Source organism: Eschrichtius robustus, chromosome 15, assembly GCF_028021215.1.
Source record: "Eschrichtius robustus isolate mEscRob2 chromosome 15, mEscRob2.pri, whole genome shotgun sequence".
Taxonomy (NCBI): Eukaryota; Metazoa; Chordata; class Mammalia; order Artiodactyla; family Eschrichtiidae; genus Eschrichtius; species Eschrichtius robustus.
In genome coordinates, this window is record NC_090838.1 from 8,437,034 (window position 1) to 8,579,763 (window position 142,730).

A 142,730-nucleotide genomic window follows, 5' to 3' on the forward strand; every position below is an offset into this window, starting at 1 on the left:
ATATATTTGCAACCAGGCATTATGGCCCCTATATAATAATTACGCATACATTTCAAAATATTTATTGAACGCCTACTAAGTGCCAGAAACGGTGCTAGATATTTAGACAGAAATGGTCTTTTCCTTCCTGCAGAGTCTGTCTGCTGGGGAGAGATTTTACAATAATTGCACACACAGATGGAACATTTAAACTATGCTCAGTACTTTGAATGAAAGATATGCAGAGCAGCGTGAGTGTCTAACAGGGAGAATTGACATAGATGGGGACGTTAGTGATGCTTGAGCTAAGGTTGAAGAATAAGCAGTGGTTAACCAGGTGAAGAGGGGAGAGGATTCCATGCAGGGGGAACAGCAGGTACAGAGGCCTGGCGGTCGGAGGGAACAGGACAAGTGCAAAGACAGGAAAATGATCCAGTGCAGATGGAGCTTAGACTGTGTGGAGAAATAGTGGAGCCAGAGCAGCCGGGACAGCAGACACGCAGTCAGACGTTTGATGCTGGAGAAGCGGGCACGTGTGTCTGTCAGAGAAGCGTTTCCCATTCAGAAGCTCTCTGGCTGATCCGTCTGTCTCTGAGTCTCCTGAGGACACTGCAGCTGAGCTGAACGTCAGTGGAGCAGATCGTACCGTGGTGGGTTCGACGCTGCAAAGCACAGAGCGATAAAAGAGAACTGAAACTGAGCTGTGCTGGGACCGGGATAAATCCTTGTCTGCCCAGCCCCCAGTCCCTGCCTCCCACTGGAAATTCAAGAAACCCTCAACTGATTCTTTGTCTTGAGTATGCCCCACTCTGCTCAGAATTTCCTCTAATTAGGTTAGTGATGCCCAAACCTTCACTTACACATCTCCCGGGGGAGGGAGACAGGAGAGGAGAATACTGAGTGCGGGTGTTATAGTTTAAAATTCAAGTGAAATCACATTAATTTCTTCTTCTGAAACTACCTCAATATCCTCTGAAATGAACGGAGATGCCCTGGGGTGTCATGGGCCCAGGACTGACAGGTATCACACTGCGTGTGTGTTTGGGGGGTTGGGCAGGGGTGACGACGCAAGACTGTCTGTACCTATGAAGTCACAGCACAGATGTGTAGATGACAGGTCAGAGCTGATGGTCCTCTATTCCCACTTCCTCTCTTTCTGATGTGGAGACTGAGGTGACATCTGCAGGGTCTTATAAGTGGCAGAACACAGACCAGAACCCAGGCCTCCAGTTCCCCAGAACCACACCCTGCCCAGGAAACCTCAGATTCCAGAAAGATCTGTGGGATTTTTGTACTGGGCCAATGTCCTCACTGTTCGGGGAGGAAAAAATCACAGAGTGTGGCCAAGACCCAGGTCAGATTTATTTTTTTAAAGCTTTAAAAAAAATTTTTTTTGCTGCGTTGGGTCTTCTTCGCTGCACGCGGGCTCTCTCTAGTTGCGGCGAGTGGGGGCTTCTCTTGTTGTGGAGCACGGGCTCTAGGCTCGCGGGCTTCAGTAGTTGCGATGAGTGGGCTCAGTAGTTGTGGCTCGCAGGCTCTAGAGCACAGGCTCAGTAGTTGTGGCGCACGGGCTTAGTTGTTCCGCAGCATGTGGGATCTTCCCGGACCAGAGATCAAACCCGTGTCACCTGCATTGGCAGGCAGATTCTTAACCGCTACGCCATCAGGGAAGCCCCCCAGATCAACTTTAGTGTGGAGCTCGAGGAAGGCCACTTTCCCTCTGGGGACATGTGTTACCTCACAGATGCAACCTGACTGCTGGACCAGGTGCAGAATTAGCTTTTGGAACCAGCTTGCTCTCAGCATGCCTTTAGACAGAGTGTCCCTGGCCCTTTTCTCCTCTTGGGGCAGAAGCCTCGTTCACCTCTGTTTCACCCAACATAGAGCTTCCCTGGAACCAGGTCCTCTTTGGGGGGCGGGGTGGAGGTGGAGAGCAGCTAATTCAATCCAGGAGCCGAAGAATCAGGTGGCAGCGTTTTGAGCCCGACCTGCCCACCTCTACACAGACCACCGTTCCTCTGCGGGCTGCTCGGGTGGGACACAGCAAGGCTAAGCCCAGAATTCTCAAACTGGTTATGCAAAAGATCCAGCAGTTCACTCTGGATCTGCCTCCTGTTCAGAACGCTCCACAGCCCTGTTCCAAGTGGGGATCCAGCTGGGAGCTCCCAGGCTCCAGACGCAGCCCAGATGGTCTCTGTACACGCCTTACCTGTCTCCTTCGGTCTTTTCATCGTGATCACAAATCCACCTACTTTCATACTTCACAGCCTTTGGAATCTGCAGACAGATATGATCCTATCCTCGCATCAGGCCACCATTTTTCCATCTCCCGTTCCCCCCCAGTGGGTTTTCTTTTGCAGGTTAAACAGCTTTTGTTATTAGAGAGTGGTTTGGCCTCGCCTTTCAGGTTGTGGGTCATTCCTTTCAGAGAGGTGTGTGCCACCCTTACGGAGCTCAAGTATGAAGGTGGCACCGAATGTGGTTTTGTGAGTGTGGTGTGGTCTGCAGAGAAAACCAGGAAAAATGACTTCCTTTGTTTCAGGCTAACAGTCATCTATCTGCGCAGCCCAATACCACAGGTTTGGGGAAGTGTGAAGCTTTGGGATCTTCTTCTCCTGAGGCTGGCAGAGGGGCACAGAGGCTGGAATCTCGTGGCCATGCATATGCTGGCTTCACATCTCAGTAGAAAACTGTACACTTTAAAGATGAGAATCACAATTTAAGAAGCCAGTTAATGTTTTTTAGCCTCCAAACTTTGGTAAGGCTGGGTTGACATGATCTGGAGAAACTACAAGAAGAGCCTCATATTTGGTTGAAATGATTTGTAGATAGTTTAGATACTGCTGCTTCCAATGCCATTCTCTTACACAGGACAGAATGTGCTAGATTTGCACATGACTTCCTGAAATGTGCTGGGTTGCATGGTGACAAATCAACAGAGCAATGTACAAATCCCATGCAGTTCCTGGAACTTACTGCTCAGCCTTTTAACATTAGAACATCCTTTTCAGGACTCTACCTTAACCACAAATCTATCCAAGCTACCATGAGCTAGAGACGAAAGGAACAATTCTCTTCCTTGTTCAGAATTGGTCTTACAAACGTGACTTTTCCATTAAGATTCAAAAGCACCATCCGTAGAAGACATGGGAAGGGGTAAGCGGGTTGTGTACATCTGGAAGACCAACTCTGGCTCTAACTGTGGATTTTCCCAAAGAATGAGAAGGCCCATGGTTTGTGAACCAATATTTCCAAGTTTTACCTTCTACTCTGATGTTTAACATCTGGTGGTAGGCATTCTGGTCATGCCAAAAGAAATTGCTTGTGAGAAAACAACCCCACTGTAATCCTAAGCATCTATAGAAAGACTGGGTGCAAGGTGGTCCTCGAGATTCAGCTAAAAGTTTGAGTTCACAGTGTCACACCTGAGCAAAGACTTCTAATGCTGTATAGCAGTACTGTCATATTTTAAAGGATTCCAGTCTAACTGTATAATAACTTTCCAGTTTATCACCATTTAAAACTATTTTTAGTTGATGGATAATACTTAAACAATTGTATCCTGTAATTACTCATCATTTTTGTCCATAACTTAGGCATTTCAAAGGGTTCCTATACAGCTTAAATTTCTTGGAATTGATGCTTTTTCTGCAAAAAGGTCTATTATATAAATATCTTACTAGTATACTTAGGAGATAACACCAAATTTTCGTGCTCTATAAAAAATGGATATGCTAATTCCTCCCTCAATGTTTTCTCACTTTGTTAGAGTGAATGAAAAGTCCCTTCTAGTTAATTTTTTGTAACTCAGAATTCAGCAAGGCAAAATCTGATTTCATGGAAGACTTTGGTCACATTGTGCTCCAAGCTTTCGATCAGCCCTTGACTAGGTTCTGTTCTGGATCCGGTGTTGGCCTCCAACCAGCTCCATGCAGAAGCCTTACTGAACCCTCTCTCTCCTCCCCCGAGCACCACCAAATGCTGACATCATAACCCCAGTGGGGTCATCACAATCCTGCCACCCAACAATGAGCTTTTCCCGGAGTCTTTGCAGAGGGCACGGGTGAAAGGACGGTGGAGAAGGAGAGAAAATGGGAGTGGAGGAGGCAGGTTGAGGGACGAGATCAGGAGGAAAGAGAGAGAAGGGTAAGACCGGGATGGGGAGCCAGCCAGGCCTGTCCTAACAACAGCCAGTAAGCAGTGGCCCGGGCTGATGGGAACCAGAAAACTAGGAGAAAGAGGAAAACCAACCAGGAGGCCAGTGTTCCCATGAGCAGTGACCTCCATATGAAATGAATGGAAGTTGAATGGGGTCCTGCCAACATGCCCTCCAAGTGGGGAAGGTGTGGCTTTCTGCTGGCAGCGAAGGTAAATGGCTGGGTTGGGGGGGTGGACACAATGGGGTATCAATCCCCACACGACACATCCAAATGTCCCCCGTGCTGGCTTCTCAGCCACTGAACCCACAGAAGAATGGAATCAGTGGCTGAAATCTGGGGACACTAGAGCCCTATCACAAGACTCTTGGGGTCTCAATTCTACCTTCTGTGAATTGGTTTGCTCTGGGCTGTTACATGGGTCTCCTCATCTGTTCAGTGTCATTGATTGCCTTCTTGTGGAGTTCTTTGAAGAATGGTAAACCATGGTGCATTATTTATACAAATATTTTCCAATATTTTGTCTTATTAACATGGGAAATGCAAAGGAAATTCCACTTAGATGTACATGCAGGCATGTGATACTGAGAGTATTTTCAGGGAGTTCTGCAAGGTGGTGCCTAACAGGAACCTCCAGAGTCTAATTCTCATTAGAAGGACGAAGCAATAGGGACAGGAACTTCGATTCCCAGACTAGGACCCAAGCAGAGCCCACAGCACCCCTGTGAAGCAGGTGACCTCTGCCTTTTCCCTCCACCCCCTCCTGGCTCCCTCCTCCTCCCCTGCGTATGGGCCCAGAGCAGCCAGTCGTGAATGATCATCTGCACACAAATATTTATAGGAAGTGCAGTTTCATTGGGATTTAAGAGAGTGGTTCTTTTCTTTGTTTTGTTATGTTTCTGAGCTGGGATAGGGTGGTAGCCACAGACCTCTCCAAACAGCCAGCTTGTGTGGACAGATACCCACGCTAGGGTCCCAGCTGGGAAACAGGCAAGCTCAGCTCCCGAATCACTTTCTCTCCCTGGTCTCTTGCCCTTCTTTAACGGATGATGGCAGAAACAAATGAAAAATCCGTTTTTCTACATCCAAGAAGGATTTCATCTTCCCGGGAAGTTCTAAGGGCTCTCATTTCACAGCTTGGGGCAGGACTTATCCCACCCGGAGCCAGTGTGGGGATTAGCGTTGTTACCGCGGGGGCTGTGAGAAAACCCGAGGAGTTTGGAAATGTGTTGTCCCTTCATCCGTTCTCCATGACAATCGATGCCTGATCATTGCTTGACCCCAGAACTGGATACCTAGACCATCGCAGAAGCTGCCTGCCTCTACTGTCTTCTGCCGCCCAGCCTTCCCGCCATCCTGCATGGCCAGCCCCCCGCCGGCCAGATTCATTTCCATAAAATGGAGGTTTCATAACATTTCCCTCCCTGCTTATAAGCTTTTAATGGTTCTCCAGGGCCTTCAGTTTAAAGCACCATTTGCGGTGCCATTTTTTTTGCAGTAGGCAAATGTTCACTTTAATTGTAATTCTAAATTACTTACTTTCGCATTAACATAGATATTTCATAAACCAAGAAGAACCAAGTATTATATATTTTTTAGTGGTTAACATGATTCAGAGAATTTTTATTAAAAAGGGATCAAGAGCTGTTTGAAATTCTCACCATAAATGTAAAATATCTATTAGTATTTTTATTCACAGTGAATTCAGATCTAAGCTTCCTGAAGAGTTGTACTATCTAATATAATAGGGATGACAAGTACTTGACAGCCCCCCTCTAAAGCACGGGCTTAACATAAAGTGATGTGGTTTAAAACACCAGCTTATAATACTAGGCTGCCATTTGAGGCCATGATGTGTTGGTCTCAGCCTGCTTGCCCATATTAACTGCTCAACAAACCCATGAGGATATTTGCTCTTTGATAACCTGCACAGCAAATCCCAAACACGTTTCTGACTTGCCCACTGCCAAAACTTCGATAAACTTGTCTTTCCACATTTACCTGCACCCCTTCCTCCCACCCCTGCAAAATCCCTTCTCTATTCATTTCCACTGGTTGTCACGCAATGACCCTTCAAGGTCTGGATCAGACCCCATCTGCTTAAGTAAATTAAGCAAAGCCTGTAGCATCTTTTTCCACCCAGAACTCTCCCAACACTCCTTCTCCCTAACTCCTTGGGCCTTTGGGTCTTTGCCAATCATTTGGAACTAAGCATATGTGGCAATATCGAACCAGTCATCTATTTTTTCTCAAGCTAAGCTGCAGAATTTATTCAAATGTCACCAGTTTTTCTGCCAATTACTTTTTCTGTTCCAGGATCGAGTCCAGGATCCTCAATGGCATTGAGTTGCCCTGCCTCCTTAGTCCCCTCCGGTCTGTGACAGTTCCTTGGTCTCACCATGTCTTTCACTATCTTGACACTTTTGAAGGGTACTCATCAGTTACTTTGTTGGAAGTCCCCTCGATGTGGGTTTGTCTGGTGTTTTTTCAGGATCAGATAAAGTTGTTCTACTGTTGGGAAGAAGGTTACAGAGGGGACACGCCTCCTCAGTGCATTCCATCAGGGGCCCGTGGTGTCGCCGTGCATCACCTAAGATGTTAACCTGCATCCCCTGGTTAAGGCCATGTCTGCCAGGATTCTCCACTGGCTCTCTTGCATGGTTTCTGATGAGAAATATGCTGTAATTCTTATCTTGTTCCTCTGAGTAATTTCTTTTCTCAGGCTGCCTTTGAGACTTTCTCTTTCCTTTAATTTTCAGTGGTTCAATATGATATGCCTATGTTCATGTGTGTGTGTGTGTGTGTGTGTGTGTGTGTGTGTGTGTGAATATTTACCCTGCTTGGTTGCTTGGTGATCTTTGAGATTCTTGGATCTGTGGTTTGGTGTCTCTCACTAATTTTGGAAAATGCTAGGCCATAATTTCTTTAAAGATTTCTTCTGCCCAGCTATCTCACTCTCTTCTTCTGGGATTTGCTACATGAATGCGAGACTGTTTGACATTGACCCACCACTTCAGATGCCCATTTCTTTCTTTTCTCCTCCCTTACTCTTTTTTCTCTTTGTGTTTCAGTTTGGCTGTTCCTGGTCACCTTACTTCAGCTTCCCTGATTCTTTCCTCACTATGTTGAGTCTATTGATGAGCCCACTGAAGACAGTCTTCATCTTCATTACTGTATTTTCCATTTCTAGCATTTTCCTTAGATTCTTATAGTTTCCATCTCTCCAGTGAACTCATCTGATCTTGTATATTGTGTACCTTATGCATTAGAGACTTTACCCTATACATCAGATTTAAAAAAATGCATGTCAGATAATTCCAACATCTGTGTCACATCTCATCTCTTATTGTTACTGTCTCTTGGAAGTGTGTTACCTTGCCTCCTCATTTTTTCTTGAAAGCTGGACATCTTGGTAGACCTGTAGAAACTTAGACAAATTGCTTTTAATCTCTAGAAATGGACCCACTTTTCCTCCTGGCAGGTCCTTAGCGTGGGGGTGGGAGTTAACCTGGGTAGAAGGTGGGCTGGGTTTGAGGTTCCTTGTTGCTATGGTTACCCTCGGTGCACTGAACTCTTCAAATTCCTGTGGGAACACCTTGTGTTTCAGGGTGTGGTTTGCCCAAGAAAATACTTGCCTGACTCTCAGCTTTAGACCTTCCCTTTGCACTGGGCCTCACAGAGGGTCCCTTTGTCTGTTATTCTTCCTCTCCCTGCTGTTGTTCCTGTCATAGCTCGGAGGTGTGAGGTGGCAGAGGGAGACATTCTCTGTTGTTCTGACTAAGTCCCAGTGGCTGCCTCCTGTCCTTGGTTCCCCGAGGTCTGGCTGCCTTGGTTCCCCTGTCCCTGAGCAGCAGATCGAATAACAACCAAAATTTTTAAGTAGTAATGAGTGTCTAGGATATTTCTCAATATCGTCAACAACTTTGTTGCGGTGTGAAAATATCTGTGATCTGTAGTTGGTGGCGTTGGTTGTAGGAACTGTCGATACCATTGTGTGTTGTTGCCCTACCTTCATAATTGAAGGGAACACTACTAAATGTGAGTTGGAAGTTAGTGAAATGAAGATTTAATTTCTTCCACATTGAATTCGTGAATGTGTGCTTTCTCTCCATGGATCCTTTGGACCCCTAGCATGCTTTGAGAGAGAACTTGCGGAATGAGTGATGGCCAACAGTAACCACTTGACCTGTGACCGGAAGCAGATTGTAGAGCTTCTCTCGTGAGTTAACCTTGGCCGCCCCACACCACACGCTTCCCTGTACTGGCTCGGGGAACCAACGGGCAGGAAGGCTATGCCCTGAGGACAGCCAGGCCGGTGCTGGGACACAACATAGAAAACAAAATCTCCACCCAGCCCAGAAAACCTCCACAAAGGGAGACGAGAAAGAAAAGCGTTTAATTATCGAATAAGCATTAAACCAGGCCATCCAATAAGAGACTGCAAAGACATTAAGGGATTTCACACGTTCATGCAGCCAGGCTGACATGTGTTCTCGGGTTAAACGACAACCAGTCCTCAGTTAAGAGGACTTGACAGCACTACTTGTCACACACGGTTCACCTGGTAACGGGGTGGCCATCTGTGTTAGCTTATTGCCTTTATCCAAAGGAAAAATGAAACTTCTAGTTCCTTTGTGACAAGAGCTAGTTTTGCACCGTGGAGCGAGGCAGGACACCTGCCAAAGTTAGGCGCCTGCCCTCCCAGGGACGCTGGGAGACAGGGGCGCCATCTTTCTGTCTACATTTCCGAGAGGTGGCTGCCAGGTACTAGGAATATTTCTGAGTTGTACAGGTGCCCAGAGGCTTATTTAGCTTTTAGAAAGATTTACTTTTTAAGATTTACTCTCAAAGGGGCAGAGGAAGAATGTATAGTAAGTGTCCGATAGTAAACGTGCTAAGAAAAGTGGGGAGGGGCAGGCAACCTCTTTCCCTTGTTGCACCAGGGAAGATGGAATTTTGTCTTGGTTTGTACTGACCGTCACACCAGAAAGGAGCAGTTGAGTTACAGCTCTGTACTTCCTTCCACAAAACGGAAGGGACGAGGGGTGGAGAGAGAGGCCAGAGGTTTATTGAGGCAGCGTTCCCATGGATGCCGGAGGAGGCAATGTGGACACTCCATCATCTTTGACACTCCTCGTAGGTGCATGTCATTTTGCTCATGTGTGATGTTAATGTCCTGCTTTGGGTCAAGGGAAAATTGACTTTAGCTCTCCTAAGCACAAAGGAACGTGTGCTTTAATCCAGGAAACTGACTTTAACTCTCCGGAGTGGTTAATCCCTTTCCCAGGCTAACTAAACCTAGCCAATCAATTCATCAGTCATTCAACGTGTCCTCTGAGACCTCCCTGGGGGCCCAGCATGCACTGGACACCATGGAAGAGAGACGGGTATGAATTCATTCTTGCATTCAAACTGGGGAGTCCACGCCACATTTGAGCCACAGGGCACCGAGCTCCCCATTTTCCCACATGCCTTCATGGGGCCTTTCCACGTGCTGGTCCTTCAGCCTGAAATACCTCCTCCCACTCGCACTTCATCGGTCAGGAGTCTTCCCCATCCTGAAGGCCCAAAACGTGATACTGTGTCCCTTATCAGGCTTCTAAGTATTCAAAATAAATAATAATAATAATAGTAGTAGTAATTATCACTACTATTATAAAACTCACCAGAGTGGACCATGTATATTGTGCCAGGCATTGCACTCAGTACTTTAGATCATTTATTCCTTCAAACAGCCTGTGAAACAGATATTTCACCCCAGTTCAGTAGAAAAGGAAACTGAGGGTCAGAGAGGTCAAGATCACATAACTAGCAAGAGATGAAGCTGGGATCAGAGCCCAGCGTGGAGCCCCTCGCCCTGGCCTCTCCCATCAGGCTTGATCCGGTCTTCTCCGCTCTCGTATAGCACCTGCTTCCCTTCCTCCCTCAGTGCTCCCTGACATCAGGGCTCGGACGTTTGACAGACTTAAGGAGGCCTTGAAGGAAGGTGCCGTGTCTGTCCCACGGCTCTCTCTCCTGCAGTGTTGAGCACTGCGTCTGGGGTACGCTAGGTGCTGGGAAAGGGGGTACGAGCAGAACTGGGGAAGCACTGGACCAGGGAGGGACAAGCAAAGGTAGTCATTCCTAGGATGCTAGTGACCTGAGACTGTGTACTGTAGGCGGAGAAGATGACCCGAGTCAATACTATTTCTTCCGTGAAATTTTGGGGTTAGGGGAACTGAGGTAGGTGGTCATGTGAAGGAAAGAACTACCTGGTGAGCTGTGTGTAGGAGGCAACCCTGGAGAGGAAGCTGAGGAAGCAGCTGGGAGAGGGGAAGGGGGCAGAGCTAAGCAAGTGGAAAGACAGTGAGGGACAGAGAGAAATCTGCCACAGTTCAAGGCCCATTTCTGGAATCCCTGGCCCCTTTCAATGTATCATGCTCCTTACACCACACACACACACACACACACACACACACACACACACTCACACTCACTCACTCACTCACTCACTTTACTTGAGTTGGCTTGTATGGGTTCTGTTACAAGGACATTTAGAAGGAATATAAATTACATGTTGACCCTTGGCACAGGGTGCTGGGAGAGGAGATGGTGGGCTTTAAGAGAGGGAAGGGCAACCGGCCAGGGTACAGGATGAAGGGAAGTGGACTTGGAGAACACCGGGTTGTAAACGTGACTGTGCACTGGAATCTCATGGGAGTTCTGTGATATACCGATGCCTGGGTCCTGTCCCCGGAGACTGTGGTTACTTGATGTGAATGCTGGTCTGGGCATCGAGAGTTTTAACAGTTCCCCAGGTGATTCTAATATGTGAGAAGTTTTCGTGGCAAACACTGCTTTACCGTGTTAGGGGTGGGTGAGAATGTCCAATTCAGAATGATTTCACTTATTCTAAGAACAAGAGATGATGAGAGCGATGACTTGAAGTCCTTGAGTATAGAGTGACTTTCCTCAACCAACCCCAGGTTCTCGGTCAACAATTAAAGAAGTTGTGTTTAGTTAAGCTCCAGGCAACGAGCAGATGCCAATGTGGATGGCTATTGTTGAGTTTAAATGCTGCATATTTACAGATATGAGAATTTGTTGGCAAATCCAGTCCCTTCTGCTTTCTTAATTGTTTGTTTAGAGACGACAAAGGATTATATCAGTTAGCATCGAAGATTTTATCTTAAATGGGTGCAAAGGTCTATCAGCTGAAAATTCTAGTAGCTGAGCAATGACCTTGGGGTTGGCCCTGAGCCCACGGCGCTGTAACGGGTTGCATAGTGTCTTCTTGCAGGAACCTGATTTTATTCTGTAGCCAGCTTCCCTCACTGAGGTCAGAGGGTGGACCACTATGTTTAGCTTTGGGGTCCAGGTTTCTGGTGGGGCTCCGCCTTCATGATTTCATCCACAAGCCTAATTCCCTCCCCATCCCAAATGCCATCACACTGGGAGTTAGGGCTTCAACATATAAATTTGGGGGGATATAAACATTTAGTCCGTAGCAGATGCATTTCTCAGTTGAATTCCAAATATGTTTTCTTCTCAGGTAGATTCATCTAGTATGGCCTTGCCAATGATTAAAATACCAGTCACCAGTCACTGTCACAAGTTCCCTAAGTGGCCTCATTCCTGCCACCTCATGTCTCCTCTTCCCTTCACCTCCCAACCTTCTCCATAATCCAGCAGGACCCTGCTCTGCTGTGCTTCATGTCTGTTCTCATTGGCAAATGCTTGTGCCAGACCAAACAGAGTGACTATCAGTCCTGGGCCTGGCAAAGGAGAGACACTTGTTCACTACAAGGCTGGGGTAAAAACAGGGAGGGAGGAAGGCTATAAAGTGGAACTCAGGCATTTGGTGTGTGTGATGTATACACCAAAGGAAATACCTTCCGAGGTGTGAGGGCTGCTTCATAGAGACCTGGGTCCTGCAGGCCTGGCTGTGGAGCAGGAAGAGAGAACGATGTAGTTTCCTGGCAAAAGTATATTTCTTGTCCTCACCTGACTCTTTAGGAATCTCCCCCATGTGGCCAGGGGAGAAAGGATGTCCCAGCCCTGCTTGATCACCGGGACACAGGCTGGGAGCCACTGCCGGGGCGGTCAAGGGACTTGGCGTTGCTCCCCCTCTCCCATCAGAGGCCAGTGGTGCAGGGCCGGGGGCGGGGGGTGTCTTCCTTCAACCCCTGCGAGTGCCAGCCCGCTCTGCACAGGCTGGCCTCCTCCCGTCGGTCTGCTCCTGCACACCCGGCCTAGAGCAGTTGAGATTAGTGCCTGCCCCTCTTCCTCTGGGGCCCAGCAGGTCAAGTCCCGCAGCCACGTCCAACCGGTCAGTTCATGGTGGCACTGAATAGGGTAACAATTTTTATGTGTGTCTGTGCCACTGACCGGCATTACTGCCCCCAACCAAACACTCAACAGAGGACAGACGCCGCGACTGGCCTGGTCCCCGCTGGAGCCCCCAGCGCTCAGCATGGCCACAGGGCGGCACTCAACACATGAGTACTGAATGAAGGCGGGAAGACAGACAGGGCTGGGGGTTGCGGGGCTGGTGACGGCTCTCCATGCCAGGCAGTGTGGCCCTCCAGCCAGTGGGGGACCTGCATCTCCCTCTGCCCTGGGGCTGGGGGCTCTCCTTGCTCCCCCGCTGCGCTGTGTGCCTGAGCCCCATGAGTCTTGGACTCTGCCCGGCGCGTGGCCCAGGGGAGGGTGCACCGTGCTGTCTGATTAATGTATCTGTTAGAGTGAATTAGGCTGGTGTGGCCTTCAAGCTGTGGCCAATTGTCAGCCGCTCCCCTTAATCTCCCTGCGACTTCTTTTGCCCTCTTGGATGCCTCAGCCCTCATCTACGATCCTCCCCCTAATTTGGGGGTGGGCCCTCTGTGCTTTGGTTCCAAGCATTCGCTCCCCCTGGTGTACCCTCCCTCCTCCTCCTGTGGAACCCAGGACCTCTCATACCTGCCTCTTCTCCCAAGAAACTCGCTTTGGTTAGCCCGCCCACGGGCGCCCCACTGGGATGGGACCCACTCCACCTCTGGTGGATTTCCAGGCTGCTCTGTGCCCTGCCCTCCGAGGGGGCGAGGCAGCACCGGCTGGTCCCTGGTTCCCATCTGATTCTTGAGGCCTCAAGCAAGGGAGGGCCTGTGCTGAAGTCGCGAGGCCTCCAGCCAAAACCTGGCCTTGCATCCTGCGGAGATTCCCTCCCTCCCTAGGAGACCAAATCAGGCACCAGAGACAAAGTATAGGTCTCTGGGGGAAATTCATTGTTCTTTCTCTGGGATCCTTTCTGCCCAGGGCATTTACAGAGCTAACCACTGTCGTCACTGTCACGATATGAGTCAATTGCACACCCACCTGCATTGTTTCATGAGACTCAGGTGAAGAGGGGCGAGCCTGCACCCTCCTGTCTCCCCTCCCCCTTGCAGAGCCCTTTCAATTGTGTAGGTAGTTGATCTGGAAAACTTCAGAATTCCCAGGATTGTTATTGTCACTGGATAGAAGGACGGAGATTTCCGGCTAGAACAGGGCGGCTTAGATCACTCTCGTGGCTTTTCTGTGTAGAGAAAAGTTCTGCCAATCGAGGAGTTGTAATTGTTTAGCCTTACACATCATCAGCCTCCTCTAGGTGTCCCTCCTAGGAGGAGGGTCAGCAGCCTGCTGAGTCTTGAGGCTGGGCGAGCCGGGCACTCTCTGTATCACAGCTGGGCTAAGCACTGAACAAATCCTGGGAATCACCGCTCCTTAATGTATAGGGTTCTAGAACTTAAAAATCTTTCAGGTGAGCAAAGGCCATGTATTTCACATGATGGCCATTTCCATCCTCAAAGTGGATCTGTGTGTTGAGCATCTGCCTCCCATTTTCCAGATAGTGAAACCGAGTCTGAGTCTTTTTAGGATCGAGGGTGCTTGCGTCGCTTTGCCCTGGCATCACTCCTCCCTCCTTCCTCCTCCAGAGGCTGGAGCAAGTTTACTCAGCCCTGTGGTTTCCTTCTCCTCTTCTGAGTTGGGCTGAAAGCAGCAGGTCCAGGGATTGGCCCAGGGGATCACCTCAGCTGTCCTGGCTGAGTCACAGCTGGGTGACTGCTGGGTTGCAGACAGCACGGCAAGGGCCCTCCCAGGGGGACTCCAGCCAGGGCAGGATCAGCAGGGCAAGGGCTTTGGTGAATCCAGCTCAGCTTATACTGAAACGTGATCTAGTGTTTTCTCCTCATTGCTTGTTGGAAACAAATTCTCCCTGCAGAGTCTGGACTGGTTTAGATGTAGTGGAAGTAATGGGGATAGCAGGGAAAGATAGCAGATGACCCTAAACTTCTACCTAGAGCCAGCCGGCTTCTTCAACGAGCACCAGAAGCCTTCCCCTTCCCGACATGTCTGGGATGGCTGGAAAAAAATCTCAGTCTTAGAGTGGCCAGAACTGCACTCGTGTTTCCTTCCAAGCCCGCATCTTCCTTCTTCCCTCTGCATCTCAGTAAAGAGCACTAAGGTAGGCAAGGAAGGAGGGGCGAGCTGCCCCGGCACTTCCTGCGAGGGAGGCTCCGCCGCCTGGGGCCGGGCGGGCCCTGAAAGCAGCCGAGTGGCCCGAGTCTCGTGAGGGCCCTCGCGCCACCCCGCTCGCCCCGCCCCCGGGGGCCGGGCCGCGCTGACTGGGAGCGCGAGGCGGGCTGGGTGTTTGCATACAAAGGCGGCCAAGCGCGCTGCGCCGCAAGGTGAGTAACAGCCTCCCCGCCGCCAGCCTCCGGTGTCGAGTCTCCGTGGAGCCCCGGCCAAACCCCGGCCGCCGCCGAGGTAGGGGCCACAGCCTCTGCAGGGCCGGGCTGGGCCGGGCGGGGCGCGGCCCGGGGGCGGGGGGCGCGGTCGGGCCGCTGCCGGCCGGGGGTTGCGGGACGACTTGATGCCCGGGGACCACACTCTGTCCCCGCGGCCCTTTCGGGGCAGGTGTTTCGGAGAGGGAGGCGGAGAACAGGCCCAGGGACCCGGCGGCCTCGTGAGCATCCCTCGGGCCTTCTCCCAAAGGGCTGACCTTGATCGGCGTGGCGAACTCGAGGGGTGGCCGCGGGACTCCGTCCTGGCAGGGCGTGTGGGTTGTACAGCAAGCAGCCCTTGCTTAGAGCCGGGGACTTTTATGAAACTGTTCGGGGAGGTGGGGGTGGGTTATTTAGGATACCTGCTTTGCTGTTGAGGGAACAGGCTCGGGGAGGTTGACTTAGGTGCCCAAGGTCACACAGCTGCTGGGCGGCAGGCTGAGCCCGGGTTAGAATCCTGGTTCTCGGATTACAGTCTGGTCCCTCCTCTGCCAGCTTCTGTGCACCTTTCCTGCAGCCTGATGGGTGCTAGGCCTTCCATCAGATGCCCCTGCAAATAATTTTATTTTGGGGAAGGCGGGGAAGATGTAGGATGAAAAGTAGAGTTTTGGAAATAACTTGAAGTGACGTGGAGCAAGAGTGTGTATAGATAACTGGCTGAAAATTTGCGTGGAGGGTAGTGGCTGGAGAACGCAGATGTCAACCCCGGTTTTGACCAACAAACAGGAACTTGACTAAAACAACTGGCCGTGTTGATTCAGACAGTTTTTAGAGCCCAGTAGTTTCCAAGAGTGGTTTGGAGAGATGAGCTTATCAACTGTTTTTATGGGAGGGGGCGGGTAATGGTGGGGGGTGATTGTGAAATTTACTGTTTGTCCCTGTTCTATATTTTGGGTCTTACGAATTAAAGTAAACAATTGCGGAACGTATAGCAACTGAGAAATAAACACACACGTACGCGTCTTCCCCCCAGAAATGGTGGAAATCTAAGAGTTTGTCTTCCGGTTCTGTATTTTGATAATGCTTCATTCACATCTGCCGACATCTGTTTTATTATCGAGTGTTTTTGTGTATGGGTGTGTGGTTGGAGCTTTTATGCTTGTTTGTGTGGAGGGCCGTATGGTGTGGAGCCAGGCCTGGACAGAGCCCTGGACCTGAACTTAGTGGGCCTGGAGGCCTGGGCTCTCGTCTGGGTTCTGCGTTAGCTTGGCAGTGGGGCCCTGCCCAGGTGCCTTCACCATCCCGGGTCTCAGTTGTCAAAAATCTCAGCACTCTGGAAAAGAATGGCTGCAGGGGACAGACCTGCTGAGTCTTGTTGCAAGGGAGAGAACTTGGGCACTCGGGTGGGGCACCGATGGATCTCCTGGTCTTGAGGGGACCTCGGAAAGGCTGGGAAGTCTGCCCTGGGAAGGGGTAGGGTGGCCAGCCTGGCCAGAAGGGAGTCTGTAAGCCTGCCCACCACCCAGTCAGCTGTGTTCAGGGCCCTGGACCAGAGGGCGGGGGTGGAGGGCAGGAGATGGAGAGAGATTTCAAAAGAAGGAAGTCTGTAAGCCTGCCCACCACCCAGTCAGCTGTGTTCAGGGCCCTGGACCAGAGGGCGGGGGTGGAGGGCATGAGATGGAGAGAGATTTCAAAAGAAGGGCCTGAGGCCTATGGGGCACACAGGCTGGTGCAAAGAACTTGGCTTTATAGTTTTACCCACTTACCCACTTGTAACTTGGGCCAAAGACACATTCTCTTGAGTGTCTCTTGAGTGTTTCTTCTCCTAGGAAATGAAGGGAGAATCACACCCATTTGCAAGTTATGGTAAAAGTTCACTGAGATATACAAGAGCCCCTGGGAAAGAATGCGGGGTCCCTGTGGTCATTGTTACTTTAAGAGAGGAACACAGGGTGCCAGTGAGGAGGGCTAATTGTAGAGTTGGGACAGTCCTGCCTGACACTGGCCTCTGGGCTGTAAATCAGCGCTGTGGGACCCCCCTCACACTGTGAGTGGGCCTCCCCTGGGTCCTTTCTCTTCTGGGTTCAAGGTCTGAAAGGTACCTAAATGTGATGAATTGATTTAGGTAGGGGTGCCGATGGGGATGGGTGAGGCTGCAGGCAGCTCATTCCAGGGAAGGCCTGTTGGCGGGGATGGCTTTTGGAGCATTTTGAAAAAGATCTAGAAGACGGTGGTGGTCCAGTTAGGACACTGAGGCTGGTGGTTTGACCTGTTTGCACTTCAGCTTCCTCAGCGTGGCCGAGCCATGAGAACTGGGAGCTGTTGAGGTGACAAGGAACATGCGAGGCCGTGATGCACGGTCAGTGTTGGGGCGAGTGCCTTGGGGAGGGCGGGTCAAGTCCCACTTCTTAGGTTTCACTGAACCCTGGCCGGGTTTATTACGCCCTAAGCCCACCCACTCAGAATCGGAGTGGGATTTGTGAAAAGAAGCTGAGCAAAGCCCGAGCAAGCCCATCAGCGGGAGCTTTCTAATCTGTGAGCAGAGGGTCCAGAGAGAGCAGGGGCCTGACACCTGCTTTCATTCCTGGCAGCAGGTCCAGCTGGGGGAATGCCATGTGCCGGGCTCAGGAGACCCTCCTGACAGTATGGGGGGCTGTCAGGGAGACTGTGACCTGGCCCCCTGTCCTGTGTCCTCCACACTTCCCTGTGTGCCCCTTCTCCTTCCTCTTCCCATGTCTCCCCCCCCCCACCCCGTCCCACCTTTTATTTAAACGGTAAGAAGTGAATACTGGCGCAGGCCAGTATTCTTCACAGCGCAGCCTATCACCCTCTGGTCCTAAAATCAGTTTAGTAGGCCCATGGGCATTTTAGAAAAGGTGAAATAGAATAGAAAAGAAAATCCCAGACCCGGACATACTAATCTGAGGTTAGGTATTGTTTTGTGAAACTTGTTTAGCTGAGATGCGTGTGTGTGTATGTGTGTGTGTGCACGCGTGCCCCCGCGTGTGAGCTCTGGTGGAGGGAAGGGGGGTGTGCGAGACCGAGTGCCTGGTGTGCGGGGAGGGGCCTGCGTGTGTCAGGTGTTGGCCCCCCGGCAGTCACCGCCCGCTGGGAGGTGACCCAGGGCGGTTCTTCCGCATCCGCTGTGCAGCTGGAGGGCGGGTGGGAGCGAAGGGACAGAGCTCTGCCTGGAGAGGATGCTCTTCCGCGCCGGTGATGGAAACCACATCTCTCAACACGCTGAGCAGGTTTGGGATTCTTGCGACAACGTTTTTTCCTGGTGCTGGACGCTGGGCTTTCGAGTAAAGAGCTACAGGTTGTTAGAGCAGAGTCATGGCTCTGCCTCGACTGCCTGTTTACTCCTAAGGCTGACCCCAGACCCTGCATTCGAGACACCCTGCGTGTGCAGTGATCCTGGGACGCGATCAGCACGCTTCCACCATGTGCCCTGTTCCCGGAAGGCCCGTTATCTCCTTGGACACATGTCTTCTCTCTTTTTGGTGAAATCTTCCTCTGCATTCACTGGTCTCTCTAGGCATCCACCTTTGGTTTACAAAAGATAGAAGCAGCGAGGGTCCTGGGATGACGGGGCACCCACAAGGCAGCTCCCCGCTTTGGCCAGAGAGTTTCCTGCCGGTGAACTCTGCATCACCCCAGCCTGTGGCCCAGTCTTCGGGTTGCCTTTGGGCTCAAATTTTTGGATAAAATGGAAATGTATTCCCAGCCTATTGGAATCTAACCATACCCTTCTGATATTTCTGTATTAATTTCAACCAGTAGTATTCTTTGGCCCTGTCTTTTCGGGAGGGTGCGACCTAAATAGCTGACGTATGCAAAGCGCTGTCGGGCTGCAGCCTTAACTCACAGTCCGGCCTTTGGCGCCGTTGGTAACCAGAGGGTTAGCACCTGGCTTTCGTTTGGCCGTGCACTTGGAAAAGAACTCCTCGTACACCCATCCTATGAGGTGGGTGCTGTTAGGGTCGTCCGTTTTATAGATATGAGACTGAGCGGCCGAGGGGTCGGTCAGTCGTTCATGGTGACGGCTTAGCAGGTGGTGGAGCTGGGAGGTGAAGGCCAGCTGTCTGCCTCCGCGGCTCTAGCTCTTACCCCTGAGCTGTAGGCAGCACTCTTGAGCATCCAGGTGATATTTGGGTGGAGGGAGCAGGGGTCGTGCAGAAGTCACAGAAGCAGGGCTTTGTTTTTGGCCAAGACACAGACCTGGACAGGGGGCCCTTGCAGCGGTGCAAAGAGAGGCTGCAAGCCCTGTGCTCCATTCGTGAGTTACGGGGTCAAGAGCTGGGGGATCGGGGTCTAAACCTGGGCCTGTTTTTCCAGCACATTGGCCACCGGGGTAGTTCAGCCGCCTCCACCCTCCACCCCCCCCCGCCCAGGCCTTTTGTGCTCCTTGGCAGGGACCTGAGAACACTCATCACACGGGACTGTAAGATTGGAGCGTTGCACAATCCCAACGCTGGAGGAGCGGTCACCCATCTGACCTTTCCGACCAGAGCAGGACCTCCCCGCGTCGCCCCCTCCTGTCCAGCAGTTTCAGTGCTGGGGAGGCCCTGACACCGAACAGGCCGGAGTTTGCCATCCCTCCCCCAGTTCTCTGAGGTCATTAAAAATTAATGTTAAAGCAGTACATGCGCATGTAGAAAACAAAACCCAGGAACCAACGCCGTGGAAATATTCGTGATGAAAAGTGAAGGTCTCCTCCCCTTCCCCAGGCCTGTTCCCTAGGGTGAGCCTGTGAAGCTTGTTTGGTATGTACATCAGTCCATAATTTTTTTGTGCATATGAGAATATGTGTAAATGTAATTCTTAAAAATGGGTTCATATTATAAATATTTTTGTACTTTTTTCACACAGTATATATACCTTTTCATGTTAGTATTTGGAGAACTACCTCTCCCTCTTTTTTTTTTTAACAGCCTCATAATATTCAATTATATGGTGTGGGTGGTCCCTAATTTACTGAACTGAAGTCCTGTAGATATTTGTTTCTAATTTTCCTTATTATAATCAGTGCTCTGATTACTGTTTTGTACATAGCAGAAGAATTGCTGGAGTTTGCTGGTGTGTGCAAAAAATGACAGCTGTTGCCACAGTGCTTCTTCCCCTGTTTATTACCCCACCGGCAGGGAGTGGTGAGTGTTTGTTTTTTTCCTGTTCTCACCAGCCCCTCAGGTTTTTACAAAATGCTTTGATTTTGGACTACCTGAAATGCCTCCTTTGATTTGCATATCTTAAATTATGAATAGGATTGAGTATCTTCTCATACATCATTGACCAAATGGACTTCTTTCTCTGTGAACTCTCTCTCTCTTTTGCTCATTTTTCTATTGGGTTGGTCTGAGGCCATCTTATAATTGACATTAATACTTTAGAGGTGGATGGTATTAGCAAAACCACAGGGTTACGAGAGCTGTGGCTGGGGTATTGAATTTTGGCAGAAGTTCCAAGAAAGCAGTGTTTCTTGGCAATCTGTGAACCCTGGAGAAGGAGTCTGCCAATTTTGGATGAAATGCTGATTTTTCTGATGTAACTAACAATGAGGTGAGAAGTCATGAGACCTCCCTTACCTCATGTTGACAAGTGTTCGCAGCGCTGCCCTCTGCACCCGTACGAGACCGGGGTAGCTGGCGCGTTTGTGCACCTGCTGTGTGCCCGGAGTGTGGGGGCTCCTCCCGTGTGGGCGGCCTTCAAGGAGGAGAATACCTCCTGGGCCTTCCCTCTGTCTTTGCTGAGTGTCTGGAGTTATTCTGGACGCCCACTTTCCTGACTGACTTCCGCAGAGTGACAGCCCCCTGCATCCTGGACACACTCACGCCCCACGCCTCCTGCCATACCCTGCGTCCTACAGGATAGCCTGGAGCTGGCTTGCCCTTCCTCTGGGCCTGGAGCTGAGCTGTGACGGGCAGGACCCACTTAATTCAGAGAGGGCTTTGGCGCGGGGACCCCAGGACGGGCAGGTTTTGCTGCTTCATCACTTTTGTCAGGAAGTATTGATATTAGTCTGACCTGCAAGCTTTTCAAAAGCATCGCAGGTTTTTCTGGTGAATTTTTCTTACTTTGGACCAGGGTGCCTCCTGAAGAACACTGACCTGCCAATAAAGTCCCTGCATCCCCAGGGGTACTGACGGACACAGAAGTTTGCTCTCTTGCGTACGAAGTTTCTCGTAGCGCTCCGTTCAAGATGGTCGGACTAACACAAGGGGCAGCTGCTGCCAGACTCACCTGGTCCAGACTGGCCAGGGGGAAGAGACTTGCCCCAGCGTGTGCTGTCAGCGCGGCAGGGGTGGCGTGAAGCCCAGGCACCTGGACTTCCAGTCTGGCGTTGTTTACCCTGCATCACGCTGCACCTAAGTCATACTTCCTCGTTGGTCTTTTGTATATAATTTATCACACTTGCCAACTGATAAATATCAATGCACAGTGCTCTGAAGAAAGACTTCCTCTTTGCCGTTACTATAAATAGCAAGAGGAAGGTACGCAGTTTATAAACCAATTTCATTTCCATGTAAGTCTTATTAGTCAAAATATCATTTTTGGAATTTCTTAGAAATTGTCTTTTTTTAATGCTTTGTATGAAAACCAGCGTTTGCCTCGTAACCTCCCAGGTGAATGTGATCTTGGCCAGTTCCGAAGCAGCACGATGTTTATATTGTTACTCAGAGCTGGTCAGACCTCACATTTGGACCCCAGACGTGGAGACAGAGTCTGGAATGCGCTCAGCGGAGATCAGCCAGGGGTGATGGGTGGAGGCCCCCCACCCATCCCTGTGAGGCCCGGCTAGAGTGCTAGGGCACAAGGGGCAGTCACATAGCCGTCCTCAGATGAAGAGAGAGACGTCCCGGGGCTTCGGGGAGCTGCGGGGAGAACCCCAGGGAGGCAGCTTCTGTCGTGTCCTTGAGGAAGAATGGTCCTAGCTAATAAAAGCCAAATGGCTTAAATACGCCCAGTGGCAGATGCTGACTCTCCCAGAGCAAATTCTTCAGCATCCAGAAAGGTTATAGATGGACGTCCACGTTCAGTTGTTCAATAACTGAGCCAGCTAAGATGTAAGACTTTCAGCTTCTCAGGACAGGAATTAGCCTTGGCTGGTGCCAAGCCCGGTGCCGGGCACAGGTGAGCGTTTGTGTCATCTGCTGGGTGCAGGGGGAGTGGACGTGTGTGGGAAGGGGTGGGATTGGCTAGTTACTCACCAGTCCTCAGAGGTGACTTTCAGACGCTTGAGGTAGATCTGGATAAAAAGGAGGAGGAGAAGAAGGTTTTATCCATGGGTATTTAATTTAGATTTTAATGGTAAAATCTCTTTGCCCATTTTCTTTGTTAACTCAAAAGTAATGAGACCCTTTCCAGAGCTGCAAGGTCCCTGGGGCGTGGCCCTGACTATTAGCTGGTGGCAGGGCTCAGCCGAGCCTGTGCGCCTGCCCCGAGCACCTTCTGGTTACCTGCGTGTGCCACCTGGAGATGTCAGAGGATGAGGCTGGTCTGCCACTCCTGGACCAACCGGCAAGCACAGACATACCCCTGGAGCAAGCAGACCAATTTCCAAGCCAGCAGATAAAACTCTTAAAATGTACCGTGGTGGATAACTTTGCCTTCACCGTTGGAGAAGTGAATATATTTTTAAATGCTGTGCGTTATATTTACCTTTCCGCAGGTATAACTTAAAGTCTGCGTGCGCTGCCCCCTATGTAGGTCAGACCATCAAGTCATACGGGAGGTTGGCAGGATTGTCATAGTGTTGGATATAGACTGAACCTGGGTTTGGATAGTACTTCCACCCCTTACCCTGCCCAGGTTATATATAGACTCTCTGCAAACTGGGAAAATTATATCCCTTGCATCATTATGATAACTAAGCAAACAATTTAAACTCTTGATTATTATCCCATCTGGACAGTGTACCAGCCTTAATCGTATGTGAAAACGGACAGCAGGTTTAAAGGTTTGTGTCACACTGGTTTGCTGCGTTATTGTCTTCGCCTAGCGTTGCCAGTAAATACCCACTCAGTGGATGTTGAGAAGTCCCTCGGAGGCGCTCCTTTGAGCACAGCAGCTGGCGGGCCGGCATGCTGGCCCCGGAGAGCAGTAGCTGGTTGGGCTTCTGGGGGGGTAACCCTGCTGCTGATCACGGGAACACAAAGTCAGAGGCCTCGCCCTGCGTGATGTTGGGTTGGTTTTCCAATCAGGACACTCCCTGCATGTGCCTTAAACCCAGATTCCGCAGGAGTCCCTTAGGCACCTGCTGTGAGGGGAGAGGTGACAGAGCACAACGGCTGCGTGCACAGGGGGTGGATTCCTGGCAGGCTCGCTCCAGGAAGCCATGAGTCATCCTGAGGACAGAAGTGCCAAAGATGTCTTCAGATCCCAGACTGAAGGAAGGAGGGTGTCTGACCTTTTAGGCCTTGAGGACTGTGGGGGAAGGTTTTGGATTGACTTTCTGCAGTCCCAAGGAGGGGTAGCTGAGGGAGGTGTGAACGCTTGTGAAAGTGTCACACCCAGAGCCCACGACTGAGTCCGACTTATCGAGTCATTTGCTCAGGGAAGAAATGGCAGACGTTTGGCCTGTGCTTTCCAAGGGCAAAGACCTTTTCAAAGTCACTGTCTTGTACCTCTCATCAGAGAGGCCATGTGAAGACCTGGCCACCGTGCACACAGCTCACAAGTGCCGGAGGAAGGCGAGCACGTCCAGGCCTTCGGAGCCCCATTGACTAAACACACGTGCGCACCTGAAAGTGGGGAGCTATGTTTTTTTTTTTTTTTAATTTATTTACTGATTGATTTATTTTTGGGTGTGCTGGGTCTTCGTTTCTGTGCGAGGGCTTTCTCTAGTTGCGGTGAGCGGGGGCCACTCTTCATCGCGGTGCGCGTGCCTCTCACTATCGCGACCTCTCTTGTTGCGGAGCACAGGCTCCAGACGCGCAGGCTCAGTAGTTGTGGCTCACGGGCCTAGTTGCTCCGCGGCGTGTGGGATCTTCCCAGACCAGGGCTCGAACCCGTGTCCCCTGCATTGGCAGGCAGATTCTCAACCACTGCACCACCAGGGAAGCCCCAAGGGGAGCTATGTTTATCTGTGACCTTACTGAGGACTACAGCCTGGGTGCTCCAGAGAGGCAAGGGGGGGAGCCAGGGGATAGAGGAATTTTTTGCTGAAAACAAAAAATGTAGTTGAGCATCAAAAGACTACTGCTAATGACAAAACCCCAGACATCTCAAGTTAAAGATTTGAGGGCTTGTCTATGAACGGGAAGATGCAAGAGTCTGGGCTCATTGAAATGAATTCTCTGAAATAGATTTTAATTGTCTAGAGCCGGTATCCTGTTTTTCTCCATCCTGAGTTCCCTCCAGGGTGCACCGTTGGGGTGGCTGCAGTGGCAGTGGGTGGCTTGATGGTCGGGTGACATTCACTGTTTACCAGAATGGCAGGCAACGCTATTTGTTTACTGAAATGGCAGGCAGCATTTTTTTTTTGTCCACACCCCCAGTTTTATGCAGTTTCAATTTTTCATACTTATCCTTTATCTTTCATGGCCTGTTGGTTGTCAAGAAACGTGTTATGAGCTTGTTACCTAAACTGCGTTTGTAGTGAATTTAGTTGGGGGCATTGTCTTCATGAGTTTCATGTTCCTGGGAGAGAACAATTCCCGTTTTCTTAATTTCTTCTAATTTTTGAATTTTAGCACTGTTCCCCTCATACCCAGACTTGCTAAGCTACTTTGAGGCGGTGTGTGCACGTCTGGAATTTTTTATGATGGGACAAAAAAAAATTCCCAAACAAATCCCTCTCCCCTACATCCCTGCTCTCCCCCTCCCCCCGCCAAAAAACGAAAAACAAACAAACAAAAAAACCCCAACAACCCTAAAACAAAAAAACAACTCCAAACCCCTGGTTTCTTGCTTGGGATGAAAACTTGCTTTTATGATGTTGTTATGACCAGGTCATAGAATCATCAACTTAGAGCCCCATTCTTGAATTTCCTTTACAGCCTCTTTGTTGGATCGTGGTTGAGATTCTTTGAATACTCCCATTGACGCTGAGCTCACTCCCTCTAATGAGTCAGTTCTCTTAGAAGCTTGGTCTCATAGATTGTGCTTTCCACCCTGGCTCTGGGATGGCCTCTCTCTGATTCCAACTTTAATTACAATCTCTGATCACCTGGGTAGCACTGGATACCCTGTAAACGTGTGCCAAACGTTACCGACTTTTAGAACTAGGCGACTGCCATCTGTTTTGCTAAAGCCACACGACTGGTTTTTCTTTGACTGGGCCTCACCCATTTATACCAGTTCTGTCCAGCAAGAAGGGGAGGCAACGCTACGCACAGCAGGACAGGGAGTTCCAGGGGTTCAACCTGGGCCCCCCGTCCTCACTGCCGCTTACCAGCTGTGCTGCCCTGAACACCACGCAAGCCCGGCGCCCCAGTTCCTTGTCAGAGATGGGGTAATGATGTCGGTCCTGAGTACTCACCTATTACGCAAAGGAGTTTCATAGATTTGCATCAGATGAGCTGCCCTGGGCAAAAGAGTTTCGTGTGTCGTGAAGTGCTGAACAGATGTCGTGTGGAGGCTTGCGTGGCCTTTCACCTGGGATTCAGGAAAAGGTGATTATTAGTGATGAGTGGCCTGCCGAGGATTTGCAGCACCCACGGGGTGGGCGTTGGGTCTGATGGCTTTGGAGTATTCCTTGTTCTCCAGAGTCGGTAGGCACCCGTCGTGGTTTTCCAAGCCCATTTAAATCTTTCTCCAAACCATCATTTTATCTTCTTGCCTCCACTTATTATCCCTGGAGTTCCTGGTTGTTGCGTCAGGTAAGAAGCATGTGCGTCCAGGCTGCACCTGCAGCTCCCCGGAGAGCCTCACGGAAACAAGGATAGGTCTGGGGGCGGGGGGGCTGGGTTGACCGACAAAAAGTTAGCATCATACGGCAGTAGAATTTGTTTTCTCAGAGAGCCCAAAATTCTGTTTCGTTCTGGACGTCCTTTCAAAGATGATGCACAGGTTAGCCTTTGCTGAAATTCTAGTAGAGTCAGGGAGTTTGCTTTCAGTAGTTCTCTTTCATTAGCTTCTGGTACATTTCCTCATTTCTCTTTATGTGATGACCTGTCTCCTCGTTCCTCATTAAAGCACCAGAATATTGTGCCTACCTGTGTGGCCATGTCTGCCCCGGGGGCCCCCTCTGTGACATAGCTCCGCATCCCCCTACCTGCCATCGCTCCAGTCGTGTTCTGCCACGACGGTCACCAGGGAGACATAGGCTTCTCCTGCACTCTGATCCGTCACTCTGGGATGTGCGTTTGTTTCAAAGTGATAAGAGTAGGACCGAGGCAGCTTTGATTGTGCATCCTCTGTTTCCATCGAACCAATGCAAAAGCGTTCCCAACCAATGAAGCATTTTATTTTCCCTTTTTGGAAGACAGTCACCATATAGATTTAATTCAATCACGTCATTCCACACGTACCTAGCTTAATAGACAAGCACAAGAGATTAGGCTCCTGGCAAATGCTGAAGAATGTAGTCAAAGGCAGCCTGGGAAGTTAAAGGAAACGTGGTTGTGTGCGGCCGCAACATTTCCTGGGTCCCTGGGATGGGCCGGGTGCCCAGAGACGAGCAGGCCCCCTCCCTGTCCTCAAGGGGGGCAGACAGCTTGGTGGATGGGGTCTCTCCAGCCACTTGACAAATGACAGCCTGCGTTTATCAAGCGACTGCCCAGGATGGGAGGGGGTGGTGTTAACTGAACAGGAGGGCCAGTGGAAGGTTCAGTTCACAAAACAATGAGTGATTTTGGGCGTGTAGATGAACAAGGTATCCTGACATGCAGATGAGGACGTGGAGGATGTGATGGGAAATACAGGTTAAGGGGTGATTGTAGAACTCTTGCGGGACTTAAAGAGATGAAGGTAGAAGGAAATGATGAAGGTGAGAAAGGTTTAGCAAAAATGGTGATTCTGAGAGTTGTGTTTACTGAGACAGTTTTGCACTCTTTGACCTTTGCTAAGGTGAGGTTTCTCAGCCCCGAGTCGTGATCCACCAGCCTTCTTGGAGAGGAATAGCTCTGACTTCGGTGTTGCCTATCGTAGCACCACTGTGTCACGGCCGGGAAACACAGCCACAGTATGAAAATGGAGACACTGTTATTTCCTAGATAACATGCCTTCGATGATCGTCTCCTTGACAGAACCGGGAAGGGAATTAAAATCACTTTTATCCACTTGCATAATAAATGAGTGGGAATGATTCCTGAATTGATGATTAAAGGGGTTGGCCTAAAATAATTCAAAGCCCCATATTTAGGTTCTTTTTTTTTTAAATTAATTAATTTATTTTTGGCTGCGTTGGGTCTTTGTTGCTGCGCGTGGGCTTTCTCTAGTTACGGCGAATGGGGGCTGCTCTTCGTTGCGGTGCGCGGGCTTCTCATTGCGGTGGCTTCTCTTGTTGCGGAGCATGGGCTCTAGGTGCGCGGGCTTCAGTAGTTGTGGCACACGGGCTTAGTTGCTCCGCGGCATGTGGGATTTTCCTGGACCAGGGCTTGAACCCGTGTCCCCTGCATTGGCAGGTGGATTCTTAACCACTGTGCCACCAGGGAAGTCCCTAGTTTTAATAATTGATGCTCTTCAAGCTGAAGAATCTGTTGATTTTGAATGTTGTAGCTAGAATCCCTGGTGGGGATACGCTTTTGGATTTTTGTGTTCCGTGGTGTATTATCTATTTGGGTCTAATACCACTACTGCAGTGGATTCTAACTTAGGGAAGAGTATCCGGAAAGACACTCTTCCAATGGCTTGGAATAATCTTAGAAAATTAGTAGTATTCCAGGAGGTCAAGCTGGAAGATGTCATGTTGAGAAAAATATATTTACCTGTTTCCTAACCTCAGAGTTAAGCACAGCTTAGAGAGCCCCAGTTTGGCCAGAGGGTTTTTTTGGAGGTTTGGCTCAGCTTTCCTTGAAAAACTTTTGAACGAGGGTTGTGGAATCCCGTTTCACGTGGTCAGTGAAGCCTTGTCAGGTGAAGCAGGTGTTTCCTGCCAAATTCTGAGATTAAAATCAAGAGATTGAAAAGTAACTTGGAATGGGGTGAGTGGAGGACAGGTGTCTCGAAGCTGTTCAGTGGAAGTTGCAGCATTTGTTTTGTGTACAGGTTTTGCTCATCTTCGGCTTCTCTTGAGGTCCTGAAGGCACTTTCTTCTCCAGGGCAAATGTTCCCCTCAGGGCCTGCTCGTGTGTCTCCGCGGACACCGTGGCCGGAGGGAGGTGAAGGGTGGCAGGGAGGGGGACTCTGGCTGGCCTGGCTTCTTCGCTGACATCAAATTAGCTTCTTCCTTGAACCTTTTACTTCAAACAGAACTGACGGAAGTGAAACTTGGGAACCGGTGCCCAGCTGGTTTAGTCTTGTATTCGGTACCTATTCACCAGCATGTATTTACAAGAGACCCTGGATGAGGGGAAGGTCAAGGAGAGTGTGGTTGCCTTCACGCCCCTCGGCCAGGCAGGCACTGGAGGTGACGTGGGCCCAAGCTGTCACTCAGAGAAACTTTTTAACCAAATAATGGTTCATCTTCCTGAAATGAGTTTTGGTTAATGCAGTATTCTCCTTTACTCTCCTTGTAAAAAAATTTTAAAATGGTGGTAAAATGCACATGACATAAAATTTATTCTTTTAACCACTTTTGAGTGAACAGTTCAGTAGACTTAATGTAATACATGCACGTGGTTGTGCATTCACACAGTGGACGGTCACCCTCTAGCTCCAGAACTTTTCTCATCTTGCACAACTGAAGCTCTGTCCCCCTTAGACACGAACTTCCCCTGCCCTGTCCCCACCCGCTGGTAATCACCATTCTGCCTTCTGTTTCTATGGGTTTATCTGCTCTAGGTACCTCAGATAAATAGGAGCATACAGTATTTGTCCTTTTGTAACTGGCTTGTGTCACTTAGCATAATGCCCTCAAGGCTCATGCATGTTGTAACATGTGCCAGAATTTCCTTCCTTTTTAAGGCTGAGTAGTATTCCATTGTGTCTATAATACTGCATTCTGTTTATCCATTTATCCATCTGTGGCCGCTTGGGTTGTTCCCAGCTTTTGGGTGTTGGGAGTAATGCAGCTGTGAACACGGGGGTGCAGGTTATCTCTTTGAGACCTAGCTTTCAGTTCTCTCGACTGTATACCCAGAGGTGGCATTGCTAGGTCATGTGGCAGCCCTGTCTTAAGTTTGTCGAGGGGTCGCCACACCGTCGCTGCACCGTTTTGCAATTCCTCCAACAGTGCACGTGGGTTCCATTTTCTTTACATCCTCACCGGTGCATGTGTCTTCCTACTTTTTAGGTAGCAGCCATCCAAATAAACGTGAGGTGGTAGTGTTCTCCCTTCTAAAATATTGTCAGCGCCCAGTTTTGGCAGCCTCAGGGTGTAGATGTTGACAGTTCCTAGGAGCGTGTTGCCAGGTGGGACCCTGACCCTGTCATCTGTTAAGGATTATAGACCAGATTTTCTGCCTCCAAATGGAGGTGTCTTCAGATTTGTAGATAAGTTATTCAATAGAGGGGGGAGCTAAAAATATCAAAGCAACTTAGGATAAATTTGTGGTCGGAAAAATACACCAGCCAATCCCGTGGCCCCCACAAAGGGAAGATCACAGGGCTGGAAATCGAGGAATCTGAGTCCGGCTCCGTCTCTGCCGTGGGGGGAGCTTGGCCTGAGTCACTTACCATTTCTGGGCTTATTTCTTGAAAACGAGGGTGTTGGGGCAGCAACTCAGTCCGGATCCTGCCAGCTTCGGAATTCTCAGGTTCTGCACGATAACCTGGAATTTACTCGTTAGGAGGGGGAGGGATGCTTTGGTCTTGAGGCCAAGAGCAGAGAGCAACATTTCGTTCAAATTATTAAAGATGCCCTTTCAATTGCTAAGGATTGAGGAGTGCAGCCTTTATCTTTGGGACAGTTGGAGCTGGAATTGGACCTTGCAGGTCACCTAGGCCGATGTCCTCATCTTACAGATGAGAAGCTAGGATGCAGAGATGGCAATAGCATCCAGTCATGAGCTTTCTGTTTCTTATGAATGAAAAATACTAGCTGGCGGGGCCTGAGGCCTTCTCAGGAGCGGTGCCCGCAGAGCAGTTAGCTGGCGTGGGCTCCGGACCTCAGTGCTGGGGAGGTGGTCCCTGTCATTCGGGGTGAGCAGGGCTGATGAAGTTGGGGGAAGCCGTGGGGGATGGGAGAGGGGGCTCGACAGAACCAAAGCCGAGGTAGGATTCCAGGCCTGTGATCTTGGGCGTTTGCCTCACTGCACGTTTGCTTGTCCTTAAGTTTTCCCATCTGAAAGGCCTTATACCTACAGGGTTATTGTGAGAATCACATGAACATGAGGCCATGCATATGAAAGAAATCATACAAAAATGTTATTTTTACTGCGGGTACTGCTATTGAGTGAGAAGTTTATCTCTCTTGGTGAGCCCAGTATGTTAAAATCTAGGTTGACCATTGTGGTGATGATTTCTTTTATAAAATGATTCCCTAGAGGGAGTGTCAAGGTTACAAAGAATCCTTTTCTGTATTGTTCAGGAACTGTCCCCCCCTTCCCCTTTGCATGAAGTTAGTTAACCTGCGCCACTAAGCAGACTTAGAAGGTGTGTGATGTTCTGTATTCTCGTGCCTGGGCCTTTGTTAGCAGTGGGCGCTGCACAGCTAGGGAGCCAGGTCTTCGCGTCTGAATGTGTCTTCGGAAGGTCTGCCTGCTTCCTCCTCTGAGGGTATCCAGAGAGCGTCGTTATTAAAGTTGCACAGCGAGCCAGAGGACTTTCTCACACTCTTTTCTTTGAAGCTTTTGTTCACTGCCTTAGGTCTCTGGCTTGTTCTAAATTAGAATTAAATCAGCAGTTCTTGTTTGCCTGCAGGGCATTTGACCCACCACTTTTGAGCCTCCGTTACCTCGTTTGTGAAGCAGGGATGCTAGTATCACTTCTGCTTGTGTCGTAGGGGGTGAGGTGAGGCGATGCTTATAAAAGGTAGTTTTTGGTGGGTTTTTTTTTATAGCTTGAAAGGACCAGGCTTGATCCTTGGCCTCCAGGAGAATCTGGCTTCACCGAGTGACAGGAAAACCACCTGGCAAAATAGAGACACGTCGTCAGAGCGAGAAAGTTCACAGTTACAGTGTAACAGAGGCTCGTCAGGGCCAGGCGTGCACACGCGCTGCGGCGGCTGCTGGAGCCGTCGTTGGGGACCTGGGGCGGGTGGCGTCCGTGTGGTCCCACGTGCTCCTGGGTGGGTTCCCCGAGGAACTGGGCTGTGTGGGCGAGGGCTGGAAGTCACGCTGCGTGAGCCCTGCGTGCTCAGGTGATACTGGAAGCCTCCAGAGCGTTAAGTGTGCAGAGAGGAGGGCACACGAGAGTCTGGACTCGGCCCCGAAGCGTAGGCGTAGCTGGGGCTGGAGAAGGAAGGACCCGGGGGGGGGAAGGACCACTGAGCAGAGCCGCGTCCCCGAGGGAGGCCGGGCCAGTCTGAGTGTCCGAGTCACATCAGGGCGGGGAACGGGCAACTGGAGGGCGGGCCAGGCCGGCTGGGCAGCCAGGCGGGGTGGCTCACACCGGGGTGGCCGTCAGAGCCCCAGCCGTGAGGAGGGCTCGGCGCCGGCGGGGCTCCCGTTGCCCTGTGCCCCAGCGTCTCCCGGATTGGCGCTCTGCCTCGTTTCTTCCGTCACTGCCGCCCTTCAGGCTGGCATCCTTTCTTGTCCGCACCATCACCAGAAGCCACAGGTTGGTCTTCCTGCCTTCAGTGTCTTTTCTTGCTGGCTTCTCTACATTTTTACCGCAGCGCTCTTTCTCAGTCACGGATCGAATCCTGGTCTTGTGGTTCCCAAGTCCCTGACGGCTTCAGTTGTTACAAAGCACCTTCCGAGTCTCCTGGCCGGTGTCGGCTCTCGTCCCCCCACCGCGTGTTCTCTGCCGCAGGCGCCGCCCCCTCTGTGCCTGTGCGCACACCTGTCTGTCCCCCCTGCGTGTTCTCTGCCGCAGGCGGCACCCCCTCTGTGCCTGTGCGCACACCTGTCTGTCTGCCGCGGCCTGTCCGCCTTCCTCTCCCGGGGGGCATCCCAGCCCTGCTCCCCACCCGTCGATTGCTGGCCCCTCTGGGATGGCTCTCCTCTTTCCCTGGACGTAAGTTCCTCAGCGTCTCCTTAAGTCCAAGCAGACACAACCACACGGACGTGTATTCTCCTTCTCTCTCCTTCACGAGCCCGAGTCCCTCCGGGGGACGGGGTCTGCGTCTTTTTAACCTGTGTTCCCAGCACCAGGCCCCTCGTGGAGTGTTGGCCCTGGATGTTTGCTGAGCGGACTTCGGTTGATCGGCTGGGCAGAAAAACCGCAGCTGAGCACGAGTGTCCCTCGAGATGTGAGAGCATCGGGCGGGCAGAGAAGGACCAGGATGGAAACTGTTCAAAATGAAAGTCACTTCGTTTTTCCTTCTCAAGTAAAAATAGTCACTTTTTTCTACCAGCATTATTAAACACCTACTCTTTTTGGCGTGGTGGGGAATATGAAGAGGTCTCAGATACAGTCCCTCTTCTCAATGAGCCTTAAGATCTGGTCTGTAAAACCTGCACATGATGACGGAGCAAGAGCCACATGTACCGTGGACTCAGAGAGGAAGAGCCCGGTGACGACTGAGATCAGGCCTCCCGGGGCGGCCAGGGTTTGGGGTGCGGAGCGCTGGGTGGGGCCCATTCCAGGGGAGCCAGATGCGCTGAGCTGGGTGTCTTTGAAGTCGGGCATGCGGCGCGTGCACGTTCACCTTGACAGGCTCTAGAGCCTGCCCCGAGTTAACCGTTTGTGCGTCTTGCTTGTGTCTCTGTTTCCTAGGCTCAAACCATGAATTACGTCGGGCAGCTGGCGGGCCAGGTGTTTGTCACCGTGAAGGAGCTCTACAAGGGGCTGAACCCTGCCACCCTGTCCGGGTGCATCGACGTCATCGTGGTCCGCCAGCCCGACGGGAGCCTGCAGTGCTCCCCCTTCCACGTCCGCTTTGGGAAGATGGGGGTCCTGCGTTCCCGAGAGAAGGTGGTACGTGACCTGGGGGACGGGTTCCCTCCTTAGAGAAAAACCCTCGCACTTCTGCGGCCTTACGTGTCCGGAGCTCCTCGCGGACCCCGAGTTTTAGCTTTCCGTTGGAAAGGGCTGGTCCCTGAATTGAGAGTTACTCAGATTGTTCTGATTTCTATGATTGTGTAAATTTCTCCAAGATTTAGTGGCATAAGCCAACTGTTTATTAAGCTCCGGGGATTCTGTGGGTCAGGAATTCACACCAAGTGCAGCAGGCTGGCCCGTCTCTGCTCTTTGCCGCCTGGGGCCTCAGCTGAAGACTCAGGGCTGGGGGCTGGGATCCTGTGTAGATGCACTTGCTCACTCGGCTGGTGGCCCTTGGCTGGGCTCTTGGCCGAGGCTGTCACCCAGACGCCTCCACGTGGCCTCTCCACGTGACCTGGGCTTCCTCACACCATGGCGGCTGGCTGCAAGGGCAAGCATCATCCAAGGGAGGGAGCCGGGCGGACTCTGCCTTCTTTTTCTGGTCTAGCCTCGGAAGCCACGTGGCCTCACTTGTGTTGTGCTCTACTCACTGGGGCAATCGCAAGCTTGCATGGACCCAGGATGGTGGTGGTGGTGGGGGAGTAGACTCCGTTTCTCGACCAGAGTGACCAACGGAGGTTTGGAATTGTGAGGTATTTTGGGGATGTATGTGACTGAAGCATATGTAGAGACCTGGTCATTCCCCGTGAGGCTTCCTGTTGTGATGAAGAACATGTGTTTTTCCTTCAGGTTGACATAGAAATCAATGGGGAAGCAGTGGATTTGCACATGAAACTGGGAGATAATGGAGAAGCATTTTTTGTTCAAGAGACTGATAACGATCAGGTAAGGAAGGCTGGGTGGTGAAGCTTACGCCCGCGTTTTGAGCTTTGAGCAGCGCTCATCTGGGAGCGTGTGTGGAGAGGTGATACTGGTGCCGGCTGTGTGGGTGACGGCAGAGGAGAAGAGCGGCTGTTTACCTGTCCTGGGGATTTGAGCCACAGGGTGAGTGTGTGCTATGCCTACCCAAGACTCAGCAGTCCCAGCCTGCTGCGTTTGCTCCCGGTTTCCAGGGAGACAGAGGAGTTGAATGACCCTGGCCTGAAACCATCAGTCCCAGCCTGCTGCGTTTGCTCCCGGTTTCCAGGGAGACAGAGGAGTTGAATGACCCTGGCCTGAAACCATCATCCAAAGCATACAAGTTATACTCGTGTGTCAAATCTCAGACGGCTGAAATGTTCTAATTTTTGTTTAGTGAGTGACCAAATCACATTCATTTTTTATTATGAAAAAATGTTTAACAGCTCTGTTGAGATATAATTCTCACACCGTGTGCTTTAGCCATCTCACGTGTACTGTTCTGTGGTTTTTAGTGTTTTCACGGATACGTGCAGGTCATCCCCGCAGTCAATTTTAGAACATCTTCATTGCCTCAGAAATAGACTCTGTACCCTTTAGCTACACCTCCCCTATCCCTAAAGCCCTAACTCCCCACCACCCTGAGCCCTAAGCAGCCACTAATCAAACTTTCTGTCTCTATAGATTTCCCTAATCTGAACTTCCATCTGAGTAGAATCACATAGTTTGTGGTCTTTTGTGCCTGACTTCTTTCATGTTCCATAATGTTTTCAAGATTCATCCGTGTTCTGGCTGTGTCAGTACTTCATTCCTTTGTATGGCCGAATAATATTCCACTGTATCTGTATACCACATTTCGTTTATCTTTTCATGTGTTGGTGGACACTTGGGTTTGTTTCCACCTTTTGGCTGTTGTGAATAATGCTGCGTACAAGTTTTCGTATAGACACATGTTTTCATTTTGGGGGGTGTATACCTGGGAGTGGAATTGCTGGGTCATATGTAACACTGAATTTACCACTGTGGAACTGCCAGACTGTTGTCCAAAGCTGCTGCACCATTTTACATTCCCACCAGCAGTGCACGAGGGTTCCGATTTGTCTATACCCTCATCAATACTTGCTCTTTGACTTTGTGATTCTAGCCATCCTGGTGGGTGTGAGGTGGTATCTCATCATGGTATTGATTTGCATTTCCCTAACGACTAATGATGTTGAGCATTTTTTCATGTGCTTATTGGCCATTTGTATGTATTCTTTGGAGAAGTGTCTCTTCAGATCCTTTGATCGTTTTTTATTGGGTTATTTGTCTTTTTATCCTTGAGTTATAAGAGTTCATTATATATTCTAGATATGAGTCCCTTATCAGATAGATGATTTGAGAATATTTTCTTCCATTGTGTGAGTTGTCTTTTCACTTTCTTGATGTTGTCCTTTGAAACACACAAGTTTTAAATTTTGATGAAGTCCAATTTATCTGTTTTCTCTTTGTGACTCGTGCTTTTGTTGTCACATCTAAGAATCCTTTGCCGAGTTCCAAGTCATGAAGATTTACCCCCATGTTTTCTTCTAAGACAAACCATTTCTTTTTACTCTTTCATTCACTGGGAAAGCCGCTTTGAAGGGATCTGATGTAGAGATTCCTCAATAAAAACCACTTGAACTGTTTCCTTTATGAGAAGATAGCCTTTATAGAGGAACGGCTCTAAATAGCTCCAGGCTCTAAAATGAATGCCCATAGTTTCAATTTCAGGACAAAACCATCCCAGGCTCTGCTTCCTTTTGGTTTTCCCAAAGGTGCGATGGTCTCTCCCAGCCTCAGCCTTACCGCTCAGATGTGGATTTTATACGTGTAGCGCATTGTCTGATGCTCTCTAAGCCACTGTATTTATTTATTTATTTATTTATTTATTCATTGGCCATGCCGCGGCCTGCGGGATTTAGTTCCCTGACCAGGGATCGAACCTGAGCCCCCTGCAGTGGAAGTGCGGAGTCTTAACCACTGGACCGCCAGGGAAGTCCCTCTCTAAGCTACTTTAAACCATCAGCAGCATGCTTGGTAATCCCCTCTCTTTTGTATATATTCTTTACTTCTTTTTTTTCCCCTAGATTTTCTTTCAAACTAGTTTATTTAGGGGTTCCATTGTCTCTCCTCAGTACATTTTATGTCTTTCTCATGTGCTTCTTCACTCATTAGTTCACCTAGTTCCGGGTGTCATCTTGATCGGCCAACCATCTTCGTAACAAGATCTATTGACAAGTCCTGGATTTTCTGATAGAGCTTCATTAATTTCATTTACTTCTCCTGATAGAGGAGGATAGAGTTCACGAGCAGCTTTCACGTTTTCCAAAGCACCAGACTCCTCTTGTTTGTTCAGTTCTGTTGCAACTTCAGGCAGACTGCAGTAAACAACATCTCCCAAAGCTTCCTGTGTAAAATTGCTGATTCCCACTGTTCCAATACCGTTTTCTGTTGTTATCCATTCATGTTTGTCTGTGAATTTTTGCATATGTGTCAGGCTGTATGTACAATAGTTACATTGTTCCATTTTATCTGAAAACGCTGTAAGGTCGGGATTATCATTTCCATTTTTCTGATGAGGGAAACAGACTCAGAAGTTGAGTGACTCTGCCCAAGATCACATAGCTCATCAGAGATGGAACCCTATTTTTTACTACTTGTTACCAGGTTTCTGATAAGAAATGAGTCATTTGATAATAAAATGATTGCTATAGTTTTTAAGAAAAACTGGTGAATCATTATAAAACAACTATTAAATTGACAGGCAGTGGGGGGTTTTTTTTTTTTTGGTTGTTGTTATTTTTGTTTTTTTTTAGAGAAGAGGGTCAGTACCTAATCACTTGACAGCCACATACCTAGGTGTGCTCTGGTGCAGGTGGGCACTTGGGGCACGGTGTGGGGACACTGTCAGATGTTTTCTTTAAGAATTATTATTATCCTCTTAATTCAGTGCCTGTTAAAAACGCACACACACATTCTCTCTTACACACACACACACACACACCCCCCCACACACACTAGAGTGCAAAATGGAGTCCAGCTCCCAGGGTAATGTGATGACTCCAAGCCCATTTTTTCCTCTTTACCCTGGAAATTTCAGACCAAGTTGAATTTTGGTAGCCTGAAATAACTGAAAGTTACCTCACTTTGTTATAATTACGAAGACGCAGGATTCAGTACAAAGTGGCAGTTAGTGCCTTGTCGACTTTATGACCACCTGTCAAATTCGGCAGCCGCGTCTGCAGATCGCCGTGAGTGCCCTGTGCTCCCCGCTGCCCACGGCGCTTGGGCTCCGGAAGTAGCACTGGTGGGTCGTCGGTACCACCGGCTCCTTAAACCCCAACTAACGACGCTCCTTCTTGGAAATGTGTTCTGTCTCTTTCAGGAGGTGATCCCCATGCACCTGGCCACCTCCCCGATCCTGTCGGAAGGAGCCTCGAGGATGGAGTCCCAGCTGAAGAGGAACTCCGTAGATTGGATAAGAAGCCTGGACCCCAACACGTCAGCCCAGGTCTTACCTCCCAGCGAGACCCCTTCAAGTGGCTCTTCAGTGAAGAAGCGAAGGAAGAGGAGGAGGAAGTCGCAGCTGGACAGCCTGAAAAGGGACGACAACATGAACACGTCCGAGGATGAAGACATGTTCCCCATAGAGATGAGCTCGGACGAGGAGGCCGAGCTGCTGGACAGCAGTAGGTAAATGTGGGTGGAAGGGAGGACCTCAGTTAGAGCTGGGTGAATTCGTTGTTTAGGATGATAAGGGTGTGGGGATGGGTTTTTCTTTCTTTTTTTTAGAAATTCACGTTCTTTTATTTATTTATTTATTTATTTATGACTGTGTTGGGTCTTCGTTTCTCTGCGAGGGCTTTCTCTAATTGTGGCAAGTGGGGACCACTCTTCATCGCGGTGCGCGGGCCTCTCACCATCGCGGCCTCTCTTGTTGCGGAGCACGGGCTCCAGACGCGCAGGCTCGGTAGTTGTGGCTCACGGGCCCAGTTGCTCCGTGGCATGTGGGATCTTCCCAGACCAGGGCTCGAACCCGTGTCCCCTGCATTGGCAGGCAGATTCTCAACCGCTGCGCCACCAGGGAAGCCCTTTTTTTTTTTTTTTTTAAATTGACGTATAGTTGATTTATAATGTTGCGTTAGTTTCAGGTGTACAGGAGTGAATCAGTTTTTTTAATATATACGTATATATATCTGTTCTTTTTCAGATTCTTTTCCCTTATAAGTTATTACAGAATATTGAATAGAGTTCCCTGTGCTCTACAGTAGGTCCTTGTGGTTTATCTATTTTGTATATAGCAGTGTGTATCTGTTAATCCCAAACTGCTAATTTATCCCTCCCCCCTTTCCCCTTTGGTAACCATACGTTTGTTTTCTGTGTCTGTGGGTCTATTTCTGTTTTGTTCATTTGTATCTTTTTTTTTTTTTCGATTCCACATATAAGTGATATGGTACGATATTTGTCTTTCTCTTTCTAGCTTACTTCTCTTAGTATGATGATCTCTAGGTCCATTCATGTTGCTGCAAATGGCATTGTTTCATTCTTTTTGATGGCTAAGTAGTGTTCCATTATGTATATATACACCACATCTTCTTTATCCATTCATCTGCTGATGGACATTTAGGTTGCTTCCATGTCTTGGCTGTTGTGAATAGTGCTGATGTGAACACTGGGGTACAGGTATCTTTTCGAATTGTGGTTTTCTCCATATATTGGCCCAACAGTGGGATTGTAGTAGGATTATTCTTATAAACTTTTTTTCCCCCAGAATTTCTTACTCTTCTGTTAATGCATTTGAGACTGAATTTTGGAATCCTGCAGGCCCGATTCTAAAGCAGCATAAAGATGGGATGTAGCTTGTGACAGAGAGACGATTGGTAACATCCTTGGTGATAACTCCAGCTTTCCAGATCAGAACCAAGAAACAGGAGCTCAGCAAATGAATGCTTCATGCACGAAACCGTTGTTTCAGAACCCGCTTATTCCTATTTGAGCACCACCTATGAGCCCGGCAGCTGGGCTGATGGATAGCTGGAGGCCGATCTGTTAGGGCCGCAGGTGAATGTAGAACATGACTGGTTTCTCCACAAGCAAACTTTTCAATTTTGATGAGGCCCAAAGTTGAATGGACACCTGTTATTTTTCTTTGCTTTTAATAGTGTGGCGGAATGCTGTTTCTGGGTATTACTATTTTGGTGAAAAATGCCATTTTAAAAAGCCAAAACATTTGTAAAGAATATTTGATGTTTCATATTTTTATGTAATTCAGTGTAATTTTTGATCATTGTTTTTGTGTCTTGTTAACACAAAAGAAGGGAGAAGGATGGATAACTGAATCATTTTGCTGTACACGTGAAACTAACATAACCTTGTAAATTAACTATACTTCAATTAAAAAAAAAGGGAGAAGGAACATCAGGATTAACCTCCTGCTTTGTTATTTAGAATAGAATTTTTTTTTTTTTTTCCTGGCTAAAAATAAAGGCACATTGGCAACGTCGATTTTCCTAACTGTGGCCTCTGATCTGCTGTGGGCTTAGAAGCTGGGTGGTTGGGTTTATTACAGTCGCCTTCCCTGCGTGGCTCTTAGTTCCAGAACTTAGTGTTAGGTATTTCAGATAACATCCAAAAATAGAGACCAGTGGCCTCTGCGTGAGTGAAATAGTGAATGCTATTTCGCTGAGCATGCTATACCTGAAACGAGGTAGATTTGCGCCATTTCATACTTATAAGACTACGACTGGGGGCTTCCCTGGTGGCGCAGTGGTTGAGAATCTGCCTGCCAATGCAGGGGACATGGGTTCGAGCCCTGGTCTGGGATAGATCCCACATGCCGCGGAGCAACTGGGCCCATGAGCCACAACTACTGAGCCTGTGCGTCTGGAGCCTGTGCGTCTGGAGCCTGTGCTCTGCAACAAGAGAGGCCACGATAGAGGCCCGCGCACCGCAATGAAGAGTGGCCCCCGCTTGCCACAACTAGAGAAAGCCCTCGCACAGAAACGAAGACCCAACACAGCCATAAATAAAAAAAAAAAAAAAAAAAAAAAGAATGCAAGAGAGCAAAAGTTCACACTTTAAAAAAAAAAAAAAGACTACAATTGGTTGTGACATTTATTTATTCTGCTAGACGAAACATTATCTGTGTACGGCCATACAGGGATTTGGTAGCTCACTTGTGCATGGCAAGAATTTTATTAACCCTCTGGGTACGGTTTTGGGCCCAATCTACCTCTCAGGCTTTTGCGACATGAAATGTGAAAGACAACTCCGTAGGCCCTACAGTGTAAGTAACAAGCAGTGTGGTCATCGAGCCCATGTCTAGGTCCCAATTCTTGAATAAAATCACTTTACATTTATAATTCAGCCAAAGCATGAGCACACAAAACATTTCTCTGAGTCACTTTTTTCCTGTCCACATTCCTGGAATGTGCCTGGAATGTGCCTGGGTAGTTTATTTATTTCATTTTTTAAAATTTTATTTATTTATTTATTTATTTATTTATTTTTGGCTGCATTGGGTCTTCATTGCTACGTGCAGGCTTTCCCTAGTTGTGGCGAGCGGGGGCTACTCTTCGTTGTGGTGCATGGGCTTCTCATGGTGGTGGCTTTTCTTTTTGCAGAGCACGGGCTCTAGGTGTGTGGGCTTCAGTAGTTGCAGCACGTGGGCTCAGTAGTTATGGCTTGCGGGCTCTAGAGCGCAGCCTCAGTAGTTGTGGCGCGTGGGCTTAGTTGCTCTGCGGCATGCGGGATCTCCCCGGACCAGGGCTCGAACCCGTGTCCCCTGCATTGGCAGGCGGATTCTTAACCACTGTGCCACCAGGGAAGTCCCGCCAGGGTGGTTTAAAAGGAGATCATGTTAATCTATGAAGTATTAGCGATAATCAAGGAAAAAATGGAAACTTGCCTTTATTATGAATCTTATCACTAACAATTCTTTGACTTTGATTTTTTTTTGGTCTGCAGAACTCTTTCTAATGATATACCTCCATTCCAAGGAGATATCCCTAAGGAAAACCTTTCCCCAGTCATGACTTACCCTCAGTCAGCATCTTACCCGAATTCCGACAGAGAGTGGTCACCTAGCACCAGGTGAGTGGCTGGTGTGTGTACGTGTGTGTTCACCTGTCCTGGTCCAGAGGATTCCAAGTCAGTTACAGGAAACATGTTTAATAAAACAGTGAACTCTAAGTAAAAAATGAAACGAATTAGGACTGGAAAAAACAGAGTTTAGAGTAGGAGGTACAGATCAGGATTAAAACCAGAGCATGTGCAGATCATAAACTTCTATCTAATAGCAAAATGGAACTACAGATATGGCTCTTAGCTTCCCCAGGAGACACTGAAAGGCCAACCACTTGTTAAGTTACGTAAAGCTAATTGTCAACAGGAGCAGACAGGTGACAGAGCCTTTCTGGAACCTGAGTCCTGAAGTGGGATTCAAGAGCAGAGAGGTTGCTTCGGGGGCCCCTGCGGTCATTCGGGGCTGCGAGAATGATGCCTTCTTCCCTTGCTGCGTTTACGAATATTGATTTCCCTGAAATGAACTCTCAAGGGGCCCTAGACTTCCTGTATCAACTTGGAGAACCAGAGCTGCTCCGTGTGCGGGGAAGACTCTAAAGTCTTTAAGGCTGCGAAACCTGTGAGGATATGTGAGCCCTTCTGAGCAGTTTTCAGGACTGGGGAGGGGACAGAACTGAAGTGTGCCTTCTCAGCAGGGATAATATCACCCCTGTCGGGACAAAACTTGGTTCTGGGGTGGCAAAAAGTCTTAGATATTATAATAGTATGTGGCCTCCAAAGGGCCACAGTACATAAGCAGATACATAGTATATCCATGGCATTACAGTTGCATGGTGGAGGGAGGGCTATTGGGAAAGAAAAGGTCCCGGAGGTGTGGCGAGAATGGAAGAGAGGTTGGGAAGCACTGATCTAAGTGACAGTGACATCCTTTGGTTACTCGTGCTCCTAACGTGTTAGGTTTGCTTCTGGTCTAAAGGGGAGGTGTCGGAGCCCCCAAGCCCTGGCACGTGCTGCAGGGCTTCCCACCTGAAGCCAGGCTCACGTAGACACCACTCCCGGTTCCAGTGTGACCCGAGTAATCTCATTAATGAGATGGTATGGTCAGCACTGTGCGCTGAAGTTGAGGTTGGAGAAAAATGGATGCGTCACGTGCCTGGTTTCTAGCCAGGACCGTGACAGTGCAAGTTCGTCAGCCAGGGTGGGGCTGGGGGCCCGTGGAGTCCCCTCATGGGGGTCTGTCTGTCCTCAGGCCAGCCCTGTCCGGTAGAAACATAATGCTAGCTCCATATGTGATTTAAAATTTTCTAGTAACCATCCTTAAAAAATGAAAAGAAACTGATGAAATTAATTTTGATGATCTATTTCAGTGACCTGGTATATCCAGAATATTTTCATTTCAGGTAATCGGTTTTTTAAAACATTATTGAGCTGATTCACGTTCTCATTTTCATAAGCCTTTGAGTCGTGTATCTCATATGTGCAGAACATCTCAGTTTGGACCAGTCACATTTCAAATGCTCAGTAGCCACATGCAGCCCATGGCTATCATATTGGACAGTGCAGGTGTAAGACCCTTCTAGAACCTCGTACATTCTCTCCCTAGGTCTGTGGAGTTAAACCCTGAGGGAAAAAACACAGTACTTTTAGGAAGAAAATGATGTGGAATATTTAGAAACCACTAATAGGTAGAAAAATCTGTTCAAACACTCTACATTAATTTTAAGCATTCAAAACAAATGTTTTAAACACAATCCTGTATATGTTTCTCTGTCTTTCATGTTTTGCTCTGTGAATCCAGAAGAATGACCGTGTCAGATTAAGTGATCTGGCCACTGTTAAATGCAATTACAAATTAGGATAAATAGATACATGTCCATACTTGGGTTTATGTGTTTTCTTTTAAGAGACAGTTACCAGCCCAAATTATCAAGCCTTTTGGAGTAAGTCATTTGATTAGGCACTAAATTCTGACCCAAGAAAAGCGAGCTTTTATGGGCATATGGTTGAAATAGAAAGTGAAATGGGTGTCTTGGCAGTTTCCTGTTTTTGTGGTTCAGAAGATTCATGTTGATTTCTTAGTGATTTCAACATGTGATCCTCTGCTGTTGTTCGATGCCCAAGTACCTTCACTTTCTTAAAGATGTTATCGTGGAGAGTAGTCAAATAATAGATAAGAAATTTTGTTTAATTGAATTGACCTGTGATTTCTCTCTCCTTTAATGTGGATCACGTGGCATCCAGTAGCCTGATAGATTGCAGGAGGCGCCCCCCTCGTCTGGCAGTTGCGGCCGAGGGCGGTCTTTCTAGCTCTTGCCCTCCACAATCTTCCCACTTCCACGCTTCGGAAAGGTAGATGGGTTATCTTCCCGCCGTGGATGTCTTTGATAATAAAAACTTTGATCTAACTCTTAGAACTATGTGTTGCCATTAACCAAATTACTTATGTGGAAAATACATGTAGATTCTATGAAGTGAAAATGTAGATTTAACTCTTACCAATCTATTTTACCAACTAACCGAATCACTTATGAAGAAAATACGTATAGATTATTACTTTTCCTTTCATTTTAAACATTTGTCGATGGTTAGATTTTTTTTTTTTAAGTACTAAATTTAACTCTCTGGAAATTAGGGTCAAGCATATAATTCTTTCTAATTTTGTGAAGTGCTTTGAAAAATAGAACAATGCATTGAAAATTGGGAATATGATCTCTGTTTTGTGTCTGGGGTTGTTCAACAAATAAGTTTACGAGACTTTTTTAAGACGTTGCTTAAGCATAAGGAGAGTTATTATTATAACTCACTAAATAGCTTATGGACTTTCTGGGACGTCCCTGGCGGTCCAGTGGTTAAGACTTCACCTTCCAAGGCAGGGGGTGTGGGTTCAGTCCCTGGTTGGGGAGCTAAGATCCCACACGCTTCACGGCCAGAAAACCAAAACATAAAACAGAAGCAATATTGTGACAAATTCAATAAAGATTTTTAAATGGTCCACATCAAAAAAAAAAAATTCCTAAAAAAAAAATAGCTTATAGACTTTCTGTGTAGTATAATCAGATGTTTCCACAGCATTTGTAGCATAGAATTTTGGAGAATAGCATAGGATGGACTTGAAGGTTTGGGTTCCTAGGCTAGAGTCTTCATCTGAGGCAGAGGCCTTAGGTTCCTGCCTCCATTCCCTCAACGTTGCCCACGCTTTGACCTGCCTGCTTTGTAGACCTACAGGGTTTTCTTTAGAAACCTGAACAGAGAAGCTGTGATTAACTTCTACCTGGGAAACTGTTTTTCTTTTTGATTGAAGAACCCAGTCTCAGGATGTACTTCACTCACAGGTTACTGTGCAGAAGAAAGGCCATTTTAAAATGAGGTCAACTAAGTTGTGAGCAGTTATAACTGATGTCCCTGATTGGGATTTCAGGGAAAATGCTGAAAACTATTATGGCTAATAAATGCATTAGTTATGAAAATCAATCAGTGACCTTGAAGCTTGCTTTTTTGAACAACCCTTATCTTAAAAGTCTAATATTTGGTAATCATATTAGAAATTCTGGAATCATCTTTCTCATCGATCACACTCAGCATTGGGAGTCTTTTTCCTAATTCGTCTTCTGTCTGTCTGAATTCTCTCAACAAGCAGCGCAGACCGTGCTCATGTATTTGGGTGTGGCATCCTTCTGAGAGGCTGGTGTGGCCTGGGGGCCAGCGTTTATTGTAGTGGCACAGTGAATGTGAGAGGTGGCACGTCTAGCTTATGGCTCACACAGGGCTGGGTCCTTTGTGAATATGAATTTGCCCACCTGAATGCCTCTGTGGAAACCGTATGGCTTGTAGCTTTTATCACAGCGTCAGAATGTTAGGGATTCTGGAGTTGAGCGGGGTGATAGAGAACCGCGTTGAGTGTGTGCATTCTTCTAGAGTGGGGTTTGGTAAACCACAGCCCGTGGCCCCAATCCGGCCCACCCTCTGTTTCTGTAAAGTTTTATGGGGCTCAGCCAGTTTGTCCATATATTGTCTGTGGCTGCCTTTGCACCGCAAGGGCAGAATTGAGTAGTTGCTGCAAAGATCACGTAACCCGCAAAGCCTGGAATTCTTGCTGCCTGGCGTCTTAGAGAAAACGTTTGCCGACACCTGACTCCAGAGCAGGCTCAGTCTAAAGGGCTTGACTTAATTTTGTGCGGTGGGTAAGACAATGTATTTTTCCAAAGAATTTGTAACAAAATATAAATAAATTGTATTCTTTTCAAACAAATGACTTGAGGTTTGGGTGCAGCGCCGATGAGGGTAGGAAGTCCGTTACGATGGATTTCCCCCGTGATGCCTCTGGAGAAAGAATGACCCAGGGCACAGTTGTCGGCACAAAGGCCCCTCGCTGGAGGCCACAGCGCCCCATTTGCACATGTCACTGATACTGAACGTGTAATTCTGGACACTTCGGTGCCATTAAAGCATTGACCCTTTGGAGAAAAGCAGACTTAGGAAACTAGAGGAAGCAAGACAGGTCGGAGGTGATGAACACTTCACCTCTCCGATGTCTGGAGGGCCCAGCGTTCCTCCTCAGGGGACTCCTTCCTTATGGGCACGAGTGTGTGTGTGTGTGTATGTGTGTGTGCGCGCGCGCACATGCACGCTCATGCGTGTAGAGGTGTCCCGTCGTTTACACGCCCTCGGTATGCGGTCTCAGGGTCCTCCTCTCTGCAGACTGGCCAAGCGGAGCCTGAGGGCTGCCACGTGCCGTTGACGTGGATGGAGGGCAGCGGGCGCCCAGGGAGGGGGAGCCAGCCAACGTCCACCTCCGTGTGAAACGATAGAGAGAAGCAGCATTTAGTCTGTTTGTCCGAATGGCTGGACTAAAGAGAGCCAGGAGCAGTTTAGCCATTCAGGGTCCCTATTTGTCTGAAACGAGCTGTGTGTCATCCACGAGCTCTCCTTGTCCTGGCAGGAAAGTTCTCTTCCCTTGGAGCTGACATCTAACTTGAACAGATGAATGAAACCAAGCACATGGATGAGAGGTGACTTAGGGGAGACTGTGTGAGGGCTGTGAGAGAAGGTGCAAAAGGAAAATTGCAGGGGCTTTCTTTCTCACATCATTTAAAACTGTCATCTTACTTAGAGGAAATGGTGCAGGAGATGGAAGACCAGAGGTAATTAAATGGGTCTTTTTTCTCATCCACATGTTGTTTAGAAGGCTGTGAGAACTCTGTAGGTAAGTTGGTGGTTTCTGTGCTTGGACCGAGGTGTGACGGCTCAGGGCTCAGGAGTGAAAATGTAGAAAACGCAGAGAGGCAAACCCAAGTTACAGCCACTTAAAAGCTGGTCTGAGAATTAAGCATCATGATGTGTTGTTGCAGGAAGAAGAGCTTAGCAAATAGGAATCTTTGAAGTATTCTTGGAAGATATAGTATTTTGCAAAATCTCAGCTTGGAGGTCCCTGCCACGTTAGTGAGTTATTGGTGGCATCTGGCATTTGTGGTAAAGTTGGCCCATGATCAGTTTCCCTGTTTTCAAAGCCGGTGCAGATTTATACATATTTTCAGTATAGGATATAATGGGTGCATGTCCGAGATGGCCAGGACCCTCCTGCAGCTGTCTGCGAGTTGAGGGGCTTGATTTGGAAATTGGCATTGCAGGAGCGTTGAGGTCAGGGTGAGGCAGGGAAAGATGGCAACCAACTTTTCTTCCCTTTCCCGTTTCATCTCTCTTTTTTCCAACTTCCCCTTTTAAATGCTCCTTCTTCTCATCTTTACTTGCTTGGAATTTGGCGGCAGGTTGGGACAGGGCTACCCAAATTGGAAGCACCTTCCCCCTTGGCACGTGTTCTGTCAACCCCTGGTGGCCACAGAAGGGTAGTCATGAAGCTGTGGACATAAGGCAGTGGCGGGTTGGGTGCATTTTTCTGGGCTCTCCCGAACCATAGAATTCTGGGCCAAAAACAATTTTAAAAGTTTCCCTTCCCACTTTAATCATGCATTTGTATTTTCTTAAGTCCTTCAGTTTCCCGACCTTCAACACCTAAAAGTGATTCGGAATTGGTCAGCAAGTCTGCGGACAGGACAATGCAGAAGAATAATCTAGAAATGCTCTGGCTTTGGGGAGAATTGCCCCAAGCCGCAAAGGTAAGTGGCTTTGGGGCTTTTTTTTTTTTTTTTTAAATAATAATATCGTAAGATCCTTGGAAGATGCTACGGCCTCTTGTATCCCCAGTAAATCTTTGTGATATGAATAAATGAATAAATGAATGAGTGAGTGAGTGAAGATTGAAAGCATTCCTATTATGACTCAAGAAGGGCAGCTCTTTGGAGACTAGGTCTGTTGAGGCTAAAGCTGTGGGTTACTTTCCTTTCTAGGTTATTTAGGTTATTTAGCTTTCACGGAAAATGCTGATTTCTCTGCCCACAAGTGGTAGTGCTGATGCAGCCAGCCATCTTTACAAATTCATGTCATTTGTTGCTGGAGAAACGGCACGAAAGTGCAAACCCATCACTTCTGGCAAAACAGTTCCGGCCACAGATCCACTGTTGCATTGTTTTCATTTGTGCCCGAAGCTGTGGGATCGGATACAGAGATGCATACCCTCTCCCCACTTTCTGGCCCACAAATTGCATTTCGGTTTCTGTTTGGATAAATCTTTTCTGTAACTGGAAACTCCTTGGAGAAATAGAGTCAGAAATGCTAATTTCCCACTCATGTGAACCAGCCACCAAGTCTGCCCTTGTTCATTCACGTTTTGAGGGTAGACTTCACTGAAATATAACACACGTTCAGAGAAATACCCAGATCCTAAGTGCCGAGATCAGTAAAGTTTCACACTGTGAATGTGTCCACGTGACTTGCACCCAGACCAGGAAGTGGGACTAAATCAGAACTTGGAAAACCTCCGACCCTTTGCAGTTACTGTTCCAACTGACCGCCCCCCCCCCCACAAACCCCCAGGATAAACCCAGTCTTGACTCTAACAGCAGAGATTAGTTTTGCAAGATTCATCATGTTGTTGGGTGTAATCGTAATTCACTTGTTATTACTGCAAACGCCCTGTGGTGTGAATACACTTCCCATTTTCCTGCTGGACGTTTGCGTTCCGTTGCTAATCTCACTCACTGCTATTTGGCAGTTGATGTTTTCTGTGAAAGTTCATTCACTTTGGAAGTACTGTCCTTGGTTTCCAGACCTTTCGGCAGGTACGGAATCACCAGGTGACTCCTGATGCTTCACCGTGTCCTGCCAAGTGTGGGCATGGCTCTGGAGATCCTTACCTGCCCAGGTGTTCTTTGGTGACTCAGTTTCTCTCTGACCTTCTCTCTCCCTCCCTGCCCCTATGATCTAGTCATCTGCACACAAGATGAAAGAGTCCAGCCCGCTGAACAGTAGAAAAATCTGTGATAAGATGCACTTTCAAGCCATCCCCAGTGAATCTTCAGACGCGCTTAGTGAACAGTCACCGACACTGGCTGGGGGGTCTCCCGTGCAGCCGCTGTTGGAGCAGAACAAGCCACAGACGGAGACGCAGTTCGTGAACGAAGAAGATGTCGAGGCCTTAGGAGCCGCAGCGCCCCCGTTGCCTGCGATCGAAGAGCCCAAAGCCCTCTCCGCCAGCGCTGCCCCGGCAGCCAGCAAGACGGATTCGCCTTCTAGGAAAAAGGGTGAGGATGCCGGCGCTTCCCAGCTCCCTCCTGCGAACTTGGGGCTCGGCAAACTACAGCTTCTTCCTCCCAGAGTTCGGGGTGCTTCAAAGTGGAAACAGGACATCTCTCCTGTTCAGTCTGTACCCTTTTGCTCAGTATGTGAGTTCTCAGAATTTAGTCGTAGAAAATCTGACCTGAAGGAGGCCTCGGGGATGGTGTGGTGAGCCCCGCCCTGTGCGGGTCAGGGATGCTGGGGTCCAGCACACGCTGGGACTGCACAAGACGTTGATGACTAAGCTGATCTGTGCCCCGGCTCCCCTTGCCCCTAGTTTCTCTCTCGTGCATTATCCTGTTTTAATTTCTGCGTGCTGTGTGTCACTGTTTCAAATGATCATTTTTTTGCCTGACTTCCCTACTAGAACATATGTGCTCTACAAGGTCAAGAATCTTTTTGGTCTGTTCACCTGTTTCCTTGGTACTTAGAATAGTGGTTGGCACGTAGTGGGGGCTCCTTACATATAGTGAATGCCCACCTGGTTGCCTGTCTGGAGTAATGACATTAAGCCTGTCTGTTAGCCGTGTGGCTTTGTGCGGTGTTCTAGGTTTGTATGAACCAGTGACGTAATTCTCCAGCAGAAGTAAGCTGGAAGGCTGCAGTCATGGTGCCCAGGGGCCGATGGTACCCTCTTTAGGGTACCGTGCTTCAGAATCTTGATGGGGAAGTGCTTAATGAAAGCGTTATTGTTTAGTAATAATAATAACAACAAAACCAGTACCATTAATACCAATAATAATAATAATAATAATAATAATAATATTGGTAATCGTGTCAATATATTGAGTGCTTAGTACTGTTCAGGTCCTTCCCAGCTGGGGAGCTGAGGCTCAGCGAAGTTAGGCGACCGGCCCAGGCCACACGGCTGGCGAGGGTGGGAGCCACATGCGAACCTGGGCCGTCAGCCTCGGCGGCGATGCCGTGCCAGTGGCTCCTTGGGTTTCTTGCAGTTTGGGCACATCTGCACACTGTGCTCAAGTACCCTTTCTGGAGACACTCAGAAGTCCATGAGGTGGTTTCTGGAGAACGGTGCTCTGATTTGACCCCTTTGCTGTTTTAGACAAACGAAGCAGACACCTTGGTGCCGACGGCGTCTACTTGGATGACCTCACAGACATGGATCCTGAAGTCGCTGCCCTGTATTTTCCCAAAAAGTAACAATTCTTTTTATTCTTCATATCATTTTCTGTAATCTGAATATTAATCCAGGAGTCCGCTTTTTCCTTACATTTGATTAGCAAGTGAGTATGAAAAGGCTGCCGGAGGCTCATGTTTTACTGTGGGAAGAAACCAGTAAAAGCAGTGGACTCTCTGTGTAGATGTGAGCGTGTGGGTGTGTCCCCGGGGTGGCATCTGAGCGGGAACGCAGGCACGAGGCCACCTCCCCGATGACACCAGGGTGGTATCGCAGCGGTCAGTGGCCTGCACCCCGAACCAGTGGCAAAGAGCGGGCATCTGTGTGGCCCTGTCCCTCCCCCGGGGAGAGTCTCCCGTGGCCATTGGGGGCCCGTCTTCAGTTCTCCTGTGATTTGCAGGGAGGGCCAGATCCTCGGAGCGTGTAACAGAGGACTGTGGCCTCTTAGGACAGCGTGCTTTCTCTTCCGTCAGTTTCAGTGTGTTTGGGAGAGGGTGCAGGGAGACGTAGAGGCCAAAAATGATCGTCTTCCCTCCTGAGGTCGTTCATTGAGCTTGTCTGTCTTTCTCATGGTGCCTGAATGAAAGTCTGTCCCGGGATGAAATCATTGGCTCCTCTGATTGCCAGAGCCCCTTGATATCCATGTGAGACCTCACAGCCCGTTCCACTCTTCTGCTTCCAGCGGAGACCCTCCTGGGCTCACAAAACACGCCAATGACAACGGAACCCGTTCAGCCAACCAGTCCCCGCAGTCCGTGGGCAGCTCTGGCGTTGACAGTGGCGTGGAGAGCACCTCAGACAGCCTGAGGGACCTGCCGTCCATCGCCATCTCGCTGTGCGGCGGCCTCAGCGACAACAGGGAGATCACCAAAGGTACCGTCGGGGAGCCGGTCCTCAAGCCAAGAGCGCCCCCTGGTGGCCACCGGTGGGAATGGCTCGAAGCCTGGGCTCCTAGAATGAGTTCAGGTCACGGGCGATGTTCTCTGGCCCGGTTAGTGGAGCACGCGTGACCCACTGTTGCTCAGGCCCCGAACGTTGCTGCCTGGCGGTTGGCTGACCTCAGGGTTCTGTGGGTCACACGTGGCTCCAGGCGGCAGCAAAGCCACTGGGGTCACGGGTCGTCAAGTGTGTCCGCAGAGCACAGCGTGTGCCTGTCCTGCAGGGGTGTCCCAGGGCGGCAGCGTCAACACGGGGAAAACGCAGTATGTTGCAAGTGTGCAGGAGTGCCGGAGGAGGGAGGGATGTCTGAGCAAGTGCTGGGACACATCCTGGCTGCACCCGAAGGGGGGCACCCACCCTATTTATAACAGTGGTTTCCCAGCATCTTATGCCAGTTATGTGGTGAGGTGGCCCTGAGACCCCCAGTCGATGCAGTCAGCCATTCCAGCTGATGATTCCTGGACCTGGTGGCCCTGGGTGTTTCCCACCCCAACCTGCCTTAGGCAGGTCACTGCGCTTTCATTTGTGATTTTGTCCATCCTTACGACCACCGAGGGCGTAGGCAAGGTTCCTATCCCCGCGTTACACGTGAGGGAACTGAGGTTTGGGCAGGTTGGTCACTTGCCCAAGGTCACACCAGTGACTGTGACTTAAACCCAGGTGGCCAGACCTTGAGCCCTGCTCCCCGGTCCTCTGCTTCTGCGGGCACGTGTGTTTACCGTAGTCCCACACGCCTGCTGCCGCGGAAGCGCGTGTGCACTGACTAAGGGTCAGCCTGCCCCCCCATCCTCCGACCGCCCCACCTCCCTCCATTTATGTGCAGACGCTGCCCCCAAACTAACGTGAAGCCCCCTTTGCAAATAGATTTTATAGGATTGTCTGCACAGTTGGAGTGTATAAACTCTCAGAAAATAGCTGTGAACGTGAGCGGGTGAAAAACAGGCCTGGGTTTTGAACCAAATTTTCCTTCTATTTTCCCTATGCTTGCTTTCACAGATGCGTTTTTGGAACAAGCCGTGTCATATCAGCAGTTTGTGGACAACCCTGCCCTCATTGACGACCCCAATCTTGTGGTGAAGATCGGGAATAAGTAAGTTCCTCCCGAAAGTCATTTCAGCCGTCGTGTGATAATGCTTCAGCTTCAGTTTCTCAACTATAGAGACCTGGACGGTAGCTCTTGGAAATACATGAAATTAAGTCTTTGTTAAAAGTCTACTACTGTCTCTTCACCCTTGGCAAAATGCTGCATCACTATGTAGCGAGAGTGTTGACGTAACTGGATCCCGGGGGGTCTACACTCACCTGCATGAGATTTCATGATGGGAGGTGTGATGTCACAGCCCTGGCCCATGGGGCTCGGCCCATATGATGCACGGGTGTCGCACGATAGACTGCACACACCCCGTGAAAGCTTCGTTGTCTAGGGTCAAGGGGCGTGCACGTGTTTTTACAGACTTGGCAAACTTCTCTCTCCAAGAGGAAGCCATGGACGTTTATGCGTTAACTGAGGGTCCTAGTTTCCGTTTCCTTGAAAGGTGGCGGGAAACGCCCCAGCGCGTTGGTGTTTGATGCGCTGCGGGGCAAGGGCTGCTCTCAGCTGGCCGCTTGGTCGGCCCGCTATGCTGCGTGTCCTGCCAGACGGCCGTGGCCGCTGTGGGTTTGGATGGAGGAGGGATTCCTGCAAGGGCGGGGCATGTGGGGGCCAGGCCGGGGTGCTGGCCACAGTCTTGGGCTCTTTAAGGACCCAGCTGGAGTTCCAGAGCCTTCCATGACCGCTTCTCAGGACATGAGGTTTTCAGTCTGAGCCTTGGTCTTCTGACGTCTTTTTGTTGTTTCGTGTCAGATACTATAACTGGACGACGGCAGCACCTCTGCTCCTGGCGATGCAGGCCTTCCAGAAACCTTTGCCAAAGGTGAGCTTTACCATGAGAAAGAAAGGGACACGGAAAATGATGGCGAGATGAATCTGGGGGGTTGGAACTTAGCTTTTAATTTAGAAACCACGAGATGAATTACACCGTGCTGTTTGGAAGTCCAAGCGTGTAAACGTCAGGGTCTCTGTTGCACCTTGACTGTCCTTCCCCCCTCCTCGCAATCAAGGCAGTGCCAGTCCGAGCCCGGCCCCCTCCAGTCCCCTGTCCCCGCACCTGCCGTGCCAGGGACACAGGTGGAGGCAGAGCAGACGGGCCGACGTCTGAGCCCGAGGGAGACGAGGGGAGAAAGGGTGAAGGGCGGGAGCAGGCAGCAGGGTTGGGCGCAGGGAGGTGCTGTACCAGCTGCCAGGTGCCACCGTCAGCATCAGGCGTCCCTCAGCCAGGAAGCAGGTCCGGGGCCGATGGGCCGAGGAGGAGCAAGTGCGGGCTCTGGGCAGCTCGTAGCTGCACCTGAGGGCAGGTGAGCGGCTGCAGGGAAGAGGCAGGGCGAGGAGCAGACGCCCCGCTGCGGCCCCGCTGTGCCCGCATCCTCCCCCTGCCGGTTCCCTGGGCCTCGCCTGGGATTGACCGTTTTCCGGCGTTGGGTCTTTCTACCAGATGCTACGTTCTTTTTGCTGCAGAGGCCACGTCTCACACTTGCCTCCTTCATGTGCTTAGCGAGCGCTTTGTGCTGCCGTGGATGTTGTGGTCTGTCGGAACCCTCATCTCTGAGGTTCCTGAAGGTCTAATCCGACTTCGTTGAGCCCCTGCTCTCTCCTTTGTGGTTGTGTGTGTGCGTGCTTTGGGATTGTGACCTCATCCTTGGTGGTGCTTTATCTGTGAGTATCCTTTGCGGACTGGCTGAGGGCACGTTCTCCAGAGTGGCTTTTGTTTTGTCCTCGGCAGCTTCTGCATCGCATCCATGGCCCAGGACAGACTTTTATGTTACGTGTCTCAGCTCTTACAGATCCAAAAGAAGAAAGAACAATGCACTAGATATTTAGTGATAAAGTTCACAGAAAAAGAAATGACTCCTGAACTTAAAGAAATGAGTCTTTGTGGTAGGCGTTCTCAGTCTTTCTACAGGTTGTCAGTAATTTTTTGCATTCTGTTTTTGGCGTTTATCTAATATAGAATTCATCTTTATATGTAGAATTTTTCACCGTTTTCTTTTGTGGCTGCTGGGTTTTGTATCACACTTGGATATTTTGAGAGTCATGAGTGAGGTATCAGGAACCATATCAGCTTTTTGTTTTTTTTTTCCTCTTCAGCTGATTATTGAATCAGGATGCTTTGGTTGCAAGAAACAGAATGACTACAAGTTCCTAAAATAATAGGGGTTTATTATCTGGCATAATAAGAATGCTAGAGGTTGGTAGTTTCAGGCTTGATGAATCTGGGTGAGCTTCTTTGATTTCCTTGGCTTCCCCTTTACGATCCCAAGATGACTATTTTACCCATCATCTCCTCATACAGCCGCATCCAAAATAGGAAGGATAGAGGCAGGCTTCTCACACTGCATTGGCCACAACTTGGTCACGTGACCACGTCCAAGCCAGTTGTTGGCAACACAGTGGAATGGCCAGTCGAAGTGGTGCTGACCAATCGAAATTCCTCCCCTGGAGCTGAGCCTGCCTTCCCAGAACATCCTGTACAGTGTAGTCTGATTCTCGAGCAAAGTGTTGGCTATGTTGGCAAGAAAGACAGGGGATGATTCACCCAGGGAAGCAACCTAGAGGGTCTGGCAAAGCTACCTAATTATCCCGATACCTTTCATTAGATAACTCTCTCTCCCACTGATAGGCAGTTACAACTTTATCATATTACTACTTCCTCCGTGAATTTAGATTTATCTCTGGACTTTGTCTTCTGTTGCATTAACATGTTTACTCATGTCCCAACACTGCATTCTTTTAAATACTATGGTTTTTAAATGTATTTTAATAAAATAAATTTTATTAAGGCTCATGCCTACTTATTATTCTGTCTGAGTTTTCTTGGCGAGTTTTGTTTGTTTGTTTTATAATTGAACTTTAGAATCAGTTTGTCTAGGGTTGAAAAGAATCCTGTTAGTTTTTTTTAATTGAAGTTTTGTTATATTTATGGATGAAATAGGGGGAATAGGGTAATTGACATCTTCATGAATTGTCCTATTCGTGAATTGGGTATGCGTGGTTTGCTTTTTGGTGTATTTTGTGGTTTTCTTTTGTGTCAGGTAGGGATTTTCCAATGATAGAAAGAAGCACACATCAGGCTAAATATGTGAACTATTTCTCTTTCCACTTACCTGCAACTCGTTCGGTTGAAAGACTTAAATCTTTCATTACTAGCTGAGGTATCAGCTACCTGATAGTTCTGTAAACCAAGGAAAGGAAATTAGATAACATTTACCTTGGTCCTGGAATTAGCCTTAAGATGGCTATTTTGTTCTTTGGAAATATGTAGAAAATTATTATTATTTTTTAAAAATTTATTTTATTAAAGTACAGTTGGTTTACAAAGAAAATTATTAATTAACATTTAATCTCCTCCTATTCAATTGGCATTTATTTAGGGCAAGAGTATGAATTTTCTTTTTAATACCTGACCTTGTAAATCAAATGCATCTATTAATACTCAGTGTGCCAAAATTTGGAAACTTACATTTACTAAAAAGATCCTGTGCATTTTACCTTTTGTTTAAGACTGCTTACCCTATACCTCATGTTAGTCATTTCATTTTTTATTTTATAATCATCTTATTGAGAATAATAATATCTTAATCAGTAAACCACTTTAATTTGAAAACTTCTGGTCTGACTAATCACTAATGATTTTCAATGCTTTCTTTTTCTGTTGTTGTGTTGTATTTTATTTGTTGTTTGTTTATTCCTTTAACATCTTCTTAAGTCTTCATGCTTAAGTTATCTTAATGTAATTTTGGACTCCATTAGGTTTTGCTTCTCAAAAATTTTTAATCCACAAATAGTATGTTGTGTTTTCTCTGATTTTTTTTTTTTTTTTTTAATCTTACTTTAATTTGCATGTGTGTGTCTTTTGGTTTGAATGTGCTAAGTTGATCTTTTTTTGGTTCCATTATTTATGTTACCATCCATTTAAAACAGGCCACGGTGGAATCTATCATGAGGGATAAGATGCCCAGGAAGGGAGGAAGATGGTGGTTTTCTTGGAGGGGACGAAACAGCACAATCAAGGAGGTGAGTCTGGAAAACAAGAGTGTTCCTACTTAGCGAATTTTGGTTTTGGGTAGTAGGGTTTGTCTTCGTGCGCGTGTCAGTGAAAGAAGCCATCACACTGAGTGTGCAAGAGTCAGGCCTGCCACAGGATAGGCAAAGGCGGCACAGAATGAGGGGAGGTGGATGGAGAAGGGCCCGGAGCGGTGAGCAGAGTAGCCATCACCTCCTGGCTCTGTTACCTCTCAGCCTGGGGACCGTGGTCGGGTCACTCCTGCTCTGGAACGTGTCTTCATCTGTAAAAAGAAGAGATTCAAAGTGAAGTTAAAAAAAATTTTTTTTTTTTTTTAAGTTAAATATCTTCCTGTTGCTTGTGAGAACAGTTTTAATGAGGTAGACTTACAGCCTAGACTAATTCCCATTAGTCGTTTCACTTCAGTGGCTTTGTTTTCCATTTCTATAAATGCCTATAATTTGTTTCAGATCCTTGCCAACCTCTCAACCTATTTCTTTGCTTGGCTTCTGTGCCAGTGTGTCCGCCTGGTCCTCCCCCCCCCCCCCCACCGCCTCGGGGGCTGTTCCTCCCCTGGCTCAGCCCCTTTGTAAGTGGGTACTCAAGGGTTGTCTTAGAGCCTTCTCTCCTGCTTCGACTGCCTGTTTTTCTCTAGGCAACCTCATTCACGCCCATGCGATGACTCCATTTTTATTAACAAGGAAGGCGTTTTGTACTCCACGTCCGTTTATCAGATAGCCAACTAGGCAGATATCTCCACGTGGATGCTTCAAGCGCTTCAAACTCGTCATTTCTGAAATCGATCTGATGGTTTTCTCTAGAGTTCTTCCTTTGTTGAACCACCGTCAGAAAATGGCACCACTGTCCGTCCGCAGGCTAGTACTTCCTTCTTCCCTCACCCCTCCTGTCAGTTTACCATCCTAAATATCGCTCAGGCTTTCCATTTCTCTCTAGCTCCACACCCCACAACTCAAGGCTGCCACCTTCCCTCCGAGGATTGCTTCCAAATGGTCTTTTTGTATCCATTCTTGCCCTCTCTTCCTCATTCTCTGCAGTTGGCATTGGTCTATGTAGTATAATGGCCCCATTTATATTTCTCCCTGCTTAAAAACTTTCCGTGGTTTCCCAGCGCTCTTATAATTAAGACCAGTATCCCTAGCATGGTCTACAGGACTTGTGTATCCTAGCCCCTGCCTCTGTAGAGCCTCACCTTTTGCCATTCTCCCCCTGCCCTCTGTGCTTTGGTGGCCCTGGCTGAAAGTACATTCTACCCCAGGACTCTTGCATGTGCTATTTCTCTGCCTAGTGTTCTTAGCACCCCTGTCACCCTTCTTCACTTAATTAACTAGCATCTCAAATGGCCCCTTCTGGGCAGGTTAGTCTAGTCTGCTGTTCTCTGCTCTCCTAACCCTGCCTGTGAACTTTTCCTTCACAGGTTTTCTCATCGTTTATAATTATACACCGATTAGTACGACTGTTTGATTGACATCCCTGTCCCCTCCAGACCCGAAACTCCACGAAGGCAGAGACCACACGTGCTCGTGGCTTTGATCCCTGTGGTCTCCCGAGCACCCGTTTTTGGGACCCAGAGCAGGGGTTCGGCAGATGCTTGAGGGAATGCTGATTATACTTTTGGAATCTAGTGTGAAGAAACCCCAAGGGCAGCGGTCAAGTTGGTTATTGTAAGAGTAAAAGAAATCCCAGGAGCTGTTTGTTTATTTCATTAGTTCAAAGGGAAAGAGTCTGTTGGGAGGGTTTCCAAGATAAAACTGTTCTTGGGCATTTTCTGTCCGCATACCTGAGCTTTGCTGACTGTCCCATTATCTCCAAGGGGTATAAACACGGTAGAGCAAGCATGCGCTTTACTTTAGGAGACTTAAAGTGTAAGGGGCCTTTCTGATTCTCTTACTGGAGAGCAGAATGTTCGAGAATTTAAGAAGAAGGCTACTTCAGAGACCTATTTTTGCAGAGTGTCCAGAGTTTCATTAGTTGGAACTGCGGAGAATGTGGCATGCAGTAAGGAAGAGTTATGAAATCTCTTAAAAACCGGAACTATATTTCAGATAGATTCACATTCCTGCGCTGGTCTAATAAAGAATTGTTAATAGTGGCGGCTAAGTTACCTGCCTCAACAGATAAATCAAACATTACTGGGCCTGTTCTCACGTCAGTTATTTGTGTGCTTATAAAAAGCTAAAGATATTTGGAAATAGCTTGTAGCCATCAAATGTTAAGCTCGTCACCCTGTTACACTGTTTCTATCGCTCATTTTCTTTGTTCATATTAAAAGCATCAATCTCTCCCCCCCGACCAAATGACCGCAGACCATGAACTTTGATCGTAAATTCTTTGTCCTTTGACACACCTGTCTGGCCTGTGATGACGTCCTGTGACGTCTGTGGGGCTAGCGGAGGTTCTCCTCCTCCCTTGCCTGCTGCGGGCCAGGCTCTGCGTTCATGTGCAGCATCTCCGTGGTCCCCATGGCAGCGCTGGGAGATGCATGTCATCATCCCTGTGTCGCTGGTGAGGAAACGAGGCTCCAGAAGGTTCCATGACTTGCCCGAGGTTCCTAAGCCAGGGCAGCAGGGCTGGGCCCAGAGCTCTTAGAACTCCAAAGCTCTTTCCAGTACATCAAAGGAACATCTTCTATTAAGAGCACGCGGTATTGAGAAAGAGAAAGCGCCCATGTTTTTCTCAGGCAAAATATGGTGCGAAAATATTTTCAGGCATTTCTATCAGCAATTACAAGAAAATATTTTGAAAGCCCTCGCGTATCCAAGCAGCCCTTGATAAAGCATTTGCATAAGCTACAGTGATTATGAAGTTTGGTTTGGTGCCAAGAATACTTATGGAAAACAGACTTATTTTTGTCAAAAATATTTCTCAGCTTCATTGTAGACGGCTAAGCAAAGGAGTAACTAGGACCCACCATCCCTGCGGGGGTGTGCCGCTGGGGAGGGCATTGGGGCCCTGCTCTGGACTTTGGCGAGCCCGTCACAGAATGCCGGTGGTTGTGTAGGTGGTTTCCCTTTGGCGTGTCCATGATTCTTTGTCTTCTTCTTCTCCAGGAAAGTAAGCCGGAGCAGTGCCTGGCAGGAAAGAGCCACAGCACTGGGGAGCAGCCATCACAGCTGGGCATGGCCACCAGGTACAGTGCCAAGTCACCTTGGGGTGTTGCGGCTCCTTTCTATGTCTAGGGTCAAGGCACAGATGCTGATAGGGTTCACCGAATAGCCCGGGTCCAACTCAGTGACCTGGAGCAGTTTACTCAAATTGTTGTTCCCGTGAATCAGATGGAAGCGTCTGCTCCTTAGATACCGAATTTCCAAAGTAAATGTGAGGCGTACATGAGATAATGTAACGAGCACTCCTCGTGGTCTTGGCACGTGCTAGCCCTCAGTTTACAGAAGGTGATAGCAGTGGTGGTAAATAATGATGATGAGGATGAACAACAGCGTTACAGTGGCATGAAAACAAGTTGCGCTTCTGAAGGAACTTGCCTTTCTCTATAGTTTAAACGCTTACCCGGACTTACATTGATACTTTCCTAAGTATTGATAGGGATTCATATTAACTTGGTATAGGAGACCTTAGATTTTGATAATACGGATCCATATTAGTCGTGTTTTGTGTTCAGGGTAACCTGCTTGTACGGGATTTGAGGGTAACTTCTGTGGGGGCCATGCCATCACCCACTAATTCGACGGTGTTATTGCATATTGACGCTGAACGATCCGAGCTAGTATAACACCTCTTCCACATGACCTCACCCTTCCGGTATTCCTGTGCTTGAGAAACCCAGGATTGCGTTTCTCATTTAGCAGGCAGAAAATGCTAACATGTTCATTGAGGGCAAGATGCATATCTCTATCCTTTTTATGGCTTAGAGGCCAAGCCAGTGGCTGACCCAGAGCAGGCATGTCTTAAATGTGCTATTACTGAACTGATGAGATTTTCCCAGTATATTGTTGTTTCACAGGGGAGGCGGGCTTAGATTTCAAGTCCCTGGATTCCTGGCCATAGCTCTGTATCTTAAACTATTTTATTTCTAGAACTCATTGTTGGAAATAGAAACTCATGTAGGTGTCACGTAGGAAACAGTCTGATTTCTTTCCTGTCCTCTGTGGAGAAGAGGGTGCAGGACCTGATAAAACTCTGCATGGCAGGGCCGGCTCTCGGCTGGGATGCTGTCAGAGGACACCCTTCCCGTTCCCCCTGGTGGTGCCCTGGCGCTGCCCCTTCCCATCTGTCCCCCTGCCGGTCTGCCCTGGACAAGGGAGCAGGGTTGAAGAGCTTGTGTGTTTCTTTTCCAATCTTCACCCTCCATCTCTGGCTCATTCTCTGGGGAGGGGCTTTCCAGCACGGTTATCTGGATACCTTCCCGACCTGGAATTTTGAGTGTACCTTGAGTGAGCTTGGAGGGGAGAAGGCAGGTGGAGCTCGGGCTAAGAATGCGCAGTCCTGAGGGGGTGTAGGAGGCCTCTAGGATAGAAGCCTGTGGGTTTTCGGTAGGTAGGTAGGTGTTTGAAGCAGCAGGATGTACATGGCAGACTTTGGAGTCAGGCAGATCTGGCTTGGAGTCCTGGCTTTGGGTAAACTCCTTTCCGTATCTGAGGGAAGGAACTAGCGTGCTGTCCGTTCCCAGAGCAGCCAGGGAGGGAGACACAGGCAAAGATGCCACCCTTCTGTCCTGAGCAGTTTAAACCAGCAGTTTGGCTGTGCTGGAAATACCCTGCTCTCCTGGGGCTCTCTTTGAGACCCTCTCTGTCCTGCAGTAATTTCCAAGCAGAACAGGCAGCATGAGCTGGGACTTTGTCACTCTTCTCTGTGATCTTTGGCGAATTCCTCAGCCCCTCGGTGTTTCCTCCTTCATCTGTGAAATGGGCACAGGACTGACACCCACACCGCAGGTGTTGGCTCATCTAATCCTCACGGCAGCCTCATGAGAAAGGAGGTGCAGAACGTAAAACCCAACAAGGCCACATGGGCTGTGCCTGCGGTCAGGAGGGTGGCTCTGTGGTGGCCTGGAGGACACAGACTCATCTTAACCGTGCAGTTGCAAGTGTTTAAAATTATACTCTGCAATATGGGCCAAACGCAGGATGTCTGCCAAATCCGGCCTGCGATATGCCAGTCTGAGACCTGGGGAAGGCTGGCCAGGGGCTCAGAGAGGTTTAAAAGGGACAGAACACGACGGTGGCTGGTACGGGCTGTGCATTCTTCTCCTTCCCGGCCGCCCGGTGGGCCGAGGGTGGAGGGAGCAGCAGGGGGCGGGCGTCTGCAGCTCTTCCTGAGCTGGAACATCGGCTGACACAGTCCATCTGAAGCGCTTCGGACTTTCTTAGTATCTGATGCGATCCTATTCAGATGTTGACAGAAACGCTCTGCCCTGTTAGATAGAAAGAGTTTGACTATCGGCCACTCTGAGTTAGTCAGTCAGACTACATTTTTTTACGAAACCTGAAACACGAAGAATTGACTCTTGCGAAAGGGATTTGAGGTTCTGAAAAGTCTTCGTGTGAAGTCTTCTGAGCAGTGTACATCTTTTCATTTTTACTGGCATCCTAGTCCCCTAATTAGATTCATGCAGTTGACTGAAAAAAAGTGTCGGAGTGCTTTCCTAATTGACAGACTTGTGATTGACAGAACAGTCCCTGAAGTCTCATAATTGAGCAAACAGCTTGTCACCATGCAAGTCATTAAAATACCGTCAAAAACTGCACACTGACAAGTGCGAACTTCAATGTTGTTCCCAGCTCCTTGGCTGAACGCAGACACTCGAGTGAGATGAGCCCTTTTGCTTCGTTCTGTCGCTCCTTGCAGACGCCGCAAAGCCAGTGACAGTAAGGACTGCTGCAGGAGTGGGGAAGGGGGTGGCCAGGTCCGCAGATGACCGTGCCCTCGCCCTAAGCCGGCACCGCCAGCTGAGGTGTACAGCTCCCTCTGCAGTTTCTGTATCTGTGTTTTCCTTTCTGCGCTCCCTCAAACGTGGCGTGCTGCGCCGATCTAGGGGGTTTGGTTTTCGTTTTAAAGCGGCAGATGGAGATAAGAGCTCTTCTGCCTTGCTTCCACGTCCCGCCAGCAGAGGCTCACACCAATCTGCTGTCGCTGAGAGCTTCAGTTCACATTTGGATCTCATTTCCCACCAAACTGTTTGCGTGGAGCATAACATTTTCCAGTTCAATGAGGGGCCTGTAGCTGCATCTCCTGGCTTCCCACCCAGGCACTGGTCAGGCCGCTTGGCTCCAGGACCACGTGCACCCGTCTGTCTGAAAACCAACCTCTAGGTTGTTGGTTCAGAAGGATCGGCGTTGTTTGTAGGATCGGCAGGGGTCAGAAGGGGAAGGGACTTCTGTGTCATTTTACACACGAGCCGCCGAGGCCCAGAGAGGAGTCCTGTGGTTGTGAGGCCTTTCCTGGGACGCCTGTTTCCCGGTCCACTTCTTTCTGCCTCGTACCTGGCCGGCCTCCGGGACCTCTTGGTGGGTGGGATGCCGTTTGCTCCCCCGCACTTTAAGATGAGGAAATCTAGTCTGAAAGAAAATAGTCTGAGCAGGATAACACAGCCTGAGGTTCCTGGGGTTCAAACCCAGGCTTCTCAGGTCTCCACTCTACCTAGAACCGGCCCCCAGCGTCACAGGTGTAGATTCATCCAGTTGTAGCTTAACCCCGCCGTGGACCAACCGGGATTCTAGGCTGCGTGCTCTTTCTCCGTGGACATAGTCGCCTGTCCCCACGGCTCGTTCACCAGGGCTGTGTCCCCGCTTTGGCCAAGTCTGTGACTCCAGCCCAGATTGTTCTGTGAGCTCCTGGACCCCTCGCCCGGCTGCGCTCAGATGTTCTCTGCCTTCTTAGCGTAGCACCCGTCCAGCTCTGTTGTGATTGCTCAGACAGAACGCCCCGGGGAGCGCAGGGGCCAGGCTGCTTGCTGTATCCTCCACGCCTGGCATGGTGCCTAGAGGCATCGGTGGCATGAGCTCCAGCCCACCAGCCCGCAGCCCACAGGCCGCCCCTCGTAGGGCCCCGGGAGCAGGGGCCTGGGGAGGGGCGGCTCATTCTGGACATGGAAAGGGCCAGTAGAAAAGAACACAGAAGCCGGGTGCCGTGTAATGGGGTCTTCCCTCTTGTCTGCCCTAGTGCGGGGCAGTATTGGATTGTAGGAACTGCTTCTGGAGTGAGCACATGGGGCAAGAAAGCAACAGGCTGCAGAGGAAACAGCCAATCATTTCCTGGTAGAAGGGAAGGGAGGGCGGGGTAGCAGGAGGACAAGGTAGGAGTTCACTGAGATGCCAAGATAAGATGGAGCCCCGTGTGCCTGTCTTGCATAAAGGGATGCGCTGAGCCAGAAGCTTTGCGGGGGGAGGCATGCATCCGGGGAGTCGGGCGGGGCCTGCTCTGGGGCTGCCTAGCTTTCTCCATTTAGCCTAACAAACGTTTACGAAGCACTTTGTAGGGCGTTAACGGCATTTTTAAAGAAAATGGTCCCGGGAAGCAGGTCTAGTACTGCTGGGTTGGGGACTATGCCATAGCAGGATTTGAATCCAGGGAACAGCTAATTGCTGACATGCCTTACCTGAGCTATTTAAAGAAAATGAGACTGCTTCCCACCCGCACCTCCCAGCCCCCGACCACGTGGAGAAGTCCACAAGCGCTCGGAGCGCTGGATTCTGTGCAGGTGAATAAGGTACGGCTCTTGCTCCTGGGGCAGCCTGCTTAGGGGTCCTGGGGAGCATCGGGGGGCCTTTCTTGGCTCCCCCGGCACCTGTTCGTAAGGCCTGGAGTGTCCTCGTTACTTGGAATTGTGCGTTTGGAGCGGTGTGTACCGGGAACTGATCAGCTTGGACGTGCAGAAAGTTTGGGCTCCTCGTGCTTGGCCAGCAGCCTGGGACAGGGGAAGAGAGAGGGTGTGAGCACCCTCCAAGGCCAGGAGGGCGCTGAACCCCGCCGATGAGGAGGGGGAGCCTCTTGGTTTAAAGTAGAGTGATGGTAACAGGGACGTGAACGAGGAGAGGCAGTCCCGGATGAATAATGCAGGAGCCGCATGGAGGGGATTAGTGACGGCGTCTGGTCGGTGACCAACCCCAGAGACAGCACCGGGAGACACCCGATGGACTCCGTCATCGATTCCGGCCTAATGCATTTTTAATGGCTACCCAGATGCACTTCCTAATTGGCAGTTACATCACTGTGTGTTCCAGAATAAAGCATGAGTCATCCTCCAGTGATGAGGAGCACACGGCCGCCGAGCTGGCCAGCTCAAGCCACCTCCCCCTGCTGTCCAGCGTTAGCTACAAGAAGACCCTGCGCCTCACGTCAGAGCAGCTGGTGAGTGTCCTGTCCTCCCCCTCCCCCACGCTGTGGGCACTGGCCCAGCCACGGCCACCTGGACTCAGTGGGTTCCGCGATCCGGGCGTCCCTCCCATGCTCCGGCTCCGGCTTCAGCTCTGGCACCTTCTCTCTCCAACCGCCTGCTGCCCCCCCCCCCCCCCCCCCCCGCGACCTCCTCACATCCCCCTCTCGGTGCCTCCGGTTCGCGCCCCACGTCAGCTGCTGCCCAGCCGGGCTCCGCGGCGTCACTTCCCCTGTGCCGGCCCTGACGCTGCCCTGGAGGCTCCTGTCCGCAAGTGTTGGCGGGAGGTGGCCTGAAGGCGTGAACTTATCCTGAGCTGTGAATGACGGATAGCCCAAATCGCGCAGGGCTGTTTCCACTTTTCCAGAGATGTGTTTGTTAAGTCAACCGCATCTCCCGAACTGGGGGAACTGGAGCACTTGTGATGGGACTCGGGGAGCTTCCGGCAGCAGGGCGCCATCCTGATCACGGCGTCCTCCGCTCTGCGGCTGTACCGCCCGTTGTAACCCCTGGACCCTGGTTCCCAGGAGCAGACAGCGAGCAGGTATCTGCGCCCTGCTGCTCTCCTAAGAGTTCGTGGGGGCCAGGCTTCGTTGCGACGGTGTCTGATGGGAAAAGAGAACGGTCAGGCCTGACACCCTGCGCCGCTGGGGGGCGACCTGGACTCCTGCCCACAGCTGGCTTGCACTCGGGGGCCCCGGTGCAGAGATTCAGAGCTGCTGAGAGGGGATTCTGCCTTCTGAATCTGGTGTGACTTCCTGGGGTCTAGCTTCTGGGCTTCTGGGTGTGAGATGCACCTGATAACTGAGACGACTGCTTTCTTCCAGTCTGTGTCCGTGTATTAACTAGTTCTCACGGCTGGTCCGGGGAACGTATTTTCACACTTGACTGAGATTCGTCTCCCCGGCCGCGGCCCTTTGTGCTCAGCCGTGGCCTAGTAAGTGCATGCCAGTCTGAAATTGTGATTTCCTGCGGCGACCCTCAGAGCCTGTCACTTACAAACCCCAGGGGACGTGGGTGAGCTGCGCTACCCTGGGGCCTGCGAGGGGGCCTGGGGTTCAGGTTGCCCAAGTCCTGGAAGGACCAGTCCTCCTCGAGAGCAAGACAGGGAAAGAACTGTACGGCGGCCTAGGGTGGTGCTTTGAACAAAATAAAATCCGGATCCGCTTGCTCGTGGAACAGAAACCGAAGATCCCTCCCTCTGAGCCTCGCCCTCCAGCGGACACAGAGTTCATATCTTTCAGAAAAGCCTGAAGTTGAAGAACGGACCCAACGACGTGGTCTTCAGCGTCACCACGCAGTACCAGGGCACGTGCCGCTGCGAAGGCACCATCTACTTGTGGAACTGGGACGATAAGGTTATCATCTCTGACATCGATGGAACCATCACTAGGTGGGTCCCGCCGACTCGGGGCCGTGGGACCCCGGGGCCTGGAGCCAGCGTGTCAGTTCCTCTTTCTGGGGCATCGTGCAGCTCATGCAGTTCAGTTTCTGGGGTGGTTGGGGCCGCCCGCGGAGCCATAGCTCCTTGATCTAAACAGCTGCAGTGGGGGATCGGGGGTCGCTTCCCTCTGGGACGGTGGCTCCCTGACTTTGTTGCTCAGTTTCGGGGTTTCCGTCCAGAGAGCAAGTCGTGCATACCATTTGCATTTTGTAATGAGGCATTTATGGTGTGATGAGTCAGAATGACTTTTTTTTTTTTCCCTTTCGTGATGCCCTTTTAACTTTATTTCTCCTGTCTCTGTTTTTATTTAGATCAGATACTCTTGGCCACATTTTGCCTACCCTTGGGAAGGACTGGACCCACCAGGGCATCGCCAAGCTGTACCATAAAGTGAGCCAGTAAGTACACAGCCGAAGTACTTGCGGCAATCTGCACACAGAACCTTTGCTGACGGACGGGCTGACTTACAACGACGGGTGCCCCTTGGCCAGGGAGGGTTCTGAGCGCGTGGTGAACCCCGCCAACTCCAGATCTGAATTCAGTACCAAAAGGCAAGAAAGGAAGTGGCCGGGGAATTGCAAATTGGCAGAGGAGGAAGGTGGTGGCAGCCTTAGGGGAGGGGTTGAGGTTCAGTTCACGCTGAGGAATGGCACAGATAGTCAGGTGAGGACATGGTAGTCTCTGATGTAGACCAAGGGAGTTATTTTAGGCTGAAAAGGTCCAGATTCCAAGCAGGTTTTGTGGGCCGGCCAGCAGTGCACATCTTGCCCACCTGGTCCGGGGAGCGCTCGGAGGGGCCGTACCTGGGACGTCAGTGTGGGAGGGTAGATCTTGAGTTGCTCTCGTGTGTCGGGCACATCTGTCACTTCACTTAACTCTTACAGTAGTTCCAAGAAGCAAGGAATATCATTTCTAGGTTTAGAGGGTTAAAACAATTTGTCCAAATTCCCATAGCTGCTAAGAGGCAGAACGCACTGAAACCCTGGTCGGCCTGGCTCCAAGTCCAGTGCATCTGCTCTGGCTCGTCTCCAGGGTTCAGAGCCCTTGGGGTCCCCATCCCTGCACCACCGCCAGCAGGTGCTTGGTCCCACTGTCTCCATCTCTTTGTGGACTAGAGTCTCCCACGTAAGTGAAACCTCTCCGCCCCACTGCTGTCTGTCCTCCAGTTAGTTAGAGCCGGGAGGTGCCCTGGGCTGATGGGACTCCGTCCCGGTGTGCGCACCTCCGGCCCACGGTGGCGGTGACGGTGGCGGTGGTGGTGATGGGGAACGGGCACTCAAAGCTGTCTCCAGTACTCTGAGCACAAGTGAGTGAAGTACACTTTCCTGCTCCTCATCCATTCATTTATCCAGCATTTATTGAGTGCCTGTTGCGTGCCTGGTGCTGTGATGATGACGTAGACGTGGTCTCTGGCCTCCTGGACCTCACGCTTTGGGTTGGTGGGGCACGAGGTGCCTGGGAGGACCTTTTCTCCTGGTGGATTCAAAGCTTCTCACTTCTTAGATGCCCAGCTCATTGATTTGACTTTCCTTTTCTGGATGTCTTCCTTAAGAAATGTTAAAAGTAATACATGCTTCTTTGAAAAAAATAAATAAGAAAAACGAGAGAAATAGAAAAGTACAAAGGTCACATCTTTCTCCTGCCTTACCGATAAGCTGCAAGTTATCGGCTACGAGTATTATACGTTCTCTACCAGTGGAACTACTGTGACCGGTTTGGTTCCGTCTGTACTGAAAATTCATTTACATGCTCCCCCGCCCCAGGTGCACATTATTTAATGAAAGATCCTTCTGTTTCATTATGTGTGAGGTTTACCTCATTCTTCTTAACTGCAGTACAAAATTCCATGCTGTGGATAAACCATCCTGTATTTAATTATTCCTCTGTTGGTGAACACGATAGGGAGTTTCCAGTTTTTCACTCTTTCCAATAGTGATGCAATAAGCATTTACAAAAAGTCTTTATTATGTACAACGAGCATATAGATAAGTCGAGAAGGTACGACACTTACAGAAGGGCCGCTGTAAGGTGGATTCTCAGAAGTAGAATTGCCGGTGGAAGGCCGAGCACACGGAAAGGTTTGGTCGATATTCCCGAGCTGACCCCGGAGAGGTTCTCCCGGCCTCGCTCCTGTAGGTGGTGTGTTCAGGGCCTTCCCCGCCACCTCCGCACGGCTGACTCTTTGCCTCGAAGGATTACTCCACTGATGAGCTGCCTTGAATGGCCTGACACTGAAAACTGTCTCTATTTTTAGTCTAAAGAAACCCCTGTGGGTCAGGATACAGAGTAGTTCACAGCCTGATTGATTCATTTTGGGTTTTGGAACATAAAGCTATTCCTGTTCTTACTGTAAGGTTAAAAAAAAAAGGGCTTTGTGTTTTGCCTTTTTTTTTTTTTTTTTTGGTTTTGATTTCTGTCTCTCTTGGGTTTTCCTAGAAAAGGTATCTTCTTGAAAAATGAAGTTGCGTAGCTTACCGAAGAATGCCTGATCGTTCTTTTGGTTCGATTGATTGATTTAGAATGAGTCCGATTTGTGGGTGAGGATCTGAGAATTACAGAGTGCCTGTTGTGTTTTCATTTTGGTTGAGGGGAAGGAGCTTGACACTTAACTTGTTCACTGAGTTTGAGGTGTGTCCTCAGTGGCACCCGGACGGTTAGACCAGTGATGTTCTGGCCGTCCCCCAGCTTGGCCATTGCCTTCAGGGGCTCTGTAGGGGAGCAAGGGCAGGCTCCTTAGTGTGGCTCTCAGACCCCGCGGTTTCGGGTCAGCTTCTGCTAGTTCCTGATTTGCTGCCGCTTCTCCGCAGACCTTCTTGCTCGAATCCAGTCTGACTGTTCCCCACCCCGGATCCGTCGTTTTCCCAAATCTTCCCACCTTTGCTCACATGGTGGCTTCTGCTTGCCGTGCCTTTACCTCTGATTTTTGCCTCCCCCAGTTTTTCAGCCGGTAATGCCCGGCTCAGACCCCGTGGTCCTCACCAAGCCTCTCCAGGCCAGAGTCGGTGCCCCGGGCAGCTCTATGGCCTCCTCCTCTAGGCTTCCTGATACCCAAGGGCTCGGCCTGGCTTGGTGGCCTTGGTGCCATCCTAGAGTTCTAGCTCAGGCTGGACGTGGTGTCGGCTTTTGTAGCTGGTTAGAGCGAATGCCCGTCCAGGCAGCGTCTCACATGCCACCTCCTGCAAGTCTTCGGCAGCCCCAGCTGGGAGAAGGGCAGGGACTGACTGAGAACTGGCAAAGGCTGGGTGGCCGTTTCTGTTGCTGTCATATTTGTGATTACCCAGAGACATATTTAGAGAAATGTTTAGCATGATAGAGTACCAGGAAGAAGAGGCCGTTTCATTGAGTTTTGGACTGATCACTCTTTCCTGATGCTGCTTTCCTTGAATTTGGGTACCCCTCAAATTTTACGCACTGCAGTATTTTTTTAATGGAAAAGCCAGTCTTGCAGATGGCCACTTGCCTGGAAACAACAGAAAATGAGGACAGTTGTATTTATTTTTTGCCAAATGTAATTACTTGTTTGAATAAGTCAGCCCATGAGAAATTACCTGTCAGGTTGATTATTACCTTGTTTGTAGAGAGGATATAAAGCTCGCTTGGTTATTGATTTTAAAAAGCGGACTTGGTTATTGATTAAAAAGAGCTATAGCAGATACAAATAGAAGAGGTGTGAAACTCCCGCGTATTCAAATATACGTTCAATAAGTAGAAGGAAAATAAAGCAGGACCGTTTCCTAAAATATCTAGATCATTGAGCCAATGGGGATTTGGGGGGGGGGGGCTAAGTAGGGAAAACAACTGCTCTAATTTCCTACCTTCCTTGATAAATATTTTTATATTCATGTAACCGGAAATCGGTGGCTCCGTGACTTAGTGAGAGGAGCGCTTCCTGTGTTTCCATAGATAAATTAGTTCATCTGTGGCCTGAGGAATGTATCGTCTGAAGCCGAGATGCTGAAGATGGGAACCGATCATTAGCAGACTCATTAGCAGCTTTCTTCTCCTGCCCACAGCGGTTCTTTCTTCCCCTCACCTCGGGTCTTCCTAGGTTATCACGTCACCGCTGTCTGCCAGGAAGGGAGAGGGTTGTGTGGCGAATGGGAGGGAGTCGGGGACCTGGGCTCTAGGGGCCGCAGCCGTCGGCCCACCACAGACCTTCCGACCCGTCCCCCGCTCGCGGCTTTGGCTTCCTCATCCCTAAAGGGCGGAGTTGGGTCCCACCATCGCTTCGGTCGGTCCCTGCTAGGCTGGCAGCACTGCGCCGCTGGGTCGTGTGGTTCAAGTCGGTCCCGAGCCCGTGTGCGCTGTTGCAAGCCAAGGCTCCGTGAGAAGCCTGAGGGTGGGCTGAGCCTGGCCGCAAACCCGCTGTGCACCGGGCACTGTTCTGGGTGCGCTAGGGGGTGCTGCCAGCCCCTCCCGTCAGGCACCCTGTGACCCCCAAGAAGGACACCTACAGCACACCCCGTAACGAGGCACTGGGGCGGGGTGTGGTGAGAGAGGCAGATTTTACAGACGTCAGTGAAGGAGAAGTGAGTTCTGATTGGAAGCGCGAGGAATCAAAGAAGGCTTCAGTGAGAAGGCGGCACCTGAGCTGCGCCTTAGTGGATGAGCGGAGTTCTGAAAGAGAGGAAGGCTCATCACACGTGGAGGTAGGAGTGGGAGGAGGGGCCGAGAGATGGGCAGGTTCGTGGGGGTGAGGAGCGCTCACAGAAGGGAGGCCCCGGTGCAGAGGGCCTGCGGTGCGGGGGGCCCGCGGTGCGGGGGGCCGGCGGTGCGGGGGGCCCGCGGTGCAGGGGGCCGGCGGTGCGGGGGGCCCGCGGTGCAGGGGGCCCCGGTGCAGGGGGCCCCGGTGCGGAGGGCCGGCGGTGCAGGGGGCCCGCGGTGCAGGGGGCCCCGGTGCAGGGGGCCCCGGTGCGGAGGGCCGGCGGTGCGGGGGGCCCGCGGTGCAGGGGGCCGGCGGTGCAGAGGGCCCGCAGTGCAGAGGGCCGGCGGCCTACGTGACCTGGAAGTTGGCTGGCACCAGAGGGCAGGGCCCGTGGAGGCGGGGCTGAGAACGAGCCTGAGTTTGGCCCTGAGCTTTCCTTTCTTAAGGTGGCAGGCGAGTACCCTTCCTGTAGGGCTGCAGGCAGGGCTACCGACTTCCCTTTCCTCTACATCACTGGCGTTCAGTGGGGATTTTGCCCCCCATGGTATACGTGGCAGTGTCTGGAGACATCTTTGATTGTCGTGACTGGGGCGTGTCATTGGCAACTAGTAATTGAGAAACTCCAATATAGAAGCTTATCTTGGAAAATTAAGTAGAAGAGGTAGAAGGTTACCCAAAGGGAATCTTTCCAATCTATTTCAGTATCTCTCCAGGCCTCTAAGAGGGATGTAGAGATTGGGACGAAAGGAGAAAATCATTTGTACTAAGCCTGGCCATGGAATGATGCCTTCTTTTTGTCTCTGGCGTTTCCCCAGAGCCCTGTTCTAGTTGCTGAGATGTCGGAGGGATAAGTGTGACCCACGTGTGTGTGTTGCACCTCTGTTCACTGGTAACCTCTTCAGGCAGGGCTGTCCTTCCTGCCCTGGGGTCCCTCGTGGCCACCTTGCTCCGTCCCGTGTCCTGATTCCGTCACAGTTGGTCCCGCAGTTCACTCTGCTCCTACAGGGAAGGGCTGTGCTGGGCCCCTGAGCACGCCCAGCCCAGCCTGGCTCGGGAGTGTCCTGTGGGTGTGCCTGCTGTGTCCTGCCACCGGCTGCCCTTCTGAGCGAGGGGTCTTACCCACGAGGGGTACCGTTGAGAGTAAGCTCTCTGGTGACTCTCTGCCACCTGAGAGACTGATGGGAACACCTGGCGTTTCACACAGCTTTCACGGGGCTGAAGGCTCTGGAGAGGTGATCCCTGCTGCCACCAACAGGCATTTCTCCCGTTAGGACGTCCTCGAGCTGCTTTTCCAGCTACGTTTAGTAACGGCCTTTGAAGCAGAACACTTGTGTGGTGAGGACAGCCAGTGGCAGGATGAAGCCATGAAGCATATTTGCAAACCAAGCCTTAAATAAAATTGGCATCTCAGACCCCTGCAGGTGGCAGCTTTTAGGACTTTGATGTGAAGAGCTATATACAGAAATAGTGATTTTTTAAAAAAAGATTGCGTTAATTAGACAGCTCAGATACAAAGATGTTTCATTAAAATGGTTGCTTGATTTTCAGATGCATCCCTGTATTCCAAACAACCTGATATTTCTAGATTCTCTTCGTCCCAGCACTTTCCTGTTTCTTAGTTTTAAAGAACATATTATTAGGCAAATCTCAAGACAAGTCCTTTGGCCAGCACAAAGTATTCACGGTGGAGCAGTAAGTCGGATAGGAAGCGGGTAGTTTGTATTTACCCATGCAGCAAAGATTTACAAAGTGTCTGCTACTTGCCAAGCACTGTTTTTGGCGCTGGAGTTAACAGCGAGGAATGAGACAAGGTCCCCACCCTCAGGGAGCTCATGGATTAGTGAGACACAGTCAAACAAGGGGCTGTCGTGTAATGTTAGTGACTGGTGGTGCATGAGGAAAAAAGCAGAGCGAGGGCTTAGTGCCTGGGGTGACGGTGAGGGAGGGTGTGTTTTATTAGCTAGGTGGACGAGGGGGGGCCCGCCGAGGAGGTGCTGTCTGAGCAGGTCTGGACGAGGTGAGGGGGCAGGCGAGCCCGGAGGCCCAGGGGAACAGTGTGCAGGCAGCAGGAACGGCAGGAGCAGGAAGGGGTGTGGCGAGTGTGAGGACCGGTGAGGACACCTGGTGTCCAGCCCGGTGCCAGGGGGCAGATGGGGCTGGAGAGAGAGGCGGGGACCAGGTCTCAGTGGCCTTGCGGGTCCCGGCGAGGAATTTGGATTATATCTGAGAGAACTGGCAAGGCTTTGGAGAGATGAGTATTAAGTTTTCTTTCTCTGTGGAGGCTCGGCGGGGGGGCAGGGAGATGATTGATGCTCTTGCAGGAATAGAGGTCAGAGGTCCCGCTGGCGGGGGCGGGGGGACTGAGGGGCGGCACAGGGTTCATGGTGTTACGGGTGGGACTGAGCGGGCTTGCCGAAGGGTTGCGGTGGGGCTAGAAACCCAGGGGGGCCCCTGAGATGTGGGCCTCGCACCTGGGCTAGCAGGGGTGCCGCCCCCGAGGTGGGGTGCCTGGAAGCGTTTGAGGTACTACTCGTGGGTATCTGATGGGTAATGTGGGGTGTGCCGTTGAGTGTATTGCTCTGGAGCTTAAGAGGAGGGGGGTCTGGGCTACGAATGTAAAGTTGAGAGATTTCAGTGTACAGATGGGGTTTAAAATTTTTTTTTCATGTATTTAATCCGATATATTAAAATATTACCATTTAATCATGTACTCGATATCAAAACTCTGAATGGGTGGTATCTCATATTCTGTCTTTATAGTAAGGCCTTGAAATCTGGCATATACTTTATATTTATAGCACAGCATCTCATTTCGGACTCTTAAGTTTTCAGCGGTTCAAAAAAAGGGACATGTAGTTCTCCTAAAGTAATAAAGTTGTGTTTAACAGAAGAATCCTCCTGTGATCTGCTTCTTCACTCGCGACACTTCCGACACCAGATGTATGGGGTTTTCACACATTTCACAATTCCCAAGTTCTCTTCAGACACCAACTGGGTGTCCAGTAGTTTAATTCTGGCACTAAGTACCTAGTTAGTGCAGACCCCATGGGTTAAGGGCTCATTCCCGCAAGGCCACCCCAAATTCAGGCACCAGTCGTAAGTGGTAGGTCCTCAGCTTACCCACACTTCTGCCTGACTTGGCTACAAAGTGAGGGTTCCCACATGCCCTCCCCAGGTTTGATGACGGCTCATAGGACTTGGGGAAACGCATTCACCGGTCTATGTTATCAGGGTATTATGAAGGATACAGCCGAACAGCCGGATGGAGATGTATGAACGGTCCGGGTGCAGCTAAGTTGGACAGTTTGATGCCTCCGGCCTCAGTTTCCCTAACTGTAAAGCGAGAGGAAGACACCTACGGAACAAGGTTCCCGTGAGGATTAAACCGAGTGAGGCCGTGAGGGTCCTTTAGCAAACGGCAGGGAAAGGCGTTCAGGCTTCTTTCTCCATTAAGATTTTATAGAATGCGGCCTTTTGCTTGGGAATTAGAGCAGCGCCCTTCCTCCTGAAACAGATACAGATCAGGGTTTGTGCACGCGAGATGGCTCCATCGTGTGATGCTGTTAAGCGTGAACGTTTCGTCTCTTTTTCAGAAACGGGTACAAGTTCCTCTACTGCTCCGCACGGGCCATCGGGATGGCGGACATGACGCGGGGCTACCTGCACTGGGTCAACGAGCGGGGCACGGTGCTGCCCCAGGGGCCGCTGCTTCTCAGCCCCAGCAGCCTCTTCTCCGCCTTGCACAGGTGAGGGCTTGGCCTGCCCGCCCCCCGCCCCGGCTCAGGACCCCCCTCCCGCTCACCGGAGGTTTTGCCAGAATAGCTGCTTTACTCGTCCTCCCAGCCGACACCCCCGCTCCGTGCCGGGCCCCGGAGATTCAGCCTCAAGGGCGGGCCTGGCCTCGTCACCCATCAGCATCCTTCGCTGGCTCGTCACGGCCCTCGGGAGAAAGCCCAAGGCCACGGGCTCGGCATCACGGGCTCCTCACCGCCCGCCTTGTCCTCCTCTCCCGTCTCATTCCCTCCGGGTTCTGGGATGCAGCCGTGCTGAACTGTCTCCGTTGTCCAGAGAGATGGTCTCTGCTCTGAGCCTTAGCACGTGCTGCCCCCTGCTTCGCGGGGAGCTGCCCCTCTCCCTGCATCGCTGGCCTGAGTCTTAGTGACTCTGAGAATCTTATCTGTGTGCTTTCCGTCCAGTCGGGGACCTCGGCTGGGTTCAGTGGCCCCTCTACCAGCCACCATCACCACCTGCCTGGCCTGAGACCTCCCGTAATGAGGAGTCCTGGTCACACCATTTATTTTTATGGACCACCAGCCCAGTTCTTTTCTTTCTTTGGTTATTTTTAAAATTATTTATTTATTTATTTTTTAACATCCTTATGGGAGTATAATTGCTTTACAATGGTGTGTTAGTTTCTGCTGTATGACAAAGTGAATCAGCTCTATGTATACATATATCCCCATATCTCCTCCTTCTTGCGTCTCCCTCCCTCCCACCCTACCTATCCCACCCCTCTAGGGGGTCACAAAGCACCAAGCTGATCTCCCCTCGCGATGCAGCTGCTTCCCACTAGCTGTCTTGTTTTACATTTGGTAGCGTACATATGTCCATGCTACGCTCTTACTTAGTCGCAGCTTACCCTTCCCCGTCGCTGTGTCCTCGAGTCCATTCTCTAGATCTGCGTCTTTATTTCTGTCCTGCCCTTAGGTTCATCAGAAGCTTTTTTTTTTTTTTTAATTCCATACATATGTGTTAGCATACAGTATTTGTTTTTTGCTTTCTGACTTACTTCACTCTGTATGACAGTCTCTAGGTCCATCCACCTCACTACAAATAATTCAATTTCGTTTCCTTTTGTGGCTGAGGAATATTCCATTGTATATATGTACCACATCTTCTTTATCCAGTCATCTGTCGATGGACACTTAGGTTGCTTCCATGTCCTGGCTATTGTAAATAGTGCTGCAGTGAACATTGTGGTACATGACTCTTCTTGAATTATGGTTTTCTCAGGGTATACGCCCAGTAGTGGGATTGCTGGATTGTATGGTAGTTCTATTTTTAGTTTTTTAAGGAACCTCCATACTGTTCTCCACAGTGATTGTATCAATTTACATTCCCACCAACAGTGCAAGAGGGTTCCCGTTTCGCCACACCCTCTCCAGCATTTATTGTTTGTAGATTTTTTGATGATGACCATTCTGACCGGTGTGAGGTGATACCTCATTGTAGTTTTGATTTGCATTTCTCTAATGATTCGTGATGTTGAGCATCCTTTCATGTGTTTGTTGGCAATCTGTATATCTTCTTTGGAGAAATGTCTGTTTAGGTCTTCTGCCCATTTTTGGATTGGGTTGTTGGTTTTTTTGATATTGAGCTGCATGAGCTGCTTGTATATTTTGGAGATTAATCCTTTGTCAGTTGCTTCATTTGCAAATATCTTCTCCCATTCTGAGGGTTGTCTTTTCGTCTTGTTTATGGTTTCCTTTGCTGTGCAAAAGCTTTTAAGTTTCATTAGGTCCCATTTATTTGTTTTTGTTTTTATTTCCATTTCTCCTCTAGGAGGTGGGTCAAAAAGGATCTTGCTGTGATTTATGTCATAGAGTGTTCTGCCTATGTTTTCCTCTAAAAGTTTGATAGTGTCTGGCCTTACATTTAGGTCTTTAATCCATTTTGAGCTTATTTTTGTGTATGGTGTTAGGGAGTGTTCTCATTTCATTCTTTTACATGTAGCTCTCCAGTTTTCCCAGCACCACTTATTGAAGAGGCTGTCTTTTCTCCATTGTATATTCTTGCCTCCTTTATCAAAGATAAGGTGACCATATGTGCGTGAGTTTATCTCTGGGCTTTCCATCCTGTTCCATTGATCTATATTTCTGTTTTTTGTGCCAGTACCATACTGTCTTGATTACTGTAACTTTGTAGTATAGTCTGAAGTCTGGGAGCCTGATTCCTCCAGCTCCGTTTTTCTTTCTCAAGATTGCTTTGGCTATTTGGGGTCTTTTGTGTTTCCATACAAATTGTGAAAGTTTTGGTTCTAGTTCTGTGGAAAATGCCATTGGTAGTTTGATAGGGATTGCATTGAATCTGTAGATTGCTTTGGGTGGTACAGTCATTTTCACAATGTTGATTCTTCCAATCCAAGAATGTGGTATATCTCTGTATCTGTTTCTATCATCTTTAATTTCTTTCATCACTGTCTTATAGTTTTCTGCATACAGGTCTTCTGTCTCCTTGGGTAGGTTCATTCCTAGGTATTTTATTCTTTTTGTTTCAGTGGTAAATGGGAGTGTTTCCTTAATTTCCCTTTCAGATTTTTCATCATTAGTGTATAGGAATGCAAGAGATTTCTGTGCATTAATTTTGTATCCTGCTACTTTACCAAATTCATTGATTAGCTCTAGTAGTTTCCTGGTAGCATCTTTAGGATTCTCTGTGTATAGTATCATGCCATCTGCAAACGGTGACAGCTTTACTTCTTCTTTTCTGATTTGGATTCCTTTTATCTCTTTTTCTTCTCTGATTGCTGTGGCTAAAGCTTCCAAAACTATGTTGAATAACAGTGTTGAGAGTGGGCATCCTTGTCTTGTTCCTGATTTTAGAGGAAATGGTTTCAGTTTTTCACTATTGAGAACGATGTTGGCTGTGGGTTTGTCATATATGGCCTTTATTATGTTGAGGTAAGTTCCTCCTATGCCTACTTTCTGGAGAGCTTTTATCATAAATGGGTGTTGAACACCAGCCCATTTCTGATGACCCTCTCCCCTTCCCCTTCATGCCCGCATTCAGGACAGCCAAGCCAAACTAAGTCTGGCCTCCTGGTGGGGGGGCAGGAAAGCAGAGGCCTCCCTGGAGCTGGGGGCCCAGGGCAGTGTCCCGAGCTGCTCTCAAAGCAGTGGATTGAAGTTTGAGACTTATAATCATACAGTCACTCATGTGTTTCTGTATAAGAGTCCTGAGATGTAGACTGCTGTAAGGCCCTTTTAGTGCTAAGGAGGGTTCTGGAGTCCATAGACGTCCATGCAGAGCCAGGACCAGCCGCTGGGGCTTCTGACACTCAGTTTGGGGCTCATCAGCATCATCATCATCTAAATTACGTTTTGTTGAGGTGCGGAAGAATAGTTTCAAAATATATGCAAGGCATCTGTCGATAGATAGATAGATAGATATGCAGTATCTCTGTAATATACGCAAGCTGAAAGGGACCGTTGAGATCATCCAATAATCAGACAGTGAACACCAGCCTGCCCACGACCGAGATAAAGCGAGAGGATGTGCTCTTCACCCCTCCCTCTGAGCCGTAATAGTAACTGCTATCCCTGGATTTTGCGTTAGTCATTCCCTGCTCCTCTAAATAGTTAGCACGTGTATGTGTAATCCTAGCCAGTATGTTGAATTGTGCACATTTGTGTACTTTATGTAAATGAATCATATGTTCTTCCGGAACTCACTTTTACTGCTCAACATGCCGTTCCCAGGATTGTTGAGAGTCGCTGTAACCGGCTCGTCTTTGCTTCTGTGTAGGTCCCGTTGTTGGACCTCACCACAGCCCGCTTATCTTTCCTACTGTTGGTGGGTGCTTGAGCCACTTCCGGTTTTCTGCTCTTAGGAGCAGTGCCGCTTGTGTGTATCCTCTGGGGGCACCTGTGCAGTGTTGCCCCAGGGTATACCCCCAGGAGCAGGATTGCTGGGCCACAGAGTGTGCACATGTTTGGTTTTCTTCTGCTATTGCAAACTGTTGTCCAAAGTAGTTGAACCAGTTCGTACACCAGAAGCAAGCAGTGCGAAGTGTTCCTTCCAACGGTTTTACTTTCTTACCTACACGTTGTCAGCCGTTTATATTTTTGCTACTCTGGTGGGTGAGAAATGTCTCTTTTCACATGTTTATTGGCCATGTGGGCTTCATCTTCTGTGAAGTGCCTGTTCACGTGTTTCCCCTTATTTTCCTTTTGATTTGTAAGAGTGTTATAGATTCTGCACACATAGCCTTTGTTATGAGCGCTACAAATATCTTTCCCCAGTTTATGGCTTTTGATGAACATAAATCTGAGTTTCCTTTAGTTGAACAGATCATTTCCCCTGTAGTTTTGTACTTTCTGTGTGTTGACAAAGCCTTCCCTGACTGTGGGCCTGAGGAAAGTGTCCTATATTTTACCTAAAGGTGTTGCCTTTCACGTTGAGGTCTGTAATTCACCAGGAATTGATTTTTGTATATAGAGTGCACTAGGGGTCTATTTTCTTTTTCTTTTTTCCTGTATGGTTATTCAGTTGTCTCAGCACCATTTGCTGAAAAGAGTGCCCTTCTCTTCTGCTTTGACTTGTCATTGTGGTCATAAATTGAAGGCCCATAAATGTGTGCCTCCGTTTCTGGCCTTCGTTCGTCTGTGTAGCGATTTGAGTCACATTCCATAAAAACATGCAGACAGCAACCTGGTGAGAGTTTACTTGAAATGACAGTGAATCTGTAGACCAATGGAGAATTAATATCTCATTATAATATTGAGTATTCCAATTCAATTGTATGGTATATTTCTTCATTTATTTAGGTCTTTGCTAATATATTGCAATGAAGTTTTCAACTTATTTAGAATTTTTGCACTGGCATTCCCGAGTGAGATTGGCCCACACTTTCCCCATACTTTACTACCTCTTTCGGTTTAGTTTTTGAGGTCATGCTGGCTGGCCTCGGGAAGAGAGTCTGGAGAGGTTTTCTCTTCCTCTGTGCCCTGGAATTCTTTGTTCCTTGGATGACTGGTGGAGGTCTTTGTTGAAATCACTTGTCTGGGATGTTTTCCTTGTGGGAAGACTTGAAAGTACGGATTCACTTTCTGTCTAGTGCTTCTCTGGGATGGCTTAACCGACTTAACGCATATTTAACTTCTGAAGATACGAAAGCGCTCTTAGTATCCCAGCACCTTTGACGGTTAAAAGTAGTTTGATGCTAATGAAGCTGACGGTCTCGTGCTGACCCATTATTTATTTGTTTTAACAGAGAAGTGATCGAAAAGAAGCCAGAGAAGTTTAAAGTCCAGTGTTTGACAGACATCAGAAACTTGTTTTCTCCAAATACAGAACCCTTTTATGCTGCTTTTGGAAACCGACCAGCTGTAAGTAGTAGTCGGGTATATACGAGTTCTTGAAATTACTGTCTGTTCAGATAGCCGTCATCTGAAAGGCCGGCCTAGACTCCCATGTGAAGCCAGATTCTCCTCCTTCTAGAAATAACTGCTAAAGAGCCGCTTGCCTGCATCTAAAGGCAAGGAGATCGTCATTATTTCATGGCGTCTAGTTTTCTTTGAAGGTGGGCTTGTGGGTTTCAGTTTGAAGTTTGAAACTAGAAACTTTAAATTCCAAATTGCCTGCTAAATTAGTAAAACAAGAACGTTAAATAGGATTAGACCCTTTCTACCGGAATGGAACCACAAAGCACAAAGGTGAATTCAATGTCTCAAGTTTTAAGAGTGTTATTTCCTATGGTAAAAGTAATACTTTGAGATTTTGTGCGTACTTCCCAAATTTGCTAGAAAGGTCAGCATTCTGGAGAATGTAGTTGGGTACTTACTTCCCAGTCAGAAAATTCTCCTGCTTTTGAAACTCATGCCCAAGAAAATGGGTCACAGAATAACCTTAAAGAATGTTAGAATTGCAGGGGATGTAGTAGGTGGTTTACTTTTTAACTCAGTTCTTGAATAGAGGGGTGAACTGAGGCCCAGAGAGGACAACTGACTTACTAGTTTCACATCCAGAGACATTCTTTCTCTACACTACTTGGAGGTATTATTCGAGTTTAATGAAACTTCTATAACACAGGCAGACCTCGTTTTATTGCGCTTCGGTTTGTTACGCTCTGCAAATATTGCATTTTTTTTTTTACAAATTGAAAGTTTGTGGCATTGAGCAAGTCTGTCGGCACCATTCTTCCAACAGCATTTGCTCACTTCCTGTCTCTGTGTCACATTTTGGTAATTCTCGCAATATTTCAAGCTTTTTCATGATTTTATACGTTACGGTGATCTGGGATCAGTGATCTTCGATGTGACTGCTAGGACTCGCTGAAGACTCAGATGAGGGTCAGCATTTTCAGCAATAAAGTGTTTTTTGTATGCACCTTTTCTAGACATAAAGCTGTTGCATACTTAATAGAGTACAGTGTAGTGTAAACGTAGCTTTTATATACACCGGCAGACCAAAACATTCGTATGATTGGCTTTATTTGCTTTGTCGTGGTGTCTGGAACCGAACCCGCAGTAACTCTGCGGTCTGCCTGTATTTGTATCAAATCTGAAGTATTTGTATTTACAATGAACTCTTTCCTTCTAATTAACCCTTTACCAAATACAGGATGTGTACTCGTACAAGCAGGTGGGGGTGTCTCTGAACAGGATATTCACTGTCAACCCCAAAGGAGAGCTGGTGCAGGAGCACGCGAAGACCAACATCTCCTCGTGAGTATCGTGCGCCCTCGCTGTGATCGCCGTGTCGTGACTGTTTGGCATCGTCTTGACCTTGGAGTGGTGTTTCACAGTCAACAGTATATCCCTTTTTAATCCTTCGGTGCCTATATTTTAATCTTTAATTCCTACAAGGAAAACATATGTTAACGTCTCGGATTTTGTCCAGAACCTAACTTTTGGACAGCCTGCATTAAATCAGATCCCCACCGGGTCGAAAACTTAAACGAGTGGTTAGGTGCTGCCGCAGAGTGGAATGGCTTGAATTTGAAAAACTACTGGCTTACATTTGCCGAATTCGTTCTGAAAGCCCAGAATGCGAGTTAGAAATATAGCCAGATTAAAATATCACGAGAAGTTATATTTAAAGAGGAGGAACCTATGTAGCCCTTCACATACTGACCTGTGATAATATTCTCACCCGAAGCACGGCTGTGCGATGGTAAGAGTTCTTCTCGTATTTTTGGCCGAAGCGCATTCTCCCCGAGGCCGTGGGCTGAACTGGGTTACTGTTTGCAGTGAGGCCTCCTGGCTGGCCGGGAATCTCCCTTGACTTGGATGTGTCTGGCTTTGGGTCCCTGACTTCTTAGAGTGGAGAGTGCTTCCTCAGCTTTGCCCACTGGGTGATGTCGGGCAGACAGGCGTCGTCCTGCCTTGTCCATTTCAGAGGCCATACCCCTGTTGGCCTGATTCCTGCAGACCTGGAAAACGGCCTCTGGCCCGAGCGACCCCAGGGGGCCTGCTGGGGCCCTCCTCATGTGGAGGAGTTGGACTGGGGGAGTTCGGGTCTAGCGGCTTCCCAGGGATTGGTTTTTTTGTTTGATAGAGATCTAGGTTCCCCTAGGGCAGATTTTCACTTTCAAGAGGATCCTTTTACCCGTTGGAGTCTAATCCAGCTTAAACAGGACAGTTCCAGGCTAGAGGGCGCCCTGGGGTCTGCCCCCCAGGCCTCCCTCCCCCATAGCCAGACCAGGACCTAAGTAAGCAGCTCCCAGGCTATGTGGGGCGAGAGGGGAGCGGGGGAGCCAGGACCTGCCTCCATCCTTCACAAGGGGAGGCCGTGTGGTGCTGCCCGGTGGGCAGAACGGCAGCAGGGACTCTTTCTTCCACACCCCTTTCCTTACTGTTTCTCCCTCTCCTGCGTTCTGAGTGGCCGCCCTGATAACGTCTCAGTTCCCTCTTCTCCGTCGTTCCCCACGTCAAAGTGTTTCCTCCGTCTCGAGGAGAGAGCGGATTTCCATTTAGGGTCAAAAGAATTCTCAGCTGATGGCACACGGCCCTGAAATGGCAAAGGTTTCTGCCCAGGCAGCAGCCCAGTGGCAAGTCTTGTCATAAGGGGTGTTGACAGGGGGATGCCAGCATCTACGAAGGTCTGCCCAGGAGGCCTCTGAGGTTATCCCGTTCGCTGAGACGCTGTGGTGAGAATGCTCGCTTAGCCCACGCCTTGGGGGAGGAAACTTTATTTATCGCCAAGGAACGGTGTCGTCTTCCACCTAGACCGGGAGATGTGATTCTCCCTGTGGGAGAGACTCTCCTTCCCCAGTTTAAGCGCACACTTCTCTCTGGCACCAAACTCGGTACCACCATTTCAAAGCCAAGTGGGTGCTTGCCCCTTGGAAGCTGGGACAGTCTCGGAGAAGTCAGGGGCCCACGCCGATGGGGGGCTTCAGTGCTTTCTCTCTTGGCGTTCACGGCCAGCAGTGCGTGAGCTCTGCCTGCTCTGAAGGAGCCCCGCGCGCGGAGGGTTTTGGTCCGAGAGGGACACCGATGGAGTGGGTTCAGATCTGGCGCCCCCGAACCCTGATGACGAGCCGTGAACTGCCCCCTGCAGGGAGGGGCCACCTTCCAGAGCCACAGAATTCAAACAGACAGGTCTCCAAGCCAGGGGGTATGTTAGAATTTTGTTTTAATCCCTAGGAAAGATGATTCTTGCTTATTAAGAGCGCTTGTCCCCATTTTGTGCAAGCACAATGTTTCTCATAAGTTCTTCGGAGGTCCTTTATTAAATACACACACACACACACACACACATCCTTATTTAAAAGTTATTTTATGCCTCAGAACATGCTAATTCCTTGAGTTTGGATTTCAAAAGCCCTTTTTGGTTCTTAGCCAATTAGAGCTGGAGAGGGACCTGTGGCTGTCAGGGAGGACTCTGAGGATATGCAGGGAGGCCTGGGCTTGTCACAGTTTCTGGTTGGAGGTGCCCGGAGGTCTGAGAATGCATATTCAGTACAGCAACTTTCTTTTCGTAGTTCTAGGCCACAGAAACTAATATGCAACATCTTCTTGGGAATACACAGAAAACAGAGCGAGAGAGTCTTGCAGGGAGCGTTGAGAAACGCTGATCAGGTCCAAGTCCATATTCATAAGGACCTGAGGCCCAGAGAGGGCAAGACACCTGCCCAGGGGTCCACGGCAGTAAGGCGGGAGTAGATCCCAGGTCTCTTGACCCTCATGCCAACTATGGCTTTTTTTCCTGAGGCTAACGATTAGCCAGGGCGAATCATGTTGCAGTGTTCATGATTTATTGGTGAATAAATTTGTGGCGCATCGGCTCACATCATCTTACCGTGGCGTACGTTATCTGATTTAATTCTCACATGAACGCTGTGCACAGTTTTCATTTTCTCCCTTTACGGTTGAGGAAATCGTGCCTTAGAGAGATGAAGCCACTTGTCGGAGGTGGCACAGCCCGTAAATGGCAGAGCTGAAGGTCAGATCGGAGTCTCCTAACCCCAGGGCCCAGTGCCCTTTCATTGCACAGTGGGGCAGCCTCTGGGTGACGCTCCGAAGATGTGCCTTCTCTGTGATTCTTGTCTCCACTGTCCCCAAGGCGGGCGGTTGTGTCTGTCATGCTCTCTTGCTTCTGTTCCTTCGAGTCAAGTCAGGTCACACCCGCCTCGCCCACGAGGCCGTCTCCGACTCCCCTCCTTGGCAGACTCCCTGATTTCCCGTTAATGAGTGAGGGGTTATTCTAGAACAGCCTCCCTCGTGTTAAGCACATGCCCTCCTGACTCCCGGGCACCGCTGTGGGGTACGTGCCGCTGTCCCGCATGGCCGAGTGTCCCTCACAGGCGCGGTGACGTTGTCCGTTTTCCTCCCAGGTATGTGAGACTCTGCGAGGTGGTCGACCACGTTTTCCCCTTGCTGAAAAGGAGCCATTCTTCCGACTTTCCCTGCTCAGATACGTTCAGTAACTTCACTTTTTGGAGAGAACCGCCACCACCCTTTGAAAACCAGGACGTTCATTCTGCATCAGCATAGTACGTTCCGGGCCACCTCTTGACATCCTGTGAAGATCGGGCGCCCCCATTAAAAGATAGGTTTGGGAACCTGCAGTCATTTGCTTAAGAGCAGAGGAGCATTTCTCTCCCGGTCCCCCTGGCCGGGGTTGACATTTCTAAGTGATGTGTACGTCCTAGACGGGACGTCGGGTGCATCCCTGGTGGGGAGGCCGTGCCCGGTTGAGGCTTCAAGCCCGTGGCAGCACTGCCCTCCCCAGCCTGCTGCAGGCTGGGAGCGGCTAGTGTGCAAGATGGGCTGTGAACCCGGGGGGTCCCTGGGATGACGGGATCCAAGGAGGGGCGCCAGGTGTGCACGACTTCTGGGAGAGTGGGGGACACATTTGTGCCATGTGGAGGGCTGTGCAGGGTCCCGTGACCTGAATCTGAGGTCTCGGAAGGGACTCCAAACCCCACCGTTCTGGGCCTTGACCTTGCGGATGTGCCCTTGAGGTATTTGCCGACTGGTCTGATGTTTTTAATTCCTCTGGTTAAAGCTAACCTACATAACTGGCATATTTTCCCCCATTTTTGTGGCACAAGGCTGGAATGTTTATGCCTTAACGCACCCGTGGCAGACATTTTATTTAGAATGTGCTTTGTCCAGCTCCCTGTAACTCTGCGATGCCTTAAGTTCGGATTATAGGAAATATTACTAAGGCAGTATTTCGAATCAGTTCGACACTCTGCCAGCAACCTGTCCAGCAACGCGCTGCTGAAAATGTGGGCTCGCACAGAGCTCATGCCAAGCGGTGATGATGTCAGTTTCTTTTGGGAGCTCTCAACAGAAACTGGTTGGTTTTAAGAAAATAGTTTGAAGAAGTTAAATTATATTCTTTGTAGATAGTATTATTTATTACCTTACTCTGACTGGGTTACTGTTATAAGCATTTTAGCCATGTTCTTTCTATTATAACTGTCAGTAATACATTAAAAAGGTACACGTGTTAGACCATCCAAAGAGCCTTATTCTGTAATTCTCACAACACTGACCTCCTTTTGGAATTTATGAGTCATACTTTTTATTTCCCTTAGCTTTTCCCACTCAGATTTAAGGGCAAGTGGATAAGTAGTCATTTGAGTGACATTCGTCAAGCTGATAGAAGATGATTCTTTTACTTGTTTGTTAAATTGGGCTGTGGAGAAGAGAATAATTTGAAAAGCGAAAGCATTATTTTGGTAAAAGATTTCGCTTTTCGAGCTCTTATTTTTTTAAAGAGCGTTTTACTCCAATGGTTGAAATGCTCTCCTATTTAAATCGCACGGTTAGAGTCATGGAGGCAAACTGTGAAACAGTTGAATGCAGTTTTACTCTTTCTGTGAAAGAGAACCCAGAGGCCTTGCCTTCCCTGTCGCCGGTGGGCTCTGCTGGCAGCGGACGCCTTTCCCGAGCGGTTCGCGTGGCCACGCGGAGAAACGCAAACACCCGTGCGTAGCTGGTTGCAGATTCGCGGAGCAGCACACGCCGCACGTGCAGATGCCCTTTTGGAGGCATTAAAAATGATTTAACATAGTCCTGCCTTAACCTGGGCTAGCCATTAGTGACCTTCAGAGGCTACAGTCATTCTTTCTGTCACGAGGGTATTTTGGGGTGAACTTTAACTGCTGTGAACTACGTAGAAGCTCACGGGCCTGCAGAGGCCGGCACAGTTTCTCCCTTGCGCTGGGAGGAATCTGGCTGTGAGACTGGGTGGCCTGTCCCTCGGAGCGGGCGCCCTTCATCAAGACGACCAGCTGTAGTTCTCCCTCGCAAGAGCATGCAACCTTGGACCCCCAATTTTGATGCACGCTAAGCTTCCACGCCACTGCCCTCTGAAACAGAGCACGCCTTCCAGAAAGTCGCACTCGGGTCTGGGTCAGGTTCAGAGTGTGACCCCTGGAGAGGCAGTGACATTCACACCTGCCTCGTGGCTTCGGAAAATGGGATTCGTGCCTGGACAGCACTCACGCATGTGCCAGCTGGTTTTATCTGTGCTCACACAACCGTAACTCAGTGACCCCAAAGCCACATGCTAGGATGCTGTATTTGGACCACGCATTTCAGAGTTGCCCGATGGAAACGAATCCCTCCATTGTGACAAGTCATCAAACATTCATCACACGTGATGAAGAAAAATATATGTCCCTGGTACATTGGAGAAAATGATGACATCTTCAAAGAGGAGTCCCTTTTCCATTTTAGGTTTGGATCGCCACTTTAAATATATTTTATTTACAACGCTTGATCTGTATTTGTATGTGCTGGTACAATGATAAAAAATCACTGTAATACTTCATTGCACTGTGCTGGATGCAAAGCTAGGATGTATTGTAACAAATGAGACGAATGAAAGACTTCCCTGAAAATCAGGTGTGTGAATTTTAAATAGTTTTTGGTAAGTTATTAAGATGCTGATCTCCTACTGTGTGATATCAAGCATGTTATTTTCTACTCAAAAAACAAAAAAACGAAACCCTTAACGCTGTGAACTGTTCATTCAATATTTGGAATAAAAGAGCCTGTCTCTTCTGATGCCTTCGGTGAAATACTGACCCTCTGTATGCACTTGGCGGGGAAGGAGGGGTGAAGACAGAGAGGAGAGGAGAGGGCTGCCCCCCTGGGCTCGTCCCACCTTGTTGGGACTGACTGGAGCAGGGAGGGTTCAGTTAAACGCTGTACCTGAGGTGCCTCCCAGGACCTGGCCTATGATCGGTGTTTAACACGTGGCTCTTACAAAAGGTGGGCTCCGTTCCCTGTTCTTGAATGGGATGTCAATCAGGTGCAGCCACAAGAGAAAACACAGGAGAGGCTCAGGAAAACCAAGCTTATTATGCTTGCAGGTTCTCAGAATGGGAGGCAGCTCGCCAGCAGGGCCATGTGGGGAAGCACCAGGGTGGTCAGGAGGCAAAAGACAAGTGAGGGGGGAGCTGAGGCCACGGCCTTTGCTGGGACTTCTGCAGGAAAGGCAGGGCAAGGTGAACAGCTTAGGACTGCCTAGTGCGAATCATTTCAGTGGCCTCTGAGCTATAGGGGTGGCCCTTGGTTGCCTGGTGCCTTTGCCCTGGGCTGATTAAGGCAGAGGACTAGTGCCTCCTGGGGGTGCACAGGCCAGACAGGAGGCCTGGCTCTGGATCAGCTAGTTTGCATATCACAGGCATGCTTCAGCTGGGCCCTTTGCTATCTCTAAAAAATGGCCAGCCCGTCTTTCCCAGCCAGCAAGTTTTTTAAGATCCCAAAACACTATAACATACGTAAAATAAAAGAGACAATACAGGTTCCCTTGCCTCATGTCCACTGTCCTCATTTTTTGGACGCTTTCTATGGTATACCCGATTTGTCTCTCATTTTGAACAAGTCAGTCAAAACCCTTGGCGAGTTCACCCAGATCACTTGAAAGCCATCATAACTCCTATTGATTTTGTGCATTGTCGACATGCCTGAGACATCCTATTGATTTACCTGTGTGCGTCAGCCTGAGTGTTTCGGGAATAAATGTAAGAATATTGGTCCCTAAATGCTTCAGAGATGTCTCCACAGGGTACCAGGCTGAGCTCCTCCTGAAGCCCAGATCCAAACAGTTCATCTCTTCATGCCTCTGTATCTTAAAAACAAAACAAAACTCTCATTTAGCTGAACATCACAGATTTATTCCAACCCTGATTTCAAGTTGTAGGTGCTTTTATCTGGAAAGCAAAAATCAGTATAAACTGCAGTCTTGGGCCCGGCGACCCCCACCTGCTCGCCCATCACCACTTTCTCTCCGTGGAGCCAGTAGGCTATGCTGTTTCCATTCGGTTGTGCAGGCAGCCCTCACACGTGTGCTGGGGAAACCAGTTCGGTAGCTTGCATTTCCCCAGTGTCTCAGCTGTAATCACCTGAATATTCAAAATACTTCCTATCCTTGTTTTCAAACCCTGATACACCCCACCAGATTTGCCAGTGACGTCATCAGACCTCAAGGAACATGGCCGATGGGTCTGTGACCGCCGGCTTTGGACCTCAGAGTGACCTTTCCTATAAAAGGTAACGCAGGCAGCCCTGGTACACTCCTGGGACAGGAGAACAGGAGTGGAGGAAAGTTACACAGGCCCCATTTTAAAAAATGAAACTCTGGAATCTGACTTCCTTGTTCCAGCAGGAGTGTCGTCCTAACCAGCTCTTCCAGGGAGCTTTGTCACATCACCCATCATTTCCTACTCATCTGCCTCCCCTTGAAAGTGTCTGTACAAAGCACCGTGCCCTGCTTCTACGGGTCTGCAGTGGCGGGGGGTGGCAGGGCATCCCGTCTCTGCACTAAGCAAAGATAAGGTGGTTGAAAGCTCCACTAGAGGGCTTCCCTGGTGGTGCAGCGGTTAAGAGTCTGCCTGCTAATGCAGGGAACACGGGTTCGAGCCCTGGTCCGGGAAGATCCCACATGCCGTGGAGCAACTAAGCCCGTGCGCCACAACTACTGAGCCTGTGCTCTAGAGCCCGCGAGCCACAGCTACTGAGCCCGTGTGCCATAACTACTGAGACTGTGCTCTAGAGCCCACGAGCCACAACTACTGAGCCCATGTGCCACAACTGCTGAAGCCCGTGCTCCTAGAGCCCGTGCTCCGCAACAAGAGAAGCCACCGCAATGAGAAACCCGGGCACTGCCCTGCTCGCCGCAACTAGAGAAAGCCAGCACACAGCAACGAAGACCCAACGCAGCCAAAAATTAAATAAATAAAATAATTTTTTAAAAAATTAAAAAAAACCCCAAACCAACCAAAAAAAACGCCACTAGAGTCGCCTTCCTGTTTCTGACCCCTTTTTCAACTCCTGCTGCAGTGGAAGGTGGAGGTGGGTGTCACCACCACGGCGATAGGTCGTGGTGTCTGCAGGAAACCAGAACTTGAGCAGACAGAAGCTGGCCCTGGAAGTCATCGGCCCCCAGATGGCCACCGGGGGGCGCAGTCTGTTTTGGTTGGCAGTTCAGCCTTTAAACACATTGTCCTGGCTTGACAAAGGCCCCTCCCTGCAGTGCTTGCCTTGGAGGCCAGCCAGGTGTGTTGTGAGCTTATGGGGAGAGAAAGGAGTAACATGCGGGACCATTCGGGTACCAGAGTGCCTTCAGTTGGCATGGCCCCTGGTCAGACATCATTAACCGGCCTCGAGGAGGGAGCGGTTTGTGGCTGCTTGTCATTCAGGTCCAAGACCCATTTAGATTCGTGGTTCTCAGAAGTATATAGTCTCAGGGCCTGTAGCGCCAGCATCAGAGCTTGCTAGAAATGCACGTTCCTGGGCTCTTCCCTGGGCCTCCTGAATCAAACCCTGGGTGTGGGGCCCACAGTCAGTGCTAATAAATCCTCCCCAGGATTCTGATGCATGCTCAAGTTCCAGAGGACACACCTGAGGCCGGATCCTGTTCCCCAGGGAGCTGCTTCTGTATTATAGCAGCTGACATCTAGCTTTGGCCTGGTCAGGGCCACAGAAAGGAGCTGCTGAAGGATGGGGGCCCCTGGAAACCCAAAACAGCGCCTCGACCGACTCCAGGGCGTCCTGAGCCTTGGAGGCACAGCTGCCAGCCTGAACCACCTTCCTGGGCATCTCTGTCCGCTGGTCCCGGCTGGGAGGAGATTGGAGTGCGTGTGAACCAGCAGACCCGGGCTCGGCCCGGATTTCTGACGGCTCCCTTCCTCCCCCAGATTGTTGGAGCCTTGAGTTGCTGTCCTGATGCCAGCGATCTTTTCACTGGTGCAGGAAGTCCATTCAGCCTTGCATTGCTTTTAATGAGTTTTGCAAGCAAGTAGCCTCTTCCGGTGACTCATTCTGCCTTTTGTGAACCGGAGATGGTGGTTTTAGGTTTCACTTTGGAAAGTAACCACGACTTCTGCTGCTTTCTCCGCTGCTGGAATCCGAACAAGTTACATTCATTTTGCAACAAAGAAATGTAAATGTAGGAGCGCCAGTCATATTTCTGCTCTGATTGTAAAAACATCCTTTTCCGAGATGCATGACAGAGCCAAGCTAAGAAGAAATGGTTTATATTTTCAAGGAACACATTCATTTGGGAACTTTATATTTTTCCTTCCAGAGTGGCCTGATAGTTTCGCTTTTATTCTTTTGTCTTTTTGATTCATATTTCAGGGATATCCTAAAAATAAACAGTGCCTGTTGACTGAGTGAGACGGTTAACCTCTGTTTTATTGAGGGAGATTTGGTTCTGGACAAAAGTTCGTGTTCTTGTTTTCATGCAGCACACAAAGGATGACAATGGAAATAATTTCTTACGCAGTAAAATTGTTTTCATCTGGACCTTCCGCAGAAATAAGTTTACGGTACCCGAATAGGTGAACCTCTTAGGACTGGTGAGTGTGTGTTAAGTGGACAAATGCTACGTAGCATCTTTCCTCCAATTCAAACAGTACAGCGATCTTCAAAATGTTGCGGTGTTGAACTAAATTATTTTTATATAGTTGTATTTAAGTGCGCGTAAACAGAAAGCAAGAGCCCTTATACAATAATAAAACCAAAATGCATTTAAAATTAAGAGCAGATAAAACTAAAGCACCAATGAAATTCAAATTAACCTGAATGTTATGTGGTAGAAAATGATGTGTTAAGGCTAGCGAGATGATGCTGGATTTGGGTTTATAATAGAAGTATCCGGTAATGAAAAAGTCCTTATTTCCCATTTCCAGCAACACTGACGGCTAATGAGCGGTTGTAGGTTCTTCCAGCAGGATGCGGGTCCCCTCAGTAAATTGTCTGATGGGATGAGCGTGGCACCGACTTGGAAATGGGGACTTTGGTATTTAGCCAGGGCTCGCACTACCGAGATCCCATTGTCCTAATCTGTTTGAAGTGCCATAAAACTGTCGTTTGGACATCGTGTGACATCATTCGGTACTTAATGCATCAGCACACTTGGAGGCTGGGTCTGGGGTGCCCATCGCCCTTCTCTCCTCCAGGATTCTGGTTGATGGAGCACAGGTGAAGAAAATGGGCACTCACAGGTCAGCTTTTTTCCCCCAAATGACAGAAGTTATGGAAGTTGCCTGAAGTTTCATTGGAGCGTTTAAGTATCTCTTTTCACCCCCCTAAACTAGAAAATTCCTCCCGTCTTTGGCTCCGTGGAGAAGGGAGCATGCCTGCCGCTTTTGGGCCCAGCCGGCCTGCACCCGCATCGTGCGACAGAAGCTCAGCCCCCCCCACCCGCCAGAGGGAACAGCGAGGAGGAGGCCTGCTTGGCAGCCCCTCCCACAGGGCGGGGACCTTCCCTCCAACGATGCGGAGGGTCTGATGGGCTAAATGCACATCTGCATGCATTAAGGGAGGCAGGTGGGCAATTCTGTTTCCAGGGAACCAAAGCGATTTTGAAACTTCTAAGGATGGTTTTGCTTGCTTTGAGAGAAAGTTGGCGAGTGGTCAAGTAAGAACCTTTGCGTGAATTTGGGGGGACCCTGGGATGGCTTTCCCAGGGAATGGGGAACCAGGCCTGGCACGTCTCCTGCCCATGAGCACTTCCTGTTGCAGGAACTGGGGCAGGGGAGCTGAGCAGCCCCCAGATCCTCAAGGTCTGTTCCAGTTCACACAGCGCCTGGAGAAAAGATGGGGGAGGGATCTAACCTTGACACCTGGAGATGAATGGGACCTTGGGTGGCATCTGTCTCACCTGAGCTTCTCAGCTCCTCACCCCTGCAATACGCAGCTGATGAGAAAGCTCCAGACCTGGGTTCCTGAGATACCCTTGACATCCTCTGGGGACGGGGACGGGGTGGGTGGGGTGGGGTGGTGAGGACAATGAGGTTGACTTGGGCCTCAGAGAAGACCTGGCTTTTTCTCTCAGCAGAACTGCAGTACCTGGCAACGAGCATCCTTTTACAACAGTGTAAAATCATCAGCTAAAGTACAAAAATTGAAATTCAGGTACAAGAAATAATTTAGGGCTGTTGATGTACAATGTATGCAAACGTGAGCTTATGAAAAGGGCAGACATTAAAACAGCATGTCCTGCATGTCTGTGGGAGGGTCTCACCCATGCCTGTGGATAAAACATGGCTTTTCTGAGGCCGTTTGTTTCGGTATAGTTGATATGCCTGTTCATATTGATAAAAGAAATGTTCACATATTGAGTTCCGGGGAAGTCATTCTGGCTTATACATGAGGTAACTCGAATTTTATGCTAATTAGAACAGCTTTCTTTGTGGCCTACCAAGCGTACATTGTACATCTGCTTTAATGATTAGCGAAAAGGGCACAATGACCAGAACTAAAGAATGTCCATTTTTAAAATAAAGATTAAATGCCTCCGTTCCTGGGACACCAATGCTGGGACTTCTTTGATGATAGAACTCCCTTCCCAGGTGCCAAGGCCATACCGACTCGATGTGCACGTGCTGGTCTGTTTGTTTGTTTGTTTTAAGGTTGAAGAAATATATCCCTGACTTACTTCATGTTCTTTGTTCTGATAAGATATAAAACTGTGCTGGGATCCATGCTTCTCTGGAGCACTTGCTCAGAGTAATCTGGGAAGGTGGCTTCTGGGCTATAGTCCTCAGTGTGGCTCAAATAAAATGCTTTTTTTTTTTTTTTTTGGCTGTGTTGGGTCTTCGTTTCTGTGCGAGGGCTTTCTCTAGTTGTGGCAAGTGGGGGCCACTCTTCATCGCGGTGCGCGGGCCTCTCACTATCGCGGCCTCTGTTGTTGCGGAGCACAGGCTCCAGACGCGCAGGCTCAGTAGTTGTGGCGCACGGGCCCAGATGCTCCGCGGCATGTGGGATCCTCCCAGACCAGGGCTCGAACCCGTGTCCCCTGCATTGGCAGGCAGATTCTCAACCACTGCGCCACCCGGGAAGCCCAAAACGCTTTTTTATTCTTATTATAGAGTGTTTATTGATTATCTTCTTTGACAGTATGTTCATTGGAACAAGTCCTCTAAGGCCACCTCTCAGCTGGCGTGCCGATAGGCCGCATTTACGGTAGCACCCCTCTGAGCATCTCTTTCCAGTTTACGGAGTGCTTGCACATTCCTGAGCTCACTGGCTTGGTCCCCGCCCCCACCCCGGGCGCGCCTCAAGCATCTCTCAAGGCCTGGTGTAAGCCTCACCTTCCTACGGTCTCTGTGAAGCGCTTTGGATGGCTGCCGCACGCCAGTTATTCAGTTCATCCTGACTTGCTGAGCAAGACTGAGCCGGGCCAGGAACAGGGAAGTCTCCATTTCCCTGTGTCATCCCACTTCAACTCTGAGCCCCATAGAAGGACATGCTCTTATATTTCTTTTCCGAAGCAATGATCGCAGTGCCTGGCACCTCGTTTACGTCCAGAAAGGTTGATTTGCAACCCGAGTCGGTCTTGCGGTCTTTCCTTACGGGCACCAGCGTCCTACCTGGGCGTGAGTTTCCTCATCTGTGAAGTGGGAGAGCATCGTTAGCCCTGCTGGCTCCACACGGCTGCCATGAAGCAAATAATGGCACAGAATTATGGGCATGTCTGTGCTTTGGACATGGCACAATCCTAAGTTTTATTGTCATTGCTGTTTCAGATCACTTTTTACATTCACTCTGTTTTACTGAGGAGAAAATTGACATTCAGAGAGACTGATTGGTCGGAGGTCCTCTGATGAGTAAAAGGCAGAGCAGGAACTGGGGTCTCCAAATCTAGCATGACCTTAAGTGTTAACAGGCCCTGTCCCACTGCACCCACCGAGAGTGGCAGGCGTATGGGTGGCCCCTGGGGCGATGGAGGTGAAGTGGGCAAAGATCAGAGCAACCCCTCCGTGTGCCCAGAGCTCTGCACACAAGAGAGGCACCAACACGTGTCCTGGCTGAGCTGGTGGAGACAAGAGGACACAGAGCAGGGAACAGGCCGTGAGAAAGACCTGAAGCATCTTCCACAAATTACTCAGGGTGGAACCATTGTGTGCGCCACAGTGCCTTTTCGAGCTAACACGTTTTGAAAAACGGGGTAAGCACTTCCTGTTTCGACCAGAGATGAATGCAACCCAGGCCCTGTGCCTCTCACCAAGCAGAGCTTGACCTTTCAATTCGGAAATATCTGCAAGCACCCAATTCTGCTTGGGTGGGCGAATGGAGCACGTGTCACTGAAACTCCTGCCAAAGACACCGACTCTGGGCCGCACGGGAGGACCCGCCAGGCACCATGAGACCTACCGATTGGACGCACCAGAGCGTGAACTGAGGAAACAGCGTCTGGGGCATGGGAGCGAGTGAACGGCACTCGTCTTCGGCCTTCTGTTCTTTGTTTGCTACAGATGTGTTTCAGCAGCCTAGCAACACAAAGGAATGACACTCGTGTTCCGTTGCTGAATTCCTGCTGTATAATATCCTGCTGGAAATGTTAATTGGTTTTGGACTTCCTGTGAAAATGGGGCAGGGACAGGGCATTTGGAGACCCTGAGCTTTCGGAGGTAGGGCAGAGGTGGTTAGCTGTCCTCCGAAGAGTCCTGCTGTCCTGGAGAGTCGTTGCTGAAAAGCAGCTTCCTCCCAGGGACCAAGTTCCCCAGCCCCCAGCCCCCAGCCCCACATCTAAGCGGGGCTGTGTCACCCCCATCTTGGCGACGGAACTAAAAGCGGCAGTGATCTGACCACCTCTGGGCCAAAGCAGTTGAAAAACAGGTGTGCCTTTTTCACATTCCCTGTCTCTCTGCGTCACTGGAAGCGAAGGTCTCTGGGGCAGAGCCACAGGATGGAAGGAACCTGGATCCCTGAATCACTCTGTAGTAGGCCACCTGCCAAATACGCAGATGAACTTTGCAGAGGGAGAAATAAGTTTCCATGGTGATAACCTCTGAGATTCAGAGGTTTATTTGCGACAGCAGCTAGTGCTACCTAGCTGATCCACAGAACGAGAGAACAGTTGAGGGAAGAGATTCTGATTGGAGAGGAGCATGATGGCAGAGCCGTCCTGGGGAGGGAGGTGGCCGCCCAGGCCTCCTGTGACAGCAAGGTCACTGTGCTTTAGGAGAAGTGGTGTTTCATCCTGAGTTCTATGTTTTCTTTTTCTGTTTGTTAAAGAAGGAGAAAAAAGGAGAGAGGTATTTGACAATGTGAAAAAATGCTACTGAGAAGCTTTCTTCTCCCATAACATTTTTTTTTTTTGGAGAAGGGAGGAATTAGAACTACAATGAAAGAATGATAAGCAATAAAAAAAGGAGCAACTCTCAGCCCCAGGAAAAGTAAAAAGTTACAGAAATACAAAATATCATGGCGTTTATACTAGGAGGTTTGGGGATGGGAAAAGAAGCTATATGAAAGATGAAATCATCTATCATAGTAAGTCAATAAGTAGTATCTAAATTTGGTTAATGCAAATATTATAGTACGTTCATATTATTTAGAAATAGAAAAAATTAAATACCAGAATCAACAGCTCAAAGAGTTGGAAAGGCCCGTCTCCAAGGAGCAGAATGGCTATGTGTGTGGTGGACAGGCCAGGCTAGATTTTGGTTCTGTGTCTTCTAGTAACGCTCTTTGACTTTTAGGACTATGCGAATATATTATTATGGTTTCAGTAAAACAGATGAAAATTATAAAAGGACGCCAACAAAATAAAGTGAGAAAGAAACAAAAAGAGCAACACAGAGGAGGAGCAGGAAAGAAGCTGGAAGAGGAGAGAGAAACGACCTGTGGAGACTAGACCCAGCACTCGCCTCCCCTCCCCTCCATGCTTCCACTCTTCCTAAGGGACAAGGCTTCTTCACTCATCAAACTCTTCAAGGATAATCCTTTTTATTCCATCCAGTGACCAAATCTCAAGAGCACCAATCCATTTATTTATTAGCTGCTTTATGCCTAGAGTGAGTGTTCATGGAACAATCAGAGTGGTGTCTGGTACCTTAGAGCTAGTACTCGACAATAGAGCCAGCCAGACAATAGAAGGAGTAAAATACATTGCAGACCCACTATACGCCTGATAAAATGCCAGGTGCCAGGGGCTCCGAGGAGCTCGTGGTCAGGAGGAGATGAATGTTTAAGAAATTGTGTGCTGAGGTGGGGCAGGTGCAGCGATAGAAACGTCCAGGGTCCTAGGCGGGGGTGGCAGCGTGGAGGGAAGGGCAAGTTTATCTGGGGGCGGGGACGGTGGGTGTTAGGGAGGTACCTGGACTGAGTCTCAAGTGATGCCTAGATGTTTTCCACCCGGGAAGCAGGAGGGTGGGAGCAGCTTTATGAACTTGATGTGGTTAAAGGAGGGGTTTGAAGTGTGTGGAGACACGGTCGAGAGGTGGCCACGTCACGGTGTGGCCAGGCCAGAGGGTCTGTCTTGCCTCACGTGCAGTTGGTGGCCATTCGAATGAAGGAGGGGGTGGCTTGAGTGCCGGTCACGCCATGGGCCAGAGCAATGGGCCGGGCCAAGGGACTCACTAGAGACTATCGGGGCAGCTCCCGGAGGAGATGTTGAGGACCCTGAGCTGGGCAGTCATACGGCTTGAGGAGAGGGAACTGGGGCCCCTGGGGCGGAACCCAGGATGAATTCCGATGTCCGACATGAACACGAGTGTCCGGAGGAGCCCCTACCTGTAAGCCCAGGGGAACAGGACCAGCCGAGGGCAGGGACCCGGCAGATGAAGGGTCAGCCCGAGACGCGTTGTGTGCTTCAGCCCCGAGGACACCCCACCTGCTGGCACGGGCGGCAGGTAAGGTGTCCAGTTGGACACACGTTTTGTCCCCAACGAGGTGGACAGGAGACTTTCAGACACAGGCCCTGGCCCCTCCCTCAAAGCTGCTTCCCCTCCCCCTCCCCTGCAGGGATGCCTGGATGCCTGTCCCCGAGGCCTAAACTGCAAGAGGAGGAAGGGCTGGTCCGCTCAGAGAGACCCCCCTGCGCCAGGATGCGCCTCACTTCTGGCTGAACAAGTCTCAGACCCTCTCAGAGCCCCCCGGAGCCCAGCTCCGAAAACGTGTGAGCGGGGGGACCCACCTTCTGCCCTCTCCTCTCTCAACCTCTGAGCCCAAGGCTGGCCAGGTGGGCTCCCAGCAACTTTATACCTGAGGAGGGGGAGGTGGAGCCTCATCTGGGCTCAGATCCAGGTCATCTCCATCCCAGCTCTTCTCCTGTTTTTCCAGGAGAGCGGGGGCTGTGGACACCTTGTCCAGGTTAAAAAAAAAAAACCCTGATATTTGGTTCCTACAGGCCTGTTAGTTCTTCGTGCAGAACGGAGGAGGAGTAATTGATACATTTCGGTGCGTTCGGGCTGGGAATCTCTGAGCATAAACTTTGCAAGTTTTACATGAAGAGAAGGAGATTCTTGGTGGGGAGGCAGAGCGTTTACAGACCCTGTGGGCCTCCGTTGTCCTTGGGGAGGCTGCAGCTGTGTGCCCCCATCAGAATTACAGCTGTGGCTGATGCTGGTGAGAAGTCTTAGAACAGAGAACCTTCGAGGTCCTACCATCAGAGATCCTCAACCTTGGTTGCATGTTAGAATTAATGGGAGGGGGGTGGTATTTTAAACATCACTGATGTGTAAGTCCCGCTCCAGACCAACTGAATCTGAGTCTCTGGATCTCCATCCTCCAGGGAGGTGGGGCTCGGCTTGCTCGGAAGTGCTCACATCGTAAACTCTGATTATTAAAGATTTGAAAGACCCAGACAGTGGGTTCAACCACAGCAGCGTGATGGTGGATTTTATCTACAAAAGGATAAAGACCTTTGTGAGCCGGGGGAAGGAGTTGTTTTATGAGGGTCATTCCATCTTCTTGAGTAACGCAGAGAAAAAAAACCAAAACCGAATTGTCAGGAAACAAAACGCTACAAATAAATGTGGTATGCTCTGCTGAGGGAGCAGAGATTGATGTGATACATGGTTAGGCACTGGGGGTGCCAGGAACACCTGGGGAAACAGAAATGAAGAGACTTTAAGAGGCAGAAGGGAGCCTCTAATAAATGCGGAGACTTCAAATTTCTCAGGTTTTCAGGAAGATGGCAGTGTCTCAAATGTCACTTTCTGAAAAGCAGTCTATTTGCAGCCATCACCGCGAACCTCCTCCAAGGTGAAGGCTTCCTGCTGAATTTGTGCTTCTGGAAAAAAAACGCGACCAACAAATGGCCAGACTCACAGGGATTCTGCTGAAGCTGAAACCAAGCAGATTGAACTTTTTCCATGTATTTTCCATTTCTTGTCCTCTCACAGACATTTCTGAAATCTGTAGTGGTGTTTGGCTGAGTGCTGAACTGTGCAGTGAACTGGTCTCGCCACCATAATTTTCACAGAGCTAGGGATTTGCTAGGGTTTTGTAACATTTGTGGGTGGGGGGGGGTGTGGTGCTGAGGTAATCTTGTGGTTCTTCATGGATCTTTGGAAAAATGGGGCATACGAGAGACTTGGCTTTGGATTTCTGCCCCTTTGCAAGTGTTAAAAAAAAATCACATCCCTTCCATTGGAAGGAGCTCAGGAAGCAGCCGCTTCGGAACAAATCCATCCAGAATCTACTTCCATCAGGATCTCTTTCTCTAATCCTGAGTAGAATGAGACATTTGAAAGGAGAATTCTTTTAGATTCGATTTCTTTGGCCTTTAATTCCTATGTGGAAATTTAAAAATGGGAAACAATTTAGTGTCCATATTTGAGAGCATTCTTTTTTTTTTTTGTAAATTATAAATATAGATGCCAAATAATGGCATCCATTTGTTTTTTTTAATTAATTAATTAATTTATTTATTTTTGGCTGTGTTGGGTCTTCGCTTCTGTGCGAGGACTTTCTCTAGTTGCGGCAAGTGGGGGCCACTCTTCATCGCGGTGCGCGGGCCTCTCACTATCGCGGCCTCTCTTGTTGCGGAGCACAGGCTCCAGACGCGCAGGCTCAGTAGTTGTGGCTCACGGGCCTAGTTGCTCCGCGGCATGTGGGATCTTCCCAGACCAGGGCTCGAACCCGTGTCCCCTGCATTGGCAGGCAGATTCTCAACCACTGCGCCACCAGGGAAGCCCCTGAGAGCATTCTTTAATGTATATTTGGGCTCAGTGTACAATCTCTCCAGGGCTGTATTAGACTATATGGCTGAACTTATGTACAAAGTGAAATAGAGTAAAGGTGAATTTTCAGAAGAGGGGAAATGTGGCCTTGGAGTTAATTATTGTCTTGCTTTTTCCCATCAGAGCTTCTGGTGGTACACATGGAATAGTGATAGGAATTGAGGGGGTGGGTTCACACCTTGGGGAGTGATGTCCCCATCAGGAGGACAGCTGCACTCATAGACACACATGCAATTCGACGTGAATGCAGAGTCTGGTGGCAGCAGGCACCCTCTTGGTTTCAGTCTGCATTTGATCAGGTGGAATAGCCTGGGGGACTATGGGTGATGTAAAACATCCAAACACTATCCCAACAGCCTACTCACTCACTGACCTTTCTGCGGTTGGTAAAGTGGTCCTCAGAAGAGATCAGATTTTAGAATCATCTTTCATTTTTTAGTTGTGCAACATTTCAGGTGGATTATGGAATTGATACCACCTCATCCCAGGCAAATATCCACTCTCCGGTTGAATTAAGTTTTCTGTTTATTTAGGCAAAGGTGCAGACACCTATTGGAAGTGAGGTGGCCACACAGAGCGGAGAGCAGAGGATTCACTGTGATGCATTAGAGTTTCCTCTGGCCCTTCATTTATCTGCAGGACAATAACCAAGTAGGATAGGCTCTCGCTGGGTCTATGAAAGTAAATTTTTTATTGTTCTGTAATATCCAAGACAGCCCCGTCCTGCAAGTTCACCCCTGGACTGTCATTTAATATTTTTTAATCTAAAGAGAGAAAGGCAGAGAGAGAAAGAGGTTGAGGGAGGGGGAGAGTGAGAGAGAGGAATCGGTTCACAGAGTTGTGGGTGCTGCAAGTCTGAAATTTGCAGGGCAGGCTGGCAGCCTGGAGACCCAGGGAAGAGGTGATGTAGCTCAAGTCCAAAGGGAGTCTGGAGGCAGAAGTCTTTCTTCCTCAGGGGACCTCAGTCTTTGCCTCCGAAGGTCTTCAGTTGATTGGATGAAACCACTCACATTATGGAGGGTCCTCTGCTTAACTCAAAGTCTACTGATTTAAGTGTTAATCACATCTAAAAAAATACCTTCACAGCAACATCTGGACTAGTGTTTGACCAAACATCTGGGCACCAGGCATAGTCTAGCCAAGTTGATGCAGAAAAATTAACCATCACAGATGATAAAGCTGAAACTCAGAGAAACATGGACTGGTGTAGCTAGGTCTTGAGTCGGGAGCTGACTCCAGAATTTGTTCCATTAAAGCCACACCGTCTCATTTAGTGTGTGTACAGATGGGTAGGGGCACCGGACCTATTAACCCCGGGGTCTGCTGATGGCAGCAGCCATTTTTCCTGCCTTGATAACCTTCTGGTCACCTTACTGGGAGAAAAATCTGGGATTCCCCCAGGTTTCTCAGGATAGCATCTCTGGAAGACAGTTCTCGAAGACCTGGCTTTGTGGGAAGGTAAGGATTCCTGGGTAGATGCTGGAGGCTGGCCCAGTTCAGTTCAGTTCGATTCAATCCACCCTGAATTCTTTTGCCCTGACCATGTGTTGGTTTGCTGTGGGCTACAGTGTAGGGTAGGAGAAACAGAAGAAAATACGTGGCTGTGCCCTCTGGATTTGGTGGAGAGGGAGGCAGGCAAGCACAGAAACAAAGACTGAACAGAATAAAGAGGACTGGGGTACATATTATAGTGGGAACCCAGGGCTGCCCCCGAGAGTGACCTGCCGCATTACTCAAATCAAACCTTTCTAATTCAGTCCTTAATAGACAATACTGAAAAATACAATTTTTAAAAGGCCTATTTAAATATGTGTTGCTTTGACATTTTAGCCAAGCTTAGTTTGCCTTTGACAGAGAGCTTTATGATAAAGAACTTGTGATCAGCGGTGACATATGTGTGTGTGTGTGTATAATTAATCGGAAAGAACCAACAAACATGGATTTGAATCCTAATTGGTGCTAAAATTAAAATAAAGGTAAAATCAAGACTCTCATGGAAATACATAATGAATACATGCCAAGAATTTTATTTAACTCATTAATTAATGAGGGAACCAGTAAAATGTAAAAACAGGTTCAATGGAGAATTCAAGGAACACACAAACACAGGCAGTCAGGATTTGGGAAATGAATTTGCAAATAGATGCAAAACAATTCAGTGTCCACAGGGCAATAATCAGTTGCGACTCCAAGGACCAAAATTCATTTGCATTTCCATGGACAAGAATTATTTGCATTACTATCAGTTTTCTACAGTTTACAGAGTAGTAAATAGCACAAAGAAGCACAGAAGTTTTAGATATCTTGAAAGGATGCTCTAGAAAGAACACCTAGTAATCTGTTTTATTCCCAGGTCAGAGACTTTCACAATTTTTTTTCTGACCCTGGGGAATACTGGGATAATGGCTTTGGGCATGTTATTTAACCCCTTCATTCCTCATCTGTAAAATTAGGCTGATATTTCTTCACCGGCTTGTTTTGCAGATGAAAAATAATAACATACATATAAATTTTCTGACATAGAGGATTTTTCCAATCAATATTAGATCTTCTTGCACTGTATTTTTTTTCAAACTGATATGCGAATTTGCTCTCCCATAATCTCTTCACCCCTGCATTTGTCCCTTCAACTTTTGCTGTGGGCCTATGACACCAGGCACGTGCCAAGCTCTCACGCACAGCTAATGATCACACAATGAGCAAATCAAAGGCTAGGAGGAGCTTTAGACTGGTGGCAGGGGGTGTTGAAGAGACAGACCAACAAGTACATCAGTAATTATGATTTCCTGTGACACGCAGAGGGATAACTGGAATCCTGGGAGGGTAGCCCAGGGCATGTAAGTAGTGGTTCGAAGCAATGACTCAGGAGCCGCACTGCCTGGGCTAATTAACTGTGTGTCCATGGGCAAGTTACCTAACCTCTCTGTGCCTCAGCATCTTCGCCTTTAAAATGGGGAGGATACCTGTAGCTTGTGCAGACTGAATAAATGAATTAATGTTTGTGAACATTTGAAGCAGTTCCTGGCACCTATTAAGTGCATTCTAAGTATTAGCTATTACTATTTAATGAATTAATGTACGTAGATTGAACAAAAAGTAGTTTCTACATAAAAACCCAAGTCAGGGAAGGACAAAAATCATAGGACAACATTCATATCTCCTGGTTGCTAGACTGAACTGATAAACCACACTCGTGCAATCACTTGATTTTACCGTGTTCTGTTTTCTCCCGCAGGTCGTTTCTTCCCCAGGCTAAGCTGGTACGGAATTAAATCTTATGGACCCTGCTCGGGCCCTAGCCCGGCCAAGGCTCTCTGTGTTGGTGGGAAGGGTTCTTTTTCCGTTTGGGTAGGAGCAGCCGGAATAATGAAACTGAAGCTGAGATCAATGCCGCACAGGCTTTATTCAGTGGCCAAAAAATGGAGAAGCGGGAACTAAGTTCACAGAGCAATTTCTTGCCCCCGTGGCAAGAGGAATTTAATTTAAAGAGTAAAGACAAAGGGAGGAGGAGTGAGGCTAATGATGGGGAGGCATATGCATTAGTCTATGGGGAAGGGGCGGGGCTTTTTGAGGGAGAGGGGTGCCACCCCCTTTTTATCCTTTTGTGGTCCTTAATGTCTGGCCCTGGTCGCCGGTAGGCGTGTCATTTAATATGCTGATGTAGTCAAATCAGCGTATAATGAGACGGGGTCTGTTGGAGGTCATATTCGTCACCACCTTGTTCCCAGCTGGTCCCATCTGGTTTTTTTTTTTTGCTTTTTGGTAGCTTCCTTTCTTATCTTTGGACCCTTTAACTTAAAAGATTTATGTTTAACTCCTGCTAAAGACCGATGGGGCTGGTCTTTTGGCCTCAGTGGCTCAGTGGCTGCCGGTCCTGAATGCAGGGGACACGTGAAGGAGGTTGAAAACAGACTAGATTTAAAAGGCTCTTGCAAACCCTTAACGAGCCCCAGAAAAGGGTGGAGATGCTAACGCCATGGGCCCTTTCTCCTACCCAAATGGACCAGCTCCCGTCAGCTCTGCAGAACAGCCTCCGAAGGCATTTTTCAGAGTTTTCACCTCGTCAGAGAAGGCATCTCTAATTCTCTGCTGTTTTTTCTGTGTGTGGCACAGTCTTCAGTGCGTATAAAAATCTGATGAGTCACCATTTGGCCCAGGGTTAGAACTACAAGGGGTGAAGCGATGACTTGAGCACGTGTTATATACCAGGCATCGTGAGAGGTGCTTCGGCTTACTATAAACCTCATGCTCAAGACCGCCCTCAAGGTGAGGGGAATGAAGGCCGTGTGTATAATGGACGGGGACTCGAGCCCAAAGCCGGTGCCAAAGCGGGCTGAGTTTCTCTGCACGGAGATTGTGAGGATCTGTCTCTTCACTGGCTGTGACCCGCTGTGGGGCAAGCTTCCCTGAGCCATGCTGCTCAGTGGTAAATGGAGGGACAGGTGAGCAGAGAAGGAGGTACGGACAGGGAATCTCTCACAAGGCTTGGGGCCCGGCCGGGTGGGCTGCGGGGTCGGGCTGGAATGGATCTCACCGGCCACGCCTTCCCGGCCCACTGCCCCCAGCCCAGCCACACTGAGCCACCAGCCCTCCCCATCGCCCCGGCTCTTTCCTCCCCTGAGAAATCTGGGGACCATTTTCTGAAAACATTGGACAGATCCCAGGCAATCCCTACCCTAACTTCTGTTAGTAGTTCCCAGTGGTAGAGACAAGAGTATCACCGGTAATTACACAGCAAAAGCAAGCTCGAAGGGCCCTGGGTGGGCGGGCTAAGACTGCCCTGCATGTCAGGAGCCGACCCCCTCACTCCAGGTGTCACCCCCGGAGAGTCCCTTCCCCTCTCTGGGCTCCTGTTTCTCCACCATTAAGTTAACTGATGGGGCTGGACCACAGTTCTCCAAGTGCGGGCTCTGGGCTGGCAGCCTCGGCCTCAGCACCACCTGGGAAGTCATTAGAAATGTGTGTTCTCAGGTCCCACCCCAGACCTTTGGAATCAGGCATTCAAGGCTCAGGGTGCAGCAATCTGTTTCCCCAGGCCCTTTGGAAGGGGGTGGTTCTAGTATAACCTAAAGTTTGAGAACCACTGGTTAGGTGAATTTTAAGTTTCCTTCTGGCTCAAAGAGTCTATGATTCTCTCCTCTTATGTACGAAGAGGACAGAGTATACCTATTACCAATAACACCTGGGATGACGACCGGCAGGAGAGTGGCCTCTCACAATGAAAATGGAGCTAAAATAGGTGGCTCTGGAAGTTCCTTTCAAGACATCACCTATTATCGCTGTTACCTGAATGCCATTTGCTAGTTTACTGAAGCAAAAAGCAGACCCGTGGGAAGGTCCTGACACCCTGCAGTGAATGCATTAGGAACAGCTCTCGTGGTCCCTGGAAAGGTGCCCTGTGGGCAGCACCTGAAGAGGGAGGCTGACAGCAGCATTGTGTATCTCAGAGCGGACACTGTTTCTCCTACTGGTTCCTGACACAATTGGGCAAGTGTGCACTGGCCCGGCTGGCCTCCAGCTGCAGCTGTGTGCCCTGCGCTCCCTGGAAGGGCGCCTGGCAGCCTGAGAAGGGGCGATCTGTTTTCCCGGGAGGATCTCCAGCTCCTGTGGACAGGTTTGTCGTTCACAAAACTTCTGCTTTCCGGAGCTAGCCTGGGACGGAGCCAGGAAACAGTTATCTCAGAACCTAGCACATAGTAGGTGGGGCGAACATCACACATCATCATCATTGCTAAGAATTGCTTCGGGGCTCAAGTGGAATCCCAGAATCAAATTTGGGCAGCTCCTTGGCTCCTGGTGCTGCAGGGAGGGACACATGATCTCAGCATCCTGCTTTCCCCAGCTCCTGTCTAACAGATAAGCCGTGGAAGGAAATTACATTTTGCCACGTGGCAGGCTTGATGGTTTCACGTCTACGATATCGCATTACACTCACCGTGGCATTGCTGGGTGGAAGTTGTTTCTAATTTCCAGATGAAAACTCTAGGGTGCAGAAAATAAAGATCCTGACCAAAGTCACACAAAAAGTGAGTCTAGAGTCAAGATACTAAATTTAATTTCATTTATTGAGTATTTATTATTCAGGCAAATAATGTACTCATAGAATGGGTTTCTGTTTCTAATTATCCTATGTATTTAGTTATTATATCTACTTCTTTTTATTGATTTTATTTAATATATCTATTTAATTATTCTAATCATCCTAGTAATGCTTTAAATAGGTATTGTCACCATTTTACAGATGAGGAAACTGAGGCTCAAGGGGATAAATTAACCTACCCTTGGTCACAGAGCTAGGAAGTGGCTGGGCTTGAACTGTACCCCAGTAGGTATTTGGATGGATGGAAAACATCATAGTCTGTTCTCAGCCGTGTTCCTCTGGGGTGCGGATTTGAGTGTAGCCTGGAAGAAACTTGCTTCCTATCCGTGGTTTCGGTGTCTGAATTTTCACCAGCTTAGAATACTTAGGCTTCTAATCTCCTTTAGCCCCCAACCCCAAGTGATTCATTTTCTCAGTGAGTGTGGATGGTCCTGGACAGGTGAGCCATCAGGTAAGTCACATGAACTGCACCTGATGAGACATTCCGTGAGGCGTTGATGTCACAAGCTCACACACTGAGCGCGTAGTTCATCTACAGGCTTTCCTTTGGACAGAGGCACCTCGAGGGGTATGAGAACCCCTGGAGCTTGGGCAGGAGGTGGGGCACCTGTCCAGAGGAGAATTCCAGAAGGAAAGGGATGGATGAAGGAGAAGGAAGGAAAGGAGAGGGATGAAGAAAACCTTCACTACATTTGCCTCTTGGGGCCATGTGCCCTCCATCTTGCAGATGAAGAAATGGGCCTAGAGATGTTAGAAGACAGGTTCGGTTAAACTGGAGTCACTCAGTCGGCGAATCATTGACGCCCACGACAAACTTATTCTGAGCATCTTCTCTGTGCCAAGGAAGGGGAAGACAGAGAGAAGACACCATCTCCACCTGCAAGAAACCCACCGTCGAGTGGCAGATAGATAGACTATCCTAAGGGATCATACAACAGGACACGGTCTGTAATTTTGGCCAAGTAACCTAAATTTCACAGATACGAGAACAGTGGAGAAAACGCCCTTCCTGACTTCCAAGTAACAACAATGAGCGTGGGGTCTGCAGGTCACAGAGAATATTCACACGTCAGCCAGAGGGTTGAACGCATGGCTGGTGAGGGGATAAATACCACCCCACGTAGACATGTTTTGCTGAGTCTAAGATCACACGACCTGTGAGCGGCAGAGCTGGAACTTAAACCTGTGTCTGAGATTTGAAATCTCATGTGGTTGCCAGCATCAGGGTAGGTGAGCAGGGGCAGGGCTGGGACAGTGAAGTCTATGGATGGGAATAAGCTGGGGAAGGCTGGGGTGACATCACCCAAAGTGTATCCCTCAGACCTGAGAGATTCAGGTCAGAGCCGAGAGCAGGAGATAGAGGCAGAGAGGTCACAAAATGTCAGCGTGCCTCACGGCAGAGTCCTGGGGACGCCAGGGAGGGGAGGGAGGAGGGATGGGCAATTACTGACTCTGATTGGGCACCAGGTATTTTACGTGACCTCATTTAATCATCACATGAAACTACGACGTGGGTTCATGATCTTGCTTAGGGATGAAGGGAAGTGGCTTGCTCAAGTCTGCCTTGTTAAGAAGCGTCAGAGGTGGGTTTTGAACACTGCTCCCTGCCTGACTCCAAGTCCACTTCTATTCCTACACTGGCCGGCATCCCCATACTGGGTTCCACACCATCCTGTAAGATCTTTACTGTGGCATCCGTCTCAGCTGTCCTGCCCCAGCCATGTTTCCTGTGGTGACTCATGGTGGATCATACTCTAGTAACAACTTTAGTTTGGTGTTAGGGTCTTACAACCATCTAGTGGAGTAAACTGGTATCCATCGATCCAAGAGACTTGCTGTAAGAGGCTCAAAAGGGAAATATCAATATAGAGGTGTGGGACTAGCTCGGAAGAAGTACTTAATTCTAGAGAGATGGAGAAAAAGGAAGCAAGCAATCCAGGCTCAGGGAATAAGTGTAAGCAAAAGCTTAAAAGTGGGGCATGCAGAAGTCTTGGGGTTTATATGCCTGGAGTGCAGGCCCTCTGAGCTGGCGGTGAGAGATGAGGCCAGAGTGGGCAATCTGGGCTGGATGCAACGGCTTGGAGTGCCTGTAGGTGATAAGGAGCTAATGGAGGGTCTTAGGGAGAATCGCAACACCAAACAATGGAGAAAATTCTTGTCCTGTTAGTTGGGGCCAGGGAGCAGGGATTCCTGCAAAGATAAAGGTTTTTGGTTGAGTGGGTCTTTCCCGAATGCTGAGAGGGAAATGCATCTCAGGTGGCCAGGACTAAAGTCCTCCTCAGACACCTCCTCTGAATGGCCTGAGTCATTGGAGGCTAGAACATTCTGAGGGCCGGCCACGTGTGTTGGTCCAGGATGATGCCGTGTGAGCACTTAGACCCCAATGCTTCTCTTCACATCTCCTGCTGATGCCTCTGCTCAGCTGTGGATCCTTCTTCTATTCGCACAGGTCCAGGGACAGGAGACCAGGTCCCTGCTGCCTTGGCATTGCCCTTGTAGTTGAAGTACAGACAGTAACAGTGTAATCAAGAGGATGCTCTAAAAGGTGCTACCTGGAGGTGAGGCAGAATTATTTTTTATTTTTTTAAAGTATTTGTTTATTTATTTATTTATGGCTGTGTTGGGTCTTCGTTTCTGTGCGAGGGCTTTCTCTAGTTGTGGCAAGCGGGGGCCACTCTTCATCGCGGTGCGCGGGCCTCTCACTATCGCGGCCTCTCTTGTTGAGGAGCACAGGCTCCAGATGCGCAGGCTCAGTGGCTGTGGCTCACGGGCCCAGTTGCTCCGCGGCATGTAGGATCCTCCCAGACCAGGGCTCGAACCTGTGTCCCCTGCACTGGCAGGCAGATTCTCAACCACTGCGCCACCAGGGAAGCCCCGAGGCAGAATTATTGCAGGGGCCGGGTGGGGGAAGTGTTTGCTTTGGAGAGGTGACCGGCTAAGGTCTGTGCTGAAGTTGAGCATTGAGGCTGAGAACAATTCACCCATGAGATGAGCTGGGGAAAGGGCTTTCCAGGCAGAGGGAACAGCAAGTACAGAGACCTGGGGCTGGAGAGAGCCAGGTGTGCTCAGAGTGGTGAAAGGAGGCCAGTGTGGCAGCAGGGGAGGGAAGGGACATGACGGGAGCTGAGAGAAAATGGCAGGTGGCTGATTGCTCAGGACCTCCCTAAGCCATGGGGAGGAGGTGGGGTTTGTTTTGAGAGCACGGGGAAGTCACTGAGGTATTTTAAGGGGGTGGGGGAGGTGGTGGGAAGGATGAGTAACAGAGGGCAACAGTGAACGGGAGGATCGGGTGGACGGAGGCTTCCCCCAGGGAAGGGGTGGTGGGGCCGTGAGCAGCAGGTGGGTTTAGGAAATATTCTGGACGTAGAGCCAGAGGGATTTTGATTGCTTAGATGGGAAGCTTAAAGGAAAAGGAGAAATCAAGGGTGTTTCCTGTGTTTGGGGTTAAACTAGCAAGATGGTGGTAGCAGATAAAGCGAATTAGGAAAGGCAAAGGGAGGAGCCCACTTAACTCCATGCTGGACACGTTAAATTTAGGATGCCCATTGGGTGGTTGGATACATGGGTCCATTGGACTTGGCACCGTGGAAGGCTTTAGAATCCTAAGAAGAACATTTTCGGAAGAATGGAAATGAGGACATGGAAGCAATGAATTTGGATGACCACTTTGAGGAGTTCTGCTCTGAAGGGGTCAAGGGGAACTTTTTTTTTTTGGGCAATTTAAATTTCTTTCTTTTTTAAATTGAAGTATAGTGATTTACAATATCACGTTAGTTTCACATGTATAGCACAGTGATTCATTTCTACATATATATATTTTTCAGATTATTTTCCATTATAGGTTAATACAAGATACTGAATATTGTTCCCTGAGTTATACGGTAAATCCTTGTTGCTTATCTACTTTATATATATAGTAGTGTGTATGTGTTAATTCCATATTCCTAATTTACCCCTCCTGCCCTCCATATCCCCTCTGGTAATCATAAGTTTGTTTTCTGTGAGTCTGTTTCAGTTTTGTAAATAGATTCATTTGCATTATTTTTTAGATTCCACTTATAAGTGATATCATATAATATTTGTCTTTCTCTGTCTGACTTACTTCACTTAGTATGGTAACCTCTAGTTCCATCCATGTTGCTGCAAATGGCAACATTTCATTCTTTTTTTGTGGCTGAGTAATATTCCATTGTGTGTGTGTGTGTATACACACACACACACATATATATATATACACACACACCACCTCTTCTTCTTTATCCATGGGAAATTGTTTCTTGATAAGCTAGGGGTTATGTGCTGAATGGTATCCCCTCAAGTTCATATGCTGAAGTCTCAACCCCAGTGCTTCAGAATATGACTGCATTTGGAGATGGGGCATTTAAAGAGGTGATTAAGTTAAAACGAAGTCTTTAGAGTGATCCCTAATCCAGTATGACTGACGTTCTTATAAGAAGAGGAAATTTGAACATGTAGAGGCACCAGGGATGTGTGGGTACAGAGGAAAGAGCACGTGAGGACACAGTGAGATGGTGGCCATCTACAAACCAAGAAGAGAAGCGTCAAAAAACCCAACCTGCTGACACCTTGATGTTGAACTTCCAGCCTCCAGAACTGGGAGAAAATGAATTTCTGTTGTTTGAGCCCCCAGTCTATGGTGTTTTGCTACAGCAGCCTGAGCTGACTAATACGTTCAGCTAGTCAACACCCCTAAGGACATTTGTCTGCGTGTGCACTTGGGCCTTTGACTGTTGGCTGAAATGACCACCCTCCCTGCCCCCGGTCTGCTGGCCAATATTGCTCAAAGGTCACCCCCTCTGGGAAGCCTTCCTTTATCCATCCTTTTCCAGAAGCTCCTTAGGGGAGTGGCACTGTGGGAGCTGGTGCTCTGCACGGTGCCGCCTGCACTTCTCATTCCTTTGCCTGCTTCGTTGTATCTTTTCTGCAGTGTGCATCACCTTTTTATGTTGCCTGTGCTTTGCGAGCTTGCCTCGTCTGTCTGTCTTCCTCCAGTGGTATGTAAGCTGCATTCAGAGGGGCAATTTTGTCCATCTTGTCCCTCCTGCATCTCCAGGGCCTGGGACAGTGACTGGGACCTGGTAATCACCCAATGCACTTTTGTTAATGAATAAATAAGTAAGAAATAATGGTGCAAATCTCTCTGCCACTGCTAGGCATCTTGCTCTCCCAGAGGGAAGGTCCTGCCGTTTTGATGTGCCATTTGTTTTTGCCATAAGAATCATAACTCGGTGTTTTTCTTTGCCTTTGTGTTCCAAAGAAATGAGGCAGTGTTTGGCTTATACAGTGAGTGTTTCTGACATGCTCCATAACGATACTGTTGAGGAAGGCTGATCAAGGGTTTGCTAGCCTGAAACTTAGTTTCACATCCTGTTATATATATGACCTTCTCACTTCTCTGCCTTTGCCAAGCTTTGGTAAAAAAGTGGTAGTGCACCTATGTGCAACCCTAAACCAGGGTTATACTCCCAAGGCCTGACAAACTGCCCCGCAGTCAAGGTGTGGGCAGTGTGGATTCTCCCGTGGCGCCGTGAAGGGGAGGGCCAGGCACACCTGGTCCGCGGCGGGTATGCTTGGTCATCCAAAGAAGAACAAAGGCTTCAGCTTCTGCCTTCCTCTCTGCTGTTTTCCCTGAGTAGGTGGAGTTTTCCCTCAAACCCTCTGTAGAGTCCATGTCCTTCCCACGTGGGATAAAGAGTTGAAAGGGGGTCATTTAGAGGGCAAGCAGCAAAGGAAGCCAGCTGGCTCTGCTACCTGCTCCCCAGCCCCCAGTGTGCGTGGGAGGCTGTCTTAGCAGTGCAGAGGGCGAGGCGCTGGAGAGCCACCCCCTCGAGTGCGGCCGGCTGCCCCACTTGACAAGCTGGGTGCCCTGGGCAAGTTGCTCTGCTTCTCTGAGCCTCTGAACTCATCTGGCAGAAGAGCATGGTGACATCTACCTTGAAGCCGTTTGTGCAGGTCAAGCAGCTGGTGCACAGTGGATGGTCACTAGCTGTTGCTGCTCTTCTCCCTTCCTGGGCGGGATCATCGTAATCTAGGGCTCAGGGCCTTGGGACAGGGATGAAGATCTCAGACGAGCAGATTTACCACCGGTTTGGGTCATTTTTGTCCTCTTAGTTTTAAACCATTCATTTAGAAATGAGGGAACGGTGCTGCTTCCTAGCTTGGGCTTCCTAGCTTCTAGATCTCAGTACTTCTGACATGCTGCTGACATGAGGGTCATTTTTCTCTCTGACTAGCTGTGCATTGTTCCTCCACAAGTTAGGAACCTCCCACTTCCCCTCCCCCTCCAGAAAGTCAGCTCCCCTTGCCGAGAGGCTCCAGACCAAGGGCTGAGAGCTGCCTGGTCCTGAAGCTGGGATCTAGCGGCTGATGGTGTGCAGGTTCCCTTCCGCTTTGACTCTTTTTCTTTTTCTCAGAGGGTTTATAAGAAGCTTGTGCTCATTCTTTCCTGTACTCATTCAGTGAACACTTACCAAGTATCTACTTCTATCTAGGGCATGCACAGATGAAGACAGTGCTTTATGTATGGTAGTAAAATATGAAAAGAGTCTCTGGGTATTCAGATAAGGGAACAACTAAAGAGTGAATGGGGTTGGGGGGGAAGGTTTCACAAAGGGGTGATATTGGAGATGGGCCTTGAAGGTTGAATAGGAGTTTGCCTGAGAAGGAGAGTCATCCCAGCCAGAGAGAACAAGAGGAAGAGAAGTACTACAAAGATTCAAAGATGTGACAGATCCCAGTGTGTTTGGGGATGTTGAGGTTTCTGTGCCGGAGTCCATGACTGGTGCAATTTTTGCCTGTGTATAGGAGTATGGATAGTAGGTATGCTTCTGTGTTTATAGGAAGGTTGGGTGTGTGTGTGTGTGGGGGGGGTGATTGGGGGGGGAATGAGTGGAACGGTTGGTAGGGCCCAGCATGAAGAGACTTGATGAGCCTGAACATCACCAGACATTGGAGAGGAAGAAGGGTCCTAGTCTGGGACAGGAAACAAAGCGGGTGAAGCTGTCACAATGGTGAATGGTTTTTCATAACCCTCAGTGGTGGCTGCCACCGGCCACCTAGGACTGGTTGGAGCCCCTTTAATCCGGCCCCTGCCTGTGCAGCTTGACCTCCTTCCTAATGTGGCCCCTCCAGAACAGCTCAGGGCTAGGCAGAGGTCCAAAAGGAATCAAACCCCTCCCAGGCTTTGAAGTAGTTTGTAATCTTGGAGGGTGATAAAGCCCCGGGCATTTCCTGAGCGCCACTGACAAACACAGCTGCTGTTCTTACTTTTGCATTTAGTTTTTCCTATTCTGTTGGATTCATACAGACAAATTACAAAAAGACCCAGTTACTGAAGCCTGGTCCAGTCATTCACTCAGAGAACGTTTATGCTTCAGGAACTGTTCCAGGCTCTATGAGTTCAGAAAGAGGATGGATTTTTCAATGACAGCAAATTCATCGTCTTGCCCTCTGTGAAATTAATTATCTCCCTGAACCTCAGTTTCCCATCTGTAAAACTAGCAGAGCAATTCTCACCTAACGGGAACGTAACATTCAAAGTACATGGAAGCATCTGGCTCATCAGAGGCAGATTTTTGATGCTCTCCTCTGACATGTACCTTCTCTCAGAAACATTGTTTTATACTTTGGGCAGGGAGATGGGTGTGGTTCCCCAGGCCACCAGCAGATGGCGCCCAACAACGCACCGTGCTGGGAACGAGGTTTCCCCCGGTCCCCAGCCCTCCCCTTCCCCCTGCCTCCCCCACCCACTCCATCCCCTTCCCTGCCTTCCTCCCCTTCTCAGTCATTCCAGGACCCAGGCAGAAAGTCGCACAAAACACTTTGTGTTTGTCAGCAGATTCCTGGAAGGTCAAGCTGAAGGATGAATGCTCCCGGGTAGGACTGGAAGTTTCTTTTTTCTTATTTTATTATTTATTTTTTCTTTTCTCTTCTTTTTTTTTTTTTTTTTTTTTGTCTCCCATGAGTTGCATCACTGGGCAGCCTCTTGGCTTTATTCATCAGACTCCTGTGGTTTTTCGACCTTTCCCAATTGTTCTGTGTCTGCTTCCTTTCCAGGTCCCTTCTGGCCAAGGCAGGATATCCAGTGTTGGCTGTGGCCAGGGAGCTGGTCCTTGTCCAGCGTTCTCTATAGTCACTCCTTCTGCCCACCCATCGTATCTCCCACTCCCAGAGCCCAAACAGATGTGGTCCTGGGGACAGAGACCTGACATTGCTGTGATCCCAGGTGACGGTCTCTTAGCCCCAAATCCCACATAGGGGAGTCTTGCCTGGCAGGGAAATGGGTTTCATCTTCAAAGTCTGATTTTTTACCTTGGAAACCCTGGCCTTTTGCCTCCCTCTCCCTCTTCCCAACCACACATGTGCTGCTGCTGGTATTTTTAATTTTGCCAGGTCTTCAAGGAACTATCCCAAATTGGGTAGCCATTTGTTTTGCAGGTATCCTGGGATGGTCCTAATTTACCATTCTGACCCATTGTCCCTGCGTCAGGTTTTAGGACCAGAGAATTGATATTCTGTTGGAGGAAGGTGAGTCTGGCCATCCAGAGGCATGCTGTATGCAGTGTAAGAAAGTGCTTTTCTTCTTTACTCATCACCCTCACTGTATGCTGGGCGCTGTGAGTTATGATATGTGCAGGGAGCAATGAAAACAGACCTGGCCCCCAAGGAGCCCTTGGACAAGGGGACATTAGAAGACAGACACAAATATAGTCCCTGGAGTGAGACACGCTGTGGAATAGATAGATGACACGGGTCCAGGAACTAAGAGGTGGGAGCAGGAGTGGCTTTGCTCACCATCACCCCCTAATGACCCACTTGGGGAATTTATGTTTCCTGTCACTTCTGCAACTTTGGGCTCTGAGGGTCTAGAGGTCTTGGGTCCCAGAGTGGCAATGTCATCACCAAGGAATACAACAAGAACCCATAGACTTAAAGCTACAGCATCTGCTGGCCATTTTGGGCTCTTTGTGCCAATAATCATCAGGCAAAGAAAGGAGTTCCTCTACTGGTAGAGGTAATTGGCTGTGCTCATCATGAGGAAGTGGGGCTGCTGCTTTATAACGAGGGCAGGGGAAATATGTTTGGCGTTGAGTTGGTCCCCTGGGCATCTCTTGGCACTCCCACACTCGATTTTGACACTAAATGGGCAAGTTCCATAGCTATGGCTTAATAGGGGCTCAGGCCCCCTTAAGGGATGGTCGGGCCTCCCTCTGCCTCAGGAAAATCCACATAGGTCAGCAGTGCTAGCTAACATGGTGGGAAACAGTGTGGGTGGTGGAGCAAGGAGATGATGAACTTCAGATACGACCTTGGGAGCAACGCAACAGCCCCTGTATTGTAAGTTTCCCCAGGAAGTATGCCCAATCAGAATCCCGAAGAAGCTGTGCCTTAATAGAGTGAACTTAATATGAGAGGCAAGGGATGTGAGTGGTGAAGGGTTGGACTGCATTGTTGATGCCCATGTAGACCCCTTTTACCTGATAGTTCCTTCTCTTGAGAATTGCCTTGGATAAGTGGGTGCAGCCCTGGAAATTCTTGCAAGGTTATGCTGTCCCCCAGAGGATGGGTTCCAGCCAAAGGTTAACTCGGGATACAGAAGACTAGACTGACCCCTTGCCTCAAGGTAGGACAACTCTAGGGTTTCTTTTACAGTCCACATAGGCTTTAGCTGAGCCCCAATTTTTGCTTAGTTCTCTCCACTGCCCCATCTGCTTCCCTCTCCTCCATAAGGATCTTACTGAGAGCCCTCCCTTAATGGGTCACTTGCACAGGGATCCCTGACTTAGTCCCTGCTTCTAGAGAACCTGACCGAAAATCTATAGCTGTTGGAACAGAAGGGAAGGAGACACTTTTGTCTGGGAGCTCAGAGGAGACTTCCTTCGGGTAGGTCTTGAAGGATGCATGGGAATTTGATTATAGGAAAAGACATTCCAAGCAGAGGAACAGCATAAGAAAGGTACAATAGTCATGTGCTCTGTCTCGAGAATATTGGGATGTTTTATCTGGCTGAAGTGCTAAGCTTATGGGGTAGGATGGGCTGTGAATGGCAGAAGTAGTTTGAAACTAATTTGTAAAAGTCCAGGTAAGAAGATGGACTTCAAGCTTTACATCTGAAATAACCCCGGCTAGAGCTCTTCCCTTGCTCTGTTGCAATTGGCTCGGACCTGAGGGACCACCACTTACGAGTTAGTGGCTATATAAAAAAAGCGTCCTATGTCACATTCCAAGTCAGTGGGAGAGTTAGGGTGTAAAACTCATGCTCCCAATTTCCAGCCCAAGGCTTTATCCTTTGCTCATAATAATGAAATCCTTTGACTACTAAAATAATATTTTTAGCCCACTCCTGCTCTGTGGAGATAGACGTATCCTGATTCATCTATTCCTAACGTTCTTAACTGTTTCTTTTTTCTTAACAATTCCTAACAATTAATAGTAATTCAGATTCATTAGCCTCACTCTATGTCAGGTGCTTTCATGTACATTAACTCATTTGATTCTCACAACTACCCAGTGAAGCACGTAGTGTTATTCTCATGTTAGAGATTAAAAAACAGAGTCAGTGAGAGGTCAAATAAAGTATCCAATGGAGAAACCCAAGATTTCCCCACTTTACGACTAGAGTATGTTTTCTTCTATGTCATTTATTTTTTGTTGCATAACAAACCACCCCAAATCTTACTGGATTAAAACAACAACAACTTATTTATTTGATGACTCCCTGGGTTGGCGATTTGGACTGGGACCAGCTGGGTGGTTTTTCTGCATCAGTGGTGAGCTTCTGGTTGGCTAGGCAGCTGTTTCTCGAGGTTAGCTGGCTTGCGGCTGGGGCACTGGGGCAGTTTGTGTCTCATCACGCCACGGACAAGCCCAGGCTCTGTCGCACGGTAGTTGTCTTAGGATCCAAGAGCAGCCAGGTTAGACAGGCTCCAGCATGTGAGCGCCTTTTAGCTTCTGTTTGTGTCAAAACGGCTAACATCCCGCTGACCAAGTTACCTGGCTCAGAATCTGTGTGGTGGTCGCTGCCCAAGGGCATGGATGCAGGGAGGGAATAATTGGTGGCACTGTTCATCTATCACATTTTGTTTTCAAAACACTTTTTTTAGATTATAAAAATGAATGTATGTATGATATATTTATATATTATACATGTATTATATGTATATTGTGTTCGTTTGGAAAATTGGGGAGATACAGAAAAATCTAAAGAAAGACAAAAATCATCTATAATGTGCCACTCAGAGATGATCATTGTCAGTATTTTAGTGTTTCCTCCTGTCTTATGAGCATGTGAGTGAATTTATGACTGTGTGTGTATATATGTTTGTGTAATATTTTCTTCTAAAAGAATATCAGAGCCTGCCTTCTAAATTGACATTATATTTTGAACATTTCCCCATGTCACCAAATAATTCTTGAAAATATGATACCTTTCAATATTCTATCATATGTCTCCACCATATTTATCCTTACCCTGTCTTTAATTTATTAAGTTTTTTTTTTTCTTTTTGCTATTTAGGTTGCTTGCATTTCTTTTTGTTTGTTTGTTTTTAGGTATTATAAATGACAGTATATTGAAGACGCTGGAATATAAATCTTTATCCACATTTCTGGTGATTTTCCTAGGACAGATCCCCAGAAGTGAATTACTAGATCAAAGAAGATAACATTGCTAGGGCTTTTGATACATTTTGCTAAACTGCTTTCCTGGAATTTACTCTCTCACAGCCTGCATTGTGGCACTCTCAAGAGTGCTAAGTATTATCTTGAAAAGAGAAAAATGATAATTTTTGCCAATTAGGCAAAAAATGGTACCTTATTTTAATTTGCATTCCTGGTAAGCAGTAAGGATAAACATTTTAGAAATGTTTATTGACCACTTATAGTTCTTCTGGGAATGTCTTTTTCTTTAAATACATCAATTTGTATGAATTGCCCTGCATTCATGTTTGCTAAATTACAAATATTTTCCTACTTAGGTTGTCATTTGCCTTTTAATTTTGTTTGGGGAATTTTTTTTGACCTGTGGGGTTTAACGTGTTTTGTTGTTGAATCTATTTTTCTTTCTTTTTTGATAACAGCCATTGCTTTCATGTTTAAAACGTCTTTTTTGACCTATCTCTTAAAAAATGTAAGAGGTAGTGGCTTTGCCACTTAGCAGAGCAATGTTCAGAAAGGCTGTCTGTCTCTGGAACCAGAACTGACAGGTAGAGCTGATCTGCTGTGTGACATTTCCCCTCCAGCTGAGCTTGTGTCGACTGCCTCCAGGGTCCCTGGTTAACTGACACAAGGATGCTTGGCAAAGTCCTTTGGGGCCTCGTGGTGATGCTGTGAGCCCATCAGGAAGCCTGCACCTCACTCACACCCGCTGCTTTTCCTCTTACCGTTGGCCCCAGCCTCCCATCATCCCGGGAAGCGGGGGCCACACTCTTCTTTGTGTCTTTTATAATCCTGGTTGGACTCATCACCAGATACTCCGAGGCACGCTGCGTGGTAGTCTGTCGTCTTCCCCATGGTGTGAACTTGAATCCCAGTGGCCGTGAGGCTGGTGTGTGACGGCGTTGCTTAGCGGATTGATGAGCAGAGCCATTCCTGTCCAGCTCCTGTATTTCAAAGTAGCTTTTTAGTGCCACCTGTGGAGTAATCGAGTGGTTCTTTCTCGATGTGCGCTAAAGATGCAAGGGAATAACATTGGTGTTGCAGATTCTCATTTGTACTGATGGGGATCTGAGGTTGATTTCCTAGCGGTAACTGGGAGGGAACGTGGTTGTAGTGGAAAAAGGTGGAGGATACAGAGCCATTCAGAACGGGGTTCCCATTCCTGTCAGCCTCTTATTATGTGGCTCCGACCAATCACTGACCTTCTTGAGCCTCTACCTCTGATCATTAGTAGAAACTGCCTTTCTCAGAGAACTGTTATGAGTATGGAATGAGGTGATGTAGATCATGTATGGAATGAGATAATGAGATTATGGTTGGCACATAATAGGTTCTCAGTAAACAGTCAATAGTATTTTTTTTTTTCTTTTTTGGCCATACCTCACGTGGCATGTAGGATCTTAGTTCCCTGACCAGGGATCGAACCTGTGCCCCCTTCAGTGGAAGCGTGGAGTCCCAACCACTAGACTGCCAGGGAAATCCCGGTCAATAGTATTTTTATCCAGAAAAAAAAAAGCGATCTAAGTAAAAAAAATTAAATGATGGTTTAGAGATGCTGGCAATTTGTGAAAATTTCAAGAATAATTTTTTGGAATGTCAGGGATCTGTCACTATTCTTTCCCAGAAACATGAGGTGTGATGGGTTAGGTGTAATGCAAAAACACAGCACTGCTCACCTTCTGTAAGCATCGATTTTGATATTAAAACACACAGTGATATGTAATGGAGTTGGATGCAAAATTCACATGAACTTCTAGGAAAGAACATAAGGCTTCAAGGAAATTGCTCACCAGGGCAATTTGAGGGAGCAGTTTCCTCCCAGCCTTCCTGGAAGAGAGCTTCCCAGGAAGGTTCCCTCCTCTTGGGCACGCACAGTATCTTTATACAATCCTTGTGGGGACATTGGAGCTGTGGAGAGACCATATCTTGTTCTTCAGGCACTCCCCTGGCCCCTTGACATTTGGTGTAACTGGGGGACTTGTCATAGACAACAAAATGTGGGCAGAAGTGATATTTGTCATGGGAGCAGAAGCTCATGAGCCAGCATCTGGTTCGCCCTTTTGCTCTGTCCAGTCTCAGCCATCGTGGAAATGGGATGAGCTTCTCTTAGCCTGGGTCTCTGGCAGGGTCTCCCAGTAGGTCACAGTGAAATGTATTGGGTGGGCCAAAAGGTTCGTTTGTTTTTTTCCGTACGATGGCTCTAGTAGCACTTAGTTGTCTTTAACTTCATTAGAAACAATCTTGTTAGATTGTATGTGACAGCTGTCATATCAGCGTGCATTTAAAAAATGACTTATCAAAATCGGTGAATTTTTGTGTAGCCATTTTAATATTGAAGATGGAAGAAAAAAGCAACATTTTCGGCATATTACGCTTCATTGTTTCAAGAAAGGTAAAAATGCAACTGAAATGCAAAAAAAGATTTGTGCAATGTACGGGGAAGGTGCTGTGACTGATCAAACGTGTCAACAGTGGTTTGCGAAGTTTCGTGCTGGAGATTTCTCGCTGGACGATGCTCTACGATCCGGTAGACCAGTTGAAGTTGATAGTGACCAAATCGAGACATTAATTGAGAACAATCAATGTTACACCACGCGGGATATAGCCGACATACTCAAAATATCCAAATCAAGTGCTAGTCATTTTCACCAGCTCGGTTATATGATTCCCTTTGATGTTTGCATTCCACATAAGTTAAGTGAGAAAAACCTTCTTGACCATATTTCCTCATGCCATTTTCTACTTAAATGTAATGAAAAAGTTCTGTTTTTAAAACAAATTGTGATGGGCAATGAAAAGTGGATAGATACTGTACAATAATGTGGAATGGAAGAGATGGTGGGGCAAGCGAAATGAACCACCACCAACCACACCAAAGGCCGGTCTTCATCCAAAGAAGGTGATGTTGTGTATATGGTGGGATTGGAAAGGAGTCCTCTATTATGAGCTCCTTCCAGAAAACCAAACGATTCATTCCAACAAGTACTGCTCCCAATTAGACCAACTGAAAGCGGCACTCGACGAAAAGCGTACAGAATTAGTCAACAGAAAACGCATAATCTTCCATCAGGATAATGTGAGACCACGTGTTTCTTTGATGACCAGGCAAAAACTGTTACAGCTTGCCTGGGAAGTTCTGATTCATCCACCATATTCACCAGACGTTGCACCTTTGGATTTCCATTTATTTCCGTCTTTACAAAATTCTCTTAATGGAAAAAATTTCAATACCCTGGAAGACTGTAAAAGGCACCTGGAACAGTTCTTTGCTCAAAAAGATAAAAAGTTTTGGGAAGATGGAATTATGAAGTTGCCAGAAAAATGGCAGAAGGTAGTGGAACAAAAGGGTGATACGTTGTTCAATAAAGTTCTTGGTGTAAATGAAAAATGTGTCTTTTATTTTTACTTAAAAGACCAAAGACACTTTTTGACCAACCCAATAACACAAGCGAGAAATCAGCCTCTGTTGTTTTAAGTCTCTGGGCATTTGGGATTATTTCTTTCTGTAACTGCAGCAGAACCAAGCTTATTCTGACTGATACACTACTTGAGGGCAGATGTGGAAATGCAGATGGCTTCACTTTGCCCATATGGCCTTCACAGTGCTGCATTCACAGCTGACACTCAGATGTGTTTTATTTCAGACACTAATGGAGCAGGTCTGGGCCTCGCCAAGAGGATTTGGGTGTGAGGGTGACTGAGCTGGAACATTCCATTGACGCCTGCCCCCGTTGGTACCAGGGCCCCAGGACTGGTTTGGCTGATGAGGCTCATGAGGAGAAATAAGGGCAAGGACAGACCTTTGTTCAGCATCTACTGGGTAGCAAGGCCTGAACTAGGTGCTTTCTCTACGTTCTAAAGATCATAGCAGCCTAGGGAGTTATTATTATTACTTCCCTTTTATAGATGGGAATGTGGTATCTCAAGGAAGTAACTTATTCAAAGCCCCAAAGCTGGTAATGGTCCAGGCTGAGATGCAAACTCAGGCTGAGGAAATGAACTATGAAGGGAGACTCTGTGTCCTTCTCATCCATCATTTATATTTCTCTGAAGTGCTGATTCTCATCAAATTAGAGCCAGGAAGCATTTTCTGACCACTCAGTCTAAAAAGGATCTTGTCCCCTGCCTCTGCATCATCGTTTTTTCTTACTGTGTGTTTTCCTCCATAGCTCTTAATTGTTTACTATCTGCCTCTCCCATCATGCTATAAATTCTAGCACAGAAAGGACCACATCATCTCACTACCTCTTGGGTGCCCAGGACCTGTTCACTAATGGCACACAGGAGGCATTTAGTAAATGGTTACTTTATTCAATAAATGAAGATCCCATATGTTGATGGAGGGTAATGTAGAGGTTGAAAGCACAGACTCTGGAGCCATACTACCTGGTTTTGAATCTCAGCTTTGTTACTTCCTGGCTGTGTGACCTTGGGAAAGTTACTTAACCCCTCTGTGCCTCATGTTCCTCATCTGTTGAATGAGGATAATACTAATAACTTTCCTCATGATAGTTGTAAGGATTGAAAGATGTGTAAACCATCTTGTAAAACGTTTAGAACAGTGCCTGGCACACAGGAAGTGCTCAGTGAGTACCAGGCATTTGTATGTGTGAGTCCACTGGACAGTGTCCAGAATATGTTTCTCATACTATTGCTGGTAGAGCCCATGAGAAAATGGTTGATGCTGCAGCACTTGAAATCATCTGCTACAGTAGAAGGATCATGGAACTTGCAGTCAGACTGACCTGGAATGCTATCAATACCTAAGTTCTGTGGCCATTAACCAGGTATGATAAACTGAATGTTTGTGTCCCCCCCAAATTCATCTGATGAAACTGAACCCCCAATGTGATGGTATGAAGAGGTGGGGTCTTTGGGAGGTGATCAGGTCATGAGGCTGGAGCCCTCATGATGGAATTAGTGCCCTTATCAAAGAGACCCCAGAGAACTCCCTCCTCCCTTCCACGTGAGGACACAGCAAAAAGACTATATACCAGGAAGCAGGCCCTCACCTGACATTGGATCTGCCATCATCTTCATCTTGGCCCTCCAGCCTCCAGAACTGTGAGAAATAAATATCTACTCTTTATAAGCCACCCAGTCTCAGGTGTTTCTGTTACAGTAGCCTGAGCGGACTAAGGCACCAGGTGATTTGGGCAAACCCATTGCCCACGCGAATTTGTTTCCCCATCTGTGAGTTGTGCTGTGTTAGCAAGCACATAGACCGACATTGCTGGGAGGGAGTGATACACAAAATAATGATGAAAACAGCAATGACATATATGCATGGCAGACTTAGTATGTGGATAAGATGAAACTTGGCCTGTGAAGACCTCCTGCTCAGTGTAGGCGAAGAGCCTGTGAGTGTCTGTAACAAATGTGAACAAATGTATGGATGAAGGTGGATTTTGCTGAATGAATGCAGAGAAGAGACGGCATTGCTTTTTTGGTTTAGGACTTAAAAATCTTGTACTGTGAGGGTAGGAGAGATTATATAGGCGACAAGAATTTCTCGGGGATTAGGTGAAATTCTGGCATTGAGAATCGCATTTTGAAGATTTTGCCACGCACAACGTTCCTCTTGCCCTCCTCATGGGGCAGCCTGTGTGGGAATGGCTCTCTACTAATCTGTCGTGACATGGCTTGAGCTCATGATCACGTCTTCCGCTTACTACTGACTATGTGGGAACAAAGAAATCAAAACCATGGTTCCTAAAAGATTCCCTAATGGCTGCAATATTTTGGCTTCCTGAGCATAACTGAATTAATTCATGGTTTTTGTAGACTAGTAATGGAATCCATCGACCTATGGCTCTGTCATGCTTGTTTGGCAGATATGCCAATTGGTTCCATTAATTCTGGGAGAAAACAGTTGTCAGCCAGTTTTTCTTTGCACCTCACCTGCACAGTTAAACATTGGGTGGTCTTTTTCTCCAGTTGAATAGATTAATCTGTTCCTTGTATAAAAGGAATCGTGAGCTGAAACATTACATCAAACTGCTAGTCTGCATCCTACACTATGGAATATCAGCTTTATTAGTTCCATTCTTCAAGACATTGTGAAATAATGGGAAACACATTGTGTAACGGAGGTACACTTAATCTGTATGGCAGATTTCAGTGCACACAATTCCAAATGACCTTCTTGGTTTTCTAACTAAGTGTAAATTACTTAGTAACAATGGAGTTAACGAAACTACTATTCACTCAAAACAACATTGCTATGATTCATTTAATACAAAGTCCACGTGAGATGCCTCTAGTATATTAAATACATTATGGGTAATTATGCAGTTGCTAAAGTCTTCTAAAGCATTTGTTTGAAAATTCAGGAAATGGAAACATCAGCAAATCCAGATGTTAATTAACCTTGACAGTGATCACAGTGTAACTCTTTCGGTAAATAAGGCTGGGAAACATATTGTTATTGTTATTTGCTAAACAAGAGGGAAAAAAAATCTAGAGGTTAATAAAGTTTGCAAATCACTTCTCAGCTACTCCCTCATTTGTAATTTTTGACTCCATTTTAGAGAGATTCTGGGGAAATCATGGCTGAAAATTTTGTGAGGAAATGTGACACTTGAGATGATGAAGAAAGTGATCTTCTGCAGTTGTTTGGTCTAAAAAAAAAATTCCTTTTCCTTGTCAAGGTCATCCTATTTTCATAATACGCAAGTGAGAGGTTTGTTTAAAAAACTCAAAGGACTTCAAAATTCTACCTAATCAGAACTTTAACTCTGGTGCCATCCTTAGTCAATAAACATCTTTTATTATCTTCCAGGCACAGTGAAGGCAGGTACTTAATTGGGAAGAAGATTGAGGAGGAAGGTTGGGAGAACTTCTAAATTGATTAAAAAAAAACAAACACCCTTCTATTATTTTACTTTTTATCCTTTTTTTATGTATAAAATGTTGAAATATCAGGGTTAGAGGAAACTTTACAAGTTATTTAATCCAGTTGACCACTGAATTTCCTCTAGAGAATTTGTGTCACTGGTCTTCTAACTTCAACTTGAAGTTGGGTGGTGGGAAGCTCAGCATGAACTAGCAGTCTTCCTAGTTCAGCTCTCTTTCACTAGATTTTGTAAACAATTGAAGTAGAGTTGATTTACAATGTCATGTTAGTTTCAGGTGTACAGCACAGTGATTCAGAGATATATACATACATATTTATATATATATATAGATATAGATTAGATACAGATATATATATGGCTATTCTTTTACAGATTCTTTTCCCTTATAGGTTATTACAAAATATTGAGTAGAGTTCCCTGTGCTATACAGTAAGTCCTTGTTGGTTATCTCTTTTATATACGGTGGTGTGTATCTGTTAATCCCAACCTCCTAATTTATACCTCCCTCTTTTTGACTATTAATTTCTTCCTTATTTTAAAATTTAGCTAAAATTCATTTCCTCATAAAGTCTCCTTGGTCCTAATTCCTTCTCCACCTGCCTCCACCCCCCCTTTCCCCTTATGGTCTCACGCCCACGTCTACTTCTTCTACAAGACCAGCTGTGTCTGATAGCATCCCTCTGGCCCTCCAGACCCTCTCTTCACCTCGTCCCTCTGTGCTCTGCCCTGGGACGCTGACCTATATGGAATTCAAGGGGCTTCATCCGTGGGGTCCTGTATGCTCTGACTTCTGGTTGGCTTTGGCCATAGGAGACTGAAAGGAGAGAGGAGAGTGAGTTTGGATGTCTGTATTACCTAGGCGCCTACCTGTGGGGTTCTCTCTGGTTGGGTTTGTTCTTACTGATTGTCACTGATTTTTTTTCAAGGAGACCTTCTCTCTACATGACTTCTTCAGGTTTCAGAAACTACTTCCTCCCTACATACTCTCTGTCTTGGGGGGACAGCTTCTCTGCTTCTAGCCTTCTTCTTTTGTTCCTTTTACACCTATTCCATTGCAAATAGTCCCTTCGTAAACAAATCTTCCTCGAATTAACCCAATTGGATAAAGCCATCTGTTTCCAGTTGGGACTCCGGCTGATACAATAGCCCTTCAGATAATTCTAATACACTGCGTATCCACTATGTCTTCTCCACTCGAATGCCCCAAGAACCCTCAACTGTGACTAGCATTGCATGGCTTTAGGAATTCTACCCATTCTCTGCAATGTTCCAATGGGGCAATTTCCCTGATGAAGTGTGGGACCTAGAGCTGAAAGCAGTGGTCCTGGGCTGATCAGAACACGGCAGGGGGGCTTCCCTGGTGGTGCAGTGGTTAAGAATCCACCTGCCAATGCAGGGGACACGGGTTCGAGCCCTGGTCTGGGAAGATCCCACATGCCGCGGAGGGACTAAGCCTGTGCGCCACAACTACTGAGCCTGTGCTCTAGAGCCCGTGAGCCACAGCTACTGAGCCTGTGTGCCATAACTACTGAGGCTGTGCTCTAGAGCCTGCGAGCCACAACTACTGAGCCCGCGAGCCACAACTACTGAAGCCCGTGCGCTTAGAGCCCGTGCTCCACAACTAGAGAAGCCACCGCAATGAGAAGGCCGGGCACCACAACGAAGAGTAACCCCCACTCGCTGCAGCTAGAGAAAGCCCGCACGCAGCAACAAAGACCCAACGCAGCCAAAAAAAAAAAAAAAAAAAAGAACCCAGCAGCGTTCCCTTTCATTGCCTCTGGAGACCACGTTAGCCACTGACACAGCTGAGGGCACGTGTGCAGACCTCCTTTGCACACCATGTTGTGTGGTGGCAGCATGCCGAACTTGTAGTTGTGCTGTGTGATGTGAGGCTTGCTGTCGGTCAGACCTCAGGGTGAGTCCCGGCTCCACCACTTACCAGAACGTGCGAGCGACTCTGAGTCCATAAGGTGGGCTAAAGTGCCGCTCCCTACCTCCCAGCTGTGTCCTGAGAGTTAAATGAGCCAGTGTATGGGGAACTGCTCTCTGAACTGTAAAGGGTGGTGCAGCTGTGACTATTATTATTCATCAGGTGGTGTTACCTCTGCTCTTCTTCTTCCTTCTGTCTCTCCCTTCCCCTACCTCTCTACTCTCCCTCCCTCTCCTCTTCAGCAGCTGCAGGGGTGTCATCTTTGACAGAAATGTCTCTCAACACTTCATGTCCAGATCCATCAACGTTCTAGGCATTTCTCAAAGGCCGGCTCACGATGGCCGCCTTCCCAGCACTCTCCCCGATCAACCACTCTTCTCGTTTTCTGCTAGAACCTTTGTATTTCTCCTGGAACATTTTGCTATTCCTAACTCTTAGAAAGCTAGAGACAGAAGGAATCTTAGTTATCCTCTGGTGCTACCTTTCTGTTTTAGAAAAATGAGTAAGTTGAAATTTAGGAGGGGGAGCAACTTGTCCAAATGTATGGAGTAAATGAGGGATGCAGTCAGAACCCAAAGCCAGGACTCAAGCCTCTCGGCCCAGAGCTGCTCCCAGGACACCCCTGCACCTTGAGGACTGTCTGCCCTGCCCCATGGTGGATGGTGTGTCCTTTCACTATTCAGCTGTGAACTCTTGGAGGGCAGAGGCTGTGACTCATTCTTCTAAGTTCTCACCTGTAGTGACATTTACCTGTAGCCTGGCCGGTCTATTCAAGGCACAGATGACTGCTGTACTGAGGCTGGAATGGAGAACAAGACAGAAAAACTGGGATTGTCTTAAGTCAGATGCTGACTGAAAGCTTCTTCGTCTTCTGCCTCCTTTCTCACCCCGGATGATATACCCACTTTTTAAAATCCAAGGCCAAGATGGGATTATCACTTTCCCCATTAATTTTAAGTGAACATTTTTGAGATTCCTGGATCTAACTGGTGAGTTCTGCTGAACAGAGGTTTTGGAACACTGTCAAATTAAAAAGGCTCAGGAGTACATGAAAATAGAAAATTCAGTTGCAAGGAAGTGACTTCCTTGGCTTATTGCAGTGAGAAAAGTTAGCTGACAAGAGTGAATCTTCAAAGAATTAATTTACAGAACTATGTGTTTAACATTGCAGCCTCAGCTGAAAGAGCCAGAGAGTCGGAAAAAGTGCGTGTGTGGGGAAAGTTACTGACGGCCTTGGTACCTTGTGAGGAAGGCAAGCCAAGTCAGCGTCCCAGAGTGGGGAGGATGGCCCTGGGGGCCAGATCTTTCCAATGAGGTGTACTCTGCAAGGTAGCGTCTTGCCTCCTTGAGGTTCTGCTGGTAGAGCTTTCCAATGGAGTGGCCAGTGTCCTGGAGCTTCCTTTCGAGAGCCACAGAGAGCTGAGAAGCCAGGCTGATTCTTAGCATGCCATCAAGTTCATCTTTCTCAAGGAGTGTGGTAGCACATCGAAGCAAGACCCGTTGTGATAGCTACATGCAGGAGAGCATTTTTTTTTTTTTAAACCATGGGAGCAGGGGCGGCTCTAACACCTGCTCCTCTGCTTCCTAATGTGGTATATCCTGTGCTCAGGTGCCAGATTGGTATGGCGGCATGCAGGAAGTATTAGGGAGAGAGTGGGGTATTCAGAAGATAGCACCAGCTTTGGAATCAAACAGAACTGGGCTTGAGGCTGAGTTCTGCCATTTAACTTGCTAGATGATAATAACTTACCTCTTTGAGGCTCAGTTTTCTCACTCGTGAAATGATGACAAAGAAACTTACCTTGACAGCTATTGTATTGAATGGCGATCAGTATCTCCAGTTATAGCTTATACTAGTACCCAGCACATAGTAGATGTTGCTACTGATAATGGTGCTGCTGATAGAGACGACAGTGACGGTGACGGTCATCATGGTGCTGGCGGCTGAGTAGCAATGGGGCTTTTTCTTCCCATTCAGTATTTTGAAGTACATGATTCTTCTTTGTGATTAGGAAGTAGCACCCAAATACAATAGAATAATGGGATTCCCTGGCTGGAGGGGATCATAAAGACCTTTTCCTCTAACCTTCTACATGTGATGCCTAAATACATTTAAATTAGTATTTCGTCCTCTGTTTCAATATCCTCCTGATGGGGCATTCAGTAACTCACTACCCTGATGTTGATCAAATGGTTTCTTTCTGAGCAGTAGTTTGTTTCCTAACCTGGAAAATAGGGTTGATAATGCCCAGGTATCAAGATTGTTACAGGGGTCAGAGGTCATGCATGTCAAAGGTCAAGACAGGAGTGCAATAACTGTTTTCCTCTCTCCCTTCTCTTTCCCTTCCCTGGAAGCTGCTTCTTTCATCTTTGGATGGCTCTATTTTTTTTTAAATCAATTTCTGACTCCCCGGGCTTTCAGTCATCAGTCTCAATTTCCCTCTTTGTGGCCACCCGGGATGAATTGAGTCAGTCTTCCCTAAGCCAGCCCTGCAGACATCACTCTTGTCCCTCAGTGTCTCATCTCTAGTCCCTGGTTCCTTTGGTCACTCCTTGTCATCACATGGTTTCCAGGCCTCTTGCCCTATTTAATCTTCTCTGAGTGTGTGCCTACTTCCTACTCAAACCATGGTACCTCTCAGAGTCAAGGGAGAGAGGGTATTTAGAGAGCATCTCACTTGTAGTTTTGTATCTGGAGAAACAGACGCCCAACATGAGGAGTATTAGCACAGCAAGTACTGTCGTGGTCGGCGGCATGTCCTAGTAGGTGTTTTCTGATTTATCGGTTTACAGCTGTGATGCCATTGTGGCAGCAACTTTTATACTTTCATTGCAGTGTTTCTTAACTCTTTCGAGAATGGGCTCCAGATACAGCAAAAGGATTCTCTTGGTGGTAAGAGTATCTGGATTCTTTTTTTTTTAAATAAATTTATTTATTTATTCATTTATTTTTGGCTGCGGTGGGTCTTCGTTGCTGCGTGCGGGCTTTCTCTAGTTGCAGCTAGCGGGGGCTACTCTTCGTTGCAGTGCGTGGGCTTCTCATTGTGGTGGCTTCTCTTGTTGCGGAGCACGGGCTCTAGGCGTGCGGGCTTCAGTACTTGTGGCACACGGGCTCAGTAGTTGTGGCTTGCGGGCTCTAGAGTGTGGCTCAGTAGTTGTGGCGCATGGGCTTAGTTGCTCCGCAGCATGTGGGATCTTCCCGGACCAGGGCTCGAACCCGTGTCCCCTGCACTGGCAGGCGTATTCTTAACCACTGCGCCCCCAGGGAAGCCCTGAATTTTTAAAGAACATTTTACATGCAACAGCAATTGGTGTTCCTTAGCACAACAACTTGAAATTTGGATGAGCATCCACTCGTTGAAGCTGGTGCAGCTGTACGGCAGAGGCGTGGAGCTGGTTATTTTTATTCCACATGGCAACAGGGTGGTGAAGAAGAAGGCAAGCTTCCCCTGTGAGATGGGGCTGAAGTACTTCCTCCAGTTACATCTAGTAGTTCAAGTGCAAGTGCATCATCCTATCTCTCTAGACCTCAGTTTCCTCTTCTTAAAAGGAGGGTTATGACCTGTTCATTGCCTAACACTAAGGGTTGTGGGAAGATTATGTGAAAATAATGTATCAAAGGATTTTTTTGAACTATAAAGCATGACGCATAAGCACATTTTCTTGCAATCTAGGCTGAGTAGATTTTCTACTGCTCAGTTATCTTCTGTGAATTCACAGCCATCTTGGTCACCTGAGGCAGGTTGCCAAGTATGGAGTACACTCAAGTTCACTGTTCTGGAATTTTCTTTTCTCAAGCTCAAGTTCAAGACTCCAGTTTTCCTGAATGTCTTCTTGGACGACATCAGCCATGGTGAGTTTTCTGTCATCTGAGCCTGGTCCTACCTGTTGTGTTTTTTATTTTGGGTACAGTTATATTATTCTACTTCATGTTTGTCTCCCCTTTAACCAGTTTCCAGCAAGTTCTGCCAACTTCAGGCCTTGCAAGACTGTCCAATTAAATCCTTTTACATCTCACAAATGCATAAAAATAGAGCTTCTGAAGCAAGAGATAAAAGCTGAGAACATGTTAAGAGTTACCTTCCATTTATAATGATTTGATTATAATCAATGATTTGATTATAGTGAGGTTAACTATTTCTCTTAAGTTTTGGGCCATACATGTTTCTTTTTTCCTCCCTCCTTCCTTCCTCCCTCCCTCCCTCCCTCCCTCCCTTCCTTCCTTCCTTCTGTTACTGGACTAAACTTGGGTCCACTTGCCCGCTCACAGTAAAGCCAGCCAATCTAATGACACCAGGCTTTGGTGAAGGAAAATGCAGCGTTTATTGCGGGGCGACAAGCAAGGAATCCAGATAGCTAGTGCTTAAAAGATTGGAACTCCCCAAAGGCTTTCAGGGAAAGGTTTATAAAGACAGGGTGAGGGAGAGGCATTGTGGGGTGTGTGACCAGCTCGTGGACATTCTTCTGATTGGTTGCTGGTGAGGTCATCAGGAGTCAACATCATTAACCTTCTGGTTCCAACCGATCTGGGGTCTGTGTCATTGTGTGCGGCATACAGTTCACTTCTTCCACCTGGGGGGAGTTTCAGTATCTGCAAAACAGCTCAAAGGACATGGTTCCAAATATTATCTACAGCCCTTGAGGAGGAACTAAATGTCCTTGACTTTGCTTAATGGCCAAACTAATATTATTTTGTCTTGCTTGACTGTTTTCCTTTCTTTCTGCATTTTCTCACTTCTCTGATTAAATTTATTCTTTGATTAAAGTTTTTGTACAGACAAAAGGCAGGCAGAGGGCATGGGGGAAGCCCTGTTCTGGGAAGACCCCACAGTCTCCTGCTCGGTTACACTTCCCTCCTTCTGCCCTCTCTCTCTCTCTCTTCTTTTCTTTCCTTTTTAAAAAAATTCCATCTGTATCTTTTCCCATTACCTCCAATGTTTATTTTTCTAAATTTGTTAGATTTTGCTTTATGGTTTTTATCTTTGTTGATATACTTCAAACGTCTTCTTATATATGAAGATTATGTAAATACTGATCAATTTTATCTAAGTATTCTTATGTGTTAAAAAATGAAATCTTTAATTCATTTAGAACTTAGATTATAAAATATAAGTCAGGGTTCTAGTATGGTATTTTTTCCCTAAGGAGTTTCATTGCCTTTGCCAAGTGGAATCCTTTTTCTTCCCAGCTGAAACAAAATTATACCATTCCATTGATTTGCCTGCCTATATTGGCAAGAGGCTATGATTCTTTCTGTTTTTGTTATTTTAGTTTTAAAGTTCATTTTAATTCTTTTATTGCATGGATTCCCTCATTTTATTTCTACTCTTCCCCATTCCCTCCCTCATAATGTCCCATTTAGTTTTTTTTTTTTAATTTTTATTTATTTATTTATTTATATTTATTTCTGGCTGTGTTGGGTCTTTGTTTCTCTGCGAGGGCTTTCTCTAGTTGCGGTGAGCGGGGGCCACTCTTCATCGCAGTGTGCGGACCTCTCACTATCGCGGCCTCTCTTGTTGTGGAGCACAAGCTCCAGACGCGCAGGCTCAGCAGTTGTGGCTCACGGGCCTAGTTGCTCTGCAGCATGTGGGATCTTCCCAGACCAGGGCTCGAACCCGTGTCCTCTGCATTGGCAGGCAGATTCTCAACCACTGCGCCACCAGGGAAGCCCCCATTTAGTTTAATAGATTTATTCCTATAGATAATCTTTAGGATGTCAAGTCTCCCAAGATATTCCATTGTATTTTGATTGAAATTGCATTACCACGACTGGATAAAACAGACTCCAGAAAATAAAGTAAAACCAATAATAGCAGAGTAGAAATTCAGTGTTGTACAAAAAATAATAATAGAGCACCAAATCAAAGTGAAATATGGATGGAGAGAGAAATGACAGATGTAAAAAATCAGAGAAAAGATGATGTAAATGAACATGGACTAGAAAAAAGAATAACTGCTAGGCCTAAAGAACAAATCAGCAAAAATATTCAAAGTAATACAGAATAAAATGTTTCTAAAACCAAGTAAGTTGTGAACCTGTCAGGTGAACTTTATCCAGAAGATTTAATTAAATCTGACAAACAGTTTTACATATCCTGGAGAAAATATTGAATTCCATGGACAACCAAAGAATCCTAAAAAACTTGACAGAAAAAAAAAAAAAGTATAGTGGGAGAAAGTCAAGGAGTCCTCAGACTTCTGTCTACAACATTGGATAAAGGCAGTCAATGGGGGGGCTTCCCTGGTGGCGCAGCGGTTGAGAATCTGCCTGCCAATGCAGGGGACACAGGTTCGAGCCCTGGTCTGGGAAGATCCCACATGCCGCAGAGCAGCTGGGCCTGTGAGCCACAATTACTGAGCCTGTGCGTCTGGAGCCTGTGCTCCGCAGCAAGAGAGGCCGCGATAGTGAGAGGCCCGCACACTGCGATGAAGAGTGGCCCCCGCTTGCCACAACTAGACAAAGCCCTCGCACAGAAACGAAGACCCAACACAGCCATAAATAAATAAATAAAAATTAAAAAAAAAAAAAGGCAGTCAATGGAATAGCATCTATAAAGTTTGGGAGGATTATGACTCAAAAATTCTATACCCAGCCAAATTGTCCTTTGTAATTTCAACAATTAACATGCATTTTCCTATTACAAAAGAAAAATATGTTCATGATAGAAAATAAAAACTTACTATTAAAATTTAAAACATCTTAAAAACTCAGAACCACATGGAATCCATATTTTTAAAAAATTCTAGTTTCTCCACTGCTTCCTTTTTCCTGCAGCTGCATGCAGTGGGGCTTAGGGACTTTGTGGATATAACTTGTTTACATTCATTCTGCTCCCCCAGTCCTCACAATGATGACTGGAATTTGGCTCCATATTTGTACTACCTACCAGGCAGAAACATTTGATTTTGATTTTGGTTAAAGCAGAATTTAGAAACAAGTTAGGAATGAACACATAGCATGGAAATGAATGGACTTATGTGCCTGTAGATTTGAGATTTAAATGTACTCCTAAGTTTGAATGAAAACCAGGCAAAGCCATTGGAATAAATTCTCAGTCATTTGAAGCTTCATAATCCAGAATTGTCAAGGGGTTCATTTGGAGCAAAGGTCATTGCCATGGGCAGAATTGGGCAGACACAAATTTGTGTATGCAGTACTTTATTTAATTTGTGTAACTTTGGCTTCTTAGATCACAGAGCCTATATATATATATATTCTTTTTAGCACATATAAAATGATGATAATTATGTCCATCTTACGTAGTTGTTGTGAGGGTTAAATGAAATGATATGTATAATCAGCACAGCAAGACACTGAATATTAACTCATTAATAAATGATGACTGTTTGTTAAAATAATAATTGAGTAAACATAATAATTGTTAGTTTCATTTCAATGCTGGATAAAATCAGCGGATACTTGAAACCAAGAGATCAGGAAATTAAACATTCCTTCAACATCTGGGCCAAGTAATTAATTCTCATATTCATAAGCTTTGGTGATACATTATCAAGTAATGTAGGCCTCTTGTGAATTATAACTTTTTAATTAATTCACCTCAGGGGTACTGATTAGTACTAATTTATAGCTTAGTTTGCATATACTTGAAAGAGGTAAAACTACGTGTCTTTTGTATGCACATACATACGTGCTTCTCAGATTTTGCTCTAAGCCAACCCAGTCCCTCCTCTCAGTCTGTCTTGCTCCTTGTGCATAAGATTTTCCTGCAGTTTTTAATAATTCTGGCCAAGTAGGCAAACCCTATAGTAATCTGTCCCATTTGCAGGCCTAGAGAGATATCTTTCCTCTCCCTTTTTCCTTCCATCGGCTCCATTTTCTGCCACTGGCTGTCCTCATGGGATGGGAGCCAAATGCCATCATTGTGTCTTAGTGGAAAGATCTTTAGGTTTGGTGTCGGAAAACTTGGTTTAAGTCTTGGCATTTTTAGCTATTTACCGTTTATGTCACAGAGGCTGTTATTCATCCTCTCTGACACTCAGTTTCCTCTTTGAGGAAGATAGGTTACAGAATATCTACTTTACCAGGTTGTGGAAGAATTGGAAAGATACATAGGTTAAATTGAGTTGCTCTGTTTATGGCTATTTCCAAGGGGCGGGTGTTGCATTGTCAGAAACAATAAAGCCATTTCTCTGAAAGGAGAATTCCTCCCTGACTTCCTCCAATAAAGAGAGAAAGGGGGGCTGAGAGAGGCAGAAAGGATGCCATGCAGGGAGGTGGATGCTCTGGCTGTGTCACCCTTTCCTGGAACTGGGCGGATGTTGGCAAGACAAGGGAGGGCTTGGGCGTGGCTGGCCTTCTTTCATCCTGAGAAATGGTGAGTGGGGTCGAGGACAAGCCCCGGGGTTGGGGTGGGGGGGAGTGTCAAGACCATGAGTCTGGATCTGGTATTGCTGCTGTTTGCTGTGTGAGCTTGGAAAATCCACCTAACCTTTCTGAGCCTTATTTTCCTAGCTGTTGAACTGAAAGTGATGATAGCCATCTCCCTCCCTTACAAAATAGCTGTGGGGATTAGATAAGAAAATGAGTGTGAAAGTGATTTATCAAGTGTAAAGTACTCTGCACATGGTAGTTATTACTGTAGATGATCTCAATGATCCCTTTCAGTCCTAAAGATTTGTGATTCTAAACGCAGTGGTCTGAGCAAGAGGCTTATTTTTTCTCAAGCAACTGTTGATATGATTTCCTCCTAGTTTCCAGTTCCTAATGCACAATCAAGGCCCCATCTCCTCCCTGGGAGGAAACATCCCTCCTTGGGGGCCGTGCCTGCCACAGGGTTATTGGGGTGACTCAAGGGACAGAGTTGAGCTGCGTTAACTTGGGGATGTAGAGTTGCAAAGTGTAATTGAAACTTTTGAGGTTTAAATCCAGTTTTCTTTAGTCAGATTCAGAGTTTTCAAATCCCCTCCCTTTTTCTTTAAACTCAAAAGCTCCAGGAGAGCTTCGATGCCTTCTTGGATGTGAGAACTTCCTCCTGGGGAGGGATTAGGAGGGACCTCTAATGAACAAAGTGTAAATGAATCTGAAACATATGGATTTGATTTGCCCCACGATACGCACGTTTAAGTCTTGCGTAGAAAAAGGCCTGGAAACGTGGATTTGGTGTTTCCCTCCTAAACGCTAAACATTTATAAATAGATCAAGGTGCATGGGGTGGGGAGAACACATTCATTCTTACTGTGGCTAAGTGTCTGGCTTAGAGGAGCCCAATCAGACTGGAGCTGGCTTCAGGGGTCCCGATGAGCCCTTTCAAAAGCTCTCCTGGCCCTTTGCGTTTGGACAAGCTTGTCTTATCGGCACGATCAGGTGCCTACATTGTAGGTCCAGTGAAAATGAAAACGCAGGTCTCCATGTTCAAAAGTGAAGAATTTCAAGATGGTGGCTGCAGAGGATTAGAACAAGCAGGGTCCCTGGGCAATGATGCTTTCCAGGTGACGTGCCTGGGAAGCTGCCTCTGCTTATCTGCCCAGCACACAATTCCTCTCCTTCCCCTAAGTCACCTCCCAAGCTCAGATCTGCTGTTTCCTTCTTAGAGCTTTCCTTGACTCTCCAGGAGGGCGAGGCACCCTCCACTGTGCTCCTAGAGCCTTTTCTTCTCACCTGGATCAGTGCACCCTTTAACCAGCATGGACTGTTTATGTAATCACTTATTCACTCAACAAACATCGACAGCACTGCCTGCTATGCACAGGGCCCCGTGCCGAGAGCTGGCAAGCCCATTCCGGGAGCGTGGAGGAGGGGAACCTTACTCAGCCTGGGAGAGTCTAGAGAAGTTTTCTTTTGGATGCTTCAATTGAGTCTTGAAGGATAAGTAACTGTAAGAAGGGAATTGGAAGGATATGAATAAGACATGGGAGCAGGGAATACCTGGGTCGATGCGTTGCTGCTGGTGCATGACGCTTGAGACAGAGGCTGAAGTAAAATGGGGCTGGAGAGGTAGGTTGGCATGAGTTTATCAAGGGCTCTGTAAGCCACACAGCTTGCTCTGTCTCATCCAGGAAGCCATAGAAGGTTGTCAGCAAGGAGTAAGTAGTCAGATTTGCACTTTGGATGAATGACTCTGGTTGCAGTGGGGATAGCAGGTCAATACGCTTGGAAGCAGGTAGATAAATTGAGGTAATTCCAGGCAAGAAATAATGGTGACCTTGAATGAAATAGCAACCGTGGGGAATGAAGAGAAATGTATGGATTCAGGAGATAGGGTGTAAGACTGGTGAGCTTGATGGGATATGGGTGACGGAAGGAGGGGCAAGAGATCGCAGATGAACCCTGGGTTGATAATTGGTGACTTGTTTTCTGGTTGTAATTCAAACTGAGATAAATTAGTAAAAGGCTTTTTTATTTTGCGGGGTGGGGGGGGGTGGCGGGGAATGGGCAAGGCAATGGAAATGAGTTTTGTTTTGAACAACTTGAATTTGAGGCTCCAGTGGGAGCCTGTAAGGAAATGTGCAGCCGGCAGTGGACGTGCACATGGGGAGAGGTCTGGCTGGAGCTGTAGATTTCGGGGCGTGAGTATATGGGTGACAGTCAAACCCCTCTCCTGCCCCATTCAGTAAACTCATCGAGTAGCCATAATAAGATATGACTGGATGCTTTCCATTGCACTTGACAATGAGTTATTATAACTAATAAATTATAGAATCCACATCAGTAGGGATGCGACAGGAAGCAGTAGGTTGAAGAGTAAATGGAAGGTGAGGAAGTATGAGAGAGGAGGTCAGACGATTAATTTTAGAAGCTTGTATAAGAAGGAAAGACAAGTTTGGATGGTGGGCTAAAGAGGGATTTGAATCAAGGGAGGTTATCTTTAAGATGTGTATTAGTTTCCTACGGCTGCTGTAACAAATCAGCACCAGCTTAGTGGCTTAAAACAACACAGATTTATTCTCTTACAGTTTTGGAGATGACAAGTCCTAAAATCAAGGCGTCCGCAGGGTTGCATTCCTTATCAGGGAAGGATCTGCTTCCTTGCCTTTTGCAGCTTCTAGAGGTTGTCGGCATTTCTTAGCTCGTGGTCCCCTCTTTGCATCACTCTGACCTCTGCAGCTGTCGTCACATCTTCTGACTCTGACCCTCCTGCCTCTAGCTTATTGGACCCTTGTGATGACATTTTGGTCCACCTGGACTGTCCAGGAAAATCTCTCCATCACAAGGTTCTTAATTTAATCAATCTGCAAAGTCCCTTTTGCTGTATAAAATAATGTATTCACAGATTCTGGGTGCGGGCATTGTTCTGTCAATCACAGGATGGGAGAGAACTGAGCATGTTTGAAGTTTGAGGGAAAGGAAGCAGGAAAGAGAGAGAATGGGGGAGAGGGGGGAGAGATAGATATTGCAGATAGAGGAGAGGAAATGATAGTAGTGGACATCAAGTGCAGGTGGAGAAAAGTTTGGAAAATTGGGAAAAATAAAGTAGTTATGGGAGTGGGTATGTTTGGGTTTACAATTCGGGAGGCATGAGGTAGTAGGGCCATGAGAGGGGTTTAGTAGGGAACTTGAGCGGAGTGGTAAACGAGTGGAATAATTATTGAAGGAACTTGGGTTGGAGGTGAGTCAGGATAAGCAAAGAGGTGTAAGGGAGGGGCTGAGGATCCAGCTGGCATTGGAGAGATGATCTTGTAGTTGTTCCCACTCCAGGGTATGCACTGTCCCCCAAGAGCACCGAGACACTTGGGTGTAGAAATTCAGAAAGGCTGGAGCTCACCTGGCAGAGATGGCAGAAGCTATCACGGGGATGGTTTGCTTTGTGTCAGCTTGGCTGGGCCTCATGATTCCTCGACATTTGGTCAAGCATTGTTCCGGGTGTGTCTGTGACGATGTTTCTGGATGAGGTTGACATGTGAATAGGTAGGCTGAGTAAAGCACATTGTCCTCCCCGATGTCACTGGGACTCATCCAGTCCGTTGAGGACCATTCTAGAACTAAAAGACTGAGTAAGAGGGAACTTCGCCTGCCCGACTGCTAGAGCTGAGACATGAGTCTTCTCCTGCCTCAGACTAGAACTGCACCACTGGTTCTCCTGGGGCTCCAGCTTGCCCTGCAGACCTTGGGACTTGGCCTCCTTAATCACATGAGCTAATCTCTGAAAATCAATCTCTCTCTCTGTCTCTGTCTGTCTCTGTCTCTATATCATCTCTCTATCTCTGTCTCTGTCTCTGTCTCTATCTCTATGTCTGTCTCTATCTCTATATCCTATTGGCTCTGTTTCTCTGAAGACCACAGACTAATCCAGACTTCAGATTGGGAGAGAAAGGAGGAGAGACCAGGAGGGTGTGGGAAAATGGAGGGATCCAGGACCTGGAGGTCTCTTCAAGGTCAAAGACAGATGTAAAGAGAATGAAGGCTGGAAAGATACGGAAGAATTGGAGGTGGTGGTCAGAAGGCAGGATAACGACGTTTAATATTTGTGAGATGCTGGGGCACCACCTCCAGAGAGTCTAATTAGGTCAGGCTAGGGTGCAACTAAGCAGGTTTCACAGATGGATGTGCAGAGCACCCAGGGTTGAGAACCCCCTTATCAGGAGTTACTGGTAACCAGTGTGACGTGGTCTGAGAGGGCTGGCTCCTCTGCCCATCATCTGTGATGCCCACCTGCTTCCACGGCGTCTTCCTGTATAGGAGTCTGTATCTGTCCTGTCTCTGCGTGTACTTGCTCCATTTTCCTTTGTGCAGTCACTTCCCCTGTAGCTCTGAGGAAGGTAGCTTCCTTCAACACTCTGCCGGAACTGTTGGCTGCCTGCTTCTTGTGAATGCAGGCATGGCTTCCCTTCTGTTCTTAGTTTCCCACCTCTTCTCTTTCAGTGTTGAATTCCGCTGCTCTGTGGAGAAAGGAGGGGTGTTGTGAATGTCTTTTGGTAGCAAGACTCACTTCCTTATTGGAGTCTGAGCTGAAAACAGGGTCTGCCGTCGGGTAGAAATGTAGACACCATGCATCACACTATTAGAAATAAATCCTGCCATGGTTGGAGGCTGGGGGGCAGAGCTCTTTAATCATTTCATGCCAAATGTCACATGGGGTGCACCCACACACCCCAGTTTACAAGTCCTTGTAGAGTGATGAATGTACAATAGACCCTCAATAAATAGGTCTGTTCCTCCAATCAAGTGGCCAATAAGAATGAGAGTTCTAAAGGACCTATTGAACTTGACTTTGAAAAGCATTAAAAATGATGAAATGCTTACCAGGTGCCAAGGACTAAGGCAGACCCTGTGTATACATGACATCACCTCATTCTTTCAATAATGATGAAACAGAAAACAAGGCAATGATTTGAGCTCTTCAATTTTGGACACACTCTCATACCTCTTAGTGCATGAAAACTGTGTTATTAGAGGCAACAGTCAGTGGGTTTTCATTAGGACTTAACTCTCCCTTTGTTACTTTGGACTTGATTTTTCTGTGTATGATGCTTTGGTTCGTCCTTTGTCAATATAAGATTAGCACCACCCTGCTGCCTCTTTCTCTCTCTCATCTTTCTTGTTAACTGTTTATATTCTGGCTATGACCAGTTCTAAGTATTCTTGGCTAAGGTATTTTTAAAAAAAGTTTTTACTTTATTTAGGAGGACTTGAGAAGAAAGAGGGGATATTTTTAAAGTGTGGAGCAGGCAGAACTGGAAGCTGAATCTCATAATATCCTTAACACTTTGGAATAGAAAATCTTCTCCATTCTAGATGTTACTCTATTGTGTAATACTGCATTCAAAATCTAGAGCTTTAATGCCCCTTTCATACATCTTCTATTCAAAGATGTTAATTTAGCCTTTGTAAAACATTGTATATATTCCAGACCCCTGAGAAGAGATCACTTTTCTAGCCGAGGGAAATTTATTCTGAGTTAGGAAGGGTTAAGCTTTTTTTCTTGGCATCTATCTGAATAAACAGTGTGGTTCTGTGGCATCTGAATTTTGCATTCAGATCAGCATTCTTAAGGAAGCAAGATGACCTGATTTTTATTTTCCCTTGTAAGCACGTTGTGATGAATCCACAAAATACTTGCGCCCATCCCCTGTGTCTGGTGGATAGCTTGCATGATGGTGTTATTTCCAACCGGGTGGTAGTTTATGGGGAAACATGGAAGGTTCGGGCAGGGAATAGATGGAATCAGAGAAAGCTTTAGGGAAAAAAATATCAGTGAGACTTAGAAGTAGCTGATTGGGGATGAGCCTCTAAGTCCATGATTTTCCTCCATTATACTCCAGAGTGAAAGAGGCAGAGGAGAAGTAATCAAAAGCACAGGGAAGAAAGTCACCGGTAAACAATGCCTCTGGTGTCCTGAGACTGGGGAATTTGTTGATGGTATGAACGCATTGGCTGGAGGAAAGGCCATTGAGTCGGACCTTCAGGAGGACAAGGGAACTTGCAGAGATGGGAGAAGCTGGATGGCAAGAGTTAGGGAGATGGGTGAGATTGAAACAGTGAAGAAGAGAGGGGATGGGGGCCTGAACCTGACCCTGGGGAGGCAGAAGGGGATAGATTTAGGAATCCCAGGTACAACTTGGTACTATGATGCAGGGTCAAATTAGAAAAGAGGATGAGCTAGTTTAGGGATCAAGACCCAGACCTCAAAGCTGCTTTACCTCCATGAGCCTCAGCTTTCAAATATGTAAAATGGGCACAAACATAGCTTCTTCCTAGAGTTCTGAGAATTAAATGAAGTGATGATACTGCATAAAGGCTTAGTCCAAAGCCAGGGGCCTGGGACCAAACAGGATGGACATGCACACTGGTTCTGTCCTCTCCCCTTTCCTGGAGGAGGGGATTAACTTTGAAGCAAAGGAAGAGAGGAAGGGGGAAGGTCACAGAGGAGAAGGGTGGAGAAGAGGGGAATCAGGACAGCTTACGTCAGTGGCTCCTAAACGCAAGCCCATTTTGATCTTTAATCCTAATATTTTTATTTGAAAATGAGCACAGCACTTTTACAAATGGGGAGGGGAGGAACGTCAAGGTCACCTGGCCAGCACTCTGCCTTCATCCAAGTGAGGTCGCTAAGCTGCATCTCATGAGGTTGGGCTTGTCCTGTGTCACACAGCCTGGGAGAGGAGAAGCCGGGCTGAGGCTGCCACCACGAATTCTGAGTTCTTCCTATTGGTGTCTGGAGGAGAGGAGCCTCCTGGATGGACCCCATCCGCCTGGCCCGGGACTCATGGCCTCCGGGTGGAGGAGCCCAGCGAACCCACACAGGATTTGGAACCTTCCCCGTGCAACCACCCCATGACTTTTACAGCAAAATTTCTCTCTAAATCTGGCTAGAAGAAGAGTGAGTCCCTGACGGCCTTAATCTGAGCAGAAAAACAACCGTGTTAAAGTGATTAGGGCTGTGGTTGGGAAGTACCGGACGCTGTTTCCCTCTCCGGTCCAGGGCAGGACGCCCTTAGGAAGGCGAAACCCACTTTTCTGGTGAGAACCCCTGATAGAAACAGCTCCCTTTTCGCAGGTGACAGCATCCCAGGCTGTGCCAGGCCTGCAGCTTCTCCTGTGTGAATCTCGCTATGAGCCAAGTTTATGTTATACTGATTACACTGGAAAACAAAATATTTTGTGTGATACCAACAAAAGCCATGGATACTTTTTTTCTTTCTTCTTTTTAAAAAATTTTTATTGGAGTATAGTTGATTTACAATGTTGTATTAGTTTCCGCTGTACAGCAAAGTGAATCAGTTATACACATACATATATCCACTCTTTTTAAAGAGTGGTCATTCCCATATAGGTCATTACAGAGTATTGAGTAGAGTTCCCGTGGTATACAGTAGGTCCTTATTAGTTATCTATTTTATATATAGTAGTGTGTATATGTCACTCCCAATCTCCCAATTTATCCCTCCCCTCCCTTACCCCCTGGTAACCATAAGTTTTGTTTTCTACAACTGTGACTCTACTTTTGTTTTGTAAATAAGTTCATTTGTACCCTTTTTTTAGATTCCACATATAAGTGATATCATATGATATTTGTCTTTCTCTGTCTGACTTCACTCAGTATGACAATCTCTAGGTTCATCCATGTTGCTGCAAAAAAAACCATGGATAATTTTTTTTCTTTTAATGAGCCTTGATTTAAAGAGAAGTCTGTGTTTAATCATAGCCCATTTGCATCAATTATGTTGTAAACAGAAGGTACCAAGTGGTGTCTGGAGTCCCAGGTTCTAGTTCTGGCTGGGCCCTGTCCCCATGTGACTCTGGGTGGCTTCTTTCCCCTCCCTTACCCTCAAGTTCCCTGTTCGTAAAGCCAGAGATTTGTTCTACATCTCCAAGGCCCTTCCTCTGGGTCCTGCTGTGTGCCACTGAGACTGTCAGCCCCCTCTTTCTCCAGGAGTTAGACACTCAGGAAAGCAAGCAGTGGCTCATTGGGAACATCTTCATGCTGTATCTTGTCTTTTTTCCCCTGCCCAGAACAACCTTCATGCCCCTACTCTACCTGGAATCCTTTTTTTCATTCTTTAAGACCTGGTTCAAGCCATACTACTTTCTTAAGCCCTTTTTGACCCTGGTGTGAGAGGTTGGGCATTTAGTAGTTTGCTAGGGATGCTGTTAAAAAGAACAATGGTCCCTCGGTATCTGTGGGGCATTGGTTCCAGGATCCCCCGGATACCAAAATCCACAGATGCTCAGGTCCTTATATAAAATGGTGTGGTATTTGCATATAACCTATGCACATCTTCCCATATACTTTAAATCATCTCTAGATTACTTATGATACCTAGTATAATATAAATGCTATGTAAATGGTTGCCAGTGCCTGGCAAATTCAAGTTTTGCTTTCTGGAACTTTCTAGATTTTTTTTTTTCCAAGTATTTTTGATATGGGGTTGGTTGAATCCAAGGATTCAGAACCTATGGATCTGGAGGGCCGACTATGCCACAAACTAAGTGGCTTAAACGACAGAAATTTATTGCCTCAAAGTTCTGGAGGCCCAGACTCCAAGATTAAAGCATTGGCAGGCTTGGTTCCCTCTGTGATGGAGAATCTGTTCCATGCTCGCTCCTAGTTTCTGCTGGTTGGCTGGCAATCTTTGGCATCCTTGGCTTGGAGAAGCATCATCCCAATCTGTTTTCATCTTCACCTGGTGTCCTCCCCGTGGGTGTGTCTGTCGCCACATTTTCCCTCTTTATAAGGACACGAGTCACATTGGATGTGGGACCCACCCTATTCCAATGTGACCTCACCTTAACAACTACCACTCTATTTTCAAATAAGGTCACATTTGGAGGATCTGAGGATTAGGGCTTCAACATATGAATTTTGGGGGGATACAATTCAACCCACAGCAGGTACCCTTGTGCATGTTTCTGGACTCCCTTCTCTCCCCAGCCCCATTAGGTTGTGGACCCATCTCTCCCAGAGTGGCCAGAGCAGCAGACATGATTCAGCCAG

At 48.1% G+C, this 142,730-nt stretch overlaps 1 protein-coding gene across 4 annotated transcripts; it reads left to right on the plus strand.

Moving 5' to 3' along the window:
* Nucleotides 1-14,740: 14,740 nt before the first annotated feature.
* Nucleotides 14,741-86,337, plus strand: LPIN1 (lipin 1). Of its 4 annotated transcripts, XM_068564489.1 has the most exons (21): nucleotides 14,741-14,821; nucleotides 32,717-32,917; nucleotides 33,671-33,766; nucleotides 37,185-37,492; nucleotides 40,766-40,891; nucleotides 43,064-43,171; nucleotides 46,806-46,935; nucleotides 48,144-48,459; nucleotides 49,557-49,650; nucleotides 50,314-50,504; nucleotides 51,567-51,660; nucleotides 52,414-52,483; nucleotides 55,588-55,680; nucleotides 58,738-58,817; nucleotides 63,868-63,994; nucleotides 65,264-65,412; nucleotides 65,775-65,861; nucleotides 73,702-73,854; nucleotides 79,101-79,215; nucleotides 80,450-80,553; nucleotides 83,667-86,337. In XM_068564489.1, the coding sequence occupies exons 2-21, from the start codon at nucleotides 32,726-32,728 to the stop codon at nucleotides 83,824-83,826; spliced, it is 2,793 nt and encodes a 930-aa protein (XP_068420590.1). In that variant the 5' UTR covers nucleotides 14,741-14,821; nucleotides 32,717-32,725; the 3' UTR covers nucleotides 83,827-86,337. The 4 variants fall into 4 exon arrangements, with proteins under 4 accessions (XP_068420590.1, XP_068420592.1, XP_068420591.1 ...); XM_068564491.1 differs by lacking the exon at nucleotides 73,702-73,854; XM_068564490.1 differs by lacking the exon at nucleotides 43,064-43,171.
* Nucleotides 86,338-142,730: the final 56,393 nt, after the last annotated feature.

Excerpts from the sequence above, each read along its gene's own strand:
- LPIN1 (XM_068564489.1), top strand. The coding sequence starts at position 32,726 with ATGAATTACGTCGGGCAGCTGGCGGGCCAGGTGTTTGTCACCGTGAAG. Across the intron at positions 46,936-48,143 it reads AATTGCCCCAAGCCGCAAAG|TCATCTGCACACAAGATGAA; the intron begins GTAAGTGGCTTT and ends CCTATGATCTAG. Across the intron at positions 80,554-83,666 it reads GCGAAGACCAACATCTCCTC|GTATGTGAGACTCTGCGAGG; the intron begins GTGAGTATCGTG and ends TTTTCCTCCCAG.